This window comes from Ovis canadensis, chromosome 3, assembly GCF_042477335.2.
Source record: "Ovis canadensis isolate MfBH-ARS-UI-01 breed Bighorn chromosome 3, ARS-UI_OviCan_v2, whole genome shotgun sequence".
NCBI lineage: Eukaryota > Metazoa > Chordata > Mammalia > Artiodactyla > Bovidae > Ovis > Ovis canadensis.
Window position 1 is genome coordinate 211062607 of NC_091247.1, and position 144179 is coordinate 211206785.

At 38.8% G+C, this 144179-nt stretch overlaps 6 protein-coding genes and 1 pseudogene across 17 annotated transcripts; 4 read left to right on the top strand and 3 right to left on the bottom strand.

Annotated features, from left to right (window-relative positions):
- The first annotated feature begins 979 nt into the window (after positions 1-979).
- Positions 980-21045, top strand: CLEC7A (C-type lectin domain containing 7A). Of its 5 annotated transcripts, XM_069585731.1 has the most exons (7): positions 1014-1299; positions 3419-3517; positions 4734-4871; positions 5990-6141; positions 10542-10660; positions 14920-15072; positions 16676-17534. In XM_069585731.1, exons 1-6 carry the CDS (start codon positions 1197-1199, stop codon positions 15050-15052), a joined length of 744 nt encoding a protein of 247 aa, XP_069441832.1. In that variant the 5' UTR covers positions 1014-1196; the 3' UTR covers positions 15053-15072; positions 16676-17534. The 5 variants fall into 5 exon arrangements, with proteins under 5 accessions (XP_069441833.1, XP_069441831.1, XP_069441832.1 ...); XM_069585730.1 differs by lacking the exon at positions 16676-17534 and having other exon boundaries at positions 1009-1299; positions 14920-16147; XM_069585734.1 differs by lacking the exons at positions 4734-4871; positions 16676-17534 and adding an exon at positions 20613-21045.
- On the top strand, positions 20829-38320 carry CLEC1A (C-type lectin domain family 1 member A). The gene is made up of 6 exons (XM_069585729.1): positions 20829-21045; positions 30176-30274; positions 32077-32253; positions 33432-33583; positions 36057-36175; positions 37908-38320. Exons 1-6 carry the CDS (start codon positions 20931-20933, stop codon positions 38080-38082), a joined length of 837 nt encoding a protein of 278 aa, XP_069441830.1. The 5' UTR covers positions 20829-20930; the 3' UTR covers positions 38083-38320.
- Positions 38321-49525: 11205 nt separating this feature from the next.
- CLEC9A (C-type lectin domain containing 9A) lies at positions 49526-62201 on the bottom strand. 3 transcript variants are annotated; one of them, XM_069585736.1, is made up of 7 exons: positions 61919-62201; positions 60372-60576; positions 57739-57819; positions 54197-54343; positions 51960-52111; positions 50718-50839; positions 49526-50101 (listed from the first exon to the last, which is right to left on the bottom strand). In XM_069585736.1, the coding sequence occupies exons 2-7, from the start codon at positions 60460-60462 to the stop codon at positions 49969-49971; spliced, it is 726 nt and encodes a 241-aa protein (XP_069441837.1). In that variant the 5' UTR covers positions 60463-60576; positions 61919-62201; the 3' UTR covers positions 49526-49968. The 3 variants fall into 3 exon arrangements, with proteins under 3 accessions (XP_069441837.1, XP_069441839.1, XP_069441836.1); XM_069585738.1 differs by having other exon boundaries at positions 60372-60518; positions 61919-62067; XM_069585735.1 differs by lacking the exon at positions 61919-62201 and having other exon boundaries at positions 60372-61680.
- Positions 62202-66247: 4046 nt separating this feature from the next.
- CLEC1B (C-type lectin domain family 1 member B) lies at positions 66248-77155 on the bottom strand. Of its 2 annotated transcripts, none has more exons than XM_069585739.1 (6): positions 76763-77155; positions 75836-75934; positions 74631-74744; positions 74289-74440; positions 69098-69204; positions 66248-66474 (listed from the first exon to the last, which is right to left on the bottom strand). In XM_069585739.1, the coding sequence occupies exons 1-6, from the start codon at positions 76824-76826 to the stop codon at positions 66330-66332; spliced, it is 681 nt and encodes a 226-aa protein (XP_069441840.1). In that variant the 5' UTR covers positions 76827-77155; the 3' UTR covers positions 66248-66329. The 2 variants fall into 2 exon arrangements, with proteins under 2 accessions (XP_069441840.1, XP_069441841.1); XM_069585740.1 differs by having other exon boundaries at positions 69098-69150; positions 76763-77137.
- A 12011-nt stretch (positions 77156-89166) lies between these two features.
- On the top strand, positions 89167-94549 carry CLEC12B (C-type lectin domain family 12 member B). The gene is made up of 6 exons (XM_069585750.1): positions 89167-89257; positions 91077-91175; positions 91614-91832; positions 92328-92482; positions 92885-93000; positions 94399-94549. Exons 1-6 carry the CDS (start codon positions 89167-89169, stop codon positions 94547-94549), a joined length of 831 nt encoding a protein of 276 aa, XP_069441851.1.
- Positions 94550-104749: 10200 nt separating this feature from the next.
- Positions 104750-134232, top strand: LOC138437816 (C-type lectin domain family 12 member A-like). 5 transcript variants are annotated; one of them, XM_069585743.1, is made up of 9 exons: positions 104750-105015; positions 109454-109552; positions 110232-110399; positions 111808-111968; positions 114027-114130; positions 117150-117203; positions 132140-132215; positions 133036-133111; positions 133421-134232. In XM_069585743.1, the coding sequence occupies exons 1-9, from the start codon at positions 104925-104927 to the stop codon at positions 133465-133467; spliced, it is 876 nt and encodes a 291-aa protein (XP_069441844.1). In that variant the 5' UTR covers positions 104750-104924; the 3' UTR covers positions 133468-134232. The 5 variants fall into 5 exon arrangements, with proteins under 5 accessions (XP_069441844.1, XP_069441842.1, XP_069441846.1 ...); XM_069585741.1 differs by having other exon boundaries at positions 133496-134232; XM_069585745.1 differs by lacking the exon at positions 117150-117203.
- Positions 133037-133570, bottom strand: LOC138437818 (transmembrane protein 243-like; annotated as a pseudogene).
- Positions 134233-144179: the final 9947 nt, after the last annotated feature.

Below are 144179 nucleotides of genomic sequence, written 5' to 3' on the forward strand. Positions count from 1 at the left end.
ATTCTTCAGCGCTCAGCCTTCTTCACAGTCCAACTCTCACATCCATACATGACCACTGGAAAAACCATAGTCTTGACTAGACAGACTTTAGTCGGCAAAGTAATGTCTTTGCTTTTGAATGTGCTATCTAGGTTGGTCATAACTTTTCTTCCAAGGAGTAAATGTCTTTTAATTTCATGGCTGCAGTCACCATCTGCAGTGATTTTGGAGCCCCCCAAAATAAAGTCTGACAGTGTTTCCACTGTTTCCCCATCTATTTCCCATGAAGTGATGGAACCGGTTGCCATGATCTTCATTTTCTGAATGTTGAGTTTTAAGCCAACTTTTTCACTCTCCTCTTTCACTTTCATCAAGAGGCTTTTTAGTTCCTCTTCACTTTCTGCCATAAGGGTGGTATCATCTGCATATCTGAGGTTATTGATATTTCTCCTGGCAATCTTGATTCCAGCTTGTGTTTCTTCCAGTCCAGCGTTTCTCATGCTGTCCTCTGAATATAAGTTAGGTTTACATAGGTCAAATCCTTTAATGATGTCCAATTCAGATGTGAGAATAGTGAAAGCAGCATAAAACATTAATTGGTTTATTTTTCTTATGTTTGATCTGAAACAAAGATCTATCTATTGTGTTGCATTATAATTTTTTAAATAATTAAAATTTTATTTTAATTAATTTTTTTTTAGCTACACTGGGTCTTCATGGCTGCACAGACTTTTCTCTAGTTGCAGAGAGAAGAGACAACTCTCTAGTTGCTGTGTGCGGGCTTCTCATTGCAGTGGCTTCTCTTGTGGCCAAGCACAGGCTCTAGAGCACAGGTTCAACAGTTATGATGGGTGGGCTTGGTCGCTCCTCAGCATGTGGAATCTTCCTGGATCAGGGATCAAACCCATGTCTCCTGCATTGGCAGGTGGATTCTTTACCACTGAGCCACTAGGGAAGTCCTACCTTATAATTTTCTGAAGAGTCATCAGTCTCTGAAACAGGATCTAAAGGTACCAATGGGAAATTACCACAGTACAGTTTTTCATTTCCTGCTTTTGGGTATCTGGTTGGAGTACTTTAGCTCAACTTGTTTAAGCCTAGTAAATGCATCTCCCACATGACTTGACTCACAGATCCTCTTTTGTCCACAGGCAGTTGTCTTAGGAGAGAGAAAAAAGCTCTCAGATGCTGTGTCAATTCAGGAACTCAGTAGAACAATGGAATACCAATCTTCGGTAGAAAATTTGGATGAAGATGGATATACTCAATTAGACTTCAGCTCTCGCAGCATCACCAGGAGATCTGTAGTCTCAGAGAAAGGTATATCTTTTTCTTTCTGACTTCAACATTCACACTCTTATAACTAAAACTAGAAGTGGAAAAAACTGGACAGACTTCTGGTTTTCCAGGCTTTTATTAATATATTTTTAAAGGTTTTCAGAAGTCACTGAAGATGATTTGAATGAGGACTAAGACTGTTCTCTGGGCAACCATTCAATGGCTAATCACTAGCACAGTTGATCTTTGGATAACACGGGTTTGAACTGCACAGATCCACTTATACATGAATGTTTTTCAAAAGTAAATAGCACGCTACTAGACGATCTGTAGTTGGTTGAATCCATGGATGTCAAACTGTGGATATGGAGAAACTGTAGATATAGAGGGCCAACTATAAGGTATAGTGTGGGGAGGACCAGTGCCCTTAAACCCTGTGTTGTTCAAGGATCAGCTGCATTGAAGTTAATTATTATGATGATAGAAAAAATACTCACACTTTCTCTGTTCTGTAGAGACAGACACTTCAAAAGTAAGGAGTTGGTGATACATGTGATGAAATGCAAAGATGAAGGAATTTCAATGAGTGACTTGTTTGACAGAAAAAAGTAAATTGTAGAATGAAGGTTAAGGAAACCTAAAGAAGTGCAGATGGACAACATCAGGATATTGGAGTTAGAAAAGAAAAGAAAGAAGACAAGAAAAACAACAGGATTTTGTGGAAAAGGCCAAAGGGAGGCCAGAAATCAGGGTTTAGATAATAAGAACCTACTGTATAACACAGGGAACTCTGTTCAACGTTATGTGGAAGCCTGGACTGGAGGGAGTTCAAGGGAGAGTGGATATATGTGTATGTATCGTTGAGTCTCTTTGCTGCCCACATGAAATATCGCAACATTGTTAATTGACTATATTTCAATATATTCATTTTTTTGTGCTTAGTCACTCAGTGGTATTTGAGTCTTTGCAACCTCATGGACTGTAGCCCACCAAGCTCCTCTGTCCATGGGATTTCCCAGACAAGAATAATCCCCACCCAGAGATCGAACTCATGCCTCCCATGGCTCCTGCATTGCAGGCAGATTACTTACCACTGAGCAACCAGGGAAGCCATACTCCAATACAAAATGAAAAGTTTAATTCAAAATAAAAGAAGTCATATGGTTTAGAATCCCAAATATGATTTTTTTTATATTTATCATGAGATTGATTTGGAAAAAAATTTTTAAACAAAAAGGTTTTTGTATAACAGTGAAGAAATATATATGAGTTAGATAAAAGATTCCATTATCAGGACATGAATCTTAGACATTATGTAAAAAAAGTGAAATCTGAAGAAGGGCGTTAAAACATTTCTCTCTTCACTGAGTGAGCAATTTAATCTCCTCCATGAGTCTTCTATTTGACAGTTTTCTGACATGCTCCTATTGCTGATTCTCGGTCTTGATGTGGTGATATTAATATAAAGTGAGTTTCCTGTTATCAAGAAAGAGATTATTCACAGGTTTTGACATCAACATCTGCTCTCTTCTGCTTTCTGGTCATTCCCATTGCGCAATTATTTTCCTCTTGTCACACAGTTTTGTTTTCTTGGGCAACCTTTTGGGGAAGAATGGAAAAACATGGTTAAGCAAGAGATAGGAAGGTGTGTGTGTTTATAGGTGTGTGTGGACAAACTGTGAGTTGCCTATAATGTGCTAGTAGTCTCTAAACCAGGTGCTTTTACTTGTGTTGATCCTCACAATCACTCTTCGATGCATCATTACCCTAATTGTTCACAAAGAGAAATGGAAAAATGGAGGAAGTAATTTGCCCAGTGACAGACAAGAAATAAGCGAAAGAGGAAGATTACCCTTCCTACCCAGTGTTATTTCTGCTGCATTAAGCTGTCTCTTCTAAGATTGGATGGGAATCCTGGTAATGTCAAGACCTAAAGATATCAATGTGGAGCTGAAATTAGGAGTGCATAGCCCTCAAGGCACTGTGCTCAAAGTACAGTTGCTGACCCAGAAGAGGTACACTAAAGAGGGAGGAAAATTCAGACTAACCCTAGACGAGTAGGTTATCTGGGTATCAGATTTGGATGAACTGCAAACTGGCATGCTCAGTTGATTTACCATCCTGTTTCTTGATTCCCTTTCTGCTCCCTTTGGCTTTCTAGGGCTTTGTGCTGCATCCTCTCGTTGGCGTCTGATTGCTGTGACTCTGGGCATTGTATGCTCAGTGCTGCTGGTGATAACTGTGGTCCTGAGTACCTTGGGTAAGTATTGGTGGGGAAGATGAACAGCAACAGACATTTAATAAGCATTTATAATGTTTCAGGCATGCTTTTAAGGAAAGTTTTTTATTTTTTTAATGTGGACCATTTTTAACTTCTTTATTCAATTTATTATAATGTTACTTCTGTTTTATGGTTTGGTTTTTTGGCCCTAAGGCCTGTGGGATCTTAGTTCCCAGACAAGGGATAGAACTCATACCCTCTACACGGTAAAGTGAAGTCTTAACCACTGGACTACCAGGGAAGTCCCCCAGGCACTCTTTTAACAGTATAACATAATCTAACTGGATCTGAATACCTACCCTTTGAATTGATGTTATGAGTTCTAACTTTATTTCTAGGGTCATAAACTAGTTAACATTAGGACCATGATTAGAAATGCAGGCGATCTGTCTTGATAACTCATACTCTTATCTATAAGATCTCCTTGCATAGCTGGTTTCAAAGCTGTGGAATTCCTAGGATAAATTAATGAAAAGAAACCAGTGGAGGTGAGGGAAGTGCAATTGGTGCTTATTTTCCTAAGAGATAAATTCCCTAAAGAATTTAAGCCATTTTTTGCATTTCATGATTTAAGGAAATTGTTTTACACCTGATCTTTAAACTCCTTTGGATAATATCAGGAAATACTCAAAGCACTTATGAAATTCTGAGTAGTTATTTTGTAATAGATGAATACGTTTCCTTAGATTTTATTGTTCATGAATTCCATTTTGGATAAAGTATTATTGTGCCTTTGAGAAGGGCATATGAAAATATGAAAGATTTCTTAAGTAGTCGTGTGTTTATTGAATACATTCTATGATATAGGCACCTGGCAGATTCTCAAGGAACTCTCATTTTTAAAATAATATAATAAAGAAGATTTATTACTGTTTCAAATCCATCGTGGTACTTAAGGACTATATTCCACTTGCCTCTTCCTTTCCCCCATCCTCCTATCTACTTCATTTTTATCTTTTGTATTAAATCTTCTTTATGGAAGTTATTTCTTTTTCCATCTATTCAAGCTATCACCTATCTATCTACCATCTATCTCTGCCTCTCCATCAGCAATGTGTTATCTGTTTCTCACTAATCAAGAATACATCCCTTTATATTCCAACAAAAATGTAGGTTTTTGGATTTTAATTCTCAAACGTAGTAAAAATGACTTTTTTTTTTCTTCTGTCATTACTATTGTTGTTGGTATATGAAGGTATTTGGAGATCCAGTTCAGGGAACAACCTGTTGAAGAGTGACAGCTTTCCATCAAGAAATAAAGACAACCAGAGTCAACCCACACAATCATCTTTAGAAGATAGTGTGATACCTACCAAGGCTCTCACGACCACAGGCAAGGGCAGAGTTAAGGATTAATAAGATCCTTGATTCAGAAGGGTTAACTTTTGATGCTAAGGCTTGGAGCAGGGGATGAAGAAAGTACTTTTATATGTGGTGATGCTACATTCAAATAAAGCCCACAGCAATATTATCTCAGTAAAATAAGTCCTCTGTAATATACAAGGGCTTCCCTAGGGGCTCACATAATAAAGTATCTGCCTGCAATGCAGGAGATCCAGATTGCAAAGTGATAGCATAAATGCCTTATGAACTTAGTTGAATCTCCAACTTAGTTGGATTTTTTTCAGATCACTAATTTTTCACATATTTAAGCTTTTAGAGGTTTGTGTAATTTGATTTGAAGGAACAGAATGGGTTCTCACACGATAGGGAAAAGACATTTTAAAGTGATATAGTTAAAATAGGAAATAGGACACCAGAAAAGGTAAAAAAAAAAAAAAAAAGAATAGAAAAAGGAAAGAAGGGAAAGTGTTGCTAAGAATTTAAAGGTTCATTGATATGTTTAATATCGATAAACCTAATAAATATGTTTCTGAAAACCAGTTAAGTTTGTTTTTCTTTAATCATACAAATTAATTGATTTAATTACCATTTTGTATACAGTAGACTTTAATCCCAATATTTGGACTTCAATTTTCCATCTCTGAACACATACCTCTTCACTGTCTTTATCACATTACTCTGTAATGTGAGTGAGTGCTCTTATACTTTTCTTATATGATGAATTGCATTCTGAAATAGATGTCACACTTGTAAAATAAGTCAACATGAAATGATTGTATATCTCAGTGACTGATATTGCATTTATTTATTTTGAGAGTTATCATGGAGAAAAGGAGTTCTGAGCTGACTGTAAAGGCATGGAAGACAAGACAAGAAAGAAAGGAGAGTTGATAGTCTAAAACACTGTAGTCACTCAGTTATTTTTTAGCGGTAGATGAATAAGGGGTTTAGTATGATCCCTTCTCTAAGTCATGTCTGTATAATTTGAATTGAAAATTAAATATATTCATGGCAGTTTATTGATTTTTATGTCCTTAGGATGAATGGTACCTGTACTGAAGTACCATTCATAGTATGAACTTCATTGTATTTATCTTTTATTTCCAGGAGTTTTCTCTAGCGCTTGTCCCCCTAACTGGATCACATGTGAAGATAGCTGTTATCTATTTAACACACTATTAGATTCCTGGGATGGAAGTAAAAGACGATGCTTTCAACTGGGCTCTAATCTCCTGAAGATAGACAGCTCAAAAGAGTTGGTAAGTGTAGATTTTGGTTATAATATCTGTGATCTATACTGAGCAGAAAAGTAGAGGTAGCTTCCAGATAACTATTTTCCCTAACAGAAAGTAATTTTACATATTCTCTATAATTATAGTAATGGCATATATTGAGTAAAGTATATAATATAAGCTTTTCTTTTTAATTAATTAAAATATGAACACATTTTGGATTTTCCTGCTAGCTCAGTTGACAAAGAATTCACCTGCAGTGCAGGAGACCCAGATTCAATCTCTGGGTTGGGAAGGAAATGACAATCCACTCCAGTACATTACACTTTAAAATAAATCCTTTAAACACAACTCCAAGTTGACTCTACTAATCAAGCCACACTCATTTTTGTGGGTTTGGATTTTAGGTTTTATTTATTTATTTATTATTATTATTATTTTACTTTACAATACTGTATTGGTTTTGCCATACATTGACATGAATCCACCACAGGTGTACATGCGTTCCCAATCCTGAACTCCCTGCGGTACAGTGAAATAGAAGGTTCTTCCCCTTATCGCCATAATTATCAAGCTATGATAATATACAGTTATAAATAATTTATTCCTTGCAAGATACTAGGAAAGACAAGAGGTTTAAAAGTAAACGTCTAGCCATGCTCAAATAATTTTTAAGAAAATAGAAACGACTCAACAGCTGTTATAAGTTAAATATCTTGTATTGGCACCAACTGCCATAGAAATTCAGAGAGAGAAATTCCTGTAGACGTAAAAATTGCACAGAAAAAGAGCAACTTGCAATGCATCTTGCCTGAAGGATAGAACTCAGATGAGCTATGAGGAGGAGTTAATAGTCAGCGAATATTCTACCTTATAAATCTGAACGGCCTACAACTTCTATACTTACTTTTACTACTCGCAATTTTTGTGTTTCTGTTTTGTTTTCCCCACAGTTGTGGTTGACATAAAAATTAATGGAAGTAGATGTATGGCAAAAAAAAAAGGGGGGGGCATGGGACTGGAAGTCTGTCTGGCTTTTAGACTTTCCTATAATTGCCACTTTGTTGAGTTATATTTGTCAATAATTCAAATATGATCATTAACCCGTAGATTACTTATTCATAAAACGTGCAGTGGAACCAAACTGTTTTAACCTAGTCATCTAACTCTGCGAAGCATTTCTTGACAAAGGCTATATAAACATATTTTCAATTAAAATTGTGGAGATGATAGTAGCCTGTCATCCATGAACACGGCCTGCAGACTCTGTCGTTCTTGGATTTATTCTGGCAGATTGAATGCAGGAAGCACAATTTTGCCATCAAGTATTTATTTATTTATTTATAGTAAATTTTATTGGAGTATAGTTGCTTTAGGAGGCTGTGTTAGTTTCTGCTATAAAACAAACTGAGCCCCCTTTTATTAAGATTTCCTTCCCACTTAGATCACCACAGAGGGTTGAGTAGAGTTCCCTGTGCTGTACAGTAGGTTCTCATTAGTTACCTCTTTTACACATAGGCGTGTATGTATGGGACTCCCCTGGTGGCTCAGTGGTAAAGAATCTGCCTGTGATGCCGAAGATGCAGGAGACCTGGGTTCCCTGGGTCGGGAAGATCCCCTGGAGAAGGGCATGGCAACCCACTCCAGTATTCTTGCCTGGAGAATCCCATGGACAGAGGAGCTCAGCAAGCTACAGTCCATAGGGTGGCAAAGAGTCGGACACGACCGGGTGACTGAGCATGAGCATTGTGCACAAGTATATATTTATATATCAATCCCAATCTCCCAATTCATCCCTCTCTCCTTTCCTCCTTGGTGTTCTTAAATGTGTCCTCTATGTCTGTGTCTCTATTTCTTCTTTGCACATAAGTTAATCTGTATCACTTTTCCCAGATTCCCCATATAAGCAACATTACATGATATTTATCTCTTTCTGACTTACTTCATGGTGTATGACAGTCCGTCTCTAAGTCCATCCATGTCTCTGCCAATAGCATTATTTCATTCATCTTTTTAGCTGAGTGACATTCTGTTGTTTTTATGTACCAATCTTCTTTATCCATTTCTCTGTTGATGGAAATTTAGGTTGCAACAATGTCCTGGCTATCCCAAATAGTGCTGCAATGAACACTGAGGCGTATGTGTCATTTTGAATCACTGTTTTTTCTGAGTGTATGTCCAGCATTGGTATTGCTGGGTCATATGGTAGTTATAGTGTTTTGAGAAACTTCCATACTGTTCTCCATAGTGGCTGTACCAATTTACATTCCTACCAATAGTGTAGGAGGGTTCCATTCTCTCCACAACTTCTCTAGAATTTATTGTTTGTAGTTTTTTGATGATGGCCCTTTCTGACTGGTGTCACCTCTGACTGGTGATGCTTCATTGTGTTTTGAATTGCATTTCTCTAATAGTTAGTGATGTTGACCATCTTTACATGGATTTGTTGGCCATTTGTATGTCGTCTTTGGAGAGATGTCTCTCTAGGTCTTATGCCCATTTTATTTTGTTGTCTGTTGTTTTGATACTGAGTTGCATGAGCTGTTTGTATATTTTGAAGATCAATCCCTTGTCAGTTGTTTTGTTTGCAAATATTTTCTCCCATTCTAAGGACTATCTTTTTGTTTTGCTTGTGGCTTCCTTTGTGGTACAAAAGCTTTAAGTTTAATTAGGTCTCATTTGTTATCTGTTTTCATAGTTTTTATTTTCATTACTCTAGAAGGGTGAGTCCAAAAAAATCCTGCTGCTATTTATGTCAAAGAGTGCTCTGCCTATGCTTCTTTCTAAGATTTACAGTGTTCAGCCTTACATTTAGGTTTTTAATCCATTTTGAGTTTATTTTTATGTATAGAGTTAGGGAGTGTTCTAATTTCACTTACCATTGCAATAGAAAGGATAATACCTCAGAATAAACCTAACTTATGGAGGCAAAGAAAGTGCAGAAGAATTGATGCTTTTGAACTGTGGTGTTGGAGAAGACTCTTGAGAGTCCCTTGGACTACAAGGAGATCCAACCAGTCCATCCTACAGGAAATCAGTCCTGGGTGTTCATTGGAAGGACTGGTGTCGAAGCTGAAACTCCAATACTTTGGCCACCTGATGCGAAGAGCTGAGTCATTTGAAAAGACCCTGATGTTGGGAAAGATTGAAGGCAGGAAGAGAAGGGAACAACAGAGGATGAGATGGACAGATGGCATCACTGACTCGATGGACGTGAGTCTGAGTGAACTCCGGGAGTTGGTGATGCACAGAGGGCCTGGCGTGCTGCAGTCCATGAGGTCACAAAGAGTCGGACACGACTGAGCGACTGAACTGAACTGAACTGATGGAGGCAAAAAACCCATACTCAGAAAACTACAAGATACTGATGAAAGAAATCAAAGATGACACAGATGGAAAGACACACCATGTTCTTGAGTTGGAAGACTAGTACTGTGAACATAACTATACTACCCAACACAATCTACAGATTCAATGAAATTTTCCTATTAAATTACAAATGGCATTTTTCACAAAATTAGAAGATTTTTTCAATTTGTATGGAAATACAAAAAGACTCTAAATAGCCAAAGCAATCTTGAGAAAAAACAGAGCAGGAGGAATCAGGCTTCCTGACTTCAGACTATACAGTCACCAAGATAGTACGGTGCTGGCACCAAAGTAGAAATATAGATCAATGGAATCAGTCGTGTCCGACTCTTTGAGACCCCATGGGCTGTAGCCCACCAGGCTCCTCTGTCCATGGGATTTTCCAGGCAATAGTACTGGAGTGGATTGCCATTTCCTTCTCCAGGTGATCTTCCCAACCCGGGGATCGAACCCGGGTCTCCCATATTGTAGACAGACGCTTAACCATCTGAGCCACCAGGGAAGCCCTTCTCATGGAAATACAAAAGACTCCAAATAGCCAAAGAAATCTTGAGGAGAAAAAACAGAGCAGGAGGAATCAGGCTTCCTGACTTCAGACTATACAGTCATGAAGATAGTATGGTGCTGGCACCAAAGTAGAAATATAGATCAATGGAATAGGATAAAAGCCCAGAAGTAAACCCATGTACCTATGGTCACCTAATCTATGACAAAAGAGCCAAGAATATATAATGCAGAAAAGACAATCTTTTCAATAAGTCGTTCTGGGAAAGCTGGACAGCTGTACGTAAAAGAAGGATCTATTCTTTGTTGGAAAACTAAACGATAAGGACTCTGAAAAAATGAGATATGCTTTTTGAGACAGTGACTGGCATTCAAGAATTGGCACGTCTATCTAGGCTGATGCCAGTATATGCACGCATCCTCCATCAAGGTGATTCAATCTCTGTCTCTCAAAATCTCCTAACAGTCTTTCTCTGTATCTTCTCTGTCTATCATCTCTGCCCTTCACTGTCTCTCTTTCTCTCTCCTTGACTTGTATCTATGTTTCCTTACAGGAGTTTATATCAAGGCGAGTGTCTTCCCAGCCTGATCATTCATTTTGGATAGGGCTTTCTCGCCGTCGGACAGAAGAACCATGGCTCTGGGAGGATGGCTCCACCTTGTTGTCTAACCTGTAAGTATCCGTAGAGACAAAGCTTCATACCTTCTCTCAGAGAGGTAAGAGCATGTCACACAGTTAAGGATCCAATCTGTTGGCCATAATAAGGAAGAGAGAGAAAAAGAGACACAGTGATGGGAAGAGACACCGAGCCAGGAAAAAAAAAAAAAGTAAAACAAGAGGATAGAGGAGGACTTACAGGTCAAAAAGTGCTGAGTGGTCACTTCAAGATATCAACACAAGTGGTCCCTCAGCTTTCTTACCAAGAGGGCATGTGTTTGAAGATTCCCAGGAAGGAGCGCTCACTCATTGTAAATCTGTGGTTAAGAGCAGGGCTTTGAAGTCAGTTTTCAGCCTAAGTCTGGTCCTTTCACTGTGTGGAACTGGATAAGTTGCTTAATCTTATCTGTGCCCCCCTTTCCAAATCTGTAAAGGAGAATAAAAATAATTCCCACCTCTAAAGATTTTGAGATAAAAGTAAAATCACTTGGCACAGTGTCTGGCACATGCTTTTTATCATGGGTTCAGATAGAGAAATTGTATGCATAAGCAGCTTGTGATTCAACATCCTGGGGACAAAATTTTCTCCTCCCACCTTCCACCTTCCCTGGTGGCTCAGATGGTAAAGAACCTACATGCAGTGCAGGAGACCCGGGTTCGATCCCTGGGTGTGGAAGCTCCCCTGCAGAAGGAAATGGCAACCCACTCCAGTATTCTTGCTTGGGAAATTCCGTGGACAGAGGATCCTGGTGGGCTACAGTCCGCGGTATGGCAGGCAGACACGACTGAGTGACTAATACTGGCCACAACGCTCCACCTGGTGGCAAGATTGAGAAATGCACATTTCATTTGTTACCCTTTTTTCTGTTTGGCAGTTTTATTTTTCATTTAATCCTGCACCAAAATAGTCCTTTGTTTTCCAGCTTCTGCTAGGTTTTCTGCTAAATTCTCATTTCAGATGCATTTATTTCACAGTATTAAATTAAATAAATGGCAACCAACCAACAATTGATGGCATCTCGGAGTCAGTAAAAAGATAGCCCTAGAAAACAATAGAGATCTATGCATTTTATTAGATTTTCCCCACAGATTCATGGTTTTCATTGCTTTTTATTCCTCTCTGCCTCTCCTACCTTCCATTTTGCATCATTTTTTTTAAATCTGAAGAATACATTTTCGTATTTCCTTTAGAGTTGAAGTTTTACAGTTGAATTCTCTGTGCTTGTCTAAAACTCTTTATTTCAACTTTTCTAAAAAAATATTTTGAGTATAAAATTAGAAATCTGTAACCTTTTTCTCTCAGGCATTCAAAGATATTATTATAATGTTTTCTTTTTTTATTGTTGTTTTTGAAAGGTCATTTATTTGAAAGCAATATGTTTTATGTCTTTTTTCAGCTTTGAAGTTTTCAGCCATACTTGCTTCAAATGTTGCTCTTTCCTGACTTTCTACCCTTCTTCTATAATTCCAATTAAATGTATTATAGACCCATTCACAATATCCTATATGTCTCATTTACTTTTTCCTATAGTTTTGTCTTTTTTCTTTAACCTATTTAGCTGTCATACCTCTTTCAGTTTTGTTCTTTTTCTTCTTCTTCAGTTAAACTGCTGTTAAAAGCCCTAATTAAGCTTTTAGCTTTGTTTAATGAATTTTTAAGTTTTATAATTTCTCACATCCATCCAGTTGCAATTTATAATTCTTAGCTTTTCCAAAACATTCTCAATATTGTCTTTTAACTCCTAGAATACTCTGTATAGTTGCTTTAATATTTATGTTTGATAACCTAGTGTTTTATACTCATGTGTATCTGTTTCTGTTATCTTTTTCTTCTAATTAAAAACATTTATTTATTTGATTGGGTGGGGTCTTTGTTGTGACATGAGGGTTCTTTTTGTTACAGTATGCATGCGAACACTTAGTTGCAGCATGTGGGGTCTAGTTTCTCAAACAGGAATCAAACCTGGGCTCCTTGTATTGAGAGCGTGGAGGCTTAGCCACTGGACCACTGGGGAAGTCGCATTTTTCCTCTAATTTTTATTCATTTATTTATTTGTGTTCGTCTATGCCTGAATTGTTTTGTTGTTGTTGTTGTTGTTAATGCACTTAACATATCTTAAACTTTTGTAGAATTAATTTGAATTTTACAGAGTGGCTTTTCATTTGCTTCTGGCAAGCACTATTGGGTGTGAATAGTACAAACTGCTGAGTATGATCACACTTTGATTTTATACCACTGAACTATCTCATTTTGGCCAAGCACATTGAATTTATTAATGAACGATCTTGACAGAATATATATCTTATTTTTCTGTAGCACTTGTTTGTGTTGAGTTTTCGTTTGCCATTTTAAAAACTGACTAGTGGACTCCCTGAAGTCGTAGGTCCAAACTAACATTTTGATGTGTAACTATTCATCGGTGACAGTCATTTTAATCTGGCTCTGTACATTCTCCAAAATCTCTTAGATGTCAAAAAGATATTTTGGAGAAGAACATTGGCCAGAATTCTCCCTGAGGCTGGATCAAAGCTGTTTCATGACCTTGGCCTAATTATTTCAACAGAAGAATTCTCTCAATCCTCCATTCTCAGGACCAAGAAGAGACAGATGTACGGGATGAAGAGTACCAGACCTTAGCTTTTACACTGAGGCTCAGTAACGCCCTTTGAGCTTGACTAAATAACTAACACTCCTCCTTTAGGAAAGTAAGGGCAATAGAACAGAGCCATGCTTCTGTTTATTTATGGCAATTCTCATAAGTGAAGTTGCTTAGTCGTTCAGGACTCTTTGCAATCCCAGGAACTGTAGCCTACCAGGATCTTCCGTTCATGGCATTTTCCAGGCAAGAGTACTGAAGTGGGTTGACATTTCCATCTCCAGAGGATCTTCTCAACCCAGGGATCAAACCCAGGTCTCCTGCATTGTGGGCAGACACTTTGCCCTCTCAGCCACCAGGGAAGGCCAATTCTCATTGTCTATCATTATATTGGAATACAATACAACCTTCAGGATGCATTAAAAAATATAGGGTTGTTTGGGACTTTTCTGGTGGTCCAGTAGCTAAGACTCTACATTCCCAGTGCAGGAGGCCCAGGTTCAGTTCCTGGTCAGAGAACTAGATATGTCTCAACTAAGACTTCACATGTTGCAACCAAAGATACTGTATGCCACAACTAAGACTCAGAGAAGCCAAATAAATAAAATAATAAATATTTTTTAAAATATAGAAAGTTGTTTGAATTGCTTTTCAATGGTCTTGATATCTGTGATTCTTCACTTAGTTCTCAGTCACCGTTAGCAAGAACTCTTCTACTTGGTCTACTCACTAAATATTCCCAATAATATTTTACTAAACTGCTACTTTATTTAGTAAGTATCAGTTCAGTTCAGTCGCTCAGTCGTGTCGGACTCTTTGCGACCCCATAAATCACAGCACGCCAGGCCTCCCTGTCCATCACCAACTCCCGGAGTTCACTCAAACTCACGTCCATCGAGTCGGTGATGCCATCCAGCCATCTCATCCTCTGTCATCCCCTTCTCCTTCCACCCCCAATCCCTCCCAGCACCAGAGTCTTTTCCAATGAGTCAACTCTTCGCATGAGGTGGCCAAAATACTGGAGTTTCAGCTTTAGCATCATTCCTTCCAAAGAACACCCAGGATTGATCTCCTTTAGAATGGACTGGTTGGATCTCCTTGCAGTCCAAGGGACTCTCAAGAGTCTTCTCCAACATCACAGTTCAAAAGCATCAATTCTTCAGTGCTCAGCTTTCTTCACAGTCCAACAGGTCACATCCATACATGACCACTGGAAAAACCATAGCCTTGACTAGACGGACCTTAGTTGGCAAAGTAATGTCTCTGCTTTTGAATATACTGTCTAGGTTGGTTATAACTTTCCTTCCAAGAAGTAAGTAATAAGTATACCTCTAGGTAAAAGGTTGAAAGATAAGTAAACAATTATTATGTATTATAATTTAATATTATAAAGTATTAAATGATTTTTCTTTTTTGTCAGAGTTGTATTTAATTTTATTTTCAACTAGTAGTATTTCTTAAAAAATTTTTGAGTCCTTTTTATGCCTTAATAGTGAAGGTTGTTACGCTACCATTTGGAAAATTTGAATTTAAATTCTTTTTGTTTCAATAATACGCACTTCGGAAACTCTTTTTCACCAATATCCTTACCAACTATGCCAGTATTGTGGAGACAGTAGATATTAATAGTATTCCCTATGCTTGTACTAATTATCACATTGCATTTTATTTCAACAGGTTTCAAATCAGAAGTACAGTTACTGAAAAAGACTCATTTCACAACTGTGCATGGATCCATGTGTCAGACATTTACAACCAACTTTGTAGTGTGCATTCATACAGTATTTGTGAGAAGAAGCTGTCAATATAATGGTGGAGGAGCAGAGAGATGTATGTAAGATACTAAGGAGGGTATAAATCCAAACAGAAAAGAGATATATTTGAGGTGAAAATAATTGCTGAAAAAAATATCAAGAGAGCTCAGCCAACTTCAGTCTTAGCTGAGAAACAGGATGGAAGGCTGGCTGTGATTTCCATACCCCCCAAGTCTATCCGGTAATCAGTATTGTGTTCTAATTATTAGAGTCCTAGAAATGGAGTCAGAACACCTGACCTTGAATTTTTATTCTATCAATGGTAGAATTTTCATTCTGCCATTCTGTTTATCTGGGATTAGCTGTGAATTCTTGGTGTTTCAGGAGGTTTTAATATCTGACTATACCAGAGTTGTGTTTTGTCCTAAAAAGTGCCACTGGAGTTCATGTGATGTGTTTCCACTACTTATTTGCCCACTTTTAGCAGTGTATCAGACACAGATAGAAGTATATTTTGAATAGCTAAATGAAAAAATGGAAAAAAAGCTTTATTAAAATCAGAGCCATTTTATTATTTTATTCATCTCTATGGTCATGATTATGACCAAAAGCATCATAAAAACCATTAGTTTCATCTTTTTTTCCTGAATTCAATAACAAAGATAACATGTCTGCCATATCTCTAAGAGAATCTTGTATAATGTGAAATTGTAGGGAATCTGCTTTGGTAAGAAAGATTTCTCTTTTTAAATACTATCAATCAAAAAAAGATCTGATTAGTAAATATAAAAAAGTAACCTGTCCTATTGGTAAGGTATTAACATTTTGTAATGCAAAACATTTTATTATTTTTATGATGACTATTTTGCAGTTTTCAGCAATTCCTCAGAAATTACTGTAAAAAGTATTATTGGAACATAAATAAGTTTCCTCATATGATGATTTGTCTCTTATTTTCTTTTAAACTTTCCCATTGGTGTTATTTATATTTCCAGTGGGGATTTCCATAATTACTAGAGAGATAGTCTAGTGTTCATTAATATGTGAATAGAAACTGTGTCAAGTTCACTGAATTTTTCACTTTAAAACCATTACTGTTATGGGATTTCACTTTAATAAAAATGTTAATTAAAGAATCTTTGGCATTTAAATTACGTGCCATGTATAATTAACACTATTATTATTTGCCTTTTCCCCCAAAATGACGATGAATTTTGGCACTGGGGAGGAAGTAGTATAGTAGGTAGTTTTGTGCTGAAGAATAAATTGTAGATCTTAAATATTTAAAAATCTAAGAGAAAGAGAAAAAATTTTTGCAAAGTGACTATTACTTTTCTAATACACTAACTGGGGTTGTCACTATCTGGAAAGAAATGTGAAAATGAAAAGGTTATTGAAGCTGAGTTAAATTAAGGCATAAAGTGGGACTTTGAAAAGATGCCATGTATTTTAATTTTGTTTTTGGTTTAATTTTTTCTCCTGTGTCCTTAAAATGGAGCGCATGAGTTGAAGAAATCACGATAATCAGAGAAAACAGTTTTGGATGCTGAATGTTCAGCTGTACTTATCTAGAACAGACGGGCTAGGCAACAATAACCTATAAGTGAAAACTGAAAGCATGATTTTAACAAGAACTAGGCTGTCTAAAATATGCCTTACATTCCTTGTTACTGTTACAGCCAATGTGGAATCGTGCATGAGAATGAACAGAAAACATCTATGCTTTTCCAAGTGACAGAAAAGTGAAAAGGGCAGCTAGTAGACCTTATGTCTCAAGGGTAATTCAAGATGAGGAATGATCATGCTACAGAAAACACTTACCTCTTCAAGGATCACTATCTCCTCTTGCCTGAGTTATTGCAATAATTTTCAAAGTAGTCTTCTAGCACCTACAAAGCAGTTGTTCAGTCGCTAAGTTGTGTCTGACTCTTCGCGATCCCATAGACCGCAGCACGCCTGGCCTCCCTCTCCTTCACCATCTCCCAGAATTTGCTCAAACTCATGTCCATTGAGTTAGTGATGCCATCCAATCATCCTTTTTTTTTTGCCTGCAATCTTTCCCAGCAGGGATGTTTTCTAATAAGTGGGCTCTTCACATCAGGTGGCCAAAATATTGGAGTTTCAGTTTAAACAAGTCATACCAGCCCTCTACTAAAACTCTCCTTGACTTCCAACATATCTGAGTTAAAAAAAAAAGAAAAAATCTAACCAAAAAACTAAAGACCTTTTGTGTATTGACCAAGACAATTGCTGGCCAGTATAGGATGCCATAATCTTGATTGAAAGGAGGGTGTTAGTCTCTCAGTCATATCTGATTTTTTGCAACCCCATGGACTGGAGTCTGACAGACTCCTCTGTCCATGGAATTCTCCAGGCAAGAATAATCTGATGTTCTTTGCTATTAAATCTTTATTGAGCTTAGGTGGCCATGTCTTCTTATGTCTTTTGTCTTATATATAGATTTTATTTTTACCCAGAGACTGAATATTTAATGCATCAAAAATATTAAATAAAAATAGCTGAGTGTTACTCTAAAAAGTTTTATTCCTTCAAGCCGAGGGTCTCTTCTCATCACTCATTCACTTTATGACAATGGTTTCCTTACAGTTACTCAGTCACAGCCAGCATGCTTGCCTCTCAGGGCCTTTGAGATTCCTGGTCCCTTTACCTGAACTATTCTTACCCTAGATTTCTGCGGATTCTTTCAATAAGGATGATTCTCACTATCTTATTGAAAACTTCCAACTCCTTTCTGGTACATTCTATTTTCTTTTTAACATTTATTTATTTTGGCTCTGCTGGATCTTAGTTGTGGCTCTCAAGTCTTCATTGAGGCATGTGGGAAACTGACCAGGAATGGGACCCAGATCCCCTGCATTGGAAGCACATGGTTTCAGCCACTGGAACACCAGAGAAGTCCCTGTATGTTCTTAATCTTCCTCACTTTCTGTATTTCTCCATAACTCTAATCATAGTGTAATATATTCTACAGTTTACTTACTATCTTTCTTGTATAGCATCTGACTTCCTCCATATAATGTAGGCTCTAAGAGTACAGAGTTTTGTTTTCCACTGTTGTCCCTCAGAATCTGAGAATAGAACCTACAATGAAGTAAGAATCTTTGTCATGGCTGAAAAATATTAAGCATTTAAGGACAAGTAGTAAAAATGTTAATGTAGGTTCTTTGGTAAAATTATTAAAGATCTCCTTGAATAACTAATTCGTGTTAGTCGCTCAGTCATATCTAACTCTTTGCAACCCTGTGGACTGTAGCCCACCAGGCTCCTCTGTCAGTGGAATTCTCCAGGCAAGACTACTGGAGTAGATTGCCATTCCCTTCTTCAGGGGGATCTTCCCAACCCAAGAATTGAACCTGGGCCTCCTGCATTGCAGGCAGATTCTTTACTGTCTGAGTCACCAGTGAAGCCCTTGAATAACTGAAGTTCAGGAAATAATTCTAATGACTATTTCATTAGAATCATAATTATCAGCATCTCCTAAATTGTAACATCTCAGCTGCAACTATTTCTGATATTCTGTCTTCTTGCTTGATTTTCATATGTAGCTTCACTTACCTCTCCCTTCCATTTTTTTTAGTGTCTTTTCTTTTGTAACATTTTCTAATATTTACATTTGTCCAATGCAAATGGCCAAATAATTTTTGATTTTCTGCTTCTTACAGGGCATTATGCAAGGGAAAGCTCTCTTTAGATTTGCTCAATTTAAAATAACTTGATGAACAATACACAGCTGGAGACACATAATGAATTCACGAGATATGTTTCCTGGCTGTCCCAGCCCAATTGTCTTCCACTCTCCTCTGCATTTAGTATGTTTGATTTAACCAAGTTATTTCCCCCAAATACAGAAAAGCATTGGTAGAATAATGTAATTCTATTGTACTTATTTGGGAAAATAATTTGGATATTATCTAAACCAAACTTCTTAGTAAATTTAGCAAATTTAGGCCAAAAAAAAAAAAAAAAGGTTACCTGTTTTTCTAAAGTCATAGGTAGTAATAGACCTAAAATTTCTGACTTCCAGTAAAATATGTGAATGTTCAAGATCATCAGGTACCAAATGTATAATTATATAATGAAATCTTTAATTGAGTCCATATACTGCATATAAGGGCTTCCCTTGTGGCTCAGCTGGTAAAGAATCCACCTGCAGTGTGGGAGACCTGGGTTTGATCCCTGGTTTGGGAAGATCCCCGGGAGAAGGGAAAGGCTACCCACTTCAGTTTTATGACCTAGAGAATTCCACGGACTGTATAGTCCATTGGGTTGCAAAGAGTTGGACAGGACTGAGCAACTTTCGCTTTCACTGTATGCTATGAAGAAAGATCACTGAATTGACTACTACAACAGAGTATTTTTAAAGCTCACCAGCGATGTGTCTTTAGAGTAATCGCTTCATCTTACTGGACTTAAATCTCCCTTTTTGTAAAATGAAAGTGGAAGACTTCCACTTTCCAATTTAAGTGGAAGTCAATCTCCATCTTTTTTCTCTAACGCTAACCCTAAAAAGCAGAATTGGAAGGAGAAGTTTTGAGATTAGTGCCACATTAAATTCACAGGACTCTGGTGGCTCAGATGGTAAAGAATCTGCCTGCCAGTGCAGGAGACACGCATTTGATCTCTGGGCCAAGAGGATCCTCTGGAGAAGGAAATGGCAACCTACTCCAGTATTCTTCCCTGGGAAATCCTGTGGACAGAGGAGCCTGGTGGGCTACAGTCCGTGGGGATGCAACAGTGATTAAAACAGCAACGAAAGTACTCTCCTAGGCTGACATTTGCTGTATTTGATGCTTTACCATGTAAAGCCTATAGGGTGAAGTCTCCCCATTTTCCATGTACACACTGGTTCCCACACTAATCTTTTTGGCACCAGAGACCAATTTTGTGGAAGATAATTTTTCCATGAACCAGGGGTGCAGGGAGTAGTTTCAGGATGATTCAAGTGCATTGCGTTTATTGTGCACTTTATTTATTTTTGAAAATCATTTTACTATTTTCTTTCTTTTTTCTTTTCTAAATTATGAAAATATGATAACACATTTACAGGAGAGTTGGAAAATATAAAACAAGGTCATATATCGCAATTATTTTTAAGTAGATAAATTAAGATTTTTAGTTGGAGTTTCAATATCAAACTCTCAAAAATTAATAGCATGAATACACAGAGAAGTAGAAGGATATAGTAAACCTGAAAAACACTATGAACCAATTCAGCATAATTAAGATTTATGTAATTTTTATACAACGGTATGATACAAATTCTATTCAAGTTCCCATAGACAATAAACTGGGAGATACTGGAACATATCCAGGGATCTAAGACCAGGTATGTACTTTATTTCTAACCTAATGCCAAGGCTGATCTGACAGCAGGTACCAGTCCATGCCCACAGGTTGGGGACCCTGCTTTACCTTATGCCCTCGGAGAAAGGAAGAAGCCAGTCCAATAATTTCTTTTCACAAAGGCACAGGCAGACTAAACTAGATCTGAGTAACTCAGGGAGTGTGTGATGGATAAGAGCCTTGTGAGGTCCCTCTGGGATTACTGCTGGGAACCTTCCTTCTGGCGATTGTAAATTCTTGCCGTCTTTTTAGGTTGTAGTTACACAGGAAGTACTAACAAATAAACAAAAGAGAGCCGAGAAGGGCAGCCCCTTGGATGATTGTTCAGACGGAGACCGCCCAAATAGAAAACACACGCTGTTTCCCCTCGGCCTGACGGATTTGGCAATCAGAGTTCAAGTTCATAGGACAGGGGCCGGGCCTCTCCTGGCAGGAACTGGAGTCGGAGGCTTCCCCTACTACTTGCTCAGGGAGGAGAACCTTAGGCATGCCTTTCAGTGCCTCGGTCTCTGAACTGTCTCACTCGGGGAAATCCAGCCATAGCCCACGGTCACCCGTGCAGGAATCCAGATGCTGGCCAAGTATAGCAGCACACGGGACATGCTGGATGCTGATGGAGACACCACGATGAGCCTGCATTCTCAAGCCTCTGCTACATCCCAGCGGCCAGAGCTTGGCCATACAGGTACCCGTAGTCCAAGGTGGTCAGACCCTTGAGAAATGCAGGAGATGAGCTTGGGTACCAGCTTCCTAGCCTAGGAGGGTACGAAGTGGAGGAAAGAGAGAAAATGTTTCTGTGATTTACAAGGATGCATATCTGTGCACTTTTCTACAACTTATATGCCACATATATGATCACGTGAAAAAATTAAACTCAGTGTATGTACAGAGATTTTTCTAAGAGCCTGTTTCTGGCAGAGTGGTTTGCATTTGAGGGTGTGTTAATTTTACCATTTTGTGTAGCACACAGGCAAACGTGAGAGTGAATGGACAGTTAGAGCAATGTCTTTTCTCCTTCCTGTGTTCAGATCCAATGCTGTTTTAGTTACCATCTGTGATCTGATCTGGAAATTTAGATTGATAAAGGCTACCTTTCTTCTAGTTTTGAGCTCACGACTTTAGAGAGGCATTTCCAAGCAGATACGGCAACCCTGATAGTTTGTTGTAATAATTCTGCTTCTTGAAGTTGTGAGGCCTAGGGAGAGTCATGCCAGCATCAGGGGTTTGGTTTTATTATCTGTGAAATGGGAAGGGATCAAAACAAATGCTTTCTAGCATCCCTTCACCTCTGAAATTCCATGATTTGGTGATATAAATAATGGCTGCTGTTGCAATTGCATCCCATCTCATTCCCTTTTGTTCTCTTGACTCCTAGAATATTATTGAAATAATTGGATTAAAATGTGAAAGTAATTTTAGTCATGTCTTATGCTATTTCTGATAGTTCACCTTGTCTCATAATGTATATATATATATATTTATATTTGCATTTATACATAACTATATATACATATGGGCTTCCCAAGTGGCTCTAGTGGTAAAGAACCTGCCTACCAATGCAGGAGACATAAGATGTGGGTTCGATCCCCTGGGTCAGGAAGATCCCTTGGAGAAGGAAACGGCAACCCACTTCAGTGTCCTTGCTAGGAGATTCCCATGGACAGAGGAGCCTGGCAGGCTACAGTCCATGCAGTCACACAAAGTCAGACACAACTGAAGCAGCTTAGCATGCACACATTTATACATATATATTTTTCTCAGTCCAGAGAAGAAGGATTCTATTTCCTAGAAAACTCAGACAATCCAAGGCAGAAATGTGACCCGCATTTTGGTAAAAAAAATCTCAAACTGTAGTAGAAATGGGAATAGGTTCTAATACCACAGGTTGTTATTTAGCTGCTCAGTTGTACCCGACTCCTTTGCCAACCCCTTGGACTCTAGCCTGCCAGGCTCTTCTGTCTATGGGATTTTCCAGGCAAGAATACTGGAGTGGTTTGCCATTTCCTTCTCCAAGGGATCTTCCTGACCGAGGGTTTGAACCCATGTCTCCTGCCTTGGTAGGTGGTTTCTTTACCACTGTGCCACCTGGGATTCTTGCGGCAGCTTTTTAGATTTTATTCATTGATTTATTTATACTAATGTATCTAGTTTCTGGTACTAGATCCTGGAAATTTTCAGCCTCCTTGATATGAAACAAACCGATGACTTTGAGATGTCAGATTCTGTAGCCACCGGATATGTGTAATAGGATATGGTATGTTCCTCCAACAAATCCTGTGAAGAGTCAGCTCTCAAGACTGTGGTTTCAAGTAGCTTGTATACAGCTTCATTTTCAGCTTTGACTAGAACTGGGAATTTGCACAAACCTTAGTGATCAGCATGATCAGGAACAGGGTGTACCAGTAAGTTCTGCTGAGGTTAGAGGGTGGAGAGAGGGGTGGAGCAGGATAAAACACCAGCTGAAACATCTGGCAACCTTTTTGTAAGAATGGCAATTGGAGCAGGAGGAGTGGAGGTCAAAATGTCTTGAAGGCAAACATCTGATAATAGTTGTCTTACCCTGCATGTCTGATATTTTGTTTCCATCTCATGATAATGCAAGCATTTAGAGGAATGTCACAATAAAAGCCTCATTATTTATTAGAAAAACAGATCTGATATCATTTTGCTGCTAAAAATAATAGCAACAACTACTCTGGGAGTTTTTCAGTGATGCAGAAGATTCAGATTCAATTTAAGATTGTGAGACAATTATGCCTGGGAAAATTTAATATTTTCTTTAGAATGAATAAAAATAAAGTATCCACATTCACTTATTTTCTAGTTTTTAATTTTTGATATAAAATTTACACTTGTGTTTAAAACATGCCAAATAATTCAAAGGATACAAAATAGAAATGAAAGACAATGCTTTCAGAACTCCTTTCCCTAAACTTATGCTTGAGGTCCGTGTCGTGCCAGGCATGTTGCAAAATAGTGAGGATATAATTTCAAATATGATATGATCCCTGCTTATGAGGAAATTTAAAGAATAAGAAAGTTGTTATGTGAACAGCAGGGGTGATGCAGTGCTGTGATGGGGCATGCTCTCCTAGAGGAATTGGTCCTTTCTGTCTGGTAAGGGTAGAGATCAGGAAAGATTTGAAAGAGGGAGTGACCATTGAGTGGACTTAACTTTAAGATGTTTCTTGTGACATGGGAACAGAAATGGGAGGGTTTAAGGGGCTGGGGTTGCTACAGGCAGCCAGACACATAAGAGGAAAGCCATGGCAGTCTTATGTAACTTATTACGGAGAATGAAATATATTATGGCTGAAGGGTAGAGTTGGAGGGGGATGTTTTGAAGGAATATGAAGCTGAATGAGCTAATACCGAGCCTTTACTTTAGTCTGAGCATGAGGTAAGAAGATTCTGAGCTAAAGTAGTGTGGGAATGAGGAAGAGGAATTAGATGTGAAAGATATTGACAAGTGAGTGTTTAAAGTATTGGTGACCGGTTACAAAGGGGGAAGGCAAGGAGGAGGAGAGCATAGGTTGACTGAGTTTCATCTGACGTCATGTAGATGGTGCTCCCATCAACTAAGAAAGCTACAGGACTGGGGAAGATGATGGATTCACTGTGAGTGTGACATGCTTGTAAGAGAAGGTACAAGCAGTTGGAGTTGCCTAAAGGCACTTGTATATATCTCATGTGGGTCTGAGGTAACGATTCTGAGCTAAATGTATGAAGTGAAGTGAAAGTCGCTCAGTCGTATCCAACTCTTTGTGACCCCATGGACTATATAGTCCATGGAATTCTCCAGGCCAGCACACGGGAGTGGGTAGCCTTTCCCTTCTCCAGGGGATCTTGGATTCTTTCCCAGATGAGACACAAGGGAAGCCCATAGGCTTGGCCAAAAAGGGGGTCATTTGAGTTCTTCCATAAGATGTTACAGGAAAACACAAACATTTTGGCCAACCCAACACACGTGAGAATTGATGGCTTATAGGTAGGGATTACAGAGAAGGCAATGGCAACCTGCTCCAGAACTTTTGCCTGGAGAATCCCATGGACAGAGGAGCCTGGTAGGCTATAGTCCATGGGGTTGCTAAGAGTTGGACACGACTGAGCGACTTCACTTTCAATTTTCACTTTCATGCATTGGAGAAGGCAATGGCAACCCACTCCAGTGTTCTTGCCTGGAGAATCCCGGGGACGGGGGAGCCTGGTGGGCTGCCATCTATGGGGTCACACAGAGTTGGACACGACTGAAGTGACTTAGCAGCAGCAGCAGCAGGCAGGGATTAAACTTTCTGAGTGAGATCACTGAGGAATGTAAAATGAAAACAAAGTAAGACAAAACACAGGAGAAGAATGCCAAGGAGAGAATCTTGGGGAATATAATTGAAGGGCAGGCTGAGAAAGAGGCCCAGTAGGACCCACTAACAATGAGTGATAGATAGTAATGGATGTGGAGCAGGAGAGAGAGGCTTCTAGGAATCCAAGAGACACTAACTTTGAGAGAAATGGAAAAGCCAATGGTGATAAAGAGCAAATTTTAAAAATACTAAACAATATGGCAGAGAGTTCAAGCAAGAGGAAGGTTAAAAACAATTTATTAGAAATAGGAAGCAAAATGGATTATTGGTCATTTTTCATAGCAGGGATTTGAAAGGAACTAGTAGTTAAGAAAGAAAATACATAATTTAAATAATTTTCTCTTCATTCCTTTTCCCCCCACCTTTCTGTCTTCTTTTTTGAGGAGCCTGGCTGTAAAGAGAAAAGGTAAAATGTTAGAGCCAATGTGTTGTGGGGTTGTACGAGTGCTTTCTAAAATTATTTTTTACAATGTAGGAGATTCTAACTCAATTGTAGATTGGAAAGAGTTGCAACTACAGCACTTCGCAGTAATAACGTACCAGAGAGAGAGAATGAAATAACTATGGGTCAGATTTCCTGTCTAAATATAGCCTTATCAAAAAATATGAAACCGTATTTGTGTTTAAGGGGTAAATAATAGTAAGAAGAGAACCTTAAATCCAAGTTCCATTTTTCCCTTACTCATATTAATTATAACATTTTTGAAATTTTCCAAGATTTTTAGCTTCATTTCCTGAACCACAGCACAAACCCTTCATTCAAGAGACATGGCAGAGGAACCTCTCTGGCAGTCCAGTGGTTAAGACTCTGCTCTTCCAATGCAGGGTGCTTGGGTTCCATCCCTGCTTGAGGAACTAAGATCCCATATGCTCTGCAGCCTCCCTCCCCCCAAAAAAGCAAAGCGCTCCATGATAACATAAATAAAAGAAAAAACTGTATACAAAAAGAGTCATGGTATAAACCACTTCTAATTGTTTCAATACATCTTTAATTCATGCCTACTAAAAGTCAAACATTATGGTAGGCACAGGGGAGGCTCTATTTTTAGGTGCTTGGAGAAGTGGAAGGAATGATCTTAACTGCTGATTAGAAGAGCATGTCATGTACTGCTATTGAACATATGTAGGAAGTCACGGAAGCAAAGAGGAATGAATAAGTTACTGACAGTGTTTACACATGTGGGTATCTTTGAACGAGGTGACATTTGATCTAGTCTGTAAGTCTAAGTTCAGGTTTTCCAGGAAAAGCAACTCTGGCCCTGGGTGGTCTTTCCAGAGTGACAACCATATGTGGAGAGATAAAAGCACAGAGATAAGAGCTAGCTTGGTGCAGTATATTCGTGGATAAAAGAAAGGAGACAAAACTACAAAGAGAAGAGATGAGGCGTTGATGTCAGATTGGAATTTAGATCCAGACAATTGTGGGAATCATCAGCAAAGTCAAACAGGATGGCAAGGTAGACTGTTGGTCTGAAGAATATATGGTCCTCAAAGGGAAGGAGTGATGAGGGAGGGGCTGGGGCAACTGAGGCTGAAGAGTGGGAGGGGATGCTTCTATGCAGGACCTTTTATAGCTGAGGAACACTTTAACCTTAGTGAAAGTGAAAGTGAAGTTGCTCAGTTGTGTCCGACTCTTTGCAACCTGGTGGACTGTAGCCCACCAAGCTCCTCCATCCATGGGATTCTCCAGGCAAGAATACTGGAGTGGGTTGCCATTTCCTTCACCAGGGGATCTTCCCAACCCAGGGATCGAACCCAGGTCTCCTGCATTGCAGGCTGACGCTTTAACCTCTGAGCCACCAGGGAAGCCCATTTTAACCTTAAGGGAGACTTAAATTTAGTAAGATCACCTTGATGGTAGAGTAGAGAATATATGAATTTAAGGTGGCTCTTATTAAGATATTCACAACACAGATGTGAAAAGTTACAAGTGGTGAAATGCTAGTGTTTCTATAATTCCATGTGGAGCTCCCTTATAAAGGAAAATATTAATGTGGGATTTGTTGAGAGGATTGGGAAATGATTTAAAATATTCAGGTCCAGGACTTACCTGGTGATCCAGTGGTTAGGACTCTATGCTTCCAGTTCTAGGGGACACAGGTTCAACCCCTGGTCAGGGAACTAGGATCACACATGCTGCTCGGCCAATAAATAAATAAATAACAAAATAAAATCACCTTTAAAAAATATTCAGCTCTAGAATGAATGCTTGGATAGCATATCTGGCTCCATCATTTACTAGCTGTGCAACCGTAAGGAAATTAAGCAGTTCTTGGGCACTGCAGTTTTCTTATCCAAATAAAAGTTTAAAGTAGTGCCCTCTTGAATAATTATTGGGAGATTCAAATGAAATACTAAAACATATATAACACACTCAATAAGTACTATTATCAGTAGCTGTGTTTCCTTGCCTTACTAACTTCTAACTAATTAATTGCCTTACTAACTTCTCTAGGACTCAGCTGCCTATCTGTAACACTGAGATGATAATAGTATCTACCTCATAAAGTAGTTGCAAGGATGGACTATATTAATTCCTATACAGTATTTATCTCAGTAACTCAAGAAATGTTAGCAATTATCATTAATAGTAATGTTATTTTTTTTAAATTTTTATTTTTACTTTCTTTTACTTTACAATACTGTATTGGTTTTGGCATACATTGACATGAATCCACCATGGGTGTACATGCGTTCCCAAAGATGAACCCCCCTCCCACCTCCCTCCCCATAACATCTCTCTGGGTCATCCCCGTGCACCAGCCCCCAAGCATGCTGTATCCTGCATCGGACATAGACTGGCGATTCGTTTCTTACATGATAGTATACATGTTTCAATGCCATTCACCCAAATCATCCCACCCTCTCCCTCTCCCTCTCCCTCAGAGTCCAAAAGTCCGCTCTACACATTTGTGTCTCTTTTGCTGTCTTGCATACAGGGTCATCATTGCCATCTTTCTAAATTCCATATATATGTGTTAGTATAATAGCCAGGACATGGAAACAACCTAGATGTCCATCAGTAGATGAATGGATAAGAAAGCTGTGGTACATATACACAATGGAGTATTACTCAGCCATTAAAAAGAATACATTTGAATCAGTTCTAATGAGATGGATGAAACTGGAGCCGATTATACAGAGTGAAGTAAGCCAGAAAGAAAAACACTAATACAGTAATGTTATTTTTGAAATATATTTCAGAAACGAAACTCTATTGGACATATAAATTGTGACCCCATGGACTGTAGCCCATCAAGCTCCTCTGTCCCTGGCATTTCCCAGGCAAGAATACTGGAATGGGTTGACATTTCCTTCTCCAGGGGATCTTCCCAACCCAGGGATTGAACCTGCATCTTATGCATTGTCAGGCGGGTTCTTTATCACTGAGCCACCTGGGAAGCCCAGTTTGCAATGTGACTTTATGCAAATTATTTAAATTCTTTGTGTCTTTTCAAGCTTTTAGGACCCTTCTTATTTCAAAGGCATTTAAAAAGTATTCAAAACTTGACCTTAGCACTACAGTCATTTATGGCATATTATAGTAAGAGGTTACAAGAAAGAGGTGGGTTTTTTTCTATATATATCTTATTATTCCTAGGGATGTTTGGTATCATTCCTTGGCCTGACCGCACCTTTTTCTAAACAAGCCTCAGGAGACAGCATCAGAGTTGTCTTCCAAAAAATAAAGCCAAGCTAAACCGACGCACCTCCAGGCAGCTAATTTTTCTTATTTTAAGGTGGGAGTGGCCCAAGAGAGAGAGACTTCATTATGATCAGGGTGCTTGGAACAAAACTCGGGAAAATTAAATTCACAATTAGAGAAAAAACATACCTAGAGGAAAAATAACTTTAAAGAAAAGGAATAAATAAAACTTTCAATACTATAGTCTCACCATCATGGAAGTCTGGTTTCCTAGTGCTGGGTAAATTCTTCTCCCACAGTTCCTCCCCGCTATCCCAAGTAAGTAGGATATATAATATATCTGATAGTAGGAAAGCCTGGCGTGCTGCAGTCCATGGGGTCACAAAGAGTTGGACATGACTAAACTGAATAGATAAGAGAGAAAAATAAAGCTACCATGGTGGTGGGTCTACATATGTACTTGCCTCTGGAATCTAGAAACATCCATCTGGTTAATTTTCTTGAGCTACATAGGCTATGTAGAACTTTAAAGAGACAGGGTTTGCAGGAGGATGTTTAGCTTAAGCTGTATCTCTGATCTTACTCTTTCAGGCTCTGCTTATTTGAGATATGCTTAAGGATGCTGTCATGAGTAGCTAGCAATTTCCAGAAAAATTTAGACTAAACCTGATAGAGCAGCCACTTGAAAGAAACAGAGGAGAAAGCAAGTCTCTGCTATATCTGCTTATGCTTCAGCATGTCACTTAAGTCAGTGTCTAGAAACCAGTTTGGCCAGGAGATGAATTTAGCTAAGTCTGCCCTCTGCTGACAGAAATCTTGCTGAAAAGTCAATAGATTAAAAAAATAAAAAATCAACCTGTAAAGCTTAATGTTAGACGACGCTCCGTGCCTCTGTAAAAATTACATAGTTTAGATAATATTAGTTTTTCATAATTTCATCCTTCATGCATTTGCTCCTTCAAATATATGGTGGTGGTGGTTTCATCGCTAAGTCTGGGCTGTAGGCAAGGGAAAGATGCTGGCTAGAGTTTTGTTTTGTTTACGTTCCTTAATGGGTACAAGGTTGAGATTACTTAAACCCGTCATTGAAAAACTGATGATCATGTTGCATTTATCATCTATTTTTGGAGCTATAAAATCAAATGAATGAACAAGAAAAATAAGAAGGACTTTCAACAAAGAAATTCCAAAATGAAACAGTAAAACAATAACTTCTCATTGTGCGTGCCTGTGTCCAGTAGCTCAGTTGTGTCTGACTCTTTGCTGCCCTAAAGACTGTAGCCTGCCAGGCTTCTCAGCCCATGGCATTTTCCAAGGATGAATACTGGAGTAGGATGCCATTTCCACTTTTCTCGCATTGGCAGGAGGATTATTTACCAACAGTGCCCCACTACTGATAGGCAATTTGCTTTTTTGAACTGGGAAAGGGAGTGTTTTGCAAAAAGTAACAACGCATTACTTCTTTTCTGATGATGTGAACAATTGTTCTTTGTTAAGGCATTTTAGTGAGAGTCTTTTGCAACTTTAATTTTGACAAAAAGAAGGTTAACAGTAATGCATAAATTGATTCAATGCAAAGTAGGACTGAGTAGAGGAGGAAGGTAGAAGTGAGCGGGATTTATGAAAGAATCTAGCAGAGATTAAGTCAGGCCTGGCCTTGACTCTTGTTACTATTTCCCAGGACCAAGGGAATGGTATCTAGACCCTGAAACCTGTTAGAACCAACTCCTCTTACTCCCTTGCTACTGATGTAGATCTAAGGGGAAGAAAAAGTGAAACCTTGTCTTTGCTTCTGTTCCCTACCTTTGCAGAGCACCAGCGTCCTTCTTCTGCTTGGCGTCCAGTGGCCCTGATCCTGCTGACTCTCTGTTTGGTGCTGCTGATTGGCCTGGCAGCTCTGGGGCTTGTGTGTAAGTCCGCACTCTGACTTGGGGGAGGATCCTGGTTTCAAGGTTTGTCTAGGATGAGAAATACTTATTATTATTTTTTTTAACTTTGATTCTGGAGCCTGTGAATAAGTCCTTATTCGGATGAAACCCTGTAAATGATGAGTATAGTGGAAGAAGCATTAAAATACGACAATCACTTTCCAGCTAAATGTTTACATTCTGTTTGAGATAAGAAGGTGGGCTTCCCTGGTGGCTCAGAGGTTAAAGCGTCTGCCTGCAATGCGGGAGAACTGGGTTCAATCCCTGGGTTGGGAAGATCCCCTGGAGAAGGAAATGACAACCCACTCCAGTATTCTTGCTTGGAGAATCCCATGTACAGAGGAGCTTGGTGGGCTACAGTCCACGGGGTTGCAAAGAGTCGGACACAACTGAGCGACTTCACTCACTCACTCACTCACATCAATGTTTAACATCAGCAATTTTTAATGTATGTACACATCAGCTCTTTTCCATTTCACAAAAGACTATAGCTACAGTGAGTTTTGTTTCTGGCATTTATGGCTCAGTGGGCCATGCAGAAGGAAAGATTTAATTTATATCCAACCTCCTCAAGGTACAGAGAATAGACCAAGTCTTTAATCACTATAATATTTAATATTAAATATTATTTTTAAAAGGAGGGGGTGCTTCCCTGGTGGCTTAGATAGTAAAAAATCTGCCTGCAATGCCAGAGACCTGGGTTTGGTCCCTGGGTCGGGAAGATCCTCTGGAGAAGGGAATGGCAACCTATTTCCAAGAATATTTCAGTATTCTTTCCTGGAAAATTCCAAGGACGGAGGAGCTTGGCAGGCTATAATCCATGGAGTTGCAAAGAGTCAGACACGACTGAGCGACTAATACACACTCACACTCACACACACACACACACACACTATTGTAATAAAAAAGTCCAAGAAGTTATAGAATCATTTTGCAGAGACTTGTGGAAATCAAATAAAGAAGAATTCATGTGTAAAAGTCTTTAATTTTCAAACTAGTAAGAATTAAGTTTAAAACTCAAAAAAGAAAGGGGATAAATTTATTTCAACAGATGGGACCCTTTAACAATGTGTCCTGAACAGTTGAAGAAAATTGTTAACAGTAAAAGCAGGTTTTAATGTCACAAATTGCATTTTTATTGGAAAGTTTAGAACTTGTTTGTAATCTTAAATTTAAAAAAAAAATTTTAAAGTGTATCTTAATGTTTCTACCCTGGATCCCCAATTTTGATATAACTGTTGTTTTGCAGGCAATATTCTTTTCAGTGATATAAAGTGACTCTCATGATTCATGGAGGATGTTTCTACCTAGATTTAGAAACTTGGAATTTAAAGCTAAGTTAAAATTTTCTAGCCTAGTCATATTGAGAAAATTACTTGTTCTCACTGAACCCAGTTTACAAAGCTATGAAATATAGAAATGATAATATTACTATGAATGTGATAAAAATATATGGTATATTGACAATACTCAATATAATGATTAATAGATAAATGATTTATACTTTTAGGTTGAGTAATGGTTTGACAGTATACACAGAAAGATTTATTGAACAGTAAATATGTTTAAGGAATTTATCCCTGAAGCTGGGAACAGTTATTGTAACTCTACATTTTCAGATATGCAATTTATTATAGACTAGAGCCCAAACTTGAATGTAGGCAATATGAGATCTCCGAGCCTGGGATCTCAAACAACGTACTGTTTTGTTTTCCCCAGGTGTAGACAATAGAAATAAAAGTGAAGAAATATGCTGTCCAGCCTCACTTGGTAATTTGGTTTAGTTTTTCAGTTCTACCAGCTCTCTAACACTCAGCAAGACAGCATTTTGCAAAAGGAGGAAAAATTGGGGAATCTCTCCCGACAGCTGCAATCTCTTCGAAGCCAAAACAGGAAACTTGCAGAAACTCTGCATCACGTGGCTGAGAAACTCTGCCGTGAGCTCTACAACAAAACTGGAGGTAAGTCCTGATCACTGAGCTTCTCTCTGTTCTCAGCACATCTGTCCATACAGAGCTGATTCTCCCATCAGTGTACCTGGGAAACATGTATTATTCAGCAAGTCATCTGGCAAACTTAATAAAGGGTTTGAACAGCCAGGTCATCCCCAGTTATCGAGATCATGCAGTTCAACTGTATCTACAGTACAGGACAGGATTCATCAAGTTCAGACATTTTTAAATAATAAGTACAATTAACTTTGAATAACCAAAATAACACTACAAGTAAATAAAATACAGGATTACCTTATGAAATATTTCAAATAGAAAAATACAAACAAGAATATAATAACCATTTGCGTGTTGACCTCAGACTTTAAGATGTCAACATTTTGACGTTGGATTGCTTTTAAAATAAAGATATTTTTGTGGAATGATGGAATTTTCATCTCACTGCATACCCACAAGGGACCTGGTTTCAGATACCCAACTCTTAAAGGCCCAGGACCATGTGCCCACATAGGTGTTAGACCATGGCTCTGAGAGCCTAGTTCTTGCATTTATATTCACTACCCACTCCGTCCATCTCACCCTTGGTCTGTGCACTTGCTTCTCTGAATTTGATGTCCATCTTAACTTCAGACACACGGAGATTTGCTGGTTTAATTCATGCTTGGCTTAGTATTTATGTGGTCTTTTTCTAAAATTTTATTTACTTATATTTGAGTGAGAAAATAATCCATGTCCTATTGCTATATATTTCATTAAAAAATCCTTGTACTACTGTATAAGAGGATATTGGGGAAGAAAATTATAGAAACGCCAATGGTTTCTCAAATCCAATGCATATTGAGTTTCTGAACAGATGAAAAGGTTCTTTATGAAATTGAATATAGTTTTTTGTGCTGAATTACACAGGGCAAGAAATTTGAAGTTTTAACCACAGTCCATTGCCCATGAAAGCAAATCATGTCTGTTCTAAATCCCACTGTATTGTTTTTGTTCCTGCTGTAAACCCAACTATAATTCCTGGCATACAGTGGGTGTTTGGTAAACATTTGTAATTATCATTGCCTGGGCAATTAAATATCTAAGAGAGGGAAAGAGTCAATTGTTTCTTGGGTCATCAAATATTATGTGATTTTGAGAGAAGGAAGACAGGGTAGAAAATAACTTACTAAATGTGGTTTCTTTTCAAGAACACAGATGTAGCCCTTGCCCAGAAAAATGGAAATGGCATGGGGACAAATGCTACCAATTCTATAAAGAAAGTAAGAGTTGGCAGGGCTGTGAATATTTCTGCATTGCTGAGAACTCGACTATGCTGAAGATAAACACACAGGAAGTGCTGGTAAGGTCCTGAGGCTTGGTGAGTGTTTGAAGTAGTCTCAGAAAGAGGTATTGGGATTGACATATACATACCATTATATATAAAATAAATAACATATACACAACTGTTATATATAAAAATCCCTCTATAGCACAGGGAACTCTATTCAGTACTCTGTAATGACCTATATGGGAAAAGAATCTAAAAAAAAAAGTGGATATATATATAACTGATTCACTTTGCTGTATACCTGAAACTAACACAATATTGTAAATCAACTATACTCCAATAAAAATTAATTTAATAAAAAGATTCTAAGCAATCAAGGTCCACAGACTCTCTTATTTATTGTAATCAAGGCTTAATCTTATTTTTATTGCTTTGAGTGATCCCTTGTGGTCATCATTTGTAGAACGATCTCAACAAATATCCACCCCTTAGAAACACGAAAGAAAGCCTTTCAAATTCACCATCAGTCAGGACTCAAATAAAGAATGTCTCAATTTCTTAACCTCTTTTGGCTTATGTAAGAAGGGAGCAATATTGGTGCCATATCAGAGGAAATAAAATAGCACTTCCTGTCTTTCTGTGAAAGTGGCAAAACTTTTGATTGAAAACCATGTAATTAAATCATAATCTGCAAATAAATACCTTGCCTGCTGGAAGTTTATAACCCTAACATAGAGTGGTCAAGGAAAATATGAAAATAAAATTGGCATTTATTGATAGGTACATACAATTCAAATTCACTATTAAAATGCTGTGGTTGTTCCCTTTTCTTTTACATTTGTTATTGACTTTGAATTAAATTCCCATCAGTATGACCATTATTTATCTATCATTGTTTCAGCAGGGGTCATGGCACAGAGTAGTTTATCAACAGAGTTATTTAATTAAAATTAATACTCAACTAAGTCTGCAAACTCTTAACATCTTTCTGTAAACTTGTGTTTGTGCATCATGCTCAGTCGTATCCAACTCTTTGCAACCCCAATGACTGTAGCCCACCAGGCTCCTCTGCCCATGGGATTTTCTAGGCAAGAAGCCTGGAATGGGTTGCCATATCCTTCTCTAGGGGATCTTCCCGACCCAGGGAGTGAACCCGGGTCTCCTCCTGCATTGCAGGTGGATTCTTTACCCGCTGAGCCATCGGGGAAGAACATCTTTCTAGTTGCATCTTAATTCCTTTCCACTTCCTGAAATCTATGATGGATGAAACTCTGCAGTCTCTCTCATCTACTAAAATAATCTTTTTCATCCTTTCTTGATGGCTTAGTTTAGGCAGAAAATGAGGTAGTTTATTTGGCCAAGCCAGTGTAACCTGGCATAAACTCTGTTAATTTTTCTTATTCTCTTTGTTTCCTCCACCTCCAGCATATACTGAGGATTCAGATATACCACTGAAGAACACTATATTCAGTGGGTGGAAATATTATTATGAAAGATATATAGAAAATTTCTCTCATGTACTTTGTATATTTATATATATTTAAATCACTTTCATATGATTTATTTATAGAACTTTTAACATGAAGGGGTCATGATTTATTTGGTGATAATATTTTCAGCTACAGTTCCTTTGATATGCCTGTTTTCTGACTGTTGCTTAACAATAGCTTCATTTATATTTGTGATAAACTTTTATTGAACCATTATGTGACATTAATTATCTGAGGGGTTAAGAATGTGAAAATAAATAAAATGAAGTGTATGTCCTTAAGGAATTCATAGTATTGTGGAAAAGAAAGACATAAAAATGTATAATTATAACAGATTTAGATAAATTTCATGTTAAAGAATGAGAATAGATATAGATGAGACTGAGAATAGATATAGATGAGACTGAGAATAGATAGAGGGAAATAATCAATATGGACAGCAGAAAAGGAATTCTATATATAAATACACAAGAATGTATATACAAATATATGAAACATTTTTCTTCTTCATCTGAGACATAAATCATCCTTATAAGTTCCTCTTTTACCTTTTTTTTTTTTTTTGCATTATTCTTTTCTCCTTCCTGGTCGGTCCCTGTCACATATATTTGTGAAGATTCTTCACATTCCTGCACTTTTCCTTCCAGATTCTTCCATTTCCGAAATGTCTCCAAATCTGTCTCCCACATTTTTTTATATCAATCTTATTTAATCCTATGACTTGAAAATAGTGGATCATTTCTAAATCTTGGCTGATGTGATTCTTGGTTTTAGCACATCAGTATTCAGTCCATGCTTACTAAGACAAAATAATTCTTTAACTTGGACAGGGAGGCCTGGCGTACTGCGATTCATGGGGTCGCAAAGAGTCGGACACACTGAGCGACCGAACTGAACTGAACTGAGCAAATTAGCTGACTTCAGGATGCACACCATTTTTTGTCAATGTCCTATTAGTTATGCGGGCAGGACTCATGTGTTGTTCCTGTATTAAAATGCAAGCCAGCCCATATGACATCTCTAAAGCTAAAGGTTTTCTTGTGTGCCTTTCACAGGAGTTTGCCATGCCTCAGAGCTACTCTGAGTTTTTCTACTCTTATTGGACAGGGCTATCCCGCAACGGCAGCGGCAAGGCCTGGCTGTGGATGGATGGAACCCCTTACTCCTCCGAACTGTAAGCCTTTAGCACATTACATGGGAAAAGCATTTAATAGATTTTTCTTGAGTGACAAGATACTGTGTAGGAGGATATCAAAGATACATACAGAATATAGTCCTTACTATCAGAATGGCTCGTAAGATGGGATTCATTGACAGAGAGCAAAAAAGAGCAAGAGAGAGAGGAAGCTCTGCTATAGATGAATAAACTGAAGCCCAGGTTGTAATGGTGACCTGTGTAAGGTCACACAACTCTACAACTTGTCAATACCTAGAGATAAAGCAAAACCTTAGATCTCTTGGTTTTCTTGCAATGAAATGGGGAGTACTTTTTCAAAATACAGTCTCTGAGGATTTACAATATAAACAATTATATTATCAAAAATTAGTTTAACTTATATGTGCATTTAGATAGGAATGAGTATGGTATATTCTTTGAGATTGGTAAGTGTAATATCTATATCATCAAAATATATTACAAATATCATATGTCAATGCATATATGTGGTATCTAAAAAAATGGTACCAATGATCTTATTTGCAAAGCAGAAATAGACACACAGACATAGAAAACAAATATATGGATATCAAGGGGGAATGGGAGGGGTGAATTGGGATGAATTGGGAGTTTAAGATTGACATATATACACTACTGATGCTAATGTATAAAATAGATAACTAATGAGAAACTACTGTATAGCACAGGGAACTCTACTCAGTGCTCTGTGATGGCTTAAATGAGAAGGATATCCAAAAAGAAAGGATATATGTATGCATATAGCTGATTTGGGCTTCCCAGGTGGCTCAGTGGGTAAAGAACATGCCTGCCAATGCAGGAGATGTAAGACATGTGGGTTTGATTCCTGGGCTGGGAAGATCCCCTAGAGGAGGGCATGGCAACACACTCCAGTCTTCTTGCCTGGAAAATCCATATGGACAGCAGAGCCTGGCAGGCTACAGTCCATGGGGTTGCAGAGTCGGACATGACTGAAGTGACTTAGCATGCACACATGCATAGCTGATTCACTTTGTTGTACAGTAGAAGCTAACACACATTGTAAAGCAACTTTACTCCAATAAAAATTAATTAAAAATATATAACAATTTAAAAAAATAACAATTTAAAGCCATGTTTGAGCAGACATCTTTCTGCATAACTATAGTGAAAAGTGTTAGTCACTCAGTCATGTCTGACTCTTTGCAACCCCATGGACTGTAGCCCCCGCCAGGCTCCTCTGTCCATGGAATTGTTCAGGCAGCAATTCTGGAGTGGGCTGCCATTCCCTTCTTCAGGGGATCTTCCCAACCTAGGTATCAAACCCGGGTTTCCTGCATGGCATGCAGATTTCTTACCATCTGAGCTGCCAGGGAAACCCCTATATACCTATATAAGATTTATTTTTCCAGGAGAGAGTACATACTCAATGTGATTATTTTTTATTCTACAGTTAAATAAACTGAGATAGATAATTTTTCAGATGGCAGTAAAATCATATGATAAGTTGGATGACAACATGTATTTTAATTTTAGTCAGAAATAGTTTTTCTTGTTTTGAGTGACCTGATGCCCCTGGAATGTATGTGGAAGTTGAGGGGCTGAGAGGAAAGAGGCTGGTGACCCCATCTTTTCAGTAAACTCATTCTGGGTGTCTATTCTATAACTTTACCTAGCTTAGGACCCTCCCTATGTACTTTCTTTATTTTAGAAATAAACTATGATAAAATAACTTTTTTCTTTCTTTTTTGAGGTTTGAGCTTATGATAGATTTGACCAGCCTAAGAAGCAGGGACTGTGTGACCATCCTCAATGGGAAGGCTTTTTCCAAGGACTGCAGAGAACTGAGACGATGCGCTTGTGAAAAAGCCGCAGCCACGGTGAAGGTGCAGAGTCTCCATGAGCCTCTGAGTCGGAGGTGGAGGTGAACGGTTCTCCAGCTACAACCACAACTGCAGGCCCCCTTCAGAGAACTGGAAGCTTCTGCTCTGCAGAACACAACTCTAGACTCTTTATGTGCACCTGGCCTCGTGTGGGTCCAGTTTCTATTTCTGTCCATTTAGTCCCTGTTATACCTTCCAGGTGTTGTTGTGGTTTAGCCGTGAAGTCGTGTACTCCCCCAGGTACTGAAGATTTAATAATAATAAATATAAATAATGGAAAGTGTTGGTGATTTTAGAATGGACTTATGATTTAGGGAAAAACTCAACTTCAAGGTGCTCTTCCACAAAATATGATAGCAGTCAGTGTTGTGGTTACATGTGTCTTATTGAGAGTTTGTAGTTGCTTTTGTAATAGTACTGATTATTTCATTATTTGAGGAAACTAAGAAGTCTGGGAGAGGCATGATTTCTTCAGGAAGATAGTTTTAACATTCTAAATTTTAAATCTTTTTAGTTATGCATGTCTTCAGCATATGGTTAAGGATGAGTCAACTGAATTGTGATAGGGTAAGTTATCTAATCAGATCGTGGCAAATGAAAGGGATACTGTGACATCTATATACACAGCTGGCTTCTTGTGCAGGGGTCCCCTGCTCAGAATAACAATATGCACACACGTAGCAGAAATTCCAAATAACACCATCATGACATGCCGGGGTCCAGCCCCTGCAGGATCCAGGGGAACCCGAAGGAGAAACGGCATCGGAGAAGAGAATGATTTAGAGAGAGATAAAGAAAGAATGTTGTAGATAAGAAAATAGCGGAGAGAAAAGAGGTTGATATTCTTTGGTTTACATAGAAAGCCAATAAAGTCCTGAGACAAGGAGCATGCTCTGTTCACGGAGGCCACAGGTGCCCTCCCGGTCTCCCGAGGGAGTGAAGACGCAGAACACCTTCCCGTTCAGGTCTTAGAAACCCGGGCAGATAAGTGAATGCAGGGAGCTTCTATGCTCCAAGGGATCAACCTGAAAAAAAAGGAAAAAAAAGAGACACTGGGTGACTAAGCTTCTTCAAGCGAGGCCCATTATTTTATTTTCAAAAAGAACTTTTATACCTTGACTTGTACATAGAGGGAAATGAAAGATGCAAAGTCATACAGAGTCAGCCCAAACATTACATCTGTTTTGTCTTTATGGAAACCAGGATTTTTTCTGCAGACCTTTCTCATAGACAATGTTGTGTACATTATCTTCTGGCCTTGGAGGCCTGTGGACATTTTATGACCCTCTTTTGATAAAGGCTTCTCAACCAGAAAACTTATTTTCCCTTGAAATGTTTTTTTCTTTATATTTCTAATCTATGTCAGCCTCAGAAAATGTTAAACAGAGTTACATTTCTCAAGGAGCAAAGGTGCAGTGAGTTACAAGAAAGAACCAATTAGCTCAAAAGTCTGATGTGGTTAATTCCAAGGCTACACTTGTTTTTCTTACTTTCCAACTATGTTAACTAATGCACTCCTAGGTGCACAGTGGATAAGAGATATGGGAACTTAGCAGCAAGCATTGGCCCAATAATGAAATCCTACACCAGCACTACTCTAGTAACTTTTAACTCTTTGAAAGGCTCTATGTTTTAGGCTTCCCGTGTCTCTCACAGTTGGGAGGCTGTGAACAATATGTGTAGCTGCAAGAGTCTGAATAAACCTGTCAGACAAGCTAGAATGCTAACAGAGGGGGTTTGATTGGAAATATTCCTCTCATGTCTAGGAGACTTATTAGCTAGAGCCCTAAGTTGATTTTCTCCAGAGAAGGGTGGTCGGGGATAGCTCCCTGTTAATGTCAGAGGAGTTGGTGAAAGTCATGAAATAGTAAAACAGACAGATTCTGGTTTGGGGGTAGATGCTCGAGAAGGGGGGCCCCTCAAGGCCTGATCTCGCCTTTGCCCGTCAGGCCTCTTCCTCATGACCTTTGCCACGGGTGGGATCTCTCATGGTGGCTCCCGGCAACGACACACTGACTTCACTGGATTAGAGAGAAGTCAATTTTATGGGTGTAACACTAGAAGGGATAATCTGTTATCATTCTTTGTTTTTCAACAGTGGAAGCTGGGATGTTTCACTTTTATTTTTCATAAACATCTATCTCATGATGAAATGACATAAAATTAGCAAATACACAATAAAGAGAAGATGGTTTTGTTTATTCCCATAATACTGTGCCACTTATCAATCATTGCTTGTAGATTTCTTTCTTACAAATTTTCCCTTCAGTTTTCCATTGGTTACCTAGGAAATTTCTTCATTGTTGAACAAATTGTGCATTAATTTATTGTGTCATGCAGAAAGAACTATACTTGTGGTCATAAAATGAAAGTTAAAGACCCCTTATTGTAATTTATTATCAGACAAATCCCTTTACTTCACAAAGCTTATTTCATTAGGCATAAAGTGAGCATATTTACAGTTTTCTCAGGGTGTTACTGTTAGATGAAATGAGGTACATGTGAAATTAGTTTCATAATCTACATTGTAATATGTAATGTAAGGGATATTAAAAATATGTTGCAAAGCAGAGAAGGGATTTAATTTTTAAAAATAGATGAGTGAAAGCAAGAAAAAAACAACCTTCTTTCGTGAACAAATTGCAGAGAGATCTCTACACTGGGGACCTGTGGATATTACAAAATATTTTCTATGACAAGTACAGATGTTTAATGAACATGGTTAATATAATGAGCACATAACAAGAGATGGGGATTAAGCTTTTAGTTAAGCAATTAAGTATTATTCAAGCCTTGCCTCATGAGAAAGTCAAGTGATTTTGTGAACTGAGTAAAATTAGCACATATTTGGTTTTGACCCCTGGCATCTTACACAATTACAGACTACTTCAGCATAGATGACAAGTGTCTCTAAATGTCATTGCTTTAGTGGGCCTAACTGCCTGGTTAGTGGGTAATGAACAGTGTTTTCTCTCCAAATCTGCAACCTAAGGGGAAGTGTCATTTTGGATGAGGAGGAAGAAAAAATAATAGCATTTATTTATTTATTTTTGGAAAAAAACAAACCACACTTTATTCCTCTGCATTTTCCAAACTTCTAGCATAAAATGCACAAAGCAACCGATTTGTTTAATAAAATGCGTATTATATAAGATAGAAAATACTGTTAAATCTTCACTGATTCTATGAGATAGAAAATACTGTTGAATCTTTACTGAAAGTGTGTTAGTCACTCAGCTTAGTCGTGCCTGACTTGTTGCGACCCCATGGACCTTAGCCCAGCAGGCTCCTCTCTTCGTTGAATTCTCCAGACAAGAATAATGGAGTGGTTGCCATTCCCTTTTCCAGGGGAACTTCTCAACCCAGTGATCCAACCCAGGTGCCCTGCTTTGCAGGCAGATTCTTTACCATCTGAACCACCAGGGAAGTCAACAATTGTGTGCGTTGCTACGATGATGACTTTAATTCACTGAATAGCTTTCATTTAACATTTATTAATAGATTAAAGGGCTTCCCTTTTGGATCAGCTGGTAAAGAATCTGCCTGCAATGTAGGAGACCTGGGTTTGATCCCTGGGTTGAGAAGATGCCCTGGAGAAGGGAATGGTTACCCACTCCAGTATTCTGGCCTGGAGAATTCCATATGAAACGAATTCTACTAATTCTTGAGCTGATTCTTCTCCAACCCTTTCCTCGATTTCTTCTCAGCCTAACAAAATCCACAATACTGATCACAAAGTGAGTAAAATATTTTAAAAGAACAGAAATAAATATGACACATTATTCTTTCCATAAGCTTTCTCTCTTTTTTTTTAAAGTTTAAGAATAGGAAATAATCATAACATTAATTTGAAAATATGACTTTCTGAGAACAATTTTCTGTCAAAAATCAGAGAGGTAGCACCCTGTGAATGGGTTTTCTAACACAAGAGGACTTTTTTTTTTTTTTTCTAGATTCTTGTGCATTTAGGTAATTCTGAAGAAACTGCAGGGAAAAGTCAAATGAGGAACATGACCTTTCCTGGTAGATCTGAGTTCCCCAGGGTACACAATGAGCTATTTCTTTTCCTGAGGATATTGAACCGCTCTTAAAAACTTATCAACAGGAAACAGGTCAGGAGCCCGGTAGCAGCAGGAAATGTGAGAAGTGTGCTGGGAACTTTTGCTTTAAAGATAGTAGCTGATTGTGAAATATGTAGGAAGGTCTAGAAGGCTGTCTCAGAGTTGGCCTCAATATTTGGAAGTCAGATACTTTCTAATGGAATTCTTATAGTTTTCGAAGAATACAAAAAGCAGCACAATCTGATTTAAGGTGTACATAACTTCTGGTACAAGTTTCATTGTGTGAATAGATTTTTGGGATCTAAAATGTTATTAAAGTTTTTCTTTTCATACATTTAACAGCGTTTGAATAAAGCATGTTAAAAAAAGCCTCTTTACATTTGCAGGATAGGGTTTTATTTTTCCTATCCTTTTACTTTTTAGAAACTAATCTGAAAATGGTACTGATGAACCTATTTTCAGGGCAGGCATAGGGGCGCACATGTAGAGGATGGACTTGTGGGCATAGCCAGGGAAGAAGAGGGTGAGATGAACTGAGAGAGCAGCATTGACATATCTACACTACCGTGTATAAAACAGATAGCTAGTGGGAAGCTGCTGTATAACACAGGGAGCTCAGCTCAGTGCTCTGGGATGACCCAGCAGAGTGGAATGCGGGTTGTGGGAGGGAGACTAAAGAGGGAGGGGATGTATGTATACTTATAGCTGATTCATGTTGTTGTATAGCAGAAACAACACTGTAAAGTAATCCTCTAATTAAAAATAAATCTAAAAAGAACTAGTCTGGAACTCAGTGAGATGGATCAGATACCCAGTTCATTATTTGCTGGGCATCAGCGATGCAATGGACATGATTTTAAGCAGGGTCCAGGAGTTGGTGATGGACAGGGAAGCCTGGAGTGCTGCAGTCCATGGAGTCACAAAGAGTCAGACACAGCTGAGCGACTGAACTGAACTTGATTATCCTGGAGCTAAGGTCCAATATCTTACCATTGTGTTAAAAAGCCTTGTTGTTCTGGGCCAAAAGAAAACTGCAAGGAAAAATCTTCCACCCGTGCGATCTGTGTGGAAAGCAATACTGCCACTGAGGAAATCTGTAGAGGTTTATGCCAGCTGCTCTGTAGATAAACCTCAGACTTGTAAATACTGCATCACATGCTGACGGATGATGTCAGCCAAAGGATGTTTGCTTCTGGCTTCATTGTACTTCTTCTCAAAAGAGTTATTAAATGTTTCCTATCCTTTCTCTAAACACAACTCCATGACAATACTTTGAAGAGTCCTGAAGACAAACAGTCTTTCCTACTAAAATTTGCCATTGTTTCTCCTTTATTCCAGGTTATTATATTGAACTGCCAGCTGCCAGCTGTGCAAACCAGAAGAGACAGCTTATGTTTTCTTTGCTATTCTCCTTTTATGGGTTCAGCAGAAAACTAGAGAAAAGTCCCTTTTATTGAAATTCCCATTTAAACTTCAGGTCAAGGGTAAATAAAGAAACAAATACAAAATCACACTCATCTCACTCTTAAAGGAACTTCTCCTTCTGAGGTCATCTTTTACAAGAGACTTCCAGGTTCATTTAAATGATATCTCAGTTTAGTTCAGTCTCTCAGTCACGTCCAACTCTTTGTGACCCCATGAACTGCAGCACGCCAGGCCTCCCTGTCCATCCCAACTCTCGGAGTTTTCACAAACTCATGTCCATCGAGTTGGTGATGCCATCCAACCATCTCATCCTCTGTCATCCCCTCCTCCTCCTACCTTCAATTTTTCCCAGCATCAGGGTCTTTTCAAATGAGTCAGCGCTTCGCATCAGGTGGACAAAGTATTGGAGTTTCAGCTTCAGCATCAGCCATTCCAATGAATATTCAGGACTGATTTCCTTTTGGATGGACTGGTTTGATCTCCTTGCAACACAAGGGAGTCTCAATTGTCTTCTCCAACACCGCACTTCAAAAGCATCAATTCTTTGGCACTCAGCTTTCTTTATAGTCCAACTCTCACATCCATAAATAACTACTGGAAAAACAATAGTTTTGACTAGGCGGACCTTTGTTGGCAAAGTAATGTCTCTGGTTTTTAATATGCTGTCTAGGTTGTTCACCATTAAAAGACACTTACTCCTTGGAAAGAAAGTTATGACCAACCTAAATAACATATTCAAAAGCAGAGATATTAGTTTGCCAACAAAGGTCCGTTTAGTCAAGGCTATGGTTTTTTCCAGTGATCATGTATGGATGTGAGAGTTGGACTGTGAAGAAAGCTGAGCACTGGAGAATTGATGCTTTTGAACTGTGGTGTTGGGGAAGACTCTAGAGAGTCCCTTGGACTGCAAGGAGATCCAACCAGTCCATCCTAAAGGAGATCAACCCTGAATATTCAATGCAAAGACAGATGCTGAAGCTGAAACTCCAATATTCTGGCCATCTCATGCGAAGAGTTGACTCATTGGGAAAACCCTTGATGCTGGGAGGGATTGAGGACAGGAGGAGAAGGGGATGACAGAGGATGAGATGGTTGGATGGCATCACCGACTTGATAGACATGAGTTTGAGTGAACTCCAGGAGTTGATCATGGACAGGGAGGCCTGGCATGCTATGATTCATGGGGTCACAAAGAGTCAGACATGGCTCAGTGACTGAACTGAACTGAGGTTGTTCACAACTTTTGTTCCAAGAAGCAAGCATCTTTTAATTTCATGACTGCAGTCACCATCTGCAGTGATTTTGGAGCCCAAGAAAATAAAGTCTGACACTGTTTCCACTGTTTCCCCATCTATTTGCCATGAAGTGATGGGACCAGATGCCATGATCTTAGTTTTCTGAATGCTGAGTTTTAAGCCAAATTTTTCACTCTCCTCTTTCACTTTCATCAAGAGGCTCTTTAGTTCTTCTTTGGTTTCTGCATAAGGGTGATATTATCTGCATATCTGAGGTTATTGATATTTCTCTTGGCAATCTTGATTCCAGCTTGTGCTTCATCTAGCCCAGCATTTCTCATGAGGTACTCTTCATATAAGTTAAATAAGCAGGGTGACAATATACAGCCTTGACGTACTCCTTTCCTTATTTGGAACCAGTCTGTTTTTCCATGTCCAGTTCTAACTGTTGCTTCCTGACCTGCATACAGATTTCTCAAAAGGTAGGTCAGGTGGTCTGGTATTCCCATCTCTTTCAGAATTTTCCTCAGTATATTGTGATCCACACAGTCAAAGGCTTTGACATAGTCAATAAAGCAGAAATGGATGTTTTTTGGAACTCTCTTGCTTTTTCCATGATCCAGAGAACGTTGGCAATTTGATCTCTGGTCCCTCTGCCTTTTTGAAAACCAGCTTGAACATCTGGAAGTTCATGGTTCACGTACTATTGAAGCCTGGCTTAGAGAATTTTGAGCATTACTTTACTAGCGTGTGAGATGAGTGCAACTGTGCAGTAGTTTGAGCATTCTCTGGCATTGCCTTTCTTTGGGATTGGAATGAAAACTGACCTTTTCCAGTCCTGTGGCCACTGCTGAGTTTTCCAAATTTGCTGGCATGTTGAGTGAAACACTTTCACAGCATCATCTTTTAGGATTTGAAATAGCTCAACCATCACCTCCAAAAACTTTGTTTGTAAGGTCTTCCTAAGGCCCACTTGACTTCACATTCCAGGATGTCTGGCTCTAGGTGAGTAATCATATCATCATGGTTATCTGGGTCATGAAGATCTTTTCTGCACAGTTCTGTGTATTCCTGCCACCTCTTCTTAAAATATTCTCCTGTTAGGTCCCTATCTTTATTGTGCCCATCTTTGCATAAAATGTTCCCTTGATATCGCTAATGTTCTTGAAGAGATCTCTAGTCTTTCCCATTTTATTGTTTTCTTCTATTTCTTTGCATTGATCACTGAGGAAGGCTTTCTTATCTCTCCTTGCTATTCTTTGGAACTCTGCATTCAAATGGGTATATCTTCCCTTTTCTCCTCTGCTTTTGGCTTCTCTTCTTTTCACAGCTATTTCTAAGGCCTCCTCAGACATCCATTTTGCCTTTTTGCATACAGTGGAAGAGAGAAATAGATTCAACGGATTAGATCTGATAGACAGAGTGCCTGAAGAACTAAGAACTGAGGTTCCTGACATTGTATAGGAGGCCAATGATTTCTACTGCCGCAGTAAATTAGATTTCATTTTACTGTAAGTGGTGTCTTTATTATAAGGAGAGAATGATAAGAATCTTACATATCTGAGCTACTTTTTGTGAGAAATGAGACATTAAGTAAAAGTATTTTTAATTTAGCATGTATTTGATGAGAGTCTGCTTTATGGTAAGGTGTTGTTCTAGGGATGGTATATAAGTGGTAGAAAAGTAATAATATAATAGTATACTATTATATTATATATAATGAAAGTGAAAGTGAAGTTGCTTAGTTGTGTCGACTCTTTGTGACCCCATGGACCTACCAGTGTCCTCGGTCCATGGGATTTTCCAGGCAAGAATACTGGAGTGGGTTCCTATTGCCTTCTCCAGTTTTAGTATATTAATAATAATAATTAGTGAAATATATTAGTATAATAATAATAATTAGTGGAAATTCCCTTCCTGTAAGTCCCAAGACACTTTCACATCCATTGTCTCCAGGGAACAAGGTAGTCCATGCCTAGGGGAGCCTGCGGACCTAGGACAGAGACTGTCTATAGATTCATTAGGTTTAAGACAAGTATCCTCTCCAGATACTTGCTGACAATTTACCTGTCAACTTTGTCTTCTTGATATCCTTATAACATAAGCAGTAAAGGGATCGTTTTCATCTGAAGTACACAAAGCAGTGATGTCTAGCGATGACTGAGGATTTACCCAGACAGCAGCAAGCACAAGTAGAGTGTAAAATTCCATGTAAGATGCTCTTCTCAGCAAATTTACATATATGGATAATCTCATCCTCAAACAATATTTGAAGCAAATTCTATATTTATTTTCAAAGAGGAAACTGAGACATTGAGAGATTTAGTTAAAAGCACTGGAGTGTTAGTCTCAGGGATCCAAGTCATGAGTCCTTTTTTTTTGTTTTTTTCTTTCTCTTCAAATTGGAGTGTAATAGCTTTACAATGTTGTGTTAGTTTCTGCTGTACAATGAGGTGAATCAGCCACATGTATACATATATCCTCTCCCCCTTGAGCCTCCCTCCCACCCCCACCCCCCATTCCACCCAACTAGGTCATTACAGAGCACCAAGCTGAGCTCCTTGTGTTATGCAGTAGCTTTGCACCAGATACCATTTGACACATGGTAGCTGCACTCTCAGTTCCTCCCACCCTCTCCTTTTCAACCCTGTGTCCACAAGTTTGTTTTCTACACCTGTGTCTCTATTCCTTCCTACACTGCAAATAGTTTCAGCAGTACCATTTTTTGATTCCATATATATGCATTAATATCTGATATTTGATTTTCTCTTTCTGACTTCTCTCTGTATAACAGTTCACTGCTGCAACTATTTTAGCCAGGACAAGGAAGCAAACTAGATGTCCAGCAACAGATGAATGGGTAAAGATGTGGTACATACATACCAAGGAATCTTATTTAGTCATAAAAAGGAATGAAATTGAGTCATTTGTAGTAGTGTGGGTGTACCTGGAGTCTGTCATACAGGTCATGAGTCTTTTGATATGTGAGCAGTGGGGATGGGTCAGTAAGAAGTAGAAAGGAATGCCGGGGTCCAGCCCTGGTGGATCCAGGGATTTCGAAGGGTGGATGGCGTTGGCATGAGAAAAACTTATTTATTGGTTGAGATACGATTAGATTAGGAAGAAATAGTGTAGTAGGAGAATTAAGTGGAGGAAGAGGGCTGAATAGCTTGGATTACACGGAAGACCAATAAAATTCCAGACAAGGAATTTGCACCATCTACGTTGGGCCACCGGCGCTCGCTTGAATATCTAAGGGTGCCTCACCTTAGGCTCCCTTTCGTGCTGGTCTTAACAGCCAGGGCAAGTAAGTAGACTTGGCGAACCTCCGCACCCCAGATGGAAATTCAGCCTGAGATTAGAGTAAAGAACAGAGGGAGGGGAAGGGGGAAAAGAAGAGAGAGAGAGACACATGGGGGAAACCAGTCCAGCGACTGGCTCCGGCCCCTATTGTTCAGAAGGCCTTTTATACTTTTGATAAAACATTGAGATCAATGGGTAACACAAAGTTATGCAGCATTAGCAGTCCAGACTCTTATCAAAACCAGGCTTTTCTCTCTGCATACCTAATTGTATACACAAGTCTTAGGTAATTTACATCATCTTCCAGCCAAAAGGGCCAATTAACATTTTACAGCCTTTTTTCTGATAAGGGTTTGTCAACCAGAAGACTTATTTGTGTTGATCTTCCCAAGGTCTGGTGCCACTCTCAGAAAGCACTAAATAAAGTTACATTCTTACACAGCAAAGATACAGCAACTTATAACAAGTAGAGGGAGTACAGTGATTTACAGCAAAAGAGAAGCAATTAACTCAAAAGTCTAGTGTTGCTAACATCAAAACTACTATGTATCTATTTCTACATCCTGCTTACATTGAGTAACATCCTTCCAGGTGCCTAAAAAGATAAAGAATATGGAGGCCTGGCAGCAGTCATTGAGTCAACAGTGAAAACCCTCTACCAATATAATTTTTAACTCTTTAGAAAAGGCTCTGTATCTCAAGATGCTTTCAAGCTTTGTGCCTCTCACGGTTGCGGGGCTGTAAGCAATTCACAAGCTGTAAGAGGTCCGGGGAATCTGTTAGGCAAGCTAGAGAGCAATCAGAGGCGGTTAACTGAAACATCCCTTTCAAATGCAGAAGACTAAAGCCCTGAGTTGACTTTTTCCAGAGAATATTAGAAGAGTGGAAAAGCAGGCAGATTCTTATTTTTTGAGGGGTGGATGCTCAGGAAATTTCAGGGGGAAAACCTGAGGTCTGATTAGCCTTGCCATCAGAGCTCTTGCTGCATGACCTTGTCACGGGTGGAATTCCTCACGCTGGCTCCCGGCAAAGGAAGATCACAGTTCTATTTTTGCAGTTTTTAAAAAATTTATTTTTAATTGAAGGATAATTGTTTTACAGTGTTGTGTTGATTTCTGCCATACAACAACATGAATCAGCCAGCTCTTCCTTACTGGATACTGCTATGCCAGCCTGACTATTCCTTCCACATACATGTAGCTCTGGTTGTTCTTCTCTCCAGTAAAATTCTGCAGTCCTAAAAATGATTTTGTCTTTTTTTTTTTTTTAATTTTATTTTTTTCCATTCATTAGGTTTTCCTTTTTTTTTTTTTTAATTTTAAAATCTTTAATTCTTACAGGCAGAAGAGAGCAGCATATCTTCCTTCCAATTTGAAAATCCATGTCACTGTCTTCCCATCCTACCAGTCTGATAACATAATGCCTGGCAAGCCCAGTAAATGCATAGAAAGATTTTGCAAACAGTGAGTTTGAAAGGTCACATTTATTCATTTATTGAAAAGGGTATTGGTTAGCTAAAATTGCATCATCTCACCAGTGATTTATTGATTTTTCTGTAGAGTTTATAGTCACTCTAAATTTAAAAAAAAATAGAGAGGAAAAAAATGACAAATGGAAATGATTTTTCTTCAGCTTGTTCTCCATTCTTTACAGTTTTGTCTTCTGTTGCTCTAAACCAATTTTATTCTTGGTAAATAATTTGAGCAGTGTCAAAGAAACATATGGAAAGCATTGAGGAATATTACCAAGCGTAAAGGCAAGATAGGTTTTGTGTCCCAGGTAGCTGGTTTTACAGCCCTTGCACTGGTTTAGTTCTGTGCTGGCCCTTAGGCTCATTATTACAGGTTTTTGAAGGATCTATTGCAAATATGATCATAATGGAGTGATCACTTTAAGCAAAATTTCTTTCAGGTAGAAGATCTTAGTGCATACTTCTCACAGATGAAATATTTCCAAACGCTGCAGTTAGCAGAAGAAAGGTCATTGTCTCTGAGGTATCCACAGGCTTGATCGGTTGGCTGGGGTCCCTGTCTTGGCAACCTGGAGCGGCAAGTCAGTATATCTGAGGTTAGGTGTGGGCTTAAGGAGATGTTCTTTGGGCAATAAAATGAGAGATGCACAGCTTTTTGTTTTAATATGGCACCCTCTTGTGGTAGTTTTCCTCTCCTTCTTCAATAACAGAGCTATTTTCTCAAAATAAAATGTGCAAATATTATTTCAATGGGCAGCATATTTTTTAAAATGCTTGAATACAGAAAGATAGGCTCTAATTTCAAATCTCTTTTTCTGACTCTTAATATTCAAAATATGAAGGCACGGATGACCAGTCTCCCCAGTTCTTTCTGAAATCTTACTATGGGAATTACTTAATTAGCACTCTCTCCATTCAATGATACAAAGGAAATGTACTTGATAATCACATAATATCATTCATTCAGACTTTCAGATTTTGATGTGAATGTGCTCGCCTGGGGCTGAGAAGGAGAAAGATTTAGAAGCCACGTAGCTACTCTTTATCTTGGCTTGGATTCCAATCAAGCCTATGAAATTATCATGCTCATCATGTCTCCTGGAGGAAATGTAAGGTATAAGATAAAATTAATGGCTAATTTCCCACCTGTGTCTAATTCTTGGAACATTTCCCTTAGAGACTTACAGGTCAGCGGAAGGAGAGGAGCCATCCTGCCAAAGCCAAGGTTGGTTGGACCCGTTCTGTGACAGTCCTACCCAGTAATCATAGTTTCTTTTGATCTTCGTCAGGCTGCCCGTGATAAAGTCCTGTAAGAAACAAGACTTGAACAGTGAACCAAGGTTGGAGTGGTACTCCAAAACAAACAAAAAGCTAATAAACTACCATGAAATAGAAGTGTGATATTTTGCCTCTACAAAGGTAATTGGAACTTGAAGGCTGGAAAGAGAGAGACTTTAAAGAAAGTATACTTTCCCTTTTATTGCTAAATGATCAAGGTGGTGTTAAAAACTATGAAACAAATAGGCATCTGATGTCAAAATAATTTTAATGGATTCAGAATTTGGCAGATAGTATATATATGTCTTTTCCGGGATACATCAGTGTGAGAAATAGTTTAGAAGAGTCCAGCAGCAATTAACTGCAGGCATATTTTGTGGGAATAAATACTTCTAATTTTTGTTACTTAATTTGCACAGAAAAATAGTGCAAACCCATAACTGTCATTAGCTAGTCCAAGTTGCTTTGGTTTATTACATATCTTTAACAAATTGTTCTATTATTCTTATAAAAATGAGCTTTGACTAATTACTGAATATGGCAGATATACATTTTTAATAAAGTCAGAAGTGTGTAACTGTGCTTTCTACTTCACACATAATTTATGGGTATAACGATTTCAAGGAAGCATCTTACTCATTAAAATATTAGTAAACTAGGTTTAATGTCAATTAAACAGTTCATTTAGCAAATGTTTATTTTCACAGGTCTCTCCATTTCATGATGTCACCTCACTTTTTGTACTTCTACTTTTCTTGATAATTATATAATTGTTATAGTTTAGTATACCTCCCTAAAGTATTGAAACTTCAAATTTAAAACAGATTAAACATATATACAATCATAATGTGTGCATATCTGGGAGTGGATTAGCAGTTACAAAATGGAATTTCTCTTGTTCCCTCCCTTTTTGAGTAACAAAAAACATAGAACTAACATATTCTCCCTGATTTCTGAATAACCATCCTGTATTTTGTTTCTCCAATTAAAAGGAAAACAAGGCATGCCAATTCCTACTTTGAATATTGAAACTTTTTTTTTCCCAACAAATATACCATTGTTACAGAGTATTAAGGAATACTATGAGAATCAGTCTTTTCATTTCATAGGTATTTTCAGAATGATATGAAATCATAAAGCAGTGTTTACCATTTCTTCTTTGCTCTCTATTTGCAGAAGATCAGATCCCTTCTTCCAACAATCCTCTCTACTAGTGTGCCAAAATTTCCAGCTTTCAAAGACATAGTAACAACTTTCTCCATTCTGAATCCAGTTGTTTGGACAAGGGCTGCAGTTATAGGCTTCAAATATAAACATTTCATTAAAGTTATTGTAAAAATATTGGTAGCACACCTCTGCAAAGAACCCCTTGTATTATTCCCAGTGAAGCTGAATTCTTTCCAATGATCCCCAGCTTTTTTTGCACCAGGGATCAGTTTCATGGAAGGCAATTTTTCCATGGACCTGGGAGTGAGGCATGGTTTCAGTGTGATTCAAGCACATTACATTTATTATACACTTTATTTTTATTATTATTATATCAGCTGCAGCTCAGATCATCAGACATTAGATCCCATAGGTTGGGGACCCCTGCTTTAACTCAATGGCTCATATGATGCAGTTCTCAGCAATTTAACCTCCTTTGAACCTGAATACAGTAAGATTTGTACAATTACTTCCAAATGCAATAGGTCTCTAAGAGTTTAAGATAAAATTAATTTGGGAATATTTTCCCAGATTGTTTCTCTTCTATAATAATTGATCTGATTATTCCATTTTTAGATATCTTTCCTCCTTTTAATTTACATCATTTATAATCTTCACTTATTTGCTTATTGTTTTGTGTCTATTAATATTATTGGCCCAATTTAATTGAGAATGTAATGAGCCATTAGGTGAGTAGAGTGGTAAGCCTCAAGTTGATGTTTAAATTCTGAGAGTCAAGCATGAAAATGTTTCTCATATAGTGGAAATAACAAAGAGTGCACCTTGAGGAGTGATTTTAAAATATGTAGGTGAGGAAAAATTGAACAAGTGACCAATACGTTCAATTTAGGACTTTGATATAACTAAGAAGTAAGTCTTAACGTTTCACCAGTTTTATAGAACTTATCTTAAGAAAAAATGTATTCATGAAAGAAGGATGCTCAGATGTGTAAAAGGGGAACCAAAGATCAGCACTTTGACCAAGTGTTTCTAGCACAATTTTATAGAAGGAAAGACTCTTATACTTCCAGAAGTGTAGTCTCCAGGAAGTGTAGTCTCCAGGGAAAAGCCTTCTACTTAGGGTCACGAATAGTTCATTATCAGTTTCCATGGCCCAGATGTCAAATTATTTAGGCCTCTTCTTCGCTGTCCTTTGAGAATGACTCTAATCAGTATCCTGAGTGTTATTAAAGTTATAGCATAAGCAGTGCTGACAATGGCAGTTGAAAGGCTGAGAACATGCTGGATTTGAATTAATCTCCAAAATGGATTTTGTCACTGATTTAAGCGATCATGTGACTGAGCGACTAAACAACAACAACGCTGATTAAAGTTGATGATTCAGAGGTGGGCCTAATCCATGCTTTCAGCAATTCGTAAAACACTGTATTTTTTTAAACATTTACTTGACTGAATCTCAATTAGAAGGAACTATCTGGCTTATTGACAATTACTAAAATAATAGCCACTACAGAGAAGTTAATTTTCTAAATTTTATGTGTAGGTGTAAGAGTGTGTGTTCAGTTGTACCCGACTCTTTGTGAACCCATGGGCTGCAGCTCACCAGGGATCCTCTGTCCATAGAATTCTCCAGGCAAGAATGCTGGAGATATACACAAATTTGAATGATTGGATAAAACATAAAATGCTGCTTTTTTTGTTTAATCTTACCTACTCATCTCACTCATTACATTTTGACGTTTGACTGTATATTTTCCTTTTTTTCTATTTCTTGGAACCTCAGTATTTTCCACATACTATTAATGTAATATGGGCTTCCCAGGTGGTATTAGTGGTAGAGACTCAGCCTACAATGCAAGAGATGCAGAAGAAGTGAGTTCCATCCCTGAGTCAGGAAGATCCCCTGGAGGAGGGATTGGCAACCCACTCCAGTATTCTTGCCTGGAGAATCCTGTGGACAGAGGAGCCTGGTGGGCTACAGTCCATACAGTCACAAAGAGCTGGACACCACTGAAGTGACTTAGCATTGATGTATGTATAAATGACACTGAAGTAAAGAGCAGATCAAAAGTATCTCTCTCCTATTTTTTATGACATCCTGACTATAATTTACAGAGAAATATGCGTTGCTGTGGGTTTTTTGTTTTGCTGTTGTTGTTTTGAGGAACTGGTGTATACATTGGTATCTGCACAGTGAAAATTGACTTTATATCAATTACCTGAACTGAAAGACTTCTGCATTAAGGTTTGGCAATATGTCATCTGTAGGTTGGGGTTTCTCTTCCACTGTGAGAAGTTGAGCAGTGCTCTCTCCTGTTGGATGAGTTTTTCTTGCTGCTGCATTATAGCAGTGGACATCTGAAACACTTTAAACAATAACAACCATTCCTGATAAAATACTGACACATAACAAAATAAACCTTCAAAGCAGACTGAAGAGAACTACATATTACTCATTATATTTGTGAATAAAAGCTACAAAAGATGTTTATTTAGGTGTTCTGCTCATTCTTTTTTTATTGTGTTGTTCACTTTTTGATATTGAGCTACATGAACTATTTGTATATATTGAAGATCAATCCCCTATTGGTTGCTTGATTTGCAAATATTTTCTCCCATTCTTAGGGTTGTCTTTTAGTCTCATTTATGTCTTTCTTTGCTGTGCAAAAGCTTTTAAGTCTTCTCTGTTTGTTTTGTTTTTATTTTCACTACTCTAGAAGGCGGGTTAAAAATGATCTGGTGATTTATGTCAAAGAGTGTTCTTGCCTATGCTTCCTCTAAGTTTTACATTGTTCAGCCTTACATTTAGGTCTTTAATCCATTTTGAGTTTATTTTTGTGTGCAGTGTTAGAGAATGCTCTTATTTCATTCTTTTACATAGCTGTCTGGTTTTCCCAATGCCACTTATTGAAGAGGCTGCCTTTTCTCTAGTGTATATTTTTGCCTCCTTTGTCATAGATTAGGTGACTATAGGTTCATGGGTTTATCCCTGGGCTTTCTATCCATTGATCTATATTTCTGTTTTTTTGCCTGTACCATACTGCACTGATGACTGAAGCTTTGTAGTATAGTCTGAAGTCAGGGAGTCTGATTCCTCCAGCTCCATTTTTCTTTCTCAAGATTGCTTTGGCTACTTAGAGTCTTTTGTATTTCGATACAAATTGTAATTTTTTCTAATCATGTGAAAAATGCCCTTGCTAATTTGATAAGAATTGCATTGAATATGTAAATTGTTTTGAGTAGTATAACTATTTCACAATATTGATTTTTCCAGTCTAAGAACATGGTATATCTGTCTATCTCTTGGTGTCATCTTTGATTTCTTTCTTTCATCAGTATTCTATAGTTTTGCCATCACTAAAAAATCTACAAACAATAAATGCTGGAGAAGATGTAGATAAATGGGAACCCTCCTGTAGTGTTTGTGGGAATGTAAATTGATACAGTCGCTATGGAGAACAGTGTGGAGGTTCCTTAAAAAACTAAAAATAGAACTACTATATGACCTAGCAATCCCACTACTTGGCACATACTCAGAGAAAACCATAATTCAAAAAGACACATGCACCCAAATGTTCATTGCAGCCCTATTTATAATAGCCAGGATGTGGAAGCAACCTAAATGTCCATCAACAGAGGAATGGATAAGATATATACAATGGAATATTATTCAGCCAAAAAAAGGAATGAAATAGAGTCATTTGCAGAGACATAGATAGACCTAGAGACTGTCACACAAAGTGAAATAAGTCAGAAAGAGAAAAACAAGTATCATATAATATTACTTATATGTGGAATCTAGAAAAATGATACAGATGAACTTATGTACAAAGTGGAAATAGAGACACAGATACAGAGAACAAGCTTATGGATACTAAAGGGGAGGGGGAATTGGGATGGATTGGGAGATTAGGGTTGACATATATATACTACAATGTATGAAATAAATAACTAATTAGAACCTGCTGTATAACACAGGGATCTCTACTCAGTGCTCTGTCGTGACCTAAAAGGGAAGGAAATCTAAAAAAGAAGGGAAATATGGATACATATACCTGATTCACTTCACAGTACAGCAGAAACTAACACAACATTGTAAAGCAACTATATTCCAATTAATTTTTTTTTAAAAGCTACAAAGGATGTACAACAAAAAAGCTCTTTGCCATCCCTGTTTCCTTACCCACTCAATTCTAGCCCTTTAATGCACTCAGATTTATCAATTTATTTTTTATTCTTCCAGAGGTGTTCTGAAATTTACATGCAAATGAATATAAAGTTCCCTCAATCTTCTTTACACAAATGATAACAATCTTTTTACATGGTTTTTCAGTTTTCATTTGATCACTTAAAATGTATTTTTGACATAATACTATGTTAGTACATAAAGAGCTTTCTCATTCTTTTTTATATTGGATTCTATGGTATGAATATAGCATGATTTATTTTAATAATGCTTCCTTGACTTTTACACTATTTGTAATCTTCTGTTATTGTAGAAAGAAATACTCTAATGAGGAACCTTAGTTATACATAGTTTCACACATGTGCAAGTACATTTGTAAAAGTTAATAGGTCAAGGTTTTGTGCGTTTACATTGCATTAGATATTTCCAAATTACGTTCCATGTATCCTGATGCAAATTGCATAGGCTTGAATCTCCTTGACTTTTACACCACTACCACACTCACACTTCTGACACTTCTGTTCACCAAATGCATTGTCCCCATTCCACCCCACCCCCTTGCCCTGCTCTACACCACCAATTGGGTGTCCTATAATTTAATTTAATTCTGACACTATCTTCCTGGAAATAGCATCAGTATCCCGAGGTTAAGTCCCAAAGACTGCTCCCCACCTCAGAGGCCAATGCAAGTAGTAGATTCCCAGGTTAGCATGACTTCTTTTTGATTTGGCTACAAATTAGAAGTTTCCATGACTCCCTCCTGGGTTCTATTCATTTGCTACAGCAACTAATTCATCACCAGCTAATTCCTCCTAGTTGGAGAAACGATTTGCCAAGGCATACAAGACATAAGAATTATCTAGACAATTGCTCTTCATCACTGTCTTTCTAAGCATATTTCTTTGTGCTAGCATAAGTGACAATAAAGGTTCTTGGTCTTTTTTCTGGAACCTGTGCTTCTGTAATTGTTACACTTTATATAAAATTCATTTGTTATATATAAAAGCATGTTTTCACTTTGAACTGAAAAAAAAAAAAGAAATGTGGCAAAATATTGGTCCAAATAAAGTCCTCACATTTACCTTAAACATACTAAATTGTACCTTGTCTAGTATAAACTGAAAAGTTCATAATAAAATGATCTATATAATTTAGAATAAATGTATATTAGAAAAGGAAGAGCATAGTACTGAAAACCTTCAAATTGCATGCTTTGGCATATTAACATAATTCATAAATGGGATCATAATATAAGCAATTATTTGCATCATTTTTCCCATAGAGACCTATGGTATTAGATTTGAGTTAAACAGCTTGCCATTGAATATTAAAAGTTATCAGTGGCATCTGAGTGCTTTAGAGAGTTATAGCTAATGGATGTTCCATAACTTAAATAAGGAAGTCATTATTTTATATAATTTATATCCATTTAGGTGTTTCTAGTTGATTTATTTATCCATTTATAAGTTATGAAGTTCCAGTTAAAATGATATGCATACGTCTATGTAATGCTACATGTAGTATGCAACCTATCTATCTATATAGATTATTTTGAAGATATCTTTTTATACTTACATTTGATGCCCAAGAAAATGGAGGTTGCTAATGAGCCAATGCAGAAAATACATAAGATCACCGTGACAAGACACCATACTCCTAAACAAGGAATAGAAGGAATGAAATTGATTTAGAGAAAGTAGGGGAAAGAAGTGAGTCGAGTCAGTTCAGTTCAGTTCAGTTGCTCAGTCATGTCTGACTCTTTGCAATCCCATGAACCGCAGCATGCCAGGCCTCCCTGTCCATCACCAACTCCCGGAGTCCACCCAAACCCATGTCCATCGAGTTGGTGATGCCATCCAACCATCTCATCCTCTGTTGTCCCCTTCCCCTCCTGCCCTCAATCGACAGGAAAGGACTAAACTGCGTAAAATGAGGAGGTAACATTGTAATTATGTATAACAGGAAAAGGTGAACTCAAACTCTTTGAAATGCAAGTCATAATTTGGAAAAATGCCAGCTTGGACAGCTTTCACAATATACTTCTCTTATCCTTGTATGACACCACCAGCTCAGTAACTTGTTAGATGTATTCTCTTCCAACAGTCTTTTAGAGATGATGGCAAACTAGGCAGTAGGCTTTAATTTTTGACAGCAAAAGGGCTGTTTCCAGGACTTCTTGGGAGTCTAGTGGTTCAGAGGGCTTCCCTGGTGGTTCAGAGACAAAGAATCTGCCTGCAATGCAGGAGGCCCAGGTTCGATTGCTGGGTCAGGAAGATCTCCTGGAGAAGGGAACGACAACCCCTCCAGTATTCTTGCCTGGAGAATTCCATGGACAGAGGAGCCTGGTGGGCTATAATCTATGGGGTTTCAAAGAGTCAAACACGACTGAACTACTAACACTTTCACTTTAAGTGGTTAAGACTCTTCTTGCCAATAAAGGAGACACAGGTTTGATCCCTGGTCTGGAAAGATCCCACATGACACGGAGCAACTGAACTCCTGCACTGCAACTACTGAGCCTGTGCTCCAGAGCCTGTGCTCCACAAGAGAAACCACTGCAATGAGAAGCCCACACACCGCAACAGGAAAATAGCTCCCACGTGTCACAACCAGACAAAGTGCATGTGCAGCAAGGAAGACCCAGCGCAGCCCCCCAAAATAAACAATAAACAAATGAATTAATTTAGAAAAGCTGTCTCCAATTTCCTCATCTCTGGTCAGAGTCATTTGAGCATGATTGATTCAAAGGTATTTCCCTTTGAATGCATGATTTTGGATAAGGAACATTTTTAAAGACAATTTTGCAACAATTCGGGGAGGGAAAATGAATGAGTGATTTGTCATATTCTTAATGTTAGTGAGAGAAAAAAGCATACAATTTATCTCTGGATAATGATGTAGGCTGAATAATGACTCTGCCCAAATTGCCCAAAATGCCTATGTTCTAATCTCTGGAATTGATAAATATTTCCTTATGAGGAGAAGGAGACTTTAAATGTATAATTAAGTAAAGGATCTTTGAATGGGAAGATCATCCTGTTTTATCTGGCCCTTATAAGTGAGACATAGATAAGAGGAAGAGACTGCCATATAATAAAGGAAGCCAAGACACATTTGAAGATGTGCCGCTGTAGCTGAAGATTGGAAAGGAGCCACAGGTTCAGGAAAGCAAGGATGCAACTCTAGAAACTGGAGAAGACAGGGAATGGTTTTTCCCCTAGAGCACTGTTCCCCAACCTTTTGGCACCAGGGACTGGTTTCATGGAAAACAGTTTTTCCATGGACCAAGAAGGTGGGGATGGTTTTGGGATGATTCAAGTGTATTACATTTGTTGTGCACTTATTTCTACTATTATTGCATCAGCTCCAGTTCAAATCACCAGTCATTAGTTCCTAGAACTTGGGGACCCCTCCCCTAGAGCCTCTCTATGGAAGGTAGACCCAAGACACCTTGGTTTCAATCCAGCAGAATCCATTTTGGACTTCTGATCTCTAAGACTGTAAGAAAATAAAGCTATGTTGTATTATGCTCCTAAGTCTGTGGTAATTTATTACCTAAACAAAAGAAAATTGATATAAATATTTTATATTAAAGACAGAACTAACCCAGGCTGATGAATGTTTGCCACTTTTCTCAACCTATGTTTTCTCTTTTATTTCTTAGTATTTATCAGATAATTTACAGGATGTTTTTTAAGTAAGTAAGTAAAATCACTCAGCCGTGTCCGACTCTGTGACCCCGTGGACTGCAGCCCACCAGGCTTCTCAGTCCATGGGATTTTCCAGGCAAGAGTACTGGATTGGGTTGCCATTTCCTTCTCCAGGGGATCTTCCTGACCCAGGGATTGAACCCAGGTCTCCTGCATCGGAGGCAGACGCTTTAACCTCTGAGCCACCAGGGAAGGGCTAAAATTACACAAAATATGTGAGTTCTTTCACTTATTTTCCAAATCCAGGAATTCTTTGTCTTTTCAGCAACAGAGAGAGAGAGGGAGAGAGAGAGAGAAACCCAATGTACTACATATTTGTCAAGTCCTCTACTTCTCCTCCACTTTATTTCATTTTTAATATTAGCATGTTATGCATATTATTATACTTATAAGTGGGTTATTTCAGATTATAAATATCACCTGGGGCTCATCATAGAACAGGAAAAAAGAAAACCCATAAGCCACAAGGTCTTAGTGTAAATAGTTATAACTGGTTACCTGAATTTTTGGTGGAAGACAGATGTCTCTGATAAGGGTTTGATGTTGGAGTATCCCACTGAAGAGAGGTGTATGTTTCATCCTCTTGCATGTCTGGGATGCTTTGATGGATAAGGCAGTCCACATGAGAGGCTGAGACAAATTCTCCTTTTGTAGTCAGGAGCAGATTAATGCAAGAACTGAAATTAGCTACCTTTTCACGCCCCTGGGAAAACATGTAGAGTTTAAGGAATAGAATAGATGCATCTTCATCCAGAAAGTAGAAGTTTATGAAGTTTTAGCCAAAGCATAACTTGGTAAAGAAGGAAATGAGAAAGAAACTAAACCAATAAGGCCAGTTACAGAATAGATTATTGCTCTGGTTTCTACAATGTAGCAGATGTTGAAGGTGATAGTACTGGATTACTGTCAAGATGAAAAGGACAGAGAATGAGCTTATATTTGGGATAGAATATGAAGATGAGGATGACCTTGATAGCAAAGAATGAGGATAACTCACGTTGGGCAAACCAGTATGGAAAGAGTTGTACATTACTGTACATCATTAAACAAGGAAGCTGGAAAGGGATTTAATCTCTAAAATAAATGTACACATTATATGTTAGTTGAGGTGTTGTGACAAGTAAACCTCAAAATAAGTATTAGCACAAAGTTTATTTCTCATTTACATAACATTTTGTTACCTAGTCCAAGTTCACTCTGCTCACCACACAACAGGCCAATTAAATGAGAGATGAAGTACTGAGGCAATGAATAGGAGAAGATGGCAGACAAATGTCTCAAAATAACCATCTTATGGGGACTTAATACCAGATTCTTTTATAGACTAGATGGGATGGGGATGAGGAAGTAAAATGAAAAAGGCCATCAATCTTACAAATATTTCCTGGAACGGCCTGTCTCTGCGGAGTGAGCATGGGGGATGTGTTAATTTCTTCCTTCCTGTAGCCATCCACAGGTGGACAGGGTCCCAAACAAAGGTATTTTGGTTTAACATTTAGGCATAGGGACAGTGTTCCCCAAGGCAGGTTATTATGTGTGAACAGTATCCTTTATTTTTGTTGTCTTTGATCATTGCTATTTTAATCTTAGACTCAATAATGCTAACATATGCATTTACTGTTGTGCTATTTCAGTTGTTTCCCTGTGGAAGGGAGGGAGGCTAGGGAATGAGGGGATGTATGTATAATTATGGCTGATTGGCACTGTTGTATGGCAGAAACCAACACAACATTGTAAAAAATTTAAAAATATTTTTAAAAATTCAGCAAAGGGGGAAAAAAACAGAGAGAAAGAATACATTATCCTTGAAAAATAAAAGGTATCTTTTTAGTGAACAAAGCAACAGGAAGCAAAAATTAAAGTAAAAGATAACAGAATCAAGTGGAATAAATTGTCCCCTGTAACAATTTTAGCTCCAGTAATCCTGGTTAATGGGTTTCCCAGGTGACTTAGTGGTAAAGAACCCACTTGCCAATGTGGGTTTGATCCCTCATCCTGGAAGATCCCCTGCAGAAATAAATGGCAACCCACTCCAGTATTCTTACCTGAAAAACCCAATGGACAGCAGAGCCTGGTTACTACAGTCCATGGAGTCACAAAGAGTTGGACACAACTTAGTGATTGAACAACGACAAATCCTAGTTAATGGGTAGCTGTCTCCTGAATGTAGCGTTGCTCCTTCTGTCTTGTGAGTGATTAAACTGTCTACTTCTAGCCATTGGATAGAAAAGGAGAAGCTGGAAAATCTACAACCGTTTCTTAAAAGCCATGACCTTGAAGTACTGGGTATCACATTCACATCCACTAATAATGTCCGTGTTTGGTTCTAAAGGTTGGGCCAGATCAACATAATTTTTGCCTGGCTGGCAAGATTTCTGTAGTAATTTCACTGTAGAAGGGAAGCATGAATTATTTAATGGATGGAGGGTGGTTTCTGCCACATCCTGTGACTACAGTATTGGTATTGAGAAACTTGATACTTTAATCATCATTCGTATACTGGCCATTTGTCCTTGTGGTCAAAAGTCATATCTTAGTAATTTACAGCCTGCAAATCCCAACTATCTGCAAAATTCTCTTTTGTTTCAGTGTCTCACTGGATCAGTCATTGATTTCTGTAACAGAAGAAATCAAACGGCACACTCCAGGGGTCATCCGAGGGCATTTAACAAGGACACTTTTATAAAGTTTTGGGAAGGATTAAGGGACTCATTGGAAAAGACCCTGATCTTGGAAAAGATTGAGGGCAAGAGGAGAAGAGGGCAACAGAGGATGAGATGGTTGGATGGCATCACTGACTCAATGGACATGAGTTTGAGCAAACTCAGGGAGATAGTGAAGGGCAGGGAAGCCTGGAGTGCTGCAGTTCATGGGTCTCAAAGAGTCAGACATGATTTAGTGGCTGAACAACCACAGCAACAAGGGATCCAAAAAGGGATGGTTAAATATGCATTGGTGAGTTATTTATCACCCCTGGGCCTGAAAGGGTAAGGAAAGGATGTTTGTTGGAACTTTGTGACCTATCTGATAAGATCATGGCCCAAGATATAGAATGTGCAGGCTTTGCCAAACCACAGCATGGTAGGAGAAAGCCAGTGGAATAAACACCAGGACCATTCTCCCCTTTCACCCCATGAACATTGCTAGTACTTCCCCAAAGTTGAATTAACTGGAAATCAGAGGCCAAGTTTTTCCAGATATTGCTGTATATTTGAGTTCTGCCTCCCAAGGTCTAGGATGGGACCAACAGCATCTCTAGAAGCAAAAGGAAAATATTCAGCAAATTCTCCAAGTATTTCATATGATTTTTATGTGACCTGAGATTCTGACATAAAAAATAATGTGACTTAACTCCCTTCAGTCTTTTTCAATGGGGCAGTTTCTATCTTGAGGTGACAAAGAGGAAGAAACAATAAACATAAAAAAAAATATGCATTAAGAGTCATGTCAGGAATGAAGAAATGGAACTTCAGTGACAGACATTAATTTCCAGGGGCTCTCGAATTTCATCCTCACTAAATATCAGGCTCAGAAAGATCTAGTTTATTCCCAATATGGTATATTCTCTGATAAGTCACTTTGGGAAAAGCACTGGGCTCTCTTAACCAAAGATTAGTATGTTACTTGTATGGCTTTTAATGGTTTTAATCATGCTGTCTTATTTATTGTTCCAAGCACTTTTGAAGTATTTACTGAAGGTCTTTTACATGCATTACTCTGATTCTCTCAACAGCTCTGTGAACTAGTTACTATTATTAGTGTGTTGTAACTAAACTGCAAATAGAGGCATGGACAAGTCAAAATATTTACCCAAATTCATTCATGTATTCAGTGGAAGAGTTAGTATGTAAACTGGGGGAGCTGATCACAGAAACTGTGCTACTAAAATCCAAGCTATTCTGACTTCATGTACAAGACAGTTTGGGTATGAGTACCAGAGAAAAAGAATCTTTGTAGGTATGGTTTGATTGGTTTACACTTTTAATTATATTTTTTCATCAACTAAAATATTATTCTTTACAATTCAGTCATATATAGTGATATAAAATCTGTGCTTTTCCATTGAGGATAGATAAAACACAAAATTGCAGAGATATGGCTGATCTTTGGAACTAATAATTTGATTTTCTCAATTATTAGTTCAAATTTGTACTCTCTAAATGGACAAGTGAAAACAGGAAAATAATGACATTATGCTCCAAAGCCAAATCTCAAGATATTTGAAGTAGCAGCAGAATCCTTAATATTTCTGTTTTTCCTCAGTGTCCCTCCCCCTGCCAAATCTGCTTGTTTATTAGTTATTTAAAGCAAACCAATCAAGTGTCTTTGGATATCAGAGTCCAGAGCTATAAAAGTTACATGTATGTGTTGAGTATTAATTATATGCTTGGTACTCTGCTCATGCTTTACACACTATATTAAATGATCCTCACAATTACTTTATAAGTAGGGTAATAGTATCAAACTCATTTCATAGATGAATAAACTGAGTTTTAAAGAGACTAACTAATTTACCAACAGGCAGATAGGGGATAAGTTGTAAAGTAGTGTTTCTCAAGATGTATTAAAAGATATTTGTGTCATAATCAAGTTGGAGCACTTATTAAAAACATAGGACTCTGGGTTATCACAGAGCACCAAGCTGAGTTCTCTATTCCGTATAACAGATGAGTGAAACTGGATGGGAGGGAGGGTCAACAGGGAGGGAATACATATAGCTAATTCACTTCATTGTACAGCAGAAACTAATACCACATTGTAAAGCAATTATACTCCAATAAAACAAAACAAGAAACAAAACTTTTTCTTCTCAGCCTTCCCACTGAGTATCATAACTATTTGTGTTTGAACTTTTGCATGTTTTAACAAGCACATTAGCTGAGATTTTGAGAATCATGTTCATAAATTTTAATACCACAAATTTAAGAATAAAGGGTACCTTTAGGGAAGCTGTGAAAAGAAATGAAAATTTTGCTTGTTATCCTGTTAAAGGGTGCCTCTCTTTCCACATAGCTATAAATATTGCATGAGTTATTCAGCAAAAAACAAACACAGGACTGTCAGGAAAAGAACTAGATAAAGCATTTGTGCTTGCTGTTCAACTAGCCTGTGAGCCTTGCATTTACTCATTTTCAAGCCCCTTTGTTTTCTTGCAAACTTTTTCTTCTCTTGGACAGAAAATCATTGCTATTGAGTCTGACCAGAGGTAGACTTTCAATAGAAATTATATATTTGTATAGTGTTTTACCGATTGCTGTGCTTTCTAAGGAACTGTCTCAAACAATGAGAAGCAAATATTTTTGTTTTTTATGAGCCAGGAGCTGTGCTTGAAGGCATAGAATAAAAATTGGGAACAACACTGCATTTGCTTTCATGGAATTTCAGATATAATTAATACTCTGAGGTTTTATTTTAGGTTGTAGGACTATGAGGTATATGATAGGTGTTATCTTATTTTTAAATATGAGAAAATGAAAGTTAAGAGGTTACATGACTGGTCCATGGTTGTACTTGGGTGATCATGCCATCTAAATTATTCTGATTCCATCCATGTCTCTAGAGACTATCATACAGATCGAAGTAAGTCAGAAAGAGAAAAAGAAATATTGTATATTAATGCAAATATGTGGAATCTAGGAAAAAAGTATAGATGATGTTATTTGCAAAGCAGAAATAGAGACACAGATGTAGAGAACAAACATGGACACTAATTGGGGAAATGCGGAGGGTGGGATGAACTGGAAGATTGGAACTGATGTATTTGCACTATTGATATTACATATAAAATAGATAACTAATGAGAACCTACTGTATAGCACAGGGAACTCTACTCAGTGCTCTGTGGCTACCTAAATGGAAAGGAAATCCAAAAAAGAGGGAATATATGTATATGTAGAGCTGACTCACTTTGCTGTACAGCAGAAACTAACACAACATTGTAAAGCAACTATACACCAATAAAAATTAATATAAAAATAAATAATTTTACTGATTCCAAGTTTAGTATCCTTTCTCTTACCTTATACTGTCCTTCAAACTTAGATATTTTGCATAGCTTAAGTCAGTGAAGCCCTAACTTTTCTCGTTTCAAAGTAAAATGTATGTATTTATGTCTGAAGATGCAGTGAATCATAGTATGAATATCTTGTGATAATTAGGAATGGAAGACAAGGAGAATGAAAATTAATGGAAACAGAACAATTGGGAAACAAATGATGGGTTCACACACTGGCTTCTGGATGTTTAAAGAAGGCACTAACCTGTTCCTCAGTATAAAGGGCCATATAAAGAAGGAACTACATGTTTTTGGTAGGATAGATAATGCAAAGTCATGGATAATGACTCCAAGCTGAAAAAAAGGGAAAAATAGGCAATTCTGTGGCTAATGGTTCCTTCACCCAGATCTTTTATTGTCCAATCAAGCACTTATCTGTGACATTCTGCCCCGTCTTTGCATTAAAGTAGTTGTTCCACCTTTACTATGCCTGCTTTCCTTTCACACATTAAGTAATGTCTATTCTCACAGAAGGTAGGGTGAATTTTTCCATTATGAAAATAAGCACAGTTCATATTTTCTGTTCCAGTTCCAGAAAGCTTCAACCTGTGAATAGAAAAGATAGAATGAGCTCCTTTGAAAGCTAAATAAACAATCAGCAATCAAACTCTGGGTCTGGGCTTCTCTGATGGCTCAGATGGTAAAGAACCTGCTTGCCATGGATGAGACCCAGGTTCGATCTCTGGGTTGGGAAGATGTCCTGGAGAAGGAAATGGCAACCCATTCCAGTATTCTTGCCTGGAGAATTCCCCAAACAGAGGAGCCTGGCGGACTACAGTCCATGGGGTCGCAAAGAGTCAGTCACAACTGAGCGACTAACACTCAGTCAAACTCTGTGTGAAGTAGTTTGTTGCACAAAGTGAAGATAAGAAGTATGAGGGAAAAAAATAAAAAGCAACATTCAGATCTTTGAGGAACTTCCAGCCTGCTTTGGAGTACAAAGTGTGCACATGTGAATAACACAATGGCAATTTAATATATCTTAAGATTAAGTAGAAGTGAACAGTAGGTACAATAAGAGTCCAGAGGAAAAGATGGATGGGGATCTGAAATGATGAGAAAAGGCTTTACTTTCTCGTCTTTTCATGGAAGATCATGCTTTAGTTCTGTTTTGAAAGAAGGGTAGAATTTAGATTGAGAGAAGCCCTATCGGACAAGTACCTACACAGGGTGGAAATGAGCTCAAGGAAAAGTAAGTCGATTAGTTATTTTTGAAATGAGGATTTATGTTACAGGGTAACAGATATAAGACTGCATTATAATTGCTTGTTCACTTGCCTATATTTCCTGCTACACTGCTATAACAAGAGGACAAAGAATGGATATTTATTAATTCATTTGCCAATATCTGTGGGATACCTAGGTGGCTCAGTGGTAAAGAATCCCCCCTGCCAATGCAGAAGACTCAGGAGACTCAGGTTCCATCCCTGGGTCAGGAAGATCCCAAGCAGGAAGAAATGGCAACCCACTCCAGTATTCTTGCCTGGGGAATCCCAAGGACAGAGGAGCCTGGTGAGCTACAGTCCATAAGGTCGCAAAGAGTCGGACACGACTGAGTTAGTACAAGCACAAGCACGAGCATGGGATACCTGCTACATGCCAAACTTGTTCATGTGCTGCTAATAGAGGGATAAACAAAACATAAGGTCTTTTCTACTGGGAACTTACACTGTAGTGAGGGAATGTTGATAAGAAGTCAACAAATAAAAAGAAAATCTCAGAGACTGGTAAAAGTAATAATGGAACAGTGTGATGTGATAGACTTGAGTGGATGCGGTGGAGGGAGGCTAGTTTAGTTTGGTAATTAAAGATGGTCTCATTGAGAAAATGATGTTTAAACAGACTTGAGTGACAAGAGGGAGCCTGCCACGGAGGAGGGGATTCTAGAAGGAAATAGCAGGTACAAAACCCTAAGACCACAAAACATGTTTAATTTTTTGAAAGAACAGAGGGGTCACCAGTGTGCCTGAACTATTGTGAAAAGTCAGCAAGCAATAAATGTAAAGTCCAGATCTATGAAGAAGCTTGCTTGTACTCCTAATACTCTTGAGTTCTGTCCATAATAAAAATTTAATAAGTATCTGTTGAATTAATTAATTAAAAATTAAGTAATGATCTAATTATGCAAGTTTGGGTTGTCAATTTACATTTTAAATGGAGAGACATTGCACAATGTGAACAAAGGTGACAAGATTAGAAAATCATTTTTTTCAGATGTAAATTTATTTATTTTAATTGGAGGTTAATTACTTTACAATATTGTATTGTAATTGATACTTTTGCCTGGATTGTCTGCAGAAGGTTAGAGCCTTTTGACATAGACTTTAGAATCCTCTTGTAATTGATAATGTGCCTGATTCTTGGATACCTCTGAGGTAGAAAGTAAAAGTCGTTCAGTCATGTCTGGCTCTTTGAGACCCCATGGACTGTATAGTCCATGGAATCTCTAGGGCCAGAATACTGGAGTGCGTAGCCTTTCCCTTCTTCAGAGGATCTTCCCAACCCAAGGACTGAACCCAGGTTTCCCTCACTGCAGGTGGATTCTTTACCAGCTGAGTCACAAGGGAAGCCCAAGAATACTGGAGTGGGTAGCCTATCCCTTCTCCAGAGGATCTTCCAAAGTCAGGAATCAAACCAGGGTCTCCTGCATTGCAGGTGGATTCACTACGAACTGAGCTATCAGGGAAACCCCCTAAGGTAGCAGACAAGGGAAAATGATACTGAAAAGTCAAAAAAAGACTCAAAGTAAGACGTTCCAACTATAAATTATAAGGATGAAAATTTTGTTCTCAAAATATGTGAAGAGAATCAGATCACGCTACAAAAAAAAAAAAAAAAAACCCAAAACCAAAACCAAACCAAACACACATGGAAAATGCTCAATGGTAAAGTTAAGGGTAGAAACAAGTGGGAAAAAAAGTATCAGGAATGGGGGTGGATTACGACTTAGATGAAAAGCAGAGAATGGGAGAGTCGGAAAATAGAATCTAATTGCAAGCACTCTCTTGTTAGGATTAGGGAATAAGTAACTCAGTCATCACCGTTGTAACACATAGTACAACACAGAGCCACTTCCCAGCTTTTAAGTAACTTGTACTCAAGAGCAGAGAGGATCTCAGGAATAAAAATTCCTAGTTGTGCCTTGTGTTCTGAGTGTCCAATGACTTACACAGTTTCAGAAGGAACTGAGCCATCTTCCCACCTCCAGACGTCACTGGATTTCTGGCGGGACAATCCAACCCAACGAATTAATCCAGTCCTGCTATTGAGATATTGCTATTGCAAACACAAATAATTATAATGGTCAGAGTGTTTCTACAGTTCTTATAGTGGTATAAAGGAAAAACTTCATGATAAGACTCTGGACAAAACAATGGATTATATGTCTATATTAATGCTAACTGATTATATCTGATATTTAGAATTATACCAAGTTTACTTGTTTTAGCATAAAAATACTTGTAGGATAGGGAAAAACTGTAAACAAGATAGATAATATTCTAATAATCCTATATGTTTATGTTCCATCAATTGAAGGTTAGAATCCCAAATAAAGTACCACATATGAGAAGGAAAATGAAAAATACATTGTTGATGAAATTTTATATTCCCTAGAATTAAGCTCTGCTTGCTTTGGTTTCATTGCTTAGCTTGTCTACAAAATCTTCATATAGAAATATCAATTTTTTTTAGTTGACTGGATAAAAGAGATGTCTTTCTCAAAAGGATTTACAAATAACATACATCTACAATTTTTCACTTTGAAATTATCTCTATTTACTGTACTATATGGGTTTCCCTGGTGGCACAGTGGTAAACAATCCACCAGCAATGCAGGAGAGAGGGGTTTGATCCCTGGGTTGGGAAGATCCCCCGGAGAAGGAAACAGCAACCCATCTAGTATTCTTGCCTGGGAAATCCCATAGACAGGAGCCTGGCAGGCGACAGTCCATGGGGTCTCAAAGAGTCGGACATGACTTAGTGACTAAATGCAGTAATACTTATTTATTTTGTTCATTGCCTGTTGCTCCAACTGGAATAAAGTTCCATGAAGCTAAGAATTTTCGTAGGTTTTATTAACACACAGGTTCAAGTCCTGGAACGTGTTGAATTAATGGATAGATCAATCAATCAATCAATCCATGGGTAGCAAAATTAGAAGAAAGTCAAATGTTCACATGCTCGCATACCTCCCAGGAAAAAATAGATGAGAACATGCTCTTGGCAAATAAAAATGGCTTGAGCATCTTGGCAGGAACATGAAGCACAAGATGGCATTCCATGAGAGAGATTTCATGAGAGTCACTTATTTCTTAAATGTGAGGTACTTGTCATGTGTCTATTAACTTTTTTTTCTTTAAAATACATCCACATTATATACTTCACTATAGAACTGACAGATTCTACCTGAAGTTCTGCCCAAAATTCAACTATTTCTTTATTCCTCCAAAATTACATTACTTCTTTTAATTGTACATCTTCAACATGATATTTGCCTATAGCAATAAGACTTGAGAAGACATGTTTAGTCTCTAATTAACGTTCTTGTAATAGAATTGAGATTTTAAGGCACTCTCTTATTTTGTCTGACTTGAAAGAAATTAATTTATCTGAGTATCTTCTCTATGAGGCTGAGCCCACAAGAAGAGCAAATATGTGGTACAGCAAGTTAGAATAACAGGACATACAAATGAGCATGAATGTCACTGGGTTAATTTCCTCTTTTCTGGTCAGTTACTGGTTAAGCAAGGCTTCAGGACTCAATGGGCTCCCTAGGCTTTCTCGAGCATCTACCCCAAAACCAGAATCTGTCTGTTTTACAATTTCATGACTTTCACCAACTCCTCTGACATTAACAGGGGGCTAACCCTGACCACCTTTCTCTGGAGAAAATTAACTTAGGGCTATAGCTAATAAGTCTCCTGGACATGAGAGGAATATTTCCAATCAAAACCCCTCTGTTAGCATTATAGCTTGCTTGGCAGGTATATCCAGACTCTTGCAGCTACGCATATGATTATTTACATCCTCCCAACTGTGAGAAGCATGGAAAGCCTAAAACATAGAGCCTTTTAAAGAGTTAAAAGTTATTAGAGTAGTGCTAGGCATAGGATTTCATTATTGGGCCAATGCTTGTTGCTAAGTTCCCATATCTCGTATCCACTGTGCACCTGGCAGTGCATTAGTTAACATAGTTGGAAAGTAAGAAAAACAAGTGTAGCCTTGAAATTAACCACATCAGACTTTTGAGCTAATTGGTTCTTTCTTGTAACTCACTGCACCTTTGTTTCATGAGAATGTAACTCTGTTTAATACTTTTTGAGGCTGACATAGATTAGAAATATAAGAAAAAACATTTTAAGGGAAAATAAGTTTTCTGGTTGAGAAGCCTTTATCAAAAGAGGGTCATAAAATGTTCACAGGCCTCCAAGGCCAGAAGATAATGTACACAATATTGTTTATGGGAAAGGTTTGCAGAAAAATCCTGGTTTCGATAAAGACAAAACAGATGTAATGTTTGGGCTGACTCTGTATGACTTTGCATCTTTTATTTCCCTCTATGTATAAGACAAGGTATAAAAGTACTTTTAAAAATAAAGCTATTGGGCCTCGCTTGAAGAAGCTTGGTCACCCCGTGTTTTTCTTTTTTCTCTTTTTTTCTCTCTTACTTTCTTTTTCAGGCTGATCCCTTGGAGCATAGAGGCTCCCTGCATTCACTTATCTGCCCGGGTTTCTAAGAGCTAAACGGGAAGACGTTCTGCGTCTTCACTCCCTCGGTAGACTGGGAAGGCACCTGTGGCTTCCATGAACAGGGCAAACTTCTTGTCTCGAAGTTTTATTGGCTTTCTATGTAAAGCAAGGAATATCAGCCTCTTTCTCTCCTCTAGTTTGTTATCTACAATATTCTTTCTTTATCTCTCTCTAAATCATCCGCCGACGCTGTTTTTCCTTCAGGTTCCCCTGGTTCCTGCGGGGGCTGGACCCCAGCAGTTCTATAGAAAATGACTTGCCATTGGAGAAGGAAATGGCAACCCACTCCAGTGTTCTTGCCTGGAGAATCCCAGGGACGGGGGAGGGAGCCTGGTGGGCTGCCCTCTATGGGTTGCATGGAGTCGGACATGACTGAAGTGACTTAACAGCAGAGAATGGAAACCTGCCCTTGTGGGTTTTGGAGCCAGACTTCCTGAGCTCAAATCATAAAAGCCCTTTTATGTGGGAACGTGGGAAATTGAGCAATTACTTTATTTCCTTGTGCATTAATCTCATCACTGTAAAATGAAGAGAAAAACAAAACAAAACCAAACAAAAACAAAACAAAAAAAAATCCTTGTAGGACTGTTCTAAAGTTTGAATTAATAAATGCTTTGAATCAAAATTAAAAAAAAGAAAATGACTTGCCTAAATATTTGAATTCTATTGAATCTCAGTCTGCATAGAACCCAAATCCTGATCTATTCCAATTTACATTTGATTTCATTTTAATATGCAAAAATGTGAATAATTACTATATTCAAATTGTGGGATAAATACAATAAACAATTTCTGCCATTTAAAAGATATGTGCTTTCATGTATATGTAATGGCTGAGTCCCTTCACTGTTCACCTAAAACTGCACAACGTTGTTTATGGGTTATACCTCAATACAAAATAAAAAGATTAAAAATATGCATATACATATATATATATACACATATGTAAGCGTCTCTTGATTGAGGTGAAAGAGGAGAGTGAAAAGGCTGGTTTAAAACTCATCATTCAAAAAATGAGTATCATGGCATCCAGTCTCATCACTTCATGGCATATAGATGGGGAAATGATAGAAACAGTGAAAGACTATTTTCTTGGGCTCTAAAATCACTGCGGATGGTGACTACAGCCATGAAATCAAAAGACACTTCCTCCTTGGGAGAAAAGCTATGACAAACCTAGACAGCTTGTTAGAAAGCAGACATTAGTTTTCCGACAAAGGTCCATCTAGTCAAAGCTATGGTTTTTCCAGTAGTCGTGTATGGCTGTGAGAGTTGGACCATAAAGAAAACTGAGTACCAAAGAACTGACGCTTTTGAACTGTGGTGTTGGAGAAGACTCTTGAGTCCCTTCTGCAAGGATATCAAACTAGCCAATCCTAAAGGAAATCAACCCTGCATATTCATTGGAAGGACTAATGCTGAAGCTCCAATATTTTGACCATCTGATGCCAGGAGCTGACTCATTGGAAAAGACCCTGATGCTAGGAAAGATTGAAGGCAGGAAGAGAAGATGTAATAGAGGATGAGATGGTTGGATGTCATCACTGGCTCAATGGACATGAGTTTGAGAAAGCTCTGGGAGATGGTGAAGGATAGGGAAGTCTGGCGTGCTGCAGTCCATGGGGTCACAAAGAATTGGACTGTCTGAGCAATTGAACAACAATGTTTTGACAAACTGTTATTGGGTAGAAGGGAAACTCCAATTCTTGGCTCCTGGCTTGCTCCCAAGATTTACAAAAAGGGAGAGTGCAGTAGTGAATGTGAATGTGTTTTGCTTAGAAAGAGCTTTTGTTAGAAGCTGTCAAAGAGGGAACTGTGGAAGAGGGGAAATGTTTTAAAGTGTTTTCAACTGTGTCAATCCCAGTATTCCAATTCCTCCCACCACCTCCTTTCCCACCTTGGTATCCATACATTTGTTCTCTACATCTATGTCTCTATTTCTGTTTTTCAGATAAGATCAGTGATACCATTTTTCTAGATTCTACATAGCACAGGGAACTCTACTCAATGCACTGTAATGACCTGAATGGGAAAGAAATCCCAAAGGGAGGGAATACATGTATACATAGAGCTGATTCATTTTGCTGTGCAGTAGAAACTAACACACTAACACACTCTGCACTAAATCAGAGCAGCTGTACTCCAATAAAAAATAATTTAAACTATTAACTTAAATTAATAAAACTATGTCTGGGAGAATCTGTGAAAAGACAGAATTTGCACCATGGTTCATTCAAAAAGTCAACAATTTAGCAAAAACTGAGAAGTCATGTTATGTTGCGATAACACTGATATTTATATTTCACAATCATATTGAGTTTCTTTATACTTTCAGATTCTTTTTTGAATTCATAAATAGAGTTAAGGAAACTAAGAAATTATCTTAACTTTTGTTGCAGGATAATACCAGAACTCAAAGTTTCAGTAGTTCTATTTGAATACTTTCTACTCGCAAAGGTGGTAATTTTTACCGAGCTTGATAAACTTCTCAGATGAGAAAAAACTGGACAACATAGACATGTGAAAAAAAGAAAAATGCTGAAGATTTGTCTCCTTTGAGATTTATCTCCTTATCACTCCTAAGATATTTGACATAGAAATATCCTTACCAGGATGCTCTTGCTGGTGATCTTCACAAGAGTAGCATTTACGTCAATACAGTACTTCTTACTCTCTTCCCATGTCAGGTTGTGCTTGAAGAATCCATAGCAACTGTCTCCATAGTATCGCCAGTGTGTGTCACATGGGTTGCATTTATGACCTTGAGGAGAAACCAAGCATAGGATCCCTTTCATTCTGAATTAAGTTTACTTTTTCCTTATCTTCATTGTTTCCTGCATATCTCAAGATTCTTTAGAGATAGCATCAAAAACAACAACAACAACAACAACAACAACAACAAAAACCCTCCAGAATTAGGAGAGATGAAGAGGCTAACAAACCATACTTACTTTCCTTTTGTCCTGATAGTTGTATTAAATCTTGGCAGACCTTCTTTACTAACATTTTCAGAGTTCCTGAGAGATTTTCATTCTCGGCTTGTAGGTAGTTTTGCTGCATGACAGCTAGATGGAAACATTAGATAATCATTTGTAATTAGAATAAAAAGGGCGATGCAAAAATGTCCTCTCTATGAACTTTAAATTCAGTAGAGTTATCAATCTATGAAGTATTTACTGAATACATATAAGTAGTGTGTGTGTGCTCAGTCACCCAGTTGTGTCCAATTCTTTGCAAACTAATGGACTATAGGCCACTCAGTTCCTCTGTCCACGGAATTTTCTAGGCAAGAATACTGAAGTGGGTTGCCATTTCCTCCTCCAGGAGATATATGAGTAGATGAGTGCTGAAAAGTGATCAGGGTAAAATGGGTAAAGTAAAATAATAATAATAAAAAAGAACACATTAAGTACTGTGCAGAATGGCAGCTGAGGGTTCTGAAAAAATAAAAAAAAATTAAAAAAAGAGAACTGTCAATACTTGAAGGAGATAATCACAAGTAAGAACATGCCATGATCAAATCGTATGCCCAAAGTGGCTGTTTTGATTTTTCCTTGAACACAAACTTCTAAGTGTTTTTCACAGAGGTGAATGACCTCTATTATTATTCTTCCATGTAATACCAGAATATTCATTCTTGTTGTGCTCAAAGTACAGTGACATTGAAATCAATCAAAGGTGGTGAATGAAACATTCTAAAATATCTTATGGAAAAATAAACAGTATATGAACAATTATACATTATAAAGATTTGTTATTGTTTATTAGCTCAGTTATGTCTGACTCTTTTGAGATACCATGGACTGCAGCGCACTGGGCTCCTCTATCCATGGAATTTCTCAGGCAAAGATACTGGAGCAAGTTGTAATTTTCTTCTCCAGGGGATCTTTCTGACCCAAGGATTGAATCTGAGTCTTCCACATTGTAGGCAGATTCTTTACCATCTGAGCCATCAGAGAAGCCCAATTAATTTAATCTAAAATTTAGTTTTAATCAGAAGTTAAAGGTCAGAATTCTCCCTTACTGAGAGTGTCCTTGCCCCTAAGCATAGGATGATTGGTGTGGTGACAAATATACAAATAGTGACAATTAGGCTTAGTGACATACACCAGGACACTTCGGTATGCCACATCATTAGGAAAAAGTCAATACTTACACATAAGCCCCAGAGCCACCAGCCCAACAACCATCCCCACGCATAAGACCAGCAGAGCCAACGCCATCACACGCCACAAAGGGGAGGAAGCAGGTTCCACTGTGGGCATACAATAAAGATGTCAGAGGGCAGGCAGCATGGCATAGCTATGGGACAGCATCACCCCATCCCTGCCCTGTCAGCATTCTCCAAGTGATATAAACTGCTTCTTTGGTCCATCTTGCCTTTGCTCCCGTGGTGATCACCAACAGTAAACACAACCTGCTCCATTCCCACTCCCACTGGACTTCTCTCTGAGTCAGAATGTAACTAGCTGCTAAGGTCTTGTGTGTTTGTATCTCTCTTTGTTTTGTGCCCAACCATATAAACAACTGTGGTGATAAGGAGCAACTATAGAATCACACTCATTTGCTGACATCTTAGAAAATGAAATTTCTGAACATTCTCTTCGCTTATCCCCTAGATTTCTAGTCCCTCCACATTTAACTCTGTAAACCTTAATATAATGTGCCCTGCTTGTGTCCTTTGTTGTTTATGTGAAGTGTGAAGTGTTAGTCACTCAGTTGTGTCCAACTTTAAGGATTATAGCCCACCAGGCTCTTCTGTCCATGGAATTCTCCAGGTAAGAATACTGGAGTGGGTTGCCAGGCCCTCCTCCAGGGGACCTTCCCAACCCAGGGGCTGAACCTGGATCTCCCGCATTAAAGGCCAGACTTGACCAACTGAGTCAAGGGAAGACCTATGTTGTTTATATTCTAAGTAAATCTATCTAAGTTTATGCTGATACCACTTAAATGCTGTTGGGAAAAAGGGTCATTCAGGAAAAGAAAACAAAACTATACATGCTATCACTAGTAGAAAAAAGGACTCTAGGGTAGAACCATTTCAATAGTTCATTTGCAAGTTGCTGGCTCTGGGCGTTCTTACCTGAAGTCAGAGCTGGTTTTTGAGCTTTAATATTTAAGGTGACATATCCATCTTCATCCTGCATGGCTTTCCTTGGGCTGCAAGTGAGTTCAGTGTTCAATGGTTTCACAAAATTTGTCCACTCTGATGATCTCAATGTCTACCCGCCTGTGATTCTCCTCTGTTTGCTAAGTTGGAGCCACATGAGTTGGGGCACATGTTTTTTTGTTTTTTTGTTTCTTTCCAGGAAGCCCTTAGATAGCTGCTCAGAGATATATGGACCTTGAACACAAAAACACTAAAATAATAACTTGTGGTAAAGGAGTAGATATGGCATTTGTTTCCTGTTTCCTTAGCTTCCATTCTGAATCTTCCATCATGTATATCCTTTCCAAGAACAAAAGTTCATGCTTCATCTTAACCTCAGCAGAGTGCAAATCATGTTGTTTAAGCAGACTGACTTCTGATGAAAATTCATAAATAAAATATCATCTTATAAAGAGTTTATCTCTCTGTGATAAATGAGTCTGATATAATTTGATCTAAGAAGAGCTATATTTGATGTTCCATGGTCTTGTGTTAGAATGTCTAATTATGGCCTAGAATTCTTGCATCTTTTGCATGTAAAAATTTTTAAAAAGTCAAGAAATCCACATGAGGCAGGATTTATATAGGTTAGGTTTATGCATCAAAGGAAAACAATCTAATACAGTGAAATAAAACAAAATTGATATATTGTCTTTTAGTAATGTTTTCACTTTAAACCAGGCTTCCCTGGTAGCTCAGATGGTGAAAAAAAAAAAGTTTGCCTGCAATGCTGGAGACTCTGGTTTGATTCCCTGGGTTGGGAAGATACTAAGAGAAGGGATTCCACTCCAGTATTCCTGCCTAGAGAATCCCACTGACAGACCATGGGGGCCTCAAAGAGTCGGACACAACTGAGAGACTATCAGACTTTCACTTTAAATTGCCAGTAATGATAGCTTTAACCACAGGCTGAGCATCTCTTGCTTGGATCTATGTTTCATGAAAATATATTTGCCTTTATTTGTATCTATCAAGTGTGGTTTTGTGGTATTAGAAGTATGTTGGGTGAGTACAGAGACTCTCAGGGTCAAAGGAGGCCTGATAGCATTAGTCTTAATTCTGCTTCCTCTCTCTACATAACCCATAAATGCAAGCTGAATTACTCAGCAAAAATTAAGCAGACAACTGCAGGAAAAAGTGGTAGATAAATGCTTTTCTTTTCCCTTCTCCAAAATCCAGAGGTTTGCAGAAGTTTCTCAGTCACTCCACAAGGCCTACCACTGACATTTTATTTTTACTTGCATATTTTTTTTAGTAGGCTCTTGTTTACCTATTTTATGCATAGTAGACTTAGCAGCAGCAGCAGTGTATATATATTCCATAACTTTTTCATATCTTTTAAAAATTCTTTTCTACTTGAGTAATGCTCCTTCTTCTTTTGGCTTAGGAAAGTACAGCTGAAGTTTTTATTCCAAATAGCCTGATGAGTTTGCATTTGGAATAAAAACCTTTGTTTAATATTTTAGAGATTGATTGTTACATAAATTACCTCTTTTTGAAAAGTTTTTATTGAATTTGTTACAATATTGCTTCTGGTTTGTTTTGGTAATGATGGATAAAGGATGTGTAAAAAAGAAAGAAGGAGAAGCCAGAAGGGGAAGAGGGAGTCAGAAAAGTGGAATAAGTGTTATTTTTTATGGCAGAAAGTGAAGAGGAACTAAAAAGCCTCTTGATGAAAGTGAAAGAGGAGAGTGAAAAAGTTGGCTTAAAGCTCAACATTCAGAAAACGAAGATCATGGCAACCGGTCCCATCACTTCATGGCAAATAGATGGGGAAACAGTGTAAACAGTGTCAGACTTTATTTTTTTGGGCTCCAAAATCACTGCAGATGGTGACTGCAGCCATGAAATTAAAAGATGCTTACTCCTTGGAAGAAAAGTTATGACCAACCTAGATAGCATATTCAAAAGCAGAGACATTACTTTGCCAACTAAGGTCTGTCTTGTCAAGGCTATGGTTTTTCCAGTGGTCATGTATGGATGTGAGAGTTGGACTGTGAAGAAGGCTGAGCGCTGAAGAATTGATGCTTTTGAACTGTGGTGTTGGAGAAGACTCTTGAGAGTCCCTTGGACTGCAAGGAGATCCAACCAGTCCATTCTGAAGGACATCAGCCCTGGGATTTCTTTGGAAGGAATGATGCTAAAGCTGAAGCTCCAGTACTTTGGCCACCTCATGTGAAGGGTTGACTCATTGGAAAAGACTCTGATGCTGGGAGGGATTGGGGGCAGGAGAAGAAGGGGGCGACAGAGGATGAGATGGCTGGATGGCATCACGGACTCTATGGATGTGAGTCTGAGTGAACTCCGGCAGTTGGTGATGGACAGGGAGGCCTGGCGTGCTGTGATTCATGGGGTCACAAAGAGTAGGACACGACTGAGCGACCGAACTGAACTGAAAGTGAATAAGTTAAGTAATGCGTAATTATCAGATGATAACTGTAACAGAGCTTTTGTTTACACACAACAGAGAAAATGAAAGGGGGAAAATGTATTAGATCACCTTCCCAACACTGACTGAGATGTTCATCATGCACGTGTGTGCAAAATCCCTGTAAGAACATTAGATAACAATCAAATGGAATGTACATGCTAAGTCACTTCAGTCATGTCCGACTCTTTCTGATCCCATGGACTGTAGACCATCAGGCTCCTCTGTCTGTGGGATTCATCAGGCAAGAATACTGGAGAGGGTTGGCATGCCCTCCTCCACATCTTATCAGATGAAATAGATAAGATTTGAAGAAAAGGCACAGGTTGCATAAGAAGAGAAGGAAAGGGGAATGTTTATCTGAGGGGGCACACATCTGATGCAAAGCTAGTGAAATTTGGAGTATGCTGTATTCTGTGTTTGAGGGATTTGAACTGATCAAGCATACTTGAACTGAAAATTCATGTCATAGTATATTGGGATACAAGGCATCCTATTAAAATCACTGTAAAACTTAACATTTCAAGGACAGTTAACCAGTCAGTTGAATGTGTATCCGCTGATCATTGTGTGTATGTCTTAAGCACTGTTCCATTTTCTGGGGGATTAAGTGGTAAAAGAAACATATGAGAGTTGTGCTTTTATTGAGGTTATGTTCTAGTGGAGGGTGGTGAATGCAGATAGCAAAAGAGGAAAGAAAGGAAAGAGCTAGACTATTTCAGATATCATAGAGGCTATGAAAAAAGTCTTATAATAGAGCCTTACTGGTGAGGCTTCTGGCAAACTCTGGTTGTGCTCATTTGAACTGATTTGTTTAAACTTGACTAGAAGAGGGCTGGAGAATTGCACAACATTTTTCCATTTTTTAAACTGAAGTTCAGTTGATTTACAATATTATTTTTTAAGGTGTACAAAATGGAGATTCAATGTTTTTATAGATTGTACTTATAATAAAGTTGTTACAAATTGATGTCTATATTTTCCTATGCTGTACAGTATACCCTTGTGATTTATCTATCTTATACATAGAAGTTTGTATCTCTTAGTCCCATACCTGTAATGCGCCTCTCCTCTCTGGCCCCTCCTTACTGGTAACTGTTAGTTTGTTCTCTATATCTGCAGATGTGTTTCTATTTCATTATACACATTCATTTGAACTTTTAGATTGCACATACAAGCAATATCTTTTGATATTGGTCTCTCTCTGTCTGATTTATTTCACCAAGCATAAAACTTTCCAAGTCCATCCACAGTGTGAAAACGGCAGAATTTTGTTCCTTTTTAATGGCTGCAGTATTTCATTTTGTATGTATATATACATGTATATATAATGTGGTATATATCATATGTACCTAAATTGAAATGCATATATATATATACACACCACATCTTTGGGCTTCCCTGGTGGCCTAGTGGTAAAGAATCCGCCTGCAGTGCTGGAGCCTTGAGAGGCGCGGGTTCAATCCCTGGGTTGGGAAGATCCTCTGGAGAGGGAAACGGCAGCCACTCTAGTATTCTTGCCTGGAGAATCACATGGACAGAGAAGCCTGGTGGGCTACTGACCACGGGGTTGCGAAGAGTTAGACACGACTGAAGCGACTTAGACACGCTCACACCGCATCTTTATCTATTCATCTGTTGATTGACTCTTAGGTCGCTTCTATATCTTGGCTATTGTAAATAGTACTGCTATGAACATTGGAATTCTGTGTCTTTTCAAATTAGTGTTTTTGCTTTCTTCGATATATTCCCAAGTGGAATTGTTGGATCCTGTGGTAGTTCTATTTTTTAGTTTTCTGAGAAACCTCTGTACTGTTAGTGGCTTCACCAATTTGCACTGACATTCCCACCACAGTGTAGGAGGGTTCCCTTCTCTCCACATCCTCACCGACATTTCCTATTTGTGGTCTCTTTGTTGATAGCCATTCTGACAGGTGTGAGGTGATATCTCACTGTGGTCTGATTTGTATTTCCCCTGGTGACTAGAGGTGTTCAGCGTTTTTCCTGTGCTTGTTGGCCATCACTGCATCTTCTTTGGGAAAATGTCTATTCAGGGCTATTCTGTCAATTTTTGAATCAAGTTGTCTCTTTTTAAATATTGAGTTGAAAAAATTAATAAATAAATAAATATTGAGTTGTATGAGCTCTTTATACACTTTGGCTATTAACCCCTTATCCATCACCAATATTTCTCAAGTATCTTCTCCCACTTAGTAGCCTGTCTTTGTGTTTTGTCACTGGTTTTCTTTGCTGTGCAAAAGCTTCCACTTTTAAGAGCATCTAGAATAATTTAAGGTTAATTCTGGTATAATAGTGATACCATTTGTTATTACTCCTATTTGTCTTACTTAATTACCCTTGTGGTAGATTTTATGCCAATTTTACTAATAAGAAAAATAAAGCACAGAGATTAAGGGACTTGCCAAAAGTCACTGGACTTTTGTAAATGTTGATCAAATGTTCTGGATTTGAATCAATCAGTCTGTCTTCATAGCCCTTTGCTGCTGCTGCTGCTACTAAGTCGCTTCAGTCGTGTCTGACTCTGTGCGACCCCATAGACGGCAGCCCACCGTCCCTAGGATTCTCCAGGCAAGAACACTGGAGTGGGTTGCCATTTCCTTCTCCAATGCATTAAAGTGAAAAGTGAAAGTAAAGTCGCTCAGTCGTGCCCGACTCTTCGCGACCCCACGGACTGCAGCCTTCTAGGCTCCTTTGTCCGTGGGATTTTCCAGGCAAGAGTACTGAAGTGGGTTGCCATTGCCGTCTCCGCGTAGCCCTTTAGTTTAAACAAAATATTTTATTAGCTTGATTGGATAAATATACATTAAAATAAATTATTTCCAATATTCATCCTTTGGCTCCGCCCAGTGGTCATTTTTGTTACTGTTGCTTTTGCTTTATCTTCTCTTTAGCTCTGATACCTCCAGTTTAACTTTCACTTTAGTCCATTCCTTTTTGTAAATAATTTTGAATTAATTCCTATTCTCCTCATTCTCTGGGCACTATCCAATATAGGTCCCTCTTTAAAAGCATACTCTGAAATAAGAATAATATATGGGAATGGAATGATCATGGAAGAATGAACACAATTTTCTGTCATGTAAACTCATTATTTCTTTTAATGTATCCCAAGTGAACAATACTTCTATGTTTAATGCCTATGTTCCCTTATTTTCTGCAAGGAACAGTATTTTCTCATGGGTTTAATTCATCTAAAAGCCACAGGGGAAGTCAAAGGTGAAGTCAAAAGTTTAAGTTTTTGGCTGAGAAACCGTTAAGGGTAAAGTTTTCATTTACTGAAATGGCGAAGTACAGTGAAACATCTGGGAAAGGGCTGTTCATTTTTTTGTGTGTGTTCAGCCTGAAAATTCTATTTGAATTATAACTAGAATGACTAAGGAAATGAGTTTTTAAGTTTAATTCACAGAAGTTTATACTGTCATATGTGGCTAGTAACTACAGTAAAGAACAGCATAGCTTTAATGTATGATCACCATAATGAGTGACTAATTTGTGGGTGTGGTCAAGGTTATTGGAGGTAAATCCAGTATCTGAGGGCACAGGGTATTGGAATTTCACCTACAAGAGCCCTGAAATTACTGATGATCATGACAGGAATAGAGGTGAACGAAGAGATTTAAGACAGTTGAAAAATGGTAAAAATAAATGAGGAGAGATGTCCTAGAAATTGTAGATGATTACAAGTAGTGTTATTTGCTAGTATAATCTGGCACAAAGTGCTATTGAGAGGCAGGAATTTTTTTTGTTGTTGTTGTTTAATCGTATTTATTTCATTTACTTATTTTTGGCTGTGCTGGTTCTTCGTTGCTGCATGGGCTTTCCTTTAGTCGTGGTGAGTGGGGGCAACTTTCTAGTTGCATCATACAGGTTTCTCAATACGGTGGCTTCTTTTCTTGTGGAACACAGGTTCTAGGGCACAAGGGCTTCAGTAGTTGCAGGACATGGGCTCAGTGGTTTTGGCTCCCGGGCTCTAGAGCGCAGGCTCAACAGTTGAGGCCCAGGGTTTAGGACATGTGGAATCTTCTTAAAGGAGGGATCTAACCCATGTCTCCTTCGTTGGCAGGCATATTCTTTACAATTGAGCCAGACGGGAAGGCAGAGATGCTGGAAATTTTTAAGGGAGAAAAGTATAGGCAGTAATTTCTAAAATCAATGAATAATAGATAATATAGCATTTAAGGATCATAATAGTAGAACGTATGTAGGATCAGTCTTCATTATAGAAATAATTCAGAACCAGGTGAGATTCTTCATCACTGTTTTACCAAAGTATTGTTTCGTATAAGATAGTAAAAAATTAATTACTTTTTAAGGGAACTTTAAGGCATATGAAAGAATTAGGGAAATGAAAACAAGAACTCCATCTTTGCAAAATTTAATGAAAGTCCAAAACAAAGAAAAACAACCTTGAGCTCTCCCTTTTTTTAAATTGGTCAGCTAATATTTATTTATTATTATTTATTTATTTATGGCAATGCAGCTTGCAGAATCTTATTTCCCAGGATTTCAGTTCCCCAACCAAAGATGGAACCCAGGTCCACGGCAGTGAAAGTTCCAAGTTTTAACCTCTGGACCATCAGGGAATGTTCAAGTTCTCATTTTTGTAATCACTTGTTTGATTTAACTTTTGCTCATATTAATGGTCTGTGCCTTCACCTAATTTACCTAGAACAGAACACGAATGTAGATTTATTATTCATTTCCACATTCTTGGCAGTGGGATTTAGAGCTGCTGCATGTTTCCCGGGTGGCTCAGAGGTTAAAGCATCTGCCTCCAATGTGGGAGACTCGGGTTTGATCCCTGGGTTGGGAAGATCCCCTGGAGAAGGAAATGGTAACCCACTCCAATATTCTTGCCTGGAGAATCCCATGGATGGAGAAGCCTGGTAGGCTACAGTCCATGGGGTCGCAAAGGGTCGGACAAAACTGAGCAACTTCACTTTCTTTCACTTTCATGTCTTTTAGTTTGTTAGCTTGCTTTGGACTGAGCACTGCATAAGTTTGAAAAAAAAATAAACAAGAACTATATATACGTTTATGTATTTAGAGATCATGCCAAAGTGTTACTGAAGAATAATTGGTTACGTTTCTGCAGCCTGTTGGATATTAATTCACACCCCGAAAGTGGTTGCCACTCATTCTGGAGACCTGTGACTAAGCTAATCTTCACACAGAGGTGAACCTTAAGAGCTTTCAAACCACTCCCCAAGTCATCTGAAAACAGAACCCTAACCCACATTCTCTTCCTGAGTACAGTTACCTAAACTCCTCCTTACCCCAAAGGAAGCCTTTAGAAATGATTTGTTTCCTTCCTTATGTATAGTCTCCAAATATTTTTAGAGTTTTGTATTTGCTGCTTTACCAAATTACACAGAAACAACAGCTTAAACAATACAAGTTTATTGTCTCACAGTTCTGTAGGTTAGAAGGCCAACCCCGATCTCGGTAAAGTCAAGGCTGAACTGCCCTCCTTCTGAATGTTCTGTGGGAAGAATCCATTTCCTCAAGTTTTCATCCTTTAGCTTCTTTGTATTCCTTGGCTCCTGGCCCCTTTTCTCAGTCTTCACCCAGAAACATTGTATCTCTCTGACCCTTCTTTGGGTCTCATGTCTCTCTGATGCCATCTAGGAATGATCCCCCACTTTCCTAGGATTAAATTGGGAGCACTCAGAATGTAAACTGGTGCAGCCACTATGGAGAACAGTATGGAGGTTCCTTAAAACACTAAAACAGAGCTATCATATGACTCTGCAATCCTATTCCTGAGCATGTGTCCAGAAAAAAACATGATCTGAAATGATCCATGCACCCCAGTGTTCATTGCAGCACTGTTTACAATAGTCAAGACATGGAAGCAACGGAAATGTCTATCAACAGAGGAATGGTTAAAGAAGATGTGGTACATTTATATAATGGAATATTCAGTTCAGTTCAGTCGCTCAATCGTGTCCGACTCTTTGCGACCCCATGAACCGCAGCACACCAGGCCTCCCTGTTCATCAACAATTCCCAGAGACTACCCAAACCCATGTCCATTGAGTCAGTGATGCCATCCAACCATCTCATCCTCTGTCATCCCCTTCTCCTCCTGCCCTCAATCTTTCCCCAACATCAGGGTCTTTCAAATGAGTCAGCTCTTCACATCAGGTGGCCAAACTATTGGAGTTTCAGCTTCAACATCAGTCCTTCAATGAACACCAGGACTGATCTCCTTTAGGATGGGCTGGTTGGATCTCTGTACAGTCCAAGGAACTCTTAAGAGTCTTCTCCAATATTACAGTTTAAAAGCATCAATTCTTCAGTGCTCGGTTTTCTTTATAGTCAAACTCTCACATCTATACATGACCACTGGAAAAACCATAGCCTTGACTAGACGGACCTCTGTTGGCAAAGTAATGTCTCTGCTTTTTAATATGCTGTCTAGGTTGGTCATAACTTTCCTTCCAAGGAGTAAGCGTCTTTTAATTTCATGGCTGTGATCACCATTTGCAGTGATTTTGGAGCCCAGAAAAGTAAAGTCAGCCACTGTTTCTGTTGTTTCCTCATCTATTTGCCATGAAGTGATAGGACCAGATGCCATGATCTTCGTTTTCTGAATGCTGAGTTTTAAGCCAACTTTTTCACTCTCCTCTTTCACCTTCATCAAGAGGCTCTTTAGTTCTTCTTCACTTTCTGCCATAAAGGTGGTATCATCTGCATATCTGATGTTATTGATATTTCTCCTGGCAATCTTGATTCCAGCTTGTGCTTCCTCTATCCCAGTGTTTCTCATGATGTCCTCTGCATGTAAGTTAAATAAGCAGGGTGACAATATACAGCCTTGATGTACTCCTTTTCCTATTTGGAACCAGTCTGTTGTTCCATGTCCAGATCTAACTGTTGCTTCCTGACCTGCATACAGGTTTCTCAGGAGGCAGGTCAGGTGGTCTGGTATTCCCATCTCTTTCAGAATTTTCCACAGTTTATTGTGATCCACAGAGTCAAAGGCTTTGGCATAGTCAAGAAAGCAGAAATCGATGTTTTTCTGGAACTCTCTTGCTTTTTCGATGATCCAGAGAATGTTGGCAATTTGATCTCTGATTCCTCTGCTTTTCTAAAACCAGCTTGAACATCTGGAAGTCCATGGTTCACATATTGCTGAAGCCTGGCTTGGAGAATTTTGAGCATTACTTTACTAGCGTGTGAGATGAATGCAATTGTGCTGTAGTTTGAGCATTCTTTGGCATTGCCTTTCCTTGGGACTGGAATGAAAACTGACTTTTTCCAGTCCTGTGGCCACTGCTGAGTTTTCCAAATTTTCTGACATATTGAGTACAGCACTTTCACAGCGTAGTCCTTTCTCTCAGAATGAAATAATGCTATTTTCAGCAACGTGGTTGGACCTAGACATTGTTATACTGAGTGAAGTAAGTCAGACAGAGAAGGAGAAATATCATGTGGCATTCTTATATGCAGAATCTGAAAATAAATGATACAAGTAAACTTAGTTACTAAACAGAAAGAGATTCACAGAGAATGAACTTATAGTTGCCTGTATACACTACTATATTCAAAATGGATAACCAACAAAGACCTACTGTGTAGCAAATGGGACTCTGCTCAATGTTATATGGCAGCCTGGATGGGAGGAGAGTTTAGGGGAGAATGGATAGTGTATATATGTATATCTGGCTGAATCCCTTCAATGTCCACCTGAAATTATCACAGCATTGTTAATTGATTATGCATGCATGCTAAGTTGCTTCAGTCATATCCGACTTTTTGTGACCCTATGGACTGTGGCTCACCAGACTCCTCTGTCCATGGGATTCTCCAGGTAAGAACACTGGAGTGGATTGCCATGCCCTCCTCCAAGGGATCTTACAGATCGATGGATTGAACCCATGTCTCCTGAGGCTCCTGCACTGCAGACAGGTTCTTTACTGCTGAGCCACTGGGGGGAGGGGGGTGGGGGATTTGGAATTCTCCAGGCTGGACTGGAGTGGGTTGTCATTCCCTTCTCCAGGGCATTTTCCTAACCCAGGAATTGAACCTGGGTCTCTTGCATTGTAGGTAGATTCTTTACTGTCTGAGCCACCAGGGAAGCCCAATAGGCTATTCCCCAATACAAAATAAAAAGTTAAAATTAGGACCACAGAGATAATACAGGATAATTTCCTCTTTCAAAAATTCGTTATCTTAATCACATTTGAAATGTCCCTTTTACTATGTAAACTAGGCTATTAAAGGTCCTGGGGACTAGGACACAAACATCTTTTGGGGCTTTTCTTCTGCCTACCACAGGTTCTTAACAGCAATTTACTTCCTTGCATAAATGAGAATGTTTTAAAAAGTTCGATGAGATTGGAAATATGCAGTCCTCTAAAAACTGTTAAGTCCGATGCTTCTTGTGACTAAATGACAAACCACACATGTGGTGTGCTATTTTTTCTCATATTCACCCCAAAAAACCAGTCAGAATGCTTTCTATATAAATTGTCAGCTCTTTATTTCTCATTGGGGTATTGCTGAAACCTGTAGTCCCAGCTATGGGTTAACTCCAGTTTTTGTGCAGTGGGTTGATTTCAGTTTTATTGGAAACACCTTTTCAGAGCATTTTTAGGCCTAAGAAAAGATAGAGGTTGGTTATTTCATCAAGTTTTTTTTTTTTTTTTTAATGAAATGTAAGTAAATTGTAGCTGAAAGAGAAACCCTGGAGAGGCATAAAAACACACTGACCATTTCCCCATTATCAGTGTTCCTTATGAATATCCAGTGCTATCCATCCCTGTGGTTTCCCCAAACTCTATCTTCTGATTTTTCATACCCAGAAGACCACATGTTTTCCATAGGAATTTCACCTGTCCCTCAACAATGGCTGTGGGCTGCCTTTGGGCTAAAAGCCAAGCAAACAAACACATTAAAAACAGAAACAAAAGCATTTTCCCATGCGCCAGCCTCATTCTCTCCCTAACCTGCCTGCTTTTTTTCACTCTCCTAAACATCAAGCAATCGTTTTTAAAATCTTGTTCTTAAGTGTTAGCTGTTATCTAAAGGAGCATTATTCCATTAAGAACATAGTCATGTAGAAAGGAAACTCCCATAATGTCCCATTTCAATAGCTGTTCATTTCTTCTCTGAGCCCATTGCCAACACCAGCTGTTGGTCTGTCTCTCACCAACATTTCTTTCTTTCTCTTTTTTAATCAGCAGCCATATTTGGGTGGTTTTCAACTGTACAGCTCTTCCTGTCTCGGTATGTGTAACTACAGAGCTCTTGCTCTCTTATGTGTGTCTCCTTGATACCCCATATGAATGAGTGTAAACCAAGATCCAGGCCTTCCCTGATGGTTTAGTGGTCAAGACTCTGCAGTTCTACTGCAGGGGGACATGGGTTCAATTCCTGGTCAGGGAACTAAGATCTCACATGCACAAAGCACTTCCAAAACGTTTTTTTTTAAAGAGCATGTAAACCAGATTCACAGAATTAGCTGACCTTAGACACAGGTGAAGAGGACAACCTGTGTCATTATTAAGACACCCAGAGCAGCCTGAACTGGGAACACTGTCCCCAGCCTCTGTGCTGAGAATCATGGGAACTTACCCACAAAGCCATCATCCCTGCTCCACTTCCAAGTATCCCTTCTTTGCTTCAGCAAGAAACAATGCTGAAGGAACAGACAGTCAGTTGAGATCTATAGTATTTTGATTGCTAAAGGCAACAGTTGCTTTCTCTCACTTTTTCTGCAGAAAAACTGGTCTTCATTCCCCCCTAATGAGGGGATGGTGGGATGTGTCTTGGGTCAGTTGGGTGTGGACATAAGAACTCCCATCCTTGCAAAGAACATTGTGTTCCTGGGTCTGATGATATTGAAACATTAATTACCCATAAAGCAGAGCTTTCTTCTACAATGTCTGAAGACGTGACCTACGCAACACTCACGTTTCAGGATTCTGTTTCAGCAGGAAATAATCAGGATAGAAATAACCTAAGAAAAAGAGGTAAGGGTTCAGAGATGGCAAGATGTGATCTTGGGGGATGGACAGGTGTTAGATACCCTGAGGTGCTGGCTTTGACATTGATGCTGTTTGAGAGGTCCGCTGTGGAATTTTCAAAATGGAGACAAAGTTGGAGAAATTTTTGGTACAGTGGTGTGCTCTACATTGAGGAGGACATGTGTGGCTTCCAGGACTTTTTAAAATTGGGAGATATTGCTGTGTGTCACCAAGCTCTGTGTTATAATGAATTATTTCAGCTGAAGATGCGAGAGATTGAGTTTGGGGACTGAGACTTCTTTTTATAAATGTAGTCCTTGATATTTATACCTCGTGAGAGATGCCAAGGGAAATATCCTTTTAGAGTCCAGTTTGGAAACTTCTAAACTAGAGAAATCGGAGGGATTTTTTTTTTTTTTTGTAGAGTTATCTGAACTTTATCTGAAAAGATAAACTGGAGGATGAGTGAGGTAAAAATAGACAAGAGCTTGCTTCTGTCTTATAAGTACTTACAAATTTTTCAAAGGGAAGTTGAATTAGTATAATTATATATTATACTAATATTAGTATATTAGTATAATTAGACTAATTAGTATAATTAGTCATGCTGAATCAATATTGATATGTGTGTAGTATTTTATATACATGATATCATGCCTTCATCAAACTAAAATTATGAAAGAAATGGGACAATAGTAGTACTTTCTCTGAAGTATTAATGAGAAAACTGAGCTGAAAAACATTAAATGACTTAACGAAATTCATGCAATTGTTACATGGTAGAGTTGAGACTCAGTTCTTATCCTCTGCTCATTCTCTTGTACCAAATTGAAAGAAATAGCTGTTTCTGTGATCAGGAATCCAATTTAATGAATCAGACTACATTCTTTACCTTCAGGAATCTGCTGATAGTTTAGGACAGTTTGTTGTCCTGAGTCATCCACAACTTTCTCCTGCTTTTTAGATTTGTTTTTATTTTAAGCATGCATGTGTATATAAGTGTATGTGTGGTTTTGGGGATGAGATACAAAAAGATGGTAGGATAGACTTTGCAAGTGTCTAATAAAGGTGGTTATGCATTTCTGTTTTGTTAAAAAAATATCTAATACTTGAGAAAAAGGGAGTGGTGAATATGGTGCATATGTCAGGGCACCTGGAGATTGCATTAATCTATCTGAGACACTAAGCTAGATGCCCCTAGATCCAGAATTAAGGAATAGGAAGGTGAGGGAAGTATAAAAACTATATATATAATATATATACATACATATACATATATATACATACAGATATATAGGTAAGTTATTACATTTTGAAGAGTTATCCTCTGGCTTTGTGGTCTGTTCTGCTGTTGGTAGGTTATCTTGTATATTCACTCATTCTCTCACTCAGTATCAATTCATTATCTACTAGGTGAAAAATAGTATGCATAGTAGATATAAGCAGATTTCACAAAACACCTGCCTTGTGGAGGTTTGCGGTTCTAAGGGTTTCTTCCATTGTCTAAATCATCCAGGGAATTTTCCACAATATCTCATTCATGAATTCAGTCATCTTGAAGAAGAAATATGTGTGGTGATGTAAAACAAAAACCTGAAAATTAGGAGACTCTTAAAGCAACGGAGGATGGTGGAGAAAAAAAATGGAGAACTGTGGTGGGGCCCTTGTTTTGTATCATTTTAGATATTTTGGAGATAGAGGATTTGAAGCAGCAAGAGAGAAATTTTAATACCTGGATGGTTGTTAAGTAGGAGAAGTAAACAACTCAATGTGTGACAACAACAAGGCAGTTCTGTTTGCTAATCTTTGTGTTGGCTTTTTCCAGGGTATCCAGCTCCATCCTCTATATGGCGTCAGGCTGCCCTGGGTCTGCTAACTCTTTGTTTGATGCTGCTGATTGGGCTGGTGACCTTGGGAATTATGTGTAAGTGTGCTTGCATCAAACTCAGGGCAGGGGATTAGGAAATATAGCTGTAAACTATATAAATTTAGGTTAGATTATATTTATATGGTGGGTGCTAGCATCATAAGCCCCCTAATACTTTCTGCCACCTCAGCTGGCTCTCGTTCTCTATATATCTAAGATAAACCTGAAAAAGATGTACTTCATTGTTACGAGCATTTTGCCCTGAATACATGGTTTTCTCTTGACAAACTAGACTATGAAGACGATTTTTGTTTTTTTATTCTTTTTCCTAAGAGTTGAAATAAAAAGGCATCAGTTGTGTTTTTCCATGATACCTGGATTATTAGAGACTACCAATAAGTATTAAACCTAAGCAATATTTCTGTGTTAAGAGAATTATCTACAGCTGTCATAAGGAATGGAAGGATATAAATGAGTTTGTCTTCTGTCTTGGAGTTTTGCAGATGTCCAGCGAAATTAACTCAGATTCAGACAAACTGACTCAACTCCAGCAAATCACCCACCAACAGCAGGACAATTTATCCCAGCAGCTGAGTGAGTACAGGAACTTTCCTGTGGAGGAGGAGTTTCTCAAATCACAAATCTCCAGTCTATTGAACAGGCAGGGACAAATGGCCATCAAACTCTGTCAAGAACTAATCATTCACACTTCAGGTAACCAGGATTTGCTGACCAGTCAGATCAAATCTGTTGCTCTGGTTTAGATTGATGATGTGCACCACATCAGAATATGAGAGAGCATTACCAATGACTTCTAATGATGCTACCATAAATTTACAGAAGATAGTTTTTCTTTTTTTTTGTTTTTTTAAACATGGAGCTGGATTTGGGAAACATCTTGGGATGATATCAATCAGATATTTCAGCTCCTCATTTTATGAACTATTTTTAGGTGATCTTGTTGTTATAAGGAATTTAAAAATATAGCTGGTATTTCTGAGGCCAGAAGACTGAGTCCTGAAAAGAGTATTTCAGTCACCACTGTCCCAACACATAATCTTGGGTGACTACTTCCAGGGGCTCCTAAAGCGATTTGTTTTTAGTGTGCTGGTTTTGAAACCCTATTATCAATTTGAATGATTTATTTTCCAGGTCCCAGTCTCTTCAGAGTTGTTGAGTTTGTGTTACTGGGTGTAATTTCTTTTTCAGACCACAAATGCAATCCTTGTCCTAAGACCTGGAAATGGTACCAAACCAACTGCTATTATTTTGCAATAAATGAGGAAAAAACCTGGCCTAACAGTAGAAAAAACTGCATGGACAAGAACTCCACGCTGGTGAAGATAAACAGCCTAGAAGAAAAGGTCAGGTTGAATCTCCTTCCCTAGTTAGAGAAATTATTCATGTATTTGAAAGTAAATAGAATTCCTGAGTCACATGGTAGGAATTCAGTGCATTTTGAGTAAGAATTGGGCTTCCCTGGTAGCTCAGGGGTAAAGAATACGCCTGCAATGCAGGAGACCCCCAGTTAATTCCTGGGTTGGGAAGATTCCCTGGATAATGGAATGGCAACCCACTCCAGTATTCTGGCCTGGAGAATTCCAGGTCACAAAAGAATCGGACACAACTGAGGGTCTCAAAGAGGGACACGACTGAATAACTTTCACTTTCACTTTTCACGTGAATCTGATGAATGGTCCCATCTCTCTTCCTCCAGCAAACAGGAATGTGCCCCTCACAGAACTTTTTGCTGTTTTCTCTTTCAGGATTTTCTGAGGTCACAACCATTTCCCAAGTTTCCTTTCTTCTGGTTGGGACTATCTTGGGACCCATGTGGCAGAAGTTGGCTTTGGGAGGATAGCTCTAGACCCTCTCCATCCTTGTAAGTCTCTAACTGTTGGGGAAAGAAACAAGCAAAAGATATTAAAAATGGAACATAAAGAAAATAAATGTGAATTATAAGAATTATACATCTAGATACAAAACAGTACAACCTCCGACAAAAGAGAGCTTCATTAATACAGATGGAAATAAGGAGGATCTCACTTCGTGTGTGAGATAAATTCATGGCAGGACACTGAATTCCGTCTATTAGTTTAAGCTTATTTCTCTATTTAACAAACACAAGTAATACTTACGATGTTCAAAGTATTATTATCCCTATGATAAAAGCACTGTTATATTCCCATTTTATAGATTAAAAAATTGTCATAGAGTAAACAGAAGTGTATACATCGCAAGTAAGATTTAGTGAGCTAAGCCTTGAAGCAAGAAAAGAATATTATAGTGTAGGGCAGATCATTTGAATAAAAGCAGTCTGGGCACATGGAAGATTTAGACATGGTCATCATTTTCTGATGACATTACTTAAGAGTTATCATCAATTCTTTAGCAGAAGAACTAGGAACCAATATCAGAGCTACATCTATGTTGTCATTCATTTCCTCTAACCTCTGTTTTATTCTTTTTTCACTCTCCACGTATATATAAATATATACAAAATGATACTTGTGCACAGTAAAATGTAACATATTTTTATACAGATTGTGATTGTATTTTTCTGTTTTTCTTCAGTTCTAGAGTAAAGGAATTCTAGTTCTTTTAATATATACTCTGCATTGGGTAGTTTCTATCATGTTATGGAGAGAATAGAAATTCTCAACTCCTGGTTTAAGTTTACCTCTTAAATAGTTCTATCTGAGATCATGAGTAATTGGAAATTTTTAAAAACTCAAATATGAGTCCAAAAGTCCGCTATACACATCTGTGTCTTTTTTGCTGTCTTGCATACAGGGTCATCATTGGCATCTTTCTAAATTCCATATATATGTGTTAGTATACTGTATTGGTGTTTTTCTTTCTGGCTTACTTCACTCTGTATAATTGGCTCCAGTTTCATCCATCTCATCCGAACTGATTCAAATGCAGTCTATGTCCGATGCAGGATACAGCATGCTTGGGGCTGGTGCACAGGGATGACCCAGAGGGATGTTGTCGGGAGGGAGGTGGAAAGCGGGTTCATGTTTGGGATCGCATGTACACCCGTGGTGGATTCATGTCAATGTATGGCAAAACCAATACAGTATTGTAAAGTAAAATAAAGTAAAAATAAAAATTTAAAAAAAAATATGCAAGCTTTAGGGATTTTGATGGTTGCTGGCCACAGAAGTCTTTCAACATTCACACAGATGAGTTTCACTGTCAGGGAAGCTAAAAACTGAATTGTGATTGTTTCAAATGTAATATTTGTAGCTAATTTAAAATTGATTCTCTTTTTCAGATTTAGTGCTAACGAATATGCTCAGATCAATGAATCCAAGGGATGTGCCTATTTTCAAAATGGGAATATTTATATATCCTGCTGCAGTGCTGAAATTTCTTGGATTTGTGAGAAGACAGCTGCATTAGTGAAGATTGAAGACTTGGATTAATATGCTTCCTCCAAGATGTAAGGGACTTATTATTAAGGTGATATGAGGAAGGAAAGAGCTTTACTATTAAAGGGGAAAAAAAGAGATTAAATGGTGACTGTCTGTATATTTAAACCATCAGGCAACAGGCAAATAAACTTGCTACACAGAACACATTCCACATCATTGTCTGATGTCTTCTGATCTGATGTTCTTGTTATTTCATCTCAAGGTCACTGGAAACCTGTAGGAATAGCTGTCCTATGACCATCTTCAATCTCAGACTCATTTCACTGAATTTCCTTTCTCTCAAATAACAGACTTTCCTTGCTTTGTTGTTAAATATGCCCAAGTGAACAGGGGCAATGTTGAGATGACCCAGAGGGATGGTACTGGGAGGGAGGAGGGAGGGGGGTTCAGGATGGGGTACATGTGTATACCTGTGGCGGATTTATGTTGATGTATGGCAAAACCAATACAATATTGTAAAGTAATTAACCTCCAATTAAAATAAATTATATTAAAAAAAATATTTAACAGCCAGAACTGAGACAGACCACAGCAGTGGAACAAGGTCCAGGAAACCCTGTTGTGACAGTTGCTGGATCATGTAGAAATCTGGGGGATCCTGGAGAAGGGGTATATGGGCTTCCTGGGTGGCTCAATGGTAAAGAATCCAGCTGCCAATGCAGAAGACACAGTTTCTATCCCTGGGTCAGAAAGATTCCCTGGAGAAAGAAATGGCAATCCACTCCAGTATTCTTGCCTCATAGTTCAAGTAAACAGGTTTACTATTCTCATATAGGACTGAAATGGAAGTCTCATATACACAGATTTAAAAAGCAACTTTATCATTCTTTTTAAAAGTAGCCTATTGTCACTGTCATTCCCAGAAAGATAAAATTATTCACTGAAGGTCAAAAACGCTGCACTTGACCCCCATACACTGGGTTTTTCTTTATTCTCATGGGAAAGCTAGTTTCTTCTATTGTTCCTCTCCAGAGAAATATCTGCTATTAATAATTTTGATATCTTTGTTGGCTATTTTGTTCACAAAAAGAGGTTACAGTTCTTTTCCTTGAAATCTTGTGTCTTTTAATTTTTATTTCATGGACTCTCTTTCATATTCACTAAAAATGACTATTTTTGTCTCCAACCTTGGAGTAACTATGAAATTTGATCAGATTCTATTGCTCATAGTCTTCTCCCTGCTGCCCTGCTATCATCATGTTATCCCTGGCAGCCTCTATAGCGTAGGGGTAAATCCAAAGGTCTTCTTGAGGATATATTAGCTTCTTGTGTCAGAATAGTTTATCCTTCATTGATTTTTATGATAGGTTGGCATATGAAACACAGTGTATCTCAAGAATCTCAACCAGTCTCTCTCTCTCTGTCTACTATATCTTTTTCTCCTGCCCTGGTTAGAACTCCTGGGAGCTATCTCACACACACACACACACACACACACACACACACACACACACACACACACAGCCTTGGGAGAGCCCAATTTTGTATTTATTTTGGATAACTCTTTCCTCATTGAAAAATTACATGATTTCCAAATCTGTCTTCACACGAGATTTATGTGGAGAGTCCCCTTAAAACTTTACATTTATTGATTTATTTGTTTCTCACAATAACCCTAGGGCTTCCTGGGTGCCACTAGCAGTAAAGAACCTGTCTGCCAACACAGGAGATGAGGATTTGACCCCTGGGTCTGGAAGATCCCCTGGAGTTGGCAATGGCAATCCACTCCAGTATTTTTGTCTGGGAAAATCCATAGACAGAGGAGCCTGATGGGCAGCAGTCCATGGGGTTGCAGAAGAGTCAGACACAACTCAGCAACTAAATAACAACAACTCAGTGAAGGAAGTATCCCATGCAGAAATTGTTTTTTGGAAAATGTTTGACATAACTTAGTCTATTCATTGATCTTGTTTGGATGAGCTGTCATTATCTTTGTAGAACTTTTCTTCAACATTTCCTCCGTAATTTTGTCAATTACAGTTTAGGTTTTCCTGCTCTGGTAGCAACTCTTACGTATTTTTCTACTCCTGGGCTCCAGGAGGCTATGATTCTACTTATCTGTCTCTTCAGTTTTATGGTGTGGTGATTTACCCTGTGACCTCAGTTCTCTAATGGAGAAAGGTTGCTTATTTTTAGCTTTTTTTTTTTTAAACTTGTTGGGTGAATGGGCATGATCATGTCTAGACTCCTTACATGTCAGACTAAAAACCACAAATATGTCATTTATTGTGTATCTTGAAAGATAAAGGCAAAAGGAGAAGTGGCGAGCAAAGGATGAGATGGTTAGATAGCATCACTGACTCAGTGAACATCAATTTGTGCAAACTCTGGGAAACAGTGAAGGACAGAGGAGCCTGGTATGCTACAGTCCATGGGGTTGCAAAGAGTCGGACATGACTGAGCGACTGAACAACAACTACTGTTTCTGTGATTAGAGCATGCTCATTGATTGACTGGCTGGATAATTAATAAGTAAGTGAATACAGTAAGAGTTAAGTAAAAAGAAGCAGCTAGAGTCATATATGAAAACATGTTTTTATTCCCTTAAAAATATAAAATGAATCCAGAAAATAATCACTTTAGCTTTTTTATTTCTTTCTAAACATGTAGGATTCCTTAGCAAATAGTCTCTAAAATTCTGAGATTTCTATGTAGAAAATTTAATGCAACAACACTGGATAAAGGTGAAAGTTCATCCATACAACACAGTTGAGGATTAGGCCTCAGCTAATCCTATAGGGAGGAGAAGGCAATGGCACCCCACTCCAGTACTCTTGCCTGGACAATCCCATGGACGGAGGAGCCTGGTGGGCTGCAGCCGATGGGGTCGCGAAGAGTTGGACATGACTAAGCGACTTCATTTTCACTTTTCACTTTCATGCACTGGAGAAGGAAATGGCAACCCACTCCAGTGTTCTTGCCTGAAGAATCCCAGGGACAGGGGAGCCTGGTGGGCTTCTGCCGGGAGCCAGCGTGAGGAATCCTGCCCATGGCAATGGTCATGAGGAAGGAAGCCAAACAAAACACAAAGGCATGATCTAGCTTCAGGGGTTCCCCCTGAGTTTTCCTGAACATCTACCCCCCAAAAATCAGAGTTAGCCTGATTTTATTGTTCTGTGCTTTCCACTCTTCTGACACTCTCTGGAAAGAGTTAACTCAGGGCTTTAGTTAACAGTCTCCTTCAAGAGGAGTGTCTCAGCTCATACCCCTCTGATGGCTCTCTAACTTGCCTGACAGTTAGAGGCTTTTACAATCTGTGGATTGTTTACAGCTCCTCAACCACAAGAGGCAAAAAGCTTAAAGCATCTTAAGATACAGAGGCTTTTCTAAAGAGCTATGCACTCATCTCACACGCTAGTAAAGTAATGCTCAAAATTCTCCAAGCCAGGCTTCAGCAATACGTGAACCGTGAACTTCCAGATGTTCAAGCTGGTTTTACAAAAGGCAGAGGAACCGAGATCAAATTGCCAACATCCGATGGATCATCGAAAAAGCAAGAGAGTTTCAGAAAACATCGATTTCTGCTTTATTGACTATGCCAAAGCCTTTGATTGTGTGGATCACAATAAACTGTGGAAAATTCTGAAAAAGATGGGAATACCAGATCACCTAACCTGCCTCTTGAGAAATCTGTATGCAGGTCAGGAAGCAACAGTTAGAACTGGACATGGAACAACAGACTGCTTCCAAATAGGAAAAGGAGTACATCAAGGCTGTATATTGTCACCCTGCTCTTTTAACTTATATGCAGAGTAAGTCATGAGAAATGCTGGACTGGAAGAAGCACAAGCTGGAATCAAGATTGCTGGGAGAAATATCAATAACCTCAGATATGCAGATGACACCACCCTTATGGCAAAAAGTGAAGAGGAACTAAAAAGCCTCTTGATGAAAGTGAAAGAGGAGAGTGAAAAAGTTGTCTTAAAGCTCAACATTCAGAAAACGAAGATCATGGCATCCGGTCCCATCACTTCCTGGGAAATAGATGGGGAAACAGTGGAAACAGTGTCAGACTTCATTTTGGGGGGCTCCAAAATCACTGCAGATGGTGATTGCAGCCATGAAATTAAAAGATGCTTACTTCTTGGAAGGAAAGTTATGATCAACCTACACAGCATATTCAAAACAGAGACATTACTTTGCCGACTAAGGTCCATCTAGTCAAGGCTATGGTTTTTCCAGTAGTCATGTATGGATGTAAGAGTTGGACTGTGAAGAAGGCTGAGTGCTAAAGAATTGATGCTTTTGAACTGTGGTGTTGGAGAAGACTCTTGAGAGTCCCTTGGACTGCAGGAAACCAGTCCATTCTGAAGGAGATAAGCCCTGGGAATTCCTTGGAAGGGATGATGCTGGCGCTGGAACTCTAGTACTTTGGCCACCTCATGCGAAGAGTTGACTCATTGGAGAAGACTTTGATGCTGGGAGGGATTTGGGGCAGGAGGAGAAGGGGATGACTGAGGATGAAATGGCTGGATGGCATCACTGACTCTGAGTGAACTCCAGCAGTTGGTGATGGACAGGGAGGCCTGGCGTGCTGCGATTCATGGGGTCGCAAAGAGTTGGACATGACTGAGCAACTGAACTGAACTGAACTGAAAAATCATATTGGTGATGGGTTTTCACTGTTGACTCAATGACTGCTGCCAGGCCTCCATATTCTTTATCTTTTAGGCACCTGAAGGATATTAATCAATGTAATTGGGATATAGAAATAGGAATATAGTAGTTTTGATGTTAGCAACACTAGACTTTTGAGTTAATTACTTTTCTTTTGTTATAAATCACTGTACTCCTTCTACTTGTTGTAAATTGTTGTATCTTTGCTGTGTAAGAATGTAACTTTATTTAGTGCTTTCTGAGAGTGGCACCAGACTTTGGGAAGAACAACATAAATAAATCTTCTGGTTGACAAACCCTTATCAGAAAAAAGGCTATAAAATGCTAATTGGCTCTCTGGCCAGAAGATGATGTAAATCACCTAAGACTTGTGTATACAACTAGGTATGCAGAGAGAAAAGCCTGGTTATGATAAGAGGCAGGGCTGCTGATGCTGCATAATTTTATATTATCCTTTGATGTCTATGTACAAAAAAAGGTATAAAAGGCCCTTCTGAACAACAGGGGAGGGGCCAGTCGCTGGACTGGTTTCCCCCGTGTCTTCTCTTTACTCTATTTTCTGGCTGAATTCCCATCTGGGGCGTGGAGGCTCACCATGTATACTTACTTGCCCTGGCTTCTAAGATCCACATGAGAGGGAGCCCAAGATGGGGCACCCCCCGCTATTCAAGAGGATGCCAGTGGCCTAACGTAGATGGTGCAAGCTCCTTGTCTGGACCTTTATTGGCTTTCCACATAAACCAAGTCATTCAGCCTCTTTTCTCCACTAAATTTTCCTACTACACTGTTTCTTCCTAATCTAATCTTTTATCTCTAAGTAAATAAATAAATAAGCTTTCCTTGCCTTTGCTGTCCACGCTTCAAATTCCCTGGATCCACTGGGGCTGGACCCCGGCAGGCTTCCATCTGTGGGGTCACACAGAGTCAGACATGACTGAAGTGACGCAGCAGGAGCAGCAATCCTATAGGGAACTCTGGAGCTAGGCTGGTCCTTCAAATTTGCATCTCTGGAGGTCAGAAGTCTGAACCTTTATACCCCCCACCTGTTACCTTGTCCACTCATTTGATGTAGGCTGTCCCTGAGAAGGGTGACTCACTTTAGCAGACAGCAATTCCAAGAAAAAGACTCAGTAGAGAATTCAGTTGCCAACATTCTCAGTAGCTTGGGAAATACATCAGTCTTGATGGGAGAATCTTGGTAGCAAACCAGAGTACTTGCTATACGCTGTACAAAGTACTTGCTATACTCACTGCTTGATTTGCTTGATTAGTATGTGGCTTTCCTTTACCAGCCCCTCCAGTGTTCTATTCAGTCTCTTTTCTTGGTGAAACTCACAAAAAGTTAGTGGGACTAAGTACACTTCCAATCGTTGCAATCTGTCCTGAAACCGCAACTAATATTCATCATCTTCCTATCCCACTACAATTCTAGTTCCATGACCATTGACAACACCTTGAACTAGACTAGACGTTTCATCTGATAGGGTGACCAAGGTACTCATCACTGAGGGGTCTAAGCCCCTGGATATAATACCCCATTTCTACTGAACTTACCTATTTGCTGTCAAAACTTAATAGGGAACTATCAAGAGATATCTAGTGGATCAGCTTGGGGTCAAATATATGCTTCACTTCCTGTCTTAGACAACAGCCCTACATTCTCCTGATAACCAGGTTTAATGAGCCCTGTTAGGACTGTGACTCATTCTCTTTCCTGCAGGGCTCCTGGCATAAGAAGTCCAGAGGAGCAGACATAGCTTAAAATTTAATGAGATTCTCATCATGTTGCCTGAGAAAAGAGTTTGCACTCAGGAAACCAGAGCTTCTGACAAATCCTAAAATGGTGAGGACATAAGCACAAATTCCCCTTTTACTAGCATAATCATGCATTTCAGAAAAGGAAATAATCAGACCTTTCAGAAAATACTAATCTCTGGCTCTGAACCTATACTAATGCCAGGAGACCCATAACATCATTGTGACCCACCAGAGTAAGAGCTTAGGGAGGTCAGGTGATCAGTGGAGTTTTAGTTTAGTTTAGTTTAGTTTTAGTTTAGGTCCATCTCATTGCGGGCCCAGTGTTTCTCCAAACACTGGTTTGTGGTTATTTTCAATTTCCAGAATGCACAATTGGAATAGATCAGCTGGCAGAATTCCCCCTTACCAGGCATTTGGTCCTGTCCAAACATCCATAAGACCCATACTGAAAGGTCTTTGATACTTGGTCATATTTGGTCTTGTCTAAAACCATTTGGCATGAACCAAATATGTTCATGGGCTTTTTGGATAGATCATCTGGTAAAGAATTCATTTGCAATGCAAGAGACCTCAGTTCCATTCCTGGATCCAGAAGTTCCTCTGGAGAAGGGATAGTTTACCCACTCCAGTATTCATGGGCTTTCCTGGTAAAGGATCCACCCACAATATGGGAGACCTGGGTTTGATCCCTGGGTTAGGAAGATCCCCTGGAGGAGGGCATGGAAACCCACTCCAGTGTTCTTGTCTGGAGACTCCCCAAGGACAGAGGAGCCTGGTGGGCTACACATGGGGTCACAAAGAGTTGGACATGACTAAGCACATGAAAAGAAGAGAAGCGAAAAACAAAGGAGAAAAGGAAAGATATAAGCATCTGAATGCAGAGTTCCAAAGAATAGCAAGAAGAGATAAGAAAGCCTTCTTCCAGTGATCAATGCAAAGAAAGAGAGGGAAAGAACAGAATGGGGAAGACTAGAGATCTCTTCAAGAAAATTAGAGATACCAAGGGAACACTTCATGCAAAGATGGGCTTGATAAAGGACAGAAATGGTATGGACCTAACAGAAGCAGAAGCTATTAAGAAGAGGTGGCAAGAATACACAGAAGAACTGTACAAAAAAGAGCTTCACGACCCGGATAATCACAATGGTGTGATCACTCATCTAGAGCCAGACATTCTGGAATGTGAAGTCAAGTGGGCCTTAGAAAGCATCACTATGAACAAAGCTAGTGGAGGTGATGGAATTCCAGTTCAAATCCTGAAAGATGATGCTGTGAAACTGCTGTGCTCAATATGCCAGCAAATTTGGAAAACTCGACAGTGGCCACAGGACTGGAAAAGGTTAGTTTTCATTCTAATTCCAAAGAAAGGCAATGCCAAAGAATGCTCAAACTACTGCACAATTGCAATCATCTCACATGCTAGTAAAGTAATGCTCAAAATTCTCCAAGCCAGGTTTCAGGAATACATGAACTGTGAACTTCCTGATGTTCAAGCCGGTTTTAGAAAAGGCAGAGGAACCAGAGATCAAATTGCCAACATCTGCTGGATCATGGAAAAAGCAAGAGAGTTCCAGAAAAACAACTATTTCTGCTTTATTGACTATGCCAAAGCCTTTGATTTGTGGATCACAATAAACTGTGGAAAATTCTGACAGAGATGGGAATACCAGACCACCTGACCTGCCTCTTGAGAAATCTGTATGCAGGTCAGGAAGCAACAGTCAGAACTGGGCATGGAACAACAGACTGGTTCCAAATAGGAAAAGGAGTACATCAAGGCTGTATATTGTCACCCTGCTTATTTAACTTATATGTAGAGTACATCATGAGAAACGCTGGACTGGAAGAAACACAAGCTGGAATCAAGATTGATGGGAGAAATATCAATAACCTCAGATATGCAGATGACATCACCCTTATGGCAGAAAGTGAAGAGGAACCAAAAAGCCTCTTGATGAAAGTGAAAGAGGAGAGTGAAAAAGTTGGCTTAAAGCTCAACATTCAGAAAACGAAGATCATGGCATCTGGTCCCATCACTTCATGGCAAATAGATGGGGAAACAGTGGAAACATATTTTCTGGGCTCCAAAATCACTGCAGATGGTGAGTGCAGCCATAAAATTAAAAGACACTTACTCCTTGGAAGGAAAGTTATGACCAACCTAGATAGCATATTCAAAAGCAGAGATATTACTTTGCCGACTAAGGTCCACCTAGTCAAGGCTATGGTTTTTCCAGTAGTCATGTATGAATGTGAGAGTTGGACTGTGAAGAAGGTTGAGCGCTGAAGAATTGATGCGTTTGAACTGTGGTGTTGGAGAAGACTCTTGAGAGTCCCTTGGACTGCAAGGAGATCCAACCAGTCCATTCTGAAGGAGATCAGCCCTGGGATTTCTTTGGAAGGAATGATGCTAAAGCTGAAATTCCAGTACTTTGGCCACCTCATGTGAAAAGTTGACTCATTGTAAAAGACTTTGATGCTGGGAGGGATTGGGGGCAGGAGGAGAAGGGGACGACCGAGGATGAGATGTCTGGATGGCATCACTGACTCAATGGACGTGAGTCTGAGTGAACTCTGGGAGTTGGTGATGGATAGGGAGGCCTGGCATGCTGCGATTCATGGGGTCGCAAAGAGTCGAACACGACTGAGTGACTGAACTGAACTGAAGCACAGCACAGCACAAATGTAGTCATGGACATTTTGGATAGGAGGAAAATGTCAAGAAACTTTTGGCATGGACCAAATGTCTCATGGTCCTTTTGTCAAGGATCCAAAGTCTGCTAATCTCCTAACCTGCAAAGCTATTTCTGGGACTTTTGGTATACTGACCATAGCCATCAATATGCATGCTCCCTGGTATGGTTTTATTCTAGATCCCTTAGTATATTTTTTGTTATTAGGGAAACTAGGCATTCCGTGGCCCTTTTAGGCTATCCTGTACCTGGGTATCAGGGTGTAGAGGTGAGGCTTTCCTTTTTTTTTTTTTTTTAATTATTCATCTATTTGTATGGGCTCTCAGTCACTTCACATGGAATCCTCATTATATCATGCGGGATCTTTCCTGGCAGTGCCCGGACTATCTAGTTATGGTACGTGGGCTTCTCTCTAGCTGTGGTGCATGGCTTCAGAGCATGCAGGTTCAGTAGCTGTGGTGCGTGGGCTTAATTGTTCTACAGCATGTGGAATGGGTGGCTTAATGGTGAAGAATCCATCTGCAATACAGGAGACGTAGGTTAGAGCCCCTGGAGGAGGAAATGGCAATCCACTTCAATATTCTTGCCTGGGAAATTCCCATGGACAGAGGAGCCTGGCAGGCTACAGTTCGTGGGGTTGTAAAAGAGTCAGACGTGACTTTGGCAACTAAACAAATGTGGGGTTTTAGTTCTCTGACCAGGTATTGAACTCATGTCACCTGTGTTGGAAGGTGGATTCTTAACCACTAGACTACCAGGGAAGTCCTGGGGTAGGGCTTTTGCTCTCCCTCTCTCTGCACATGTGTGATCTGCCAGCTAAGCAAATCTATTAAGACCCTTGCCAAGTCACATACAGAATATCTATGCCAAATCACTGCTGTACACTAGTGAGAGTTTGAGGGTCATGTCCTTTCTATTATTTTTTTCCTTGAGAGTTTTTCTCCAAGAAACTCCATGTTATATTTACACCATGCTGATCTGTGCCCCTTTGCCCAATGCTAATAATACCCAAACAATTTTAAAAACCACTTTCTGTGGTCCGTAGATTCAGAGAAATGAGAAAGGGAAGAGATAAGAGGAAGAAAGATGCTCTCTGTTCTTCTCTGCGGTCATGTACAGTAGCTCATTTCCGGAGCTGTGAGTGACTGGTACTGTGGATTTAAAAAACAGAAGTTTAAAGATATGTTTAAACTTTGGCTTATGAACAGACATTGAAATTACAGCTGTTTATCAGCCAACTCTATTACTTTGTCCTCTCCTTTTTTTCCAGTTTGTTGGGCTTTCTTTGCATAACATCAATGTCTGAAGAAGTTACTTACGCAGATCTAAAATTCCAGGACTCCAGTCAGACAGAAAATATCCAGAAGTTTGACAAATTTGAGAAAGAAGGTAAGATTTTGAGCTACAGATGTGTTGTAATGTGGTCAGGGTGTACAAAGTGGCAGAAGTGTTGAGTAGATTCCCCTTGGATGTTAGTGAATTGGCAATGATCTCTCTATTTGAATTTTTAATTATGCATCTTAATTTTACCCAAAATACCAAAATGTCCATACAAAATGACTGTAAAGTTTTTTTAAGACAATGATCAATGTACTGGACACTTAATCTTTTACAAATTTTCTGGTTTTTTTTTCATATCACAATCAACATAATTATGATAGGATAATATTTTCATATGACTAGATTGTGAAACATTTTTCCCCCATGAAAGGAAGCCATGGAAAAATGAACATGTGCTGTCCAAGAAAGTCAAGGCTTTGTACCTTCTTTTTTCTAAATAAATGCTAGTGTGTATGTGTGTGTGTCTGGTGCACAAGATACTAGAGACAAAGAGAGAGAGAGAGAGAGGAACTTTAGAGGATTGCATCTGAATTTTTTTTTTTTTTTTTTTTTACCAAACTGAGTCTATATTAAACTCTAAAAATTTTTCTACTTTTTTTGGAGATCTTTTCCCAATTTGCTAAAATACAGAAGAGGTTAAATTAAATGAAAGGATACATCAAGTATTAAAGGAAGAAAAGAGATAAAGAAACATAGAAGAGACACATTCAAATTCATCCTGTGCCAGGAAATTTGATATTTTTTAATCTTAATTTATTTCTGAGATAAATGGACTATTGTGTTTACTTTCTATACTGTAATTTCCATCTTATTCATAATCCTGTATTTCTCCAGTTGTATGTAGCTTCTACTTCCTGGCATTTAATCTTTTGGATGAAATCTGTCCCAGAATATGCAAACTTAAAATCAGTGTGCATAAATTAAACAGTTCAGTTCAGTTCAGTCGGATATGGATAACACGAAAAGTTGGTAGAAGCAGTGAAATTAGGAGAGGGAACTAATAGAAAAATTCTCATGTAGTCTTTAAGTGTTCTCCCCCTCCCCAAAATGTAGCATTCTTTGAAGTTCTAACTTTATTGTGAACAGCATTTTCATTGTTGAATCTTGGGTCCATTTATCATCAGCGTTGTAAATCCTGAGAAGGGATAACAGCTTAATTCTGTGGCCTTTTCCTCTAATACAAACTTTTTTTTAAGGACTGGAAGTTAAGGATTTACAATACTTTCTGTCAACTTCCTTGTTGGTATTTCTCCTTTTATATGGTTTGAGAGGAACAGAACATATCATGAACTTAATATACCATAATTGCTCTTAACATATCTCATCACATTCTATCTCATTTTCTGTCCTACTAATTGTCCTTATTCTAAATTTCCACTTCAGAAATTGACTCGAAAAAAATCTCGAATCCATGTCTTGTTGGCTTTCTCAATTTTGTCTAATTTTCTTATTATTCAGCTTAAAGTTTATATAGTATTATGTAAACTCTGTGTTATTTAACTTCTACCCCTTAGTCTCATATGCTCCCTCCCTGTGCTTTTTCCTTGAAAAAGAATTCCAATTCTTAAATATCTACCCACTTTGTGCCCCATCTGAGCAGCTGAACATTGCCACATGAAAAATGCACAAACTCTCAAACCCAGTTTACTCTCATTTGCCAATATATGTATATGTGTGTTCAGTAGTGTCCAACTCTGTAGCCTCTGTGCAACTCTATGGGCTGTAACCCACCAGGCTCCTCTGTCCATGGGATTGTCCAGACAAGAATACTGGAGTGGGTTGCCATATCCTATTCCTATTAAAAATAATAATAATAATCCTCACTTGACCACTTAAGTCTCTCCATTTTCCCTCCATTTCTTCATCTCCTTCCACAGCTCAACTCGTTGAACCCATTGTCTTTGGTCACAGACTCCTAGTCATCCCTCTCTCTCTTCTCATCTAACTCTACCAGGTTTCTAACAGTGTTCCATGGGGATCATCCTTGTTTCAGTCATGGATGACCTCCTCCCTGACCCACTGTGACAGTCACATCTCTGCTCTAATCTGTCTCCTGACTTCTCCTTTGACCACTTCAAACATCATTTCTCATGGAAACAGTATCAGGCTTTATTTTTGGGGGGCTCCAAAATCACTGCAGGTGGTGATTACAGCCATGAAATTAAAAGATGCTTACTGCTTGGAAGGAAAGTTATGATCAACCTACACAGCATATTCAAAAGCAGAGACATTACTTTGTCAACAAAGGTCTGTCTAGTCAAGGCTATGGTTTTTCCAGTAGTCATGTATGAATGTGAGAGTTGGACTGTGAAGAAGGCTGAGCGCTGAAGAACTGATGCTTTTGAACTGTGGTGTTGGAGAAGACTCTTGAGAGTCCCTTGGACTGCAAGGAGATCCAACCAGTCCATTCTGAAGGAGATCAGCCCTGGGTATTCTTTGGAAGGAATGATGCTAATGCTGAAACTCCAGTACTTTGGCCACCTCATGTGAAGAGTTGACTCATTGGAAAAGACTCTGATACTGGGAGGGATTGGGGGCAAGAGGAGAAGGGGATGACAGAGGATGAGATGGTTGGATGGCATCACTGACTTGATGGACATGAGTTTGAGTGAACTCTGGGAGTTGGTGATGGATAGGGAGGCCTGGCATGCTGCGATTCATGGGGTCGCAAAGAGTCGAACACGACTGAGTGACTGAACTGAACTGAACATCATTTCTCACCTTGGCCACAATTCTTTAGTCACTCTGGATCTTTTCTGTTTTTTTCAAACAGGTAAAACTTTTCTCCAAATTAGAGTCTTTGAATTAGGTGTTCTTGCTATCTGCAGTTTCTTTGCTCTGATTTCTCATTCCCAGGGGCCATAAGTTCTGAACTAAATGCTCTTTATAATATAGCTCAGTTTCAAACCTGAGCATACCATTTAACAGTTAGAGATATCTCTCAGCTCACTCATAATTAAAATTTGTCTCCTATGAAAGCAGGGACTGGTATGTCTTGTTCACTTCTGTATTGTTAGTATCCAGACTAGTGTCCAGTGTACAGAGATATTCAATTACTTTTGATTAACTGAATATATAAATAAATTAGAAAAAGTCTGTAAAAATAATAGCACTTGAAGTCATGCTTCTGACCTTAGAAATGATCTTGACTATGTAATTCTTTCACTGTTAACTATTGTCCAAGGTCTAAAAACATTGTTTCATATTTCATTTTCAATTCTCTCTATATTTCATAGTATCATGGTATCACCAACTGTGATATGAAGGACATAGGCACAGTATAGTAATTATAGTAAGGTTATGTTATCTCTGAATTATATTTTCAAGAAATATCTAGTATCCATTTATACAAGTAATGATTATTTAAATCACATAGTAATTTAATAGCAATTAACATAATATAAAGTTTACAATTTCTTGAGTTTTTTTTTAAGTAGGGAAATGATCTTTTCAACAAATGTTCATAGTTCAATAAAAAAGAAACATTAATCAAAGTTTGCTGCTCAAAGCATGAAAAAATTCTGAGGAAACTATTTGGTCTAACCTAAGAACTGGCTGATGGGAGAACACCCAGAGACATTTCAGGGACACTTTCTCATGTATGCTCCACAGCCAAACTGTCAGTATTTTCTGGGGAAAGCATAGACAAGGAAATTACTTTCTCTGATACCCTACATTTGTCAACTCAAGGAAGGAGCACTTAAATTGACTTTGCTGTTAGCTGCTTGTTGCTCAGTTTCCCCAATTTTGTACAGACAAGATACATCTTTTTTCAGATTAATTGGTCTTCTCACTTCTTTTTCTTTCTCTTTTTCATAGATTTATTATTTATTTTTATTGGAGTGAAATTGCTTCCACTGTGGTGTTAGCTTCAGGTGTTACAGCAAAATGAATCAGGAATACATATACACATGGTCCTTCTTTTTTTTGGATTTCCTTTCCCTTTGTTGTTGTTGTTTAGTCACTCAGTCATGTCTGACTCTTTTTTGACCCTATGGACTGTAGCCACCAGGCTTCTCTGTCCATGGTATTTCCCAGGCAAGTATACTGGAGAGGGTTGCCATTTCCTTCTCCAGGGGATCGTCTCAACCCAGGGACTGAATCCGTAACTCCTCACGCATCTCCTGCTTGACAGGCAGAGTTTTACCATTGAGCCACCTGGGAAGCCCTTTCTTGGCCCTTTGGGTCAGCACATTTTCACTTGTTTTTCAGCCCCATTTTTGCTTCTGTTTCTTGAATCAGCCTATCAATCCCAAGCTTCTGCTTTGAAAACCAGTTTGCATGCAAAACAATTAACAAAACGTTTTTGACTTCTTGACTGACTTAGTCTTTAAAAAGTTATTTTTAAATGCCCTGAGTTTCTAGCAAAACACATTCCTTTACCACAGACCTATGAGGAAAGAAATAAAGACAACATAAATGAACACATGAATCAAATTAAAATGTACACCACTCTAAGTGTCTTTACTAATTTTGCTTCCCACAGAGCCACCTGTTCCTTCCCATGTATGGCGTCAAAGAGCCTTGGCTCTGACTGTCCTGTGCCTTCTGCTGCTGATTGGCCTGGGAGTCTTAGGAGGCATATGTATGTATTCCCCATGTTTTTACTGCCAGGGAAAACACTTAGAAGTGAGTTTTGCTCTTTGAATCGAAGTCTTGGAATAGGTGATATGTCCACAAAGAGACTTAAAACTAGGCAGTTAAAACATGGTACTTAGTCTATTTTAAAATTTTACAATTAAAGTTTTTTAAGTGTAAAATTTTATTTCTAATTGGAGGATACTTGTTTTACAATGTTATGTTGGTTTCTGCTGTACAACAGGGTGAATCAGCTATACGTATGCATATATCCCCTCCCTCTTGAACCTCCCTTCCAACACCTCATCCCTCCCCTCTAGGTTAGCACACAGCATTGGCTGAGTTCCCCATGTTATATATAGCATTTAAATGTAAATACCTGTTTATTTTACATATGGTAATGTATATGTTTCAATGCTACGCTCTCAATTCATCTCACCCTTTCCTTCCCCAGGTGTGCCCATAAATCTGTTCTCTATGTCTGTGCCTCTATTCTTGTCCTCTAAATAGGGGCATATGTACTCAGTCTCTTTCCCTTACTTCTGTGAAATAACTGCTTCCCTAGACATTTAATACTCTTAATTCAGCAGAAAGGAGATGATGGTTGTACTGAGGGACTGCAATTTTTTTTATCATTTCTCTCTTTTTTTTTTTTAAATCTGACATTCACATAACTTTGAAGACAGGCATGGAAAAATTGAATAAGCTACAAAATTTCAAAGAAGAACTTCAAAGAAATATGTCTCTACAACTCATGCAAAACACAAATAGTTCCCAGAAAATCAGGAACCTTTCTATCAAACTTGAAGAAATAGCCACCAAATTATGTCGTGAGTTATATATAAAAAACAAAGGTAATCCTTATTTCTTTCTGAGTTATTTATTAGACAATGAACTAAACCTTGGAGTCACTTGATCACTTCATCAAAAGCTAGTAGCCTTTCCCAGGAAATTATTATTTGGAAAAAACAATTAAATGTGGTTGATTGAAGACCCATTGATGTTTCTGTGCAGTTAGAAGAAAAACAGAAAAATAACTATCATTCCCAAATTATCAGGATATGATACTTACTAAAATATAATATGGTCTGCAGTTTCTGTAACCTGACATTTACTACTACTATTTTGGGCACTGAAGTCAATAGAATATAGGAAGAAAGGATAGATAACCTCTTTAATTTATTTTTCTGTGGGGTTCAGTGGCAAAGAATCCACCTGCAATGCAGGAAGTGTGAATTCGATCCCTGGGTAGAGAAGATCCCCTGAAGAGAAAATGGCGACCCACTCCAGCATTCTTGTGGGGACAATCCCATGGACAGAAGAGCCTGGCAGGCTACAATCCATGGGGTTGCAAAAAGTCAGACACAGCTGAGCACGCATAAGGCCCATCTGAGCACTGTATGATTTTTGGCTACACTGAGTCTTTGCTGCTGTGTGCAGTCTTTCTCTAGTTGTGACAAACAGGGGCTACACTCTAGTTGCAGTACATAGGCTTCTCATTGCAGTGGCTTCTCTTATTGTGGAGCCTGGGCTTCAGTAGTTGTGGTGCACAGGCTTAGCTGTTCCATGGCATATGGAATCTTCCAGGACCAGGAATTGAACCCATGTCTCTGGCATTTGAAGTTGGATTCTTAAACATTGGACCACCAGGGAAATTAGATCACCTCTTTGTTTTTTAAAAAGAAGAGCGATAGAAGATATGTCACCTTTTTACAGATGACCTTGTTCCTAAATGTCACTCAATGTTTGATGAGATAATAGAAAAAAAAAAAATTCAAGTTTAGTCTTACCTTTGGAATTGGGAGGCACTAGTCTTTTAATATCTCTAACAGTTTCTATAGTTATTATAACTAAAACATATTGTCATCTTAAGAAGTCTCCCGAATGTTCAACAAGTCAAGAGCTGGAAATGCTCTAGTTGGAAAAGGCAGTATGTCTTGTGATTGGCCTTTATTGCCATGTAGAAATACACAAAATGACAAAGGGAAAGAAGGAGATGAATTAATTGCTAATCAGGGCTCCTGAGACTGGAAAATAGACTGAAATCCAGGTGTTTAATTTCAAATGTGTTCAAATTATGTTTTGGACACGTTGTGGTTGTACATGGGAGCCTGGAATACAAGATTTACTTTCTTCACTTTTGGTGTTAGAAGAAGAAAGACAAGTAAATATGCTTTATTTTTGTAAACTGAGAGAACAATGGGAATAGTAAGAACTATGAAGACATCTATACAACCAAACCAAAGTATGCTTTTCTTCCAGGGAACAAATGTAAACCTTGTCCAGAGGAGTGGATGTGGCATGATGACAACTGCTACCTTCTACTATCTGGCTACCAACATCGGAAAACATGGCAAAAGAGTGATGAGATTTGTTCTGACTACAATGCCAGCCTGTTGACGATTAAAAGCAAAAGGGTGTTGGTAAGATCGCATGGATCTCTGCCTGTAAGGGAAGAAGTCACTTTCCCCAACATAGAATAGAGGGGGGAGACATGTTGGGGATGATTTGTATTAGTCCAGACATGAATCTGGCTTATTTTAGTTGGGGTATGAGGTGAATGGAACTTAGTATACTCATATCGAGCCAAGACAGGCCATGTGAAACTTTAGCTTAGCACTTTAGCATCAGCGGATTCTCAGAGGCTGATGGGCAGATGGTAGACATGGAGCCCCCAGAATCTTTAGGTCTGTAAATATTTCAAACTAGAACTTTAGAATCAATTCTCAGGACATCAGTTTTAGCATTTATCTAAAAACAGAAGATTTGTAATTATTCCTGAGTCTTACCAATTCTGTAAAATTACACAGAAGTAGGTTCACTGTTTCCACCCTTTTGCATTTGCATTTTTTTAACTAAGAGGAAAAGGCTACATATACTAGAATAATGATGCTTTCAAATTGTGGTGTTGAAGACTCTTGAGAGTCGCTTGGACTGCAAGGTGATCCAACAAGTTAGTCCTCAAAGAAACCAACCCTGAATATTCATTGGAAGGACTGATGCTGAGATTGAAGCTCCAATACTTTGGCCACTTGATGCAAAGAGCTGATTCATTGGAAAAGACCCTGATGCTAGAAAAGATTGAAGGCAGGAGAAGAAGGCAAAGACAGGATGAGATGGTTGGATGGCATCACTGACTCGATGGACATGAGTTTGAGCAAACTCTGGGAGAGAGCAAAGGACAGGAAAGACTAGCGTGCTGCAGTCCATGGGATCACAAAGAGGTGGATGTGACTGAACAACTGAACACAAGAATTAAGATTAGGTGGCAAACAGGAATCCCCTGGAGGTCCAGTAGTTTAAAAGATTTGGTTCTTTCACTGCTATGGGCCCAGGTTCGATCCTTGGTTGGGGAACTAATATTCCACAAGTTGTGTGGCACATCAGGGCCAAATAAGTAAATAAAAGAGAGATGGCAAAGGCAAGTGCCAAGCAGATATATTGCACTGAGTTCCTGGGTCCCAGGAAAAGTGAATTCTCTGAAAGATCTAGTTATTTATCTTATTTTTTCCTAATATTTAAATTATTTCTCTATATTTTGGAGAATATAAAGAATCCCATGGAAAGAGGAGCCTGGTGGGCTATGGTTCATGGGGTCTCAAAGAGCTGGACACAACTGAGCAACTAACACACACACACACACACACACACACACACATATTTTGGGCTTCCCTGGTGGCTCAGCATTAAGGACTCCACCTGCCAATGCAGATGTGGGTTTGACCCCTGGGTAGCAAAGATCCCCTAGAGTAGGAAATGACAATCCATTCCAGTATTCATTCTTGCCTGGAGAATTCCATGGACAGAGGAACCTGGTGGGCTATACTATAGTCTGTGGAGTCGCAAAAGTGTTGGGCATGACTTAGCAACTAAACAATAACAACAACAACTCTCTAGAGTTTACTTATTCATTGGCATTTGTGGTTTTTCAGATAATAATCCCATATTTATTTTAAAACAAAAGTATATTTTTTCAAAAGTCTCAACTTCCTTACTGTCAGAATTCTTTTTCTTCTTTATAAAAAGGGGGAAATCAATCTAGTTTCTGCCTAGTCTTATTATTCTCAAATGATCCATTCATAGTTATTTGCTTAACAAATGACTGGCATATAAGAAAATTAAAAACAAACAAACAAACAAACAACTATTACTTTGGCTACAAATCTCTGAACTGGGTTTGAATTCTAATCTATAACCATTCTCCTCTGACCTTATTACATTTTTCTCATACTCATGTTTCTCTTAACTTGGGTTTTTGACGATGAACCATCTCTTTGTCCCCAGATAGTAACAGATATAAATGTTGAGAGACATCTTGCAGTAAGGGGCATTCTGTCTCAATTTATTTTAATGGCATAGAAAATAGTAGAAAAGTGTCAAAAATGTCACCTTGACATAGTAATTTGTAAGAAATTACACTGTGAGGTAATTTACAGAAAAGGAAGACAATGATTTTAACAAGCCACCTCTGTTTCCTATAGGAATTTATAAAATCTCTTCAGTTAAATCACTATTGGTTGGGATTATCTCCCAGGAAAGATAACACAAAATATGGAAACTTGGATACAAGTATCCCCTTCGACTGGTAAGTTTTTATTCTTGTTGAATTTTAATAGCTGGTTTCAGTAAAGGTGAATTTTCTCAGGAGCACTGTAGCTTCTACTGAAATTGTATCCTCAAAGAACGCTTTTCCATCAGACTTTTATGATGTGTTTAATAATGAGAAAATTATTGCAAATGTCTTCCCATTATTTTGACAACTACAAGCCAAATAAGGGAGGATTTCTGTGAATAATGCTTTTATCTAAGAAAACTATAGAAGTCAACACAGGTCACTGGGCTTGAATATGTACTTAAAATTGTGCAATGCTAGGATTCTAAAACAAGTGAAAGATTGATTCTTCCTTTTGTTACTTAACCATTGATTGGATGCACAGACAAATTAATTCAACAGATGAAAATAATGAAATGTGTAAATGCTCCAGTAAGAATACATAGAATAACAAAAAAATAGATTTTGTCTTTGAAATTTATGTTATAACTCAAATTTGAAGTGGACGTTTTTGAATAAAAAATTTAGAGATTGACTAGAAGAGCATTTTTGGTAAAGAGAATAAAATGAACATGGGCATGATATAAAAAATATTTTGTTGCACAACAGAGTAAGAAATTGGTTATAAATATGCCAGTATAAATGGACTCATGTGTTGTATTTGTCTGCTTATAATGGGTGGGGGCAAAGCATATATAAAAATCATGCCAAAATTCATTTGTGTTTTATAATTCCTTAAATTTAGGAAGCAGGCAGGATTCAACTAAAGAAAGAAACAGCCTCAATCTGCCAGATGTTGTTTAGTCTCTAAGTTGTGTCTGACTCTTTGTGACCCCATGGACTGTAGCCTGCCAAGCTCCCCTGTCCGTGGGATTTCCCAGGCAAGGATACTGGAGTGGGTTGCCATGCACTACTCCAGGGGATCTTCCCGACTCAGGGATTGAACCCAGGTCGCCTGCATTGCAGATGGATTCTTTATCACTGAGCCATCGGGGAAGCCCACTGGATGCCCTTACAATCTCACAAATTTGTACAGATTTGTTTGTTGAGGACACATGAAGCTGGAGTGAGCTCAATACCTATGTGCTGGGGTGCTGCCACTCTGAATCTAACCCCGAGATTCTTCCATATACACGACGTTCAGCAAGGCAGCAAATAGAATCTTTGGTTGTGTTTTGGTTATTGTTCTGTTGTGTCCTGCTTGTTTTTTTCCATCAGATAGAAATAGTATGTGTAGGAATATGGGTCATAAAGATAGTGCAGCTCTATCTTTGTCAGTCTGCAATGATAGCACAGAACAGGAGATGTGCTTAGTTGCTCAGTCCTGTCCAACTCTTTGTGATCCTATGGACTGTAGCCCGCCAGGCTCCTCCATCCATAGGATTTCTTCAGGCAAGAATACTGGAGTGGGTTGCCATGCCCTCCTCCGAACAGGGGATAGGATCTGTACAAAGAAGAGAAAGAAGTATATTCTAAAGATCTCATTTGGAGTGAAATTCTAGAAGTAAAGGTAGTGTGAGCATAAAGGGACAGTATAGATGGAATCTTGTTTCAAAAAATAGAGCTTCCCTGTGTTTATTTGCAATTATTGCTAATGGGAAAGTAAACTATAATGGGATGGAAAACGCAGTAGCTATTTCAAATCACAAGAAATAATATAGAAATAGAAACATATCTTAGTATATGTATATAATACATTTTTATATGTATCATGTACGTATAATATATGTAATTCCTCTTTTTAAATCTTTGATGTTATTTTGGGATTTGTTCCTGGAAATGAGCTATGATTAATATAATCTGTGTTCAGTTCAGTCACTCAGTCGTGTCTGACTCTTTGCAACCCCATGAATTGCAGCATGCCAGGCCTCCTTGTCATCACCAACTCCCGGAGTTCACCCAAACTCTTGTCCATCGAGTTGGTGATGCCATCCAGCCATCTCATCCTCTGTCATCCCCTTTTCCTCCTGCCCCCAATCCCTCCCAGCATCAGAATCTTTTCCAATGAGTCAACTTTTCACATGAGGTGGCCAAAGTACTGGAGTTTCAGCTTTAACATCAGTCCTTCCAAAGAACACCCAGGACTGATCTCCTTTTTAATGGACTGGTTGGATCTCCTTGAAGTCCAAGGGACTCTCAAGAGTCTTCTCCAACACCACAATTCAAAAGCATCAATTCTTTGGCACTCAGCTTTCTTCACAGTCCAACTTTCACATCCACACATGACCACAGGAAAAACCATAGCCTTGACTAGACGGACCTTTGTTGGCAAAGTAATGTCTCTGCTTTTGAATATGCTGTGTAGGTTGGTCATAACTTTCCTTCCAAGGAATAAGCGTCTTAATTTCATGGCTGCAATCACCATCTGTAGTGAATAATCTTTTTATGCTATTTCAAATAGAAAATTAAAGTTATTTGAGGAACTTATTTATTAATAATCATTAGTTACTGATCCAAGTGGTGATGCTACATTTTTTTCCCCAAAGATAATATATTCAGTTTAAAAGTTTATCTTTAATCTATAGTCCCTCATCAGTCATCTTATGTTAGGAGCTGGCAATCATTCAGGGCTTCATCGTAAAATTTCTGGAAAATGCCTGAGGGAAATGTTACTTGGAGATGATGCTGAGCTTAAGGTATCACAGATGAGGTTAATTTCTGATTTTGGTGATTATGAAAAATATTTGAGGAGGACAGCCTCAAAATTTATTACTTGCCCAGTTTTCCCAGAGAATCTAATGGAATTGCATTACTTTACTCATACTAGGTACTGTGGAAGGGAGGTGCTAGGTCTGGAAGAAGAGGACAACAAATACTCCAGCTGTGAGAAACTAGAAAAGCCTGAGATAAATCAGGAGTGTGTGACAATGCACATTTGTCCATAAAAATAAGTAACTTGTACACTTGCCATTCTAAATAATAATTAAAATTTATTTTAGACAACACAGACCGTAGGAGCAGTGGTATGTTGGAAAAGTGATTTTTTTTTTTTTCTGGGACTGTGTTTCAAATGTCTGACTTGCCAAGTGTAATTCTTCATTTTCTCTTTCAGGTTCACAAGAAATACAAGTGTCATAAGTGATAAGATGTATTGTGGATACATACAGTATGCATCCTTTTTTTATGCTAAGTGTACTGATACTAAAAATATTGTATGTGAGAAGCTTGCTCAATCAGTGAAAATTGAGAGTATACTAATGAGTGAAGTCTTGGATAGAAGAAAGTAGTTAGTGCAATTATTTTGTCCCAAGTATTATCCTGCACTTAAAGGACACTTTGGGGACCATACATCTTGTTGACAACACCAATAGAATAAAGACACAGTAAGACTACATTTCTGCCTCCCTCCTAACAATTTACATTTTCAAACTTTCTTCTTTTCCTTCATTTGCTGAGTGAATGGAGCCTAACGTCAGAGTTATAATTTATGTTTCATTCACTCAATCCAGATACTGCTGAACATAAATATAGTATTTTGGGTGAAAATAGAGAAAACTGATGGAGGAAATGGCAACCCACTCCAGTATTCTTGCCTGGATAATTCCAGTGGACAGAGGAACGTGGTGGGCTGCAGTCCATGGGGTCACAAGTCAGATATGACTGAGCATACACAGAAAACAGATGCTATTTTTTCTTGCTTCTCCAGAAATAAGGTAAATATAAACTTTACAGAAAATCAAATAAAATGAAATCTTGGAATATACAAAGAAGATAATACCATCATTACCAATTAGGAGAATACAAGTTGATTTACTTACTTTCGGGGAAAAAAAAATAAAAAAGAGAATACAGTCCCATTTCAATAGATATAGAAAAAATGTTAGATAAAGTTCAACACCAAATCTCTTGGAAAACTAGAAGCAGAAGATATCTCTAATCTGATAAAGAATGTTAACATTAAAAAGAGAACAGAAAAAAAAAAACCTAACAAAAGCAGTAACAGAAACCCCTATATAATATATTTCTAGTAAAAGAGTGAAAGGTTTCTTTGAAACCTGGAAGAATATAGAAATTATCAGTTATTCTATTCAACAACCTCAACTGTCTATTGGAGGTCCTGAAAGTGAAATAAAGTAAGAAAGAGATTAAAAATATTAAAAAAGAGACAGAAATAAGATTTTATTTGTAGATAATTCTTTATATAAAATCAATATAATTTGTCAGTTCAGTTCAGTTCAGTCGCTCAGTCGTGTCCGACTCTTTGTGACCCCATGAATCGCAGCACGCCAGGTCTCCCTGTCCATCACCAACTCCTGGAGTTCACACAGACTCATGTCCATCGAGTCAGTGATGCCATCCAGCCATCTCATCCTCTGTCGTCCCCTTCTCCTCCTACCCCCAATCCCTCCCATCATCAAAGTCTTTTCCAATGAGTCAACTCTTCACATGAGGTGGCCAAAGGACTGGAGTTTCAGCTTTAGCATCATTCCTTCCAAAGAAATCCCAGGGCTGATGTCCTTCAGAATGGACTGGTTGGATCTCCTTGCAGTCCAAGGGACTCTCAAGAATCTTCTCCAACACCACAGTTCAAAAGCATTAATTCTTCGGCACTCAGCTTTCTTCACAGTCCAACCCTCACATCCATACATGACCACTGGAAAAACCATAGCCTTGACTAGACAGACCTTTGTTGGCAAAGTAATGTCTCTGTTTTTGAATATACTATCTAGGTTGGTCATAACTTTTCTTCCAAGGAGCAGGTGTCTTTTAATATCATGGCTGCAGTCACCATCTGCAGTGATTTTGGAGCCCCCCAAAATAAAGTCTGACTCTCTTTCCACTGTTTCCCCATCTATTTGCCATGAAGTGATAGAACCGGATGCCATGATCTTCGTTTTCTGAATGCTGAGCTTTAAGCCAACTTTTTCAGTCTCCTCTTTCACTTTCATCAAGAGGCTTTTTAGCTCCTCTTTACTTTCTGCCATAAGGGTGATGTCATCTGCATATCTGAGGTTATTGGTATTTCTCCTGGCAATCGTGATTCCAGCTTGTGCTTCTTCCAGCCCAGTGTTTCTCATGATGTGCTCTGCATATAAGTTAAATAAGCAGGGTGACAATATATAGCCTTGACGTACACCTTTTCCTATTTGGAACCAGTCTGTTGTTCCATGACCAGTTCTAACTGTTGCTTCCTGACCTTCATATAGGTTTCTAAAGAGGCAGGTCAGGTGGTCTGGTATTCCCATCCCTTGAAGAACTTCCACAGTGTATTGTGATCCACACAGTCAAAGGCTTTGACATAGTCAATAAAGTAGAAATAGATGTTTTTTTTTTTTTTTTCTGGAATTCTTTTGCTTTTTGGATGATCCAGCAGATATTGGCAATTTGATCTCTGGTTCCTCTGCCTTTTCTAAAACCAGCTTGAACATCTGGAAGTTCACGGTTCACGTATTGCTGAAGCCTGGCTTGAAGAATTTTGAGCATTACTTTACTAGTGTGTGAGATGACTGCAATTGTGCGGTAGTTTGAGCATTCTTTGGCATTGCCTTTCTTTGGGATTGGAATGAAAATTGACCTTTTCCAGTCCTGTGGCCACTACTGAGCTGTCCAAATTTGCTGGCATAGTGAGTGCAGCACTTTGACAGCATCATCTTCCAGGATTTGAAAGAGCTCAACTGGAATTCCATCACCTCCACTAGCTTTGTTCATAGTGATGCTTCCTAAGGCCCACTTGACTTCACATTCCAGGATGTCTGGCTCTAGGTGAGTGATCACACCATTGTGATTATCTGGGTTGTGAAGATCTTTTTTGTACAGTTTTTCAACATATTCCCACCACCTCTTTTTAATATCTTCTGCTTCTGTTAGGTCGATACCATTTCTATCCTTTATTGAGCCCATCTTTGCATGACATGTTCCCTTGGTATCTCTAATTTTCTTGACGAGATCTACTCTTACCGATTCTGTTGTTTTCCTCGATTTCTTTGCATTGATCGCTGAGGAAGGCTTTCTTATCTCTTCTTGCTATTCTTTGAAACTCTGCATTCAGATGCTTATATCTTTCCTTTTCTCTTTTACGTTTCTCTTCTCTTCTTTCCAAAGCTATTTGTAAGGCCTCCTCAGACAGCCATTTTTCTTTTTTGCATTTCTTTTCCATGGGGATGGTCTTGATCCCTGTCTCCTGTGCAATGTCACGAACCGCAGTCCATAGTTCATCAGTCAGTCTATCTATCAGATCTAGTCCCTTAAATCTATTTCTCACTTCCACTGTATAATCATAAGGGATTTGATTTGGTTATATCCAAATGGTCTAGTGGTTTCCCCTACTTTCTTCAATTTAAGTCTAAATTTGGCAATAAGGAGTTCATTATCTGAGCCACAGTCAGCTCCTGGTCTTGTTTTTGTTGACTGTATAGAGCTTCTCCATCTTTGGCTGCAAAGAATATAATCAATCTGATTTCAGTGTTGACCATCTGGTGATGTCCTTGTGTAGAGTCTTCTCTTGCGTTGTTGGAAGAGGGTGTTTGCTATGACCAGTGCATTATCTTGGCAAAACTCTATTAGTCTTTGCCCTGCTTCATTCTGCATTCCAAGGCCAAGTTTGCCTGTTACTCCAGGTGTTTCTTGACTTCCTACTTTTGCATTCCAGTCCCCTATAATGAAAAGGACATTTTTTTGGGGGTGTTAGTTCTAAAAGTTCTTGTAGGTCTTCATAGAACCATTCAACTTCAGCTTCTTCAGCATTATTGGTTGGGGCATAGACTTGGATTACCATGATATTGAATCATTTGCCTTAGAAATGAACAGAGATCATTCTGTTGTTTTCGAGATTGCATCCAAATACTGCATTTCAGACTCTTTTGTTGACCATGATGGCTACTCCACATTTTCTGAGGGATTCCTGCCCGCAGTAGTAGATATAATGGTCATCTGAGTTAAATTCAGCTATTCCAGTCCATTTTAGTTCTCTGATTCCTAGAATGTTGACGTTCACTCTTGTCATCTCCTGTTTGACCACTTCCAATTTGTCTTGATCCATGGACCTGACATTCCAGGTTCCTATGCAATATTGCTCTTTACAGCATCGGACCTTGCTTCTATCACGTCACATCCACAACTGGGTATTGTTTTTGCTTTGTCTCCATCACTTCATTCTTTCTGGAGTTATTTCTCCACTGATCTCCAGTAGCATATTGGGCACCTACTGACCTGGGGTGTACCTCTTTCAGTATCCTGTCAATTTGCCTTTTCATACTGTTCATGGGGTTCTCAAGGCAAGAGTACTGAAGTGGTTTGCCATTCCCTTCTCCAGTGGACCACATTCTGTCAGACCTCTCCACTGTGACCCGCCTGTCCTGGGTAGCCCCATGGGCATGGTTTAGTCTCATTGAGTTAGACAAGGCCATGGTCCTGTTGTGACCAGATTGACTAGCTTTCTGTGAGTATGGTTTCAGTGTGTCTGCCCTCTGATGCCCTCTTGCAACACCTACCGTCTTACTTGGTTTTCTCTTACCTTAGACGTGGGATATCTCTTTACAGCTGCTCCAGCAAAGAGCAGCCGCTGCTCCTTACCTTGGATGAGGGGTATCTCCTCACTGCTGCCCCTCCTGACCTTGAACATGGAATAGCTCCTCTAGGCCCTCCTGCGCCCATGCAGCCACCACTCCTTGGACTTGGGGTTGCTCCTCCCAGCCACCACTCCTGACCTTGGGCATGGGCTTGCTCCTCCCCACTGCTGCCCCTGACCTTGGACGCGGGGTAGCTCCTCTCAGGTATTCCTGTGTAGTCACAGCCTGGCACTCTCGGCTGCCACTCCTGACCTCGGACGTAGGGTAACTCCTCTTGCCCACCACCCCTCGGGCATGGGGTCCTCCCGGCTTCAAGCTCAGTGATAAATTATATATAGTATATTCTCAATGTATGCACATCAATCATATTTTTATATATTGGCAATAAGTGCAAAATAAAATTTACAAAAGCAATGCCATTAATAATAGCATCCAAAAGCATAGTAATAATAAATATAAAGATTAAAATGTGGAAAATCTCTACATGTAAATATTATATGAAGTGTGATCCTAATACCTCACCTAAAGTTACATCTTCTTCTAAAGATCTGTAAATCCAGCAACTGGTAATAACAGCATAGCAAGGGCCAGAACTCCACTGTCATGCCTCAAAGAAAACTGTAAGCTGTTTGCTGCCAAATTAGCTAATATATACCCATTCCACAATGGAAAGAGCATTGACAGGAATAGATGCATATTTGGGTATGGAATTCTTGTCCTGTCCATAAGGTTCATCCAGAACCAATATCCACAAACTGGAATAGGACCTTATATAACATCATGTCTGATGCTCTCTAGCATTTAGATAAGGGAGTGGAGCATTGACCATGGGATCCACTAGTTACATAAAAACAGAATCAACACACAACTTCAAGTCAGACAGAGCAATGGAAGGCTAAAGGTCCATTGAAAGCACAGTTGGAGATCCATCTCAGGAGTTAATACTACAACATGATGTCATCTTCCAAGTTATAGTGTATCCTTTAAACCAATAACCTTTATACGGTTCTGTGTCTTCAACAGATAGAATACATGGGTCTGGAAACCAAAGGGAGAAGCAGGAGTGACCCTTCTTACCATCATTTCCAGTAACCAACTTAGGAGATGCATGCCTTCTGTCAGAGTAACTCTGGGTTTAAGAAAATCTTGTCTGTAAAGAAAAAAAGCTTCCACCAAGGGACACAACATCTCTTTAGATGAATCGGGATGAGCTATTTACTCTGTCCAACAGAAGAGGGGGCTGTTTTTACACCATAGGGGGACAGGAAGAAAGACATTTGGCATCCAGTTATGCCGCTTGAGGACATCCTTATAATCCATCCTTTATTTTGATGGTATAAAGGCAAATTCTGAAGTCTCAGCTTGAGAGTGGTATGATGGGCTCAAACCCCTGGTAGGTGAAGGTGACTAAGATCAGCAGACGTGTGGAGAGTGAGAAGAGTAGCCAAGTCCCTTTGCTGTTCACCTGAAACTATCATAACATTGTTAATCAGCTATACTCCAATATAAAATAAAAAGTTGAAGAAAAAATTTTTTTAAATAGGAGAGAGAGACAATGAATGTCAGTTGTAACTCTGAGCTCAGCTGCAGGGTTGGGGGCTAGAATTATTGCCACACACCTTCCAATTACAAGCTTATTCCAAGAGAAGAGACATACCTTTAACCTCAACTTGCTTCATTTCCATGAAGAAATACATCTAGGCTGAAGAAAGTTAAATTGTACTGGACTCTATGATGTGATATACAGATTCCTCTTCAGGACTGAAGGGCTTATTCTCCTAGTAGCTGGGAGAACTATCAGCATCCAACTATCAAGTGTGAGCCCTTGCCTCTGTTGAAGGGAATGAACTCAATCAAGGTTATGTTCCCTTCCCAGGGCAGCTCATATCTGCGATGTGGGGATATGAAGGCCTTGATGCCTTGGCCTAATTGGGGAAAACTCAGAAGCTCTATTCCAGCTTCAGAGCTCCAACTTCCCTTTCCCCAGTTCTGCTTTCTTCTGTTCTTTTCCACAAGTGGACACACCAAGGATGTCCCTGATAAACCTCCATCATACTAATCTTGACTTCAGAATCTGCTTCCCTGGAAATCAAGAATGTAGGGGTTGCTGACAAAATTAAAGAAAACCTCAATAAGTGGAAAGATAACTACATACTTGGATTAGAAAAGTTCATAGTTGGGGGATGTCAACTTTCCCAAATTTACCTCTAGATTCAATACAATCCCTGAATTTTTCAGAGGGATTTTAAATTTTTTTGAATTTAAATTTATTTATTTTAATTGGAGGCTAATTACTTTACAATATTGTATCGGTTCTGCCACACATCAACATGAATCCACCATGGGCGTACACGTGTTCCCCATCTTGAAACCCCCTCCCACTTCCCTCCCTGTACCATCCCTCTGGGTCATCCCAGTGCACCAGCCCCAAGGATCCTGTATTAAACCTGGACTGGCAATTCATTTCTTATATGATATTGTACATGGTTCCATGACATTCCCCCAAATATCCCACCCTCTCCCTCTCCCACAGAGTCCAAAACACTGTTCTATACATCTGTGTCTTTTTTGCTGTCTTGCATACAGGGTTATCATTACCATCTTTCTAAATTCCATATATATGTGTTAGTATACTGTTTTGGTGTTTTTCTTTCTGGCTTACTCTATACTCTTACTCTATCACTCTATAATAGACTCCAGTTTCATCCACCTCATTAGAACTGATTCAAATGTATTCTTTTTAATGGTTGAGTAATACTCCATTGTGTATATGTACCACAGCTTTCTTATCCATTCGTCTGCTGATGGACATCTAGGTTGCTTCCTTGTCCTGGCTATTATAAACAGTGCTGTGATGAACACTGGGGTACATGCGTCTCTTTCAGTTTTGGTTTCCTCGGTGTGTATGCCCAGTGGTGGGATTGCTGGGTCATAAGGCAGTTCTATATCCAGTTTTTTAAGGAATCTCCACACTATGTTCTCCATAGTGGCTGTACTAGTTTGCATTCCCACCAACAGAGTAAGAGGGTTCCCTTTTCTCTACACCCTCTCCAGTATTTATTGCTTGTAGACTTTTTGATAGCAGCCATTCTGACTGGCATGAAATGGTACCTCATTGTGGTTTTGATTTGCATTTCTCTGATAATGAGTGATGTTGAGCATCTTTTCATGTGCTTGTTAGCCATTCGTATGTCTTCCTTGGAGAAATGTCGATTTAGTTCTTTGGCCCATTTTTTGATTGGGTCGTTTATTTTTCTGAGATTGAGCTGTAGGAGTTGCTTATATATTTTTGAGATTAGTTCTTTGTCAGTTGTTTCATTTGCTATTATTTTCTCCTATTCTGAAGGTTGTCTTTCACCTTGCTTATAGTTTCCTTTGTTGTGCAGAAGATTTTAATTTTAATTAGGTCCCATTTGTTTATTTTGGCTTTTATTTCCAATATTCTGGGAGGTGGGTCTGCTAAGGGGAAATTTCATAGCAATACAGGCATACCTCATGAAACAAGAAAAAAGTCAAATAAATAACCTAACTCTGCACCCAAAGCAACTAGAAAAGGAAGAAATGAAGAACCCCAGGGTTAGTAGAAGGAAACAAATCTTTAAAATTAGGGCAGAAATAAATGCAAAAGAAACAAAAGAGACCATAGCAAAAATCAACAAAGCCAAAAGCTGGTTCTTTGAAAGGATAAATAAAATTGACAAACCATTAGCCAAACTCATCAAGAAACAAAGGTAGAAGAACCAAATCAACAAAATTAGAAAGGAAAATGGAGAGATCACAACAGACAACACAGAAATAAAGGATCATAAGAGACTACTATCAGCAATTATATGCCAATAAAATGGAAAACATAGAAGAAATGGACAAATTCTTAGGAAAGTACAACTTTCCAAAACTGAATCAGGAAGAAATAGAAAATCTTAACAGACCCATCACAAGCACGGAAATTGAAACTGTAATCAGAAATCTTAAAGCAAACAAAAGCCCAGGTCCAGATGGCTTCATAGCTGAATTCTACCAAAAATTTAGAGAGGAGCTAACACCTATCCTACTCAAACTCTTCCAGAAAATTGCAGAGGAAAGTAAACTTCCAAACTCATTCTATGAGGCCACCATCACCCTAATACCAAAACCTGACAAAGATGCCACAGAAAAGAAAACTGCAGGCCAATATCACTGATGAACATAGATGTAAAAATCCTTAACAAAAATCTAGCAAACAGACTCCAAGAACACATTAAAAAGATCATACACCATGACCAAGTGGGCTTTATCCCAGGGATGCAAGGATTCTCCAATATTTGCAAATCAATCAATGTAATACACCACATTAACAAATTGAAAAATAAAAGTCATATGATTATCTCAATAGATGTAGAGAAAGCTTCTGACAAAATTCAATATCCATTTATGATAAAAAAAAAACTCTACAGAAAGCAGAAATAGAAGGAATATATCTCAACATAATAAAAGGTATATATGACAAACCCACAGCAAACATTATCCTCAATGGTGAAAAATTGAAAGCATTTCCCGTAAAGCCAGGAACAAGACAAGGGTGCCCACTTTTACCACTACTATTCAACATAGTTTTGGAAGATTTGGCCACAGCAACCAGCGCAGGAAAAGAAATAAAAGGAATCCAAATTGGAAAGAAGAAGTAAAACTCTCACTGTTTGCAGATGACATGATCCTCTACATAGAAACCCTAAAGACTCTACCAGAAAATTACTAGAGCTAATCAATGAATATAGTAAATTTGCAGGATATAAAATCAACACACAGAAATCTCTTGCATTCCTATACACTAATAATGAGAAAATAGAGAAATTAAGGAAACATAGAGAGAAAATAGAGAAATTAAGGTCAGTTTTCATTCCAATCCCAAAGAAAGGTAACGCCAAAGAATGCTAAAACTACCACACAATTGCACTCATCTCACATGCTAGGAAAGTAATGCTCAAAATTCTCCAAGCCAGGCTTCAGCAATACATGAACCATGAATCTCCTGATGTTCAAGCTGGTTTTAGAAAAGGCAGAGGAACCAGAGATCAAATTGCCAACATCCGCTGGATCATGGAAAAAGCAAGAGAGTTCCAGAAAAAACATCTATTTCTGCATTATTGACCATGCCAAAGCCTTTGACTCTGTGGATCACAATAAACTGTGGAAAATTCTGAAAGAGATGGGAATAGCAGACCACCTAACCTGCCTCTTGATAAATCTGTATGCAGGTCAGGAAGCAACAGTCAGAACTGGACATGGAACAACACACTGGTTCCATATAGGAAAAGGAGTACGACAAGGGTGTATATTGTCACCCTGCCTATTTAACTTCTATGCAGAATACATCATGAGAAACGCTGGACTGGAAGAAACACAAGCTGGAATCAAGATTGCCAGGAGAAATATCAACAACCTCAGATATGCAGATGACACCACCCTTATGGCAGAAAGTGAAGAGAAGCTAAAAAGCCTCTTGATGAAAGTGAAAGAGGAGACTGAAAAAGTTGGCTTAAAGCTCAGCATTCAGAAAACGAAGATCATGGCATCTGGTCCCATCACTTCATGGGAAATAGATGGGGAAACAGTGGAAACAGTGTCAGACTTTATTTTTCTGGGCTCCAAAATCACTGCAGATGGTGAGTGCAGCCATGAAATTAAAAGACGGTTACTCCTTGGAAGAAAAGTTATGACCAACCTAGATAGCACATTCAAAAGCAGAGACATTACTTTGCCAACTAAGGTCTGTCTAGTCAAGGCTATGGTCTTTCCTGTGGTCATGTATGGATGTGAGAGTTGGACTGTGAAGAAGGCCGAGCGCTGAAGAATTGATGCTTTTGAACTGTGGTGTTGGAGAAGACTCTTGAGAGTCCCTTGGACTGCAAGGAGATCCAACCAGTCCATTCTGAAGGAGATCAACCCTGGGATTTCTTTGGAGGGAATGATGCTGAAGCTGAAACTCCAGTACTTTGGCCACCTCATGCGAAGAGCTGACTCATTGGAAAAGACTCTGATGCTGGGAGGAATTGGGGGCAGTAGGAGAAGGGGACAACCGAGGATGGGATGGCTGGATGGCATCACCGACTCGATGGACATGAGTCTGAGTGAACTCTGGGAGATGGTGATGGACAGGGAGACCTGGCGTGCTGCGATTCATGGGGTCGCAAAAAGTCGGACACGACTGAGCGACTGAACTGAACTGAACTGAACTGAAGGAAACAATCCCATTCACCATTGCAACGAAAAGAATAAAATAGTTAGGAATACACCTACCTAAAGAAACTAAAGACCTACATATAGAAAACTATAAAACACTGGTGAAAGAAATCAAAGAGGACAGTAATAGATGGAGAAATATACCATGTTCATGTATCGGAAGAATCGATATAGTGAAAGAGTATACTACCCAAAGTAATCTATAGATTCAGTGCAATGCCTATCAAGCTACCAACGGTATTTTTCACAGAGCTAGGACAAATAATTTCACAATTTGTATGGAAATACATACAACCTTGAATAGCCAAAGCAATGTTGAGAAAGAAGAATGGAACTGGAGGAATCAACCTGCCTGACTTCAGGCTCTACTATAAAGCCACAGTCATCAAGAAAGTATGGTACATCAAGACAGTATGGTACTGGCACAAAGACAGAAATATAGGTTAATTGAACAAAATAGAAAGCCCAAAGATAAAACCACACACCTATGGACACCTTATCTTTGACAAAGGAGGGAAGAATATACAATGGAGAAAAGACCATCTCTTTAACAAGTGGTGCTGGGAAAACTGGTCAAACACTTGTAAAAGAATGAAACCAGAACACTTTTTAACACCATACACAAAAATAAACACAAAATAGATTAAAGATCTAAGCATAAGACCAGAGGGATTTTTTTTAAGTTGATGTGCTAATAGTAAGATTAATACAGAAATGCATAAGATTCAGAATAGCCAAAATAATACTGAAAAAGAAGAATATTTGCATAAATTACAATCTTCAATAACAAGACTTACTCTAAACCCACAATAATAAAAACAGTTTTGACTTGATACCAGGATAGGTATACAGCAACAAGCCCAGATCAAGAGTCCAAGAAGAGAGGATATGGAATGAGGTGGTCAGAAAGTAAAAACTTCCAGTTATACAATATAGTTATTGTCCTGGGGATCTAATGTATAACACAATGACTATAGTTAATACTGCTGTGTGGTACAATTGAAAATTGTTAATAGAACAAATCCCAAGAGTTCTCATCACAAGAAATTGTTTTCCTTTTTTCATATCTATATGATATGATGGATAACTAAATTTATTGCAGTAATCATTTCATAATATATGTAAGTCAAATCATTATACTGTATACCTTAAGCTTCCACAATTCCATGTGCCAATTATATCCTAATAAAATTGGGGAACAAAGAGTTTTGTTTGTTCAATATCTTCAGCAAGACTGATATACGTCTTTCTGGTTTTTTTTTTTTTTTAATTTATTAACATTCTAATAGTTATGTAAGGGTGTCCCTTGTTGGCTATCTTTTCTTGTGCTTATTTGACATTTGTATAACTTCTTTGATAGTGTCAGTGCCAACCTTTTGCCCATTTTGTAATACTTTTAGTGTTGAGAGTTCCTGTTGAGAGATATAGTCTGAATATCAGACATGTTATATCAATTATGTGAATGGCAAATATTTTTTTCCTAGTGTTTGATTTGTTTCTAGATCTTTTCAAAAAGTGGAAGTTCTTCATTTTCATTGTCTAGCTTTTTATTTATTTTGTTATTTTTGGATCATGCTTTTGCTGTTGTGGGCTTCCCTGGTAGCTCAGATGGTAAATAATCTGCCTGCAATGCAGGAGACCTGTGTTTGACCCCTGGGTTGGGAAGATCCCCTGAAGGATGGAATGGCAATCCACTCCAGTATTCTTGCCTAGAGAATTCCAAGGACAGAGGAGCCTGGTGGGCTACAGTTCATGGACTCACAAAGAGTCAGATATGACTGAATAACCACACTTTCAGTTCACTTTGTTGTTGTAGCTAGAAAATCTTCCTCGCCCCCAAACTGTAAAGATTTTCTCCTTTATGTTGTTTTTGAAGTTTCATCATTTCAGATTTTACCTTTAGGTCTGTGGCCCATTGTGAGATTTTGTTGTGGGGTTGTTTTTTTTTGTTAGCTATTTTCTATGGTGCAAAGCATGGTTAAAAATTCATTTTTTTTTCATAGTGATAGTCAGCTTTAGAAATTAATATGCTTTCTTCACTGAATCACCGTGGCATCTTAGTGAAAATAATCAGTCGACCACATACATAACAATCTATTTTGGACTTCAATATTTTTCACTGAATTATTTACTTGACAATAACATCACATGGTTTTGCATATGATAGTTTTTTAAAGTCAGGTAGAGATTAAGTTTTCCAACTTGTCTTTTTCAATACGTTTTTCATTATGTTTCAATACATCTAACTATTCATCATTAGTGCTATAGGATGTCAATTAGGCCAAATTAATTGGTAGATTTGCTCAGGTATACTATATACTGTCAAATTAATGTGCTTCATTTCAAATGAAGCATGGCAATCTGTTGATTGAATTGCCTCTTTAACAAACTATTTTGTTGAAATAGTTCTCATATGTCAAATACTAGAATGAGAACAGGATGCAGGGGATAAGTTGGATCAAAAACCCAATGACCTGGCCAATGTAAAAATCAACGATATGTAAGGAGATTCTGTTGTCTGAGACACTTTGAAATCTTATTTCTACAATACTTCTGTAGTACCTTGAGACAGTTAAAGAGAAAGGGTCTATTCATGGGGAATAATGTATTAATTTATCCTATACCCATATTGTGAATTAATAAATTTTCACTTGGGAAAGAATGTCCCAAGTTTTGAGATACTGTGTTTTGGTGGGAATTGTTTGCCAATTTTTTTTTTTTTTTGCAATTGTTTGCCCCATATTTTCCCCCCAAGATAAAGTACATATTGCTACATGGAAAGTAACCAAGGAATGACTTTTGCTTTTGCCAAAATGGCAGAGTGAAGCTTTGTTTTTTTATGAAATCTCTTGACACTTGTGGGCTATCCTGAAATGAGACACGTGATAGTGAGTTAGGAATAATGCCAAATTGTGTTTAATTATACCATTTCCTCAAGGAAAAGTTCCAAGAGAGTAAAGCTAAAATTGAGCATTAAAATGTTTAGTTTTACTACATCAATGTTAACAAGATATTTTAACTACTCTGAATTCCTCTCTCAAGGATATGTTGTAAGTTGGAAAATCACCTCTGAATATCCAAAACTTAATAGGTCAGTAATAAATGATTCTCCTTCTGTTGACTGAAGCTTTTTCCATATGTGCCAATTTTTAAAGTCAATTAATAAAACTCAAGGCTAAACTTTCATTTGATTTTTAAAAATAACTTGTCTGTAAAAAATATGAGTCAAATTCTATCATAAGCTATCTTTTCCAAGTATAGCCAAGCCTCATTTTATAAAGTATTTAATAATTTTTAACTTCCATTAATAGAGATAAATTATATGATGGTTGTTTAATAGAGTAGATTACAATAGGACAATATATACATTTTTTGGCAATTTCATTATATATGTTGGAAAATTTGACCATGAACTTGATTCATGCATGTGTATACACACATACACACACATATATATATATTAAACACGCACACAACTATTTGGTAAAATGCAGCGCCTTAAGTTTTATACTGTACCTCATTTATATCTGGGCTTCCCTGAGAGCTCAGTTGGTAAAGAATCTGCCTGCAATGAGGAAGACCTGGGTTTGATCCTTGGGTTGGGAAGGTCCCCTGAAGAAGGGAAAGGCTACCCACTCCAGTATTCTGGCCTGGAGAATTCCATGGACTGTACAGTCTGTGGGGTCACAAAGAGTCAGACACGACTGAGTGACTTTCACTTCATTTATATCTTGGAATCTTATCAACATTTTGCCTTGCATGATTAAAGTAAGAAGCAATGAGAATAGCATATTGATTGATTACCTTGCCTTTATAACACAAAAGCGTATAAATAAATTTTATTAGGTCTACATTATTCTAAATGTGATTTAACAGTTTTGATGTCATAAATGTAGCTCATAATATATTTTTAGTGGTTTTAATGCATTTCTTAAAAATGTGTATTGGCTGTTAACATGACTAAGAATAAGGTATTTTTTGACACTGAATAAGTCAGATTAGATGATTTGATAATGGTTACTGATTTTGCCAACAGGATTAGGAAAAATATTTTTCATAAATTCATTGCACCATGTGCCTATCCTTTATTGACACAGACATACTTAATAAAAAATTTTGTTTTAAAAATACATTCATGGAGTATAGTGAAATTAATAGGGTTTTGATATTTCAATATATTATGTGTATATTGGGTTAAAGAAGTAGTCTCTAAGTGAAAAAAATGTTAGAGTTGTCATAGAGAAATTTTAAACTTTATATAGTATATAGTACTTTCCTCCCAAACTTGAGAAAATGGCTCTCTCTCTCTCTTTAGTCGCCATGTCATGTCCAGCTCTTGCGACCCAATGGACTGTAGCCTGCCAGCCTCCTCTGTCCACGCGATTCTCCAGGCAAGAATGCTGAAGGGGGTTGCCATTTCCTTCTCCAGGGATCTTCCCTACCCAGCAATTGAACCTGGGTCTCCTGCATTGCAGGCAGATTCTTTACCAAATGAGCTATAAGGGAAGCCCAATTCATCTCTAGATTACATATAATCCTTGGTACAAAGTAAATGTTAGGTAAATAGTTGCTAATACAGCAAATTTGTGTTCCTTTTTGGAACTTTCTGGAAAAAATTTTTTTTCCTGAATGTTTTTTATCTCATTTGGTTGAATTTTTAGATGTTGAAGGTGAGGATACTAAGGGCTAACTAGACTACAATTATAATGGTTTTCAAGAAGTTAATTTTTAACACAATGTTCCCACAGAGTAAGTCATATTTTGTAAAGTACGTTTCTAAGTTAGCTTCTGATACAATTACAAACTAAATCTAGTATCTGATATGCTACTTTTTTATTTTATTTTTTGTATAAATTATTTTATTCATTACTGTAATTAGATCTACACAATCAAAGTTGTCTTTTCACCGTCTGTGTTTTGTTAACGTAAAATTGTAGTTAAAAGCAAAATTTGGTTGCCTAGGGAACAATAATTGTATATTCAGTTTAACAGAAATAAAAGAATATTTGTCTTAAAATGCAAGATTGTTACATAGCCTTGCACCACGCAATTACTTTATATAAAAAATTTCAAAAGTGAAAATGACTTGTGGTTTAAGGGGTAATGTTTAAGTGCAACATCGGCTCCTTAAAGAAAAAGCAAAGTGACAAGATATGTCTCCCCTGTAAGAGAGAATTTAGATTTACAATTAACATGAAAATCATGTATCAGACTTTTGCAGGAGACTCTTCAGCATACCTTATCCAGCTCTTATTCGAGTCCAAATGTATTGCTTTGAAGAGACCTGGTGAGTGTACCTCTTGGAGCCTCACTTTCTCATATCATGGAAGTACAGATTCGCACATATACATAACATGATGATAGAAAATAAGATATAGTAAATAAGGTTTCTAAATTTCAGTTCTAAATCTCCTTGTCGATACCAGTAGACAAGTATGCAGGCAGTGATACTACTCAAAGAGATGCAGACAGCAAAAAAATATATTCAACGGTTTTGGAGGCAGTTGAGGGAAAACAAAAGCACTGATCAGCGTTACTAGGATCAATAAAGATGTTAAGCTGCCATCAACTAAATTGATGATTCGATCCTTGGCAGATGTCTTTCCGAACAGAGGTCTGTTGTCCAGGCCACTTGTGCCGTAGGTCCTGGTGGAAAAATCCTCCATTTTAGGGTTTCTTCACTGTCCCCGAGTCACTCCAAGCCGAGCCAGCATTGCCTGCGGCGCCACCGGTCACAGAGCGCTCATCGCGGAAGCCCAGGGAGGCCAGAGTCCCGGCGTCGGGGGGTGGGCGCTCAGACTCCCAGGAAGAGGCCGCTTTGCCCGAGCCTCGCTCCCCTCCTCATCGTGAGCAGCTCGGCGTCTCCAGCCGCCCGCACGCTGGGGCGTCCTGGCTGCGCTGGAGAGAGCGGGTCCCGGTCCACGCCGGTGCGGCGGTGCGGTGCCAGGAATCGGGGAGAGAGAGAGAGAGAGAGACCTTCCCCGCCGGCTGCGAGAGTGTGCTGCGCGGCGGGTCCCCGGTCGCCTCCCACGGCCGGGACCGCGGCCACTCCTGATATGCAACTTTTTTAAACAAAAGTAGGAAGCAAACTAGTTTTGCAATTCTCATGGTTTCTAATTCTTCCACCAAAATTGGGAGATTTAATCAACGTATTGGGTAATTAAGTGATATTTGCCATTAAATAATTATGTAACCTTAGAAGGCAATGCAGAAGAAATTCAAATAGCTGAGTGGCATTGTTAGAATGAATTTTGTTATTTCATCTTTTCAGTTGTATGAACAAGAATTTTCTTAGTTTATATATCTATAAACAATATAAACTGCTGAAAACTGTCTCAATCAATATGTAAACATACCTAACAAATTATAGAATGTATTAGTGTCTTTAAAGAAAACATTTCTAAACAATATTATGTTTGTGTTCAAACGTTATTGAAATGAGTAATACATTTATTCCGATTTCCAAATTGGGAAAGAAGTACATCAAGGCTGTATATTATCACCCTGCTTATTTAAATTATATGCAGAGTACATCATGAGAAACCCTGGGGTAGAGGAAGCACAAGCTGGAATCAATATTGCCAGGAGAAGTATCAACCTCAGATTATGCAGATGACACCACCCTTAATGGCAGAAAGAGAAGAAGAACTAAAGAGCCTCTTGATGAAGTGAAAGAGGACAGTGAAAAAGTTGGCTTAAAACTCAACAATCAGAAAACTAATATCATGGCATCCGGTCCCATCACTTCATGGCAAATAGATGAGGAAACAGTGGAAACAGTAGCAGACTTAATTTTTGGGGGCTCCAAAATCACTGCAGATGGTGATTGCAGCCAGGAAATTAAAAGACGCTTGTTCCTTGGAAGAAAAGTTATGACCAACCTAGATAGCATATTCAAAAGCAGAGACATTGCCAACAAAGGTCTGTCTTGTCAAAGCTATGGTTTTTCCAGGAGTCATGTATGGATGTGAGAGTTGGACTGTGAAGAAAGCTGAGCACCGAAGAATTGATGCTTTTGAACTGTGGTGTTGGAGAAGACTCTTGAGAGTCCCTTGGACTGCAAGGAGATCCAACCAGTCCATCCTAAAGGAAATCAGTCTTGAGTATAGATTAGAAGGACTGATGTTGAAGCTGCAACTCCAATACTTTGGCCACCTGATGTGAAGAACTGACTCTTCTGAAAAGACCCTGATGCTGGGAAAGATTGAGGGCAGGAGGAGAAGGGGATGACAGAGGATGAGATTGTTGGATGGCATCACCAACTCAATGGACATGAGTTTGAGTAAAACTCTGGGAGTTTGTGATGCACAGAGAGGCCTGGCATGCTGCAGTCCATGGGGTCGCAAAGCGTTGGACATAGCTGAGCAACTGAACTGAAATGAATACATCTATATTGTTTTTATAAATATCTACTAATTATTTAATTGCAAAGTTTAATACTTAGAGATTACATTGATACATATATAGGAATAAAACAAATATAAAATTCATTTCTATCTATATATTACTGCAGAAAGTTTAATATGCTAATCAGTGGATTTTAAATTGAGGGCAGAATCTACAGTAATGAAATCTACTGGGACAAGGTCAGAAGAAGGCAAATTATGAAATGGAGATAACCTTGCTTAATAGATGTGAATATACACAATTGCTATTATTTTCATTTTTTCAAAGGAATATTTTTAAAACAAAATAGACCAGAACAGATCAATGGAACAAAATAGAAAGCCTAGAGATAAATCCACACACCTATGGACACCTTATCTTTGACAAAGGAAGCAAGAATATACAATGGATTAAAGACAATCTTTTTAACAAGTGGTGCTGGGAAAACTGGTCAACCACTTGTAAGAGAATGAAACTAGAACACTTTCTAACACCATTCACAAAAATAAACTCAAAGTGGATTAAAGATCTAAACATAAGACCAGAAACTATAAAACTCCTAGAGGAGGACATAGGCAAAACACTCTCCGACATAAATCACAGCAGGATCCTCTATGACCCACCTCCCAGAATACTGGCAATAAAAGCAAAAATAAACAAATGGGATCTAAATAAAATTAAAATCTTCGGCACAAGAAAGGAAACTATAAGCAAGGTGAAAAGACAGCCTTCGGAATGGGAGAAAATAATAGCAAATGAAGCAAATGACAACTAATCTCAAAAATATACAAGCAACTCCTGCAGCTCAATTCCAGAAAAATAAACGACCCAATCAAAAAATGGGCCAATGAACTAAAGAGACATTTCTCCAAAGAAGACATATGGATGGCTAACACACACATGAAAAGATGCTCAACATCACTCATTATCAGAGAAATGTAAATCAAGACCACAATGAGGTACCATTTCACACCAGTCAGAATGGCTGTGATCCAAAAGTCTACAGGCAATAAATGCTGGAGAGGGTGTGGAGAAAAGGGAGCCCTCTTACACTGTTGGTGAGAATGAGGAGAGTGAAAAAGTTGGCTTAAACCTCAACATTCAGAAAACGAAGATCATGGCATCTGGTCCCATCACTTCATGGGAAATAGATGGAGAAACAGTGGAAACAGTGTCAGACATTATTTTTGGGGGCTCCAAAATCACTGCAGATGGTGAGTGCAGCCATGAAATTAAAAGACTCTTACTCCTTGGAAGGAAAGGACCAACCTAGATAGCATATTCAAAAGCAGAGACATTACTTTGCCGACTAAGGTCTGTCTAGTCAAGGCTATGGTTTTTCCAGTTGTCATATATGGATGTGAGAGTTGCACTGTGAAGAAGGCTGAGTGCCAAAGAATTGATGCTTTTGAACTGTGGTGTTGGAGAAGACTCTTGAGAGTCCCTTGGACTGCAAGGAGATCCAACCAGTACATTCTGAAGGACATCAACCCTGGGATTTCTTTGGAAGGAATGATGCTAAAGCTGAAGCTCCAGTACTTTGGCCACCTCATGCAAAGAGTTGACTCATTGGAAAAGACTGTGAAGCTGGGAGGAATTGGGGGCAGGAGAAGAAGGGGACAACCAAGGATGAGATGGTTGGATGTCATCACTGACTTAATGGACGCGAGTCTGAGTGAACTCCGGGAGTTGGTGATGGACAGGGAGGCCTGGTGTGCTGCAATTCATGGGGTCGCAAAGAGTCAGACACAACTGAGCAACTGAACTGAACTGAACTGAACAGCCACTATGGAGAACAGTGTGGAGATTCCTTAAAAAACTGGAAATAGAATTGCCTTATGACCCAGCAATCCCATTGCTAGGCATACACACTGAGGAAACCAGAATTGAAAGAGACACGTGTACCCCAATATTCATCGCAGCACTGTTTATAATAGCCAGGACATGGAAGCAACCTAGATGTCCATCAGCAGACTAATGGATAAGAAAGCTATAGTACATATACACAATGGAGTATTACTTGGCCATTAAAAAGAATACATTTGAGTCAGTTCTAATGAGGTGGATGAAACTGAAGCCGATTATATAGAGTGAAGTAAGCCAGAAAGAAAAACACCAAAACAGTATACTAACACATATATATGGAATTTAGAAAGATGGTAATGATAACCCTGTGTGTGAGACAGCAAAAGAGACACAGATGTATAGAACAGACTTTTGGACTCTGAGGGAGAGGGAGAGGGTGGGATGATGTGGGAGAATGGCATTGAAACATGTATATTATCATGTAAAAAATGAATCACTAGTCTAGGTTTGATACAGGATACTGGTTGCTTGGGGCTGGTGCACTGGGATGACCCAGAGAGATGATATGGGGAGGGTGGTGGGAGGGGGGTTCAGGGTTGGGAACTCATGTACACCTGTGGTGGATTCATGTCAATGTATGGCAAAACCAATACAGTATTGTAAAGTAAAATAAATAAATAATAAAAAATAAATAAATAAAATGTTAACTTGGGGAGGGGGGGGAGACCAGAACAGCTGATTACCAATAAAAACATCTCCCCTCAATGTGTATTTTGCTCCTCAGTGGAAATTGTTTTTAATAATTTGTCTTTATTTTTTATGGTGATTGTAGCTTTAATATTTGTACTATGCTATATAGATTTATAACTTTAGAAGTTGTCTACTGGCTTTTGTTTTGATAAATGAACTCTTTTATTTCAAGAATTCACTCTCTCAATTCTTTTCCCTGACCCCCGCATGTAAGTGAAAGTCACTCAGTCGTGTCCGAATATTTGTGACCCCACAGATTGTAGCCCACCAGGCTCCTCTGTCCATGGAATTCTCCAGGCAAGAATACTAAAGGGGATAGCCATTTCCTTCTCTAGGAGATCTTCCGCACCAAGGAATTGAACCTGGGTCTCCTGCCTTGAAGGCAGATTTTTTACCACCTGAGCCACCAGGGAAACCCCCTCATACAAACCTTTATTTCTTATTGTCACAGCCATGTGTGTCTTAAAAATATATATATATTCAGTTCAGTTCAACGCTCAGTTGTGTCCGACTCTTTGCGACCCCATGAATCGCAGCACACCAGGCCTCCCTGTCCATCACCATCTCCCAGAGTTCACTCAGACTCATGTCCATCGAGTCCGTGATGCCATCCAGCCATCTCATCCTCGGTCATCCCTTTCTCCTCCTGCCCTCAATCCCTCCCAGCATCAGAGTCTTTTCCAATGAGTCAACACTTCGCATGAGGTGGCCAAAGGACTGGAGTTTCAGGTTCAGCATCATTCCCTCCAAAGAAATTCCAGGGTTGATCTTCAGAATGGACTGGTTGGATCTCCTTGCAGTCCAAGGGACTCTCAAGAGTCTTCTCCAACACCACAGTTCAAAAGCATCAATTCTTCGGCGCTCAGCTTTCTTCCCAGTCCAACTCTCACATCCATACATTACCACAGGAAAAACCATAGCCTTGACTAGACAGACCTTAGTCGGCAAAGTAATTTAATGTCTCTGCTTTTGAATATGCTATCTAGGTTGGTCATAACTTTTCTTCCAAGGAGTAAGTATCTTTTAATTTCATGGCTGCACTCACCATCTGCAGTGATTTTAGAGCCCCTAAAAATAAAGTCTGACACTGTTTCCATTGTTTCCCCATCTATTTCCCATGAAGTGATGGGACCAGATGCCATGATCTTCGTTTTCTGAGTGTTGAGCTTTAAGCCAACTTTTTCGCTTTCCTCTTTCACTTTCATCAAGAGGCTTTTTAGTTCCTCTTCACTTTCTGCCATAAGGGTGGTGTCATCTGCATATCTGAGGTTGTTGATATTTCTCCTGGCAATCTTGATTCCAGCTTGTGCTTCTTCCAGTCCAGCGTTTTGCATGATGTACTCTGCATATAAGTTAAATAAGCAGGGTGACAATATACAGCCTTGACGTACTCCTTTTCCTATTTGGAACCAGTCTGTTATTCCATGTCCAGTTCTAACTGTTGCTTACTGACCTGCATACAGATTTCTCAAGAAGCAGGTTAGGTGGTCTGGTATTCCCATATCTTTCAGAATTTTCCACAGTTTATTGTGATCCACACAGTCAAATGCTTTGGCATAGACAAAAAAGCAGAAATAGATGTTTTTTCTGGAACTCTCTTGCTTTTTCCATGATCCAGCGGATGTTGGCAATTTGATCTCTGGTTCCTCTGCCTTTTCGAAAACCAGCTTGAACATCAGGGGGTTCACGGTTCATGTATTGCTGAAGCCTGGCTTGGAGAATTTTGAGCATTACTTTCCTAGCATGTGAGATGAGTGCAATTGTGCAGTAGTTTGAGCATTCTTTGGCATTACCTTTCTTTGGGATTGGAATGAAAACTGACTTTTTCCAGTCCTGTGTCCATTGCTGAGTTTTCCAAATTTGCAGGCATAGTGAATGCAGCACTTTCACAGCATCTTTCAGGATTTGAAACAGCTCAACTGGAATTCCATCCCCTCCACTAGCTTTGTTCATAGTGATGCTTTCTAAGGCCTACTTGACTTCACACTCCAAGATGTCTGGCTCTAGATTAGTGATCACATCATCATGATTATCTGGGTCGTGAAGATCTTTTCTGTACAGTTCTTCTGTGTATTCTTGCCACCTCTTCTTAATATCGTCTACTTCTGTTAGGTCCATACCATTTCTGTCCTTTATCGAGTCCATCTTTGCATGAAATGTTCCCTTGGTATCTCTAATTTTCTTGAACAGATCTCTAGTCTTTCCCATTCTGTTGTTTTCCTTGATATCTTTGCATTGATCGCTGAAAAAGGCTTTCTTATCTCTTCTTGCTATGCTTTGGAACTCTGCATTCAGATGCTTGTATCTTTCCTTTTCTCCTTTACTTTTCACTTCTCTCCTTTTCAAAGCTATTTGTAAGGCCTCCCCAGACAGCCATTTTGCTTTTTTGCATTTCTTTTCCATGGGGATGATCTTGATCCCTGTCTCCTGTACAATGTCATGAACCTCTTTCCATAGTTGATCAGGCACTCTATCTATCAAATCTAGGCCCTTAAATCTATTTCTCACTTCCACTGTATAATCATAAGGGATTTGATTCAGGTCATACCTGAATGGTCTAGCGGTTTCCCTACTTTCTTCAATTTGAGTCTGAATTTGGTAATAAGGAGTTCATGATCTGAGCCACAGTCAGCTCCTGGTGTTGTTTTTGTTGACTGTATAGAGCTTCTCCATCTTTGGCTGCAAAGAATATAATCAATCTGATTTCGATGTTGACCATCTGGTGATATCCATGTGTAGAGTCTTGTCATGTGTTGTTGGAAGAGGATGTTTGCTAAGACCAGTGCATTTTCTTGGCAAAACTCTATTAGTCTTTGCCCTACTTTATGCCGCATTCCAAGGCCAAATTTGCCTGTTACTCCAGGTGTTTCTTAACTTCCTGCTTTTGCATTCCAGTCCCCTATAATGAAAAGGACATCTTTTTTGGGTGGTAGGTCTAAAAGGTCTTGTAGGTCTTCATAAAACCATTCAACTTCAGCTTCTTCAGCACTACTGGTTGGGGCATAGACTTGGATAACTGTGATATTGAATGGTTTGCCTTGGAGACGAACAGAGATCATTCTGTTGTTTCTGAGACTGCATCCCAGTACTGCATTTCAGACTCTTTTGTTGACCATGATGGCTACTCCATTTCTTCTGAGGGATTCCTGCCCGCAGTAGTAGATATAATGGTCATCTGAGTTAAATTCACCCATTCCCGTCCATTTTAGTTCGCTGATTCCTAGAATGTCGATGTTCACCCTTGCCATCTCGTTTGACCACTTCCAATTTGTCCTGATTCATGGACCTGACATTCCAGGTTCCTATGCAATATTGCTCTTTACAGCATCGGATCTTGCTTCTATCACCAGTCACATGCACAACTGGGTATTGTTTTTGTTTTGGCTCCATCCCTTCATTCTTTCTGGAGTTATTTCTTCATTGATCTCCAGTAGCATATTGGGCACCTAATGACCTGGGGAGTTCCTCTTTTGGTATCCTATCATTCTGCCTTTTCATACTGTTCATGGGGTTCTCAAGGCAAGAGTACTGAAGTGGCTTGCCATTCCCTTCTCCAGTGGACCACGTTCTATCAGACCTTTCCACCATGACCCGCCCATCTTGGGTTGCTTTCATTGGGTTAGACAAGGCTGTGGTCCTAGTGTGATTAGATTGACTAGTTTTCTGTGAGTATGATTTCACTGTGTCTGCCCTCTGATGCCCTCTTGCAACACCTACCATCTTACTTGGGTTTCTCTTACCTTGGGTGTGGGGTATCTCTTCATGGCTGCTTCAGCAAAGCACAGCCGCTGCTCCTTACCTTGGACGAGGGTTATCTTTACCGGTGCCGTTCCTGGCCTTTATCGTGGGGTAGCTCCTCTAGGCCTTCCTTCACCTGCGCAGCCACCGCTCCCTTGGTTGCTCCTCCCAGCTGCCGCCCCTGGCCTCAGGCTCAGGGTGGCTCTTCAGGGTCACCGCCCCTGACCTCGGATGCGGGGTGTCTCCTCCCGGCCACCACTGGCCTCGTACGCGGGGTGTCTCCTCCCGGCCACCACTGGCCTCGTACGCAGGGTGTCTCCTCCCGGCGGCCCCTGACCTCGGACGCGGGGTAGCTTCCCCCGGCTGCTGCCCCGACCTCGGACGTGGTATGTTTCCTCCCGCCCGACACTGACCTCGGAAGCGGGGTAGCTCCTTCCGGCCGCCCCTGACCTCAGACACGGGGTAGCTCCTCCCAGCCGTTCCTGCACCATCGCAGCCTGGCACTCTAGGCTGCTGCCCCTGACTTCGGACGTGGGGTAGCTTCTCTTGGCCGCGCTTAGTGCGCCGGCCGGCCCCCGCAGCCGCCCGCGCTTAGTGCGCCGGCCGGCCCCCGCAGCCGCCCGCGCTTAGTGCGCCGGCCGGCCCCCGCAGCCGCCCGCGCTTAGTGCGCCGGCCGGCCCCCGCAGCCGCCCGCGCTTAGTGCGCCGGCCGGCCCCCGCAGCCGCCCGCGCTTAGTGCGCCGGCCGGCCCCCGCAGCCGCCCGCGCTTAGTGCGCCGGCCGGCCCCCGCAGCCGCCCGCGCTTAGTGCGCCGGCCGGCCCCCGCAGCCGCCCGCGCTTAGTGCGCCGGCCGGCCCCCGCAGCCGCCCGCGCTTAGTGCGCCGGCCGGCCCCCGCAGCCGCCCGCGCTTAGTGCGCCGGCCGGCCCCCGCAGCCGCCCGCGCTTAGTGCGCCGGCCGGCCCCCGCAGCCGCCATATATAACGTTTAATTTTGTACTAGAGTGTAGCCAATTAACAATGTTGTGATGGTTTCAGGTGGTCCATAAAGGGACTCAGCCATACATATATCCATGGATCCATGGATACATGTATCCATTTGCCTCCAAAAACTTCTCTCCCATCCAGGCTGCCAATAACACTGAGCAGAGTTCCCTATGCTGTACAGTAGCTCCTTATAACCATGTATCTCAAAATTCTTCACTTCCTCCTATTTCTTCTGTCTTCCCTCCCCCTGTCTCTTAATCTCTGTAATTTGATCCTTTCCTTTTATCTTGATAATATTTCATTATTATGAATACTATGCCTATGCACCATAGCCATAATTATATCATGATTTTACCAATGGTTGATTTTGAGTGAATTTTTAAAATGCATTTATTTATCACATTATTATTGCATAATGATTAATTTCAGTGAAGTGACTGCAAATCTTTCCCTGCATCCCCACTAAGCAATTCAAAAGACAACATTCTTAACATAAATTTCAGATTGAATACTATTACCATGTCTCACACATGCCGAATTTGTCTTTGCTCCACATTTGGAAAAGGTATTCCTGTATTTGCTTTTGCTCTTGATTGTTTAGTTCCCATTCTTCTTTCATTATTTTTTAAAATATAATAATCTCCATATTTTTGGATTGTCTTATTGCATATTCTGTGGAGTGTCCTGTTCTCTCACTCTCCTCCTTCTCAGGGTTCCTAGTCCTCCAAGCTCATTTTGCACTAGCATTTTGCAAAAACTGTTGCAATAATCAGTCTGGAACATGTTACTGCTCCTGGGAGGATTGTGCACTGTTAGCCAGATTCCATTTGTCAGGTTTTAGTCACTGCTTGCTTTTGCTGGCTCGTTATTTTTCAGATAGTACTATGTTTGTGAATCAGTCATTGTGGATGTATCTGGTGATGAAGGAGATCTGATTCAGGCTATCAGGATAAAGAATCTTTGGCTGTGAAACACTCCCAACAGTCAATGTGCATCAAATTTCTGGGACTGGATCAGTGGATCAGAAACTGAGAACATGAAGTTATTCTTATTCAGGAGAGATGAAAACCAAATATTTGACATACTTCTCATTGTCAAATTTGTCAAGGGAGTCAGAAGTTGAAAATGAGGAACATATTATGAAGAAACTGAAAGGAAAGGGGAAATTTAAAAGGAACTGAAACCTTTGAAATTGAAGAGTAAGTAACCTCTGACTTTTAGATTTCAGAAACTGAAAAAGTTAGTAGGTATTACAGTATTAAATTAGCATGTTTTCATAGGATAATATTTTTGTCATTGCTATTCTCTGGTTGTTTTAAATGACAACCCCACAGAGAAGTCTTCCGTAAATCCTCTATTTAGCATAAGCTTCCTCTCCTTTCTCTGTCACACTTTCTTCTACCTTACTTTATTTCTATTCTAGTATTTTTGACTACCTTATATTATATTGATTATACATGGGTACTGTAAAAAATATCAATATAAGCTATATATTTACAAGTAAATACATGAAGCATAGAATGTAAACTACCTTAAGAAAATAAATGCTTCTATCAGATGCTCTGGAATATTGCTTTCCTTACAGTGGGTACTCAGTCTGTTGAATAAAGGAAAGAATAAATGGATGAATAAACTAATGTTTCTGAATGGCCAAGGAAAACTATTTATTAAATTTTTCAAAGTTACATCGGCAG

Coding starts and splice junctions, on each gene's coding strand:
- CLEC12B (XM_069585750.1), top strand. CDS start 89,167: ATGTCTGAAGACGTGACCTACGCAACACTCACGTTTCAGGATTCTGTT. Junction 91,833..92,327: donor ACTAATCATTCACACTTCAG/GTAACCAGGATT, acceptor TTTCTTTTTCAG/ACCACAAATGCAATCCTTGT. Junction 92,483..92,884: donor TAAACAGCCTAGAAGAAAAG/GTCAGGTTGAAT, acceptor TTTCTCTTTCAG/GATTTTCTGAGGTCACAACC.
- LOC138437816 (XM_069585741.1), top strand. CDS start 104,925: ATGTCTGAAGAAGTTACTTACGCAGATCTAAAATTCCAGGACTCCAGT. Junction 110,400..111,807: donor GTTATATATAAAAAACAAAG/GTAATCCTTATT, acceptor CTTTTCTTCCAG/GGAACAAATGTAAACCTTGT. Junction 132,216..133,035: donor CTGTCCACGCGATTCTCCAG/GCAAGAATGCTG, acceptor ATCATGTATCAG/ACTTTTGCAGGAGACTCTTC.
- CLEC7A (XM_069585730.1), top strand. CDS start 1,197: ATGGAATACCAATCTTCGGTAGAAAATTTGGATGAAGATGGATATACT. Junction 1,300..3,418: donor ATCTGTAGTCTCAGAGAAAG/GTATATCTTTTT, acceptor TTGGCTTTCTAG/GGCTTTGTGCTGCATCCTCT. Junction 6,142..10,541: donor TAGACAGCTCAAAAGAGTTG/GTAAGTGTAGAT, acceptor GTTTCCTTACAG/GAGTTTATATCAAGGCGAGT.
- CLEC1A (XM_069585729.1), top strand. CDS start 20,931: ATGCTGGCCAAGTATAGCAGCACACGGGACATGCTGGATGCTGATGGA. Junction 21,046..30,175: donor GCCAGAGCTTGGCCATACAG/GTACCCGTAGTC, acceptor CTACCTTTGCAG/AGCACCAGCGTCCTTCTTCT. Junction 30,275..32,076: donor GGCAGCTCTGGGGCTTGTGT/GTAAGTCCGCAC, acceptor AATTTGGTTTAG/TTTTTCAGTTCTACCAGCTC.
- CLEC9A (XM_069585735.1), bottom strand. CDS start 60,588: ATGTTTTCCCAGGGGCGTGAAAAGGTAGCTAATTTCAGTTCTTGCATT. Junction 57,820..60,371: donor GTCTTCCACCAAAAATTCAG/GTAACCAGTTAT, acceptor TTCCTTGTTTAG/GAGTATGGTGTCTTGTCACG. Junction 50,840..51,959: donor TAGAGAGCAAAGAAGAAATG/GTAAACACTGCT, acceptor TGTTTCTTACAG/GACTTTATCACGGGCAGCCT.
- CLEC1B (XM_069585739.1), bottom strand. CDS start 76,826: ATGCAGGATGAAGATGGATATGTCACCTTAAATATTAAAGCTCAAAAA. Junction 75,935..76,762: donor AAAACCAGCTCTGACTTCAG/GTAAGAACGCCC, acceptor GTATGCCCACAG/TGGAACCTGCTTCCTCCCCT. Junction 69,205..74,288: donor TCACCAGCAAGAGCATCCTG/GTAAGGATATTT, acceptor TGTTTGCAATAG/CAATATCTCAATAGCAGGAC.